The sequence below is a fragment of the Dromiciops gliroides genome, chromosome 4 (genome assembly GCF_019393635.1).
Source record: "Dromiciops gliroides isolate mDroGli1 chromosome 4, mDroGli1.pri, whole genome shotgun sequence".
Lineage (NCBI taxonomy): Eukaryota > Metazoa > Chordata > Mammalia > Microbiotheria > Microbiotheriidae > Dromiciops > Dromiciops gliroides.
The window spans coordinates 477,458,633-477,601,826 of NC_057864.1; the positions used below are offsets into that span (position 1 = coordinate 477,458,633).

Consider the following 143,194-nt stretch of genomic DNA (forward strand, 5'->3'; position numbering starts at 1 on the left):
GGAAGAAAGGAAGGAAAAAAAAGAAGGAACTCCTTTCTATCTTGGGGCATCAACGTCTAGCTAGTCTTTCACTCTCCCTAAGCTGATGTTCTCCATGGCATTTCCCCCTGTTCGCCCAACCTCAACCAACTCTAGTCCGGAAGCCTGGAGTAGTTGTTCCTCCCAGCCTGTAGATGGCAATAGGGAGTTCCTTAAGTCATTGGGACGTGGGTCTCTCTGGCAACCTCTAACGGGAGGGGGAGGAAAGAGGAGGCTGAGCTCCATGGTGATGAGCTGTCCAGCATTTCAGCAACCGGAGCCTCATAGAGAGCTGGAGGAGGAGAAGGAGGGCACATAGCTGGGCGGGGGAGAAGAGGCAGGGAAAAGGGGGACAAGGCACTGGGTGTGGAGGCAGGTGAAGAAGAGGATAAAGAAGAAGAGGAAGATCCCGGCATCAGCCCCCCAAGCCCTGGAGAGAGGGTGGGGAAGCCCGCAGGAAGGTAAGGAGCCAAGGGCTGGGGAGGGCCAGAGGGGAATGGGGGACGTCGGGAAACAGCTCCTGGTAGCCCAGGAAAGAAGGAAGGGGAGGTTCGTGTCCGGGGCTGGCCTGCACTGGGGCTAGAGAATACTCTTTCCTTCTTGCTGAGCATCTTTCATCTCCTTCTGCAGGGCAGGGTATTTACTCTGGAGCCAGAGGAGGAGGAGGAAGAGGAGGAGGAGGTAGGGGTGGTGGTGGAGGAAGGGGGAAAAGGATTATTGGTCTGGGCAGTGTTGTGAGTGTGTCTGTGTGTTTGTATAGGGTGGGGGTAAAGAGACTCTCTCTCCCCATGGACAAGAGGCAGCTGGGGTTTGTCTGCTCTGAAGCCAGTGTGGGCTAGAAAATTTCCAGTGTGTATGTTTGTTTAGTAGAGAAGTGAGTGTGTGTGTGTGTGTGTGTGTGTGTGTGTGTGTGTGTGTGTATGTCTCCAAGACCCTGACTAAGGACATGGGTGAATTTCTTGTGGCTTACTTCAATTTGGGGAGGGGCATAGATGGGGCAGCAGAAATAAGGACACTTGAAAAGTTCCCCCGCCCTGCCCTGCCTGAAGTACCCCCAAGATGATTCTCTCTCTCTCTCTCTCTCTCTCACACACACACACACACACACACACACACACACACACACACTCAGCCCTTCTTCCTTCAAGATAAGCAAAAAAACTTACCTGGAGGTGGTGAGTTTGAACAAGGGACCACTTAGTGGATCCCTACACCTCTGGGGGATTCAGGACCCTGAGGGCTCCCTGACCCACATGTTTGGGCCACTGCATCTGGTGACCATGGTAGCTGGCTCTGGGGAGTCAGAGAGTGCAGGGGATGCTGAGTGGGCAGTCTAGGGGACAGACAAAAGCTGCTTCCCTGTTAGCTTTAGTAATGTTCCCATCTCCAAGTAAAGGCAAGAAGGAAGAAGCTTTGGGAAAGCAGATCCTCTTCTAAGGTCCCCTCCTTGCCCTTCTTAACAGATAGGAGCTGGGATTGGAAGGGCTGCATCATATATACCATCCCCAGGCAGTGGAAGTGGGGGCTTTGGAAGGCACAGATATGTCTCATGCCCCCTTTGACAGAAGGGAAGGTAGATCCACCAAGAACCCAAAGGTTCTATTCTCCCTGGGATCCTGCCACCAAGGGGATAGGGCTGCATATGGATCCAGCATCTGGAACCCCAGGCCCAAGAGAAGTGTGCTGCTAATATAGGGTGGGGAACAGAAGAAAGGCAGCAGCTCGCGCCAAAGACTCCATAGTCCTCTTTGGGCTTTTTTTCTGGATGGCTTTAGAATCCCTCATCTCTTTATATCCTTGCTGGTATAGCTTTCTGAAGGACCCAGGTATGAAGAATCAGAGGCCTCTGGGGGGGGGGGGAGACACTGTCCACATGCTCTCCCCAGGCTATGGACCCCAACCACTCACCAACAACTTTTCACTCTCCCCTAAACATTCTTTCTCACCCATCTGACCATTCTCTCCCCAAACCCCATGCTCTGCTCTCTCCTTCCACCCCTTTGATCTCTCACTCCCACCATCTCAGCTCCCTGGGACTCTTTGAGTATCTCAGGGAAAGAGAAGAGGCAGAATTTTTGGTGAAGGGAAGGGATGGGAGTAGAGGAGCTTCTACCCAGGGGGCATCCTGAGGTCAAAGATCCTGGAGAGCTCCCAATTGACTCCACACCAGAAACTGAAGTCAGACAAGTTGACAAATCAGATTTAAGCAAGGGGCAGCTAGGTGGCGCAGTGGATAGAGCACCGGCCCTGGAGTCAGGAGTACCTGAGTTCAAATCTAGCCTCAGACACTTAACACTTACTAGCTGTGTGACCCTGAGCAAGTCACTTAACCCCAATTGCCTCACTAAAAAAAAGATTTAAGCAAGCATGCATTTTAAAAAATTTATTTTGTTCAGGGTCCTATTAATGGGGGGGGGCATGTAGTGGAAACAAGGAGAAGAGGGTGTTTTTCTTGAAGAGTAACTGCATGGGATGGGGTTGGATTTTAAGTAAAAAAGTGTTGAAGAAGAGGTTGATTGTGGTAGAACGAGCTTCAAAGAGACTTTGAAAATGCTCCTCTTTTCCCCAGAGTAGATAAATACTGAACTATCTGAGCTGGTTTAGGAATCGTCCCCTGGGAGCTGAGGAATAAGCTCAAAAATTTTTCAAGGTCCCTTCTGTTCCTGAAACTCAGTGATGCCCATTTTTCAGATGGAGACAGGTATATTGATGTATATCTAGATAGTGGGAGGACAGGGGGAAAGATGACTTCTCCAAGGTCATGGGAAGTTTTGGGGGAGGGGGAAGAAAAACTGAAAATCGAACCAGGTTGAAACACTTTCCCTGGAGCTGGCTGGACATGGAGCAAGGATTCCCTATCCCACATATGCAAAAACCCTTGAATTTCAGAGATGAGATTCTCGGTTTGGAGAACTCTGTGCCCCCTGCCTCTTCTTTCCTTTCTCTTTCCTCCCCCATCTGTCAGCCTCTCAACACCCAGATGACCTCAGCAAGGGAAATACTGCTATTTCCCTCCTGGGGAGAGGGAATTGGCTCATTCCCTGAGATCGGGACAGTGTTAAAAATAGCGGCCAGTATGGCTGTATCTGGTTCCTCTCTCTCATTCCCTCTCTCCCTCCTTCCTCCTTTGTTGACTTCCCAGGCCCGCAGTGAGTATCAACCATGCTGGAGCACTCTCCTCTCTTCCTCTCCTCACCCCATCACAAAGATTGAACTTCAGGAGCAGCAGGGTCCAGTGGAAAAGGGTTTGAGTCTTGGGTCTACTGCTATTTGTATGACCCTGGATAAGTAATTTCCCTTCCCCATATCGTCCATTTTCTCCCATATAAAGCACTTTGATACCTTGAAAAACCCTACATCTCACAGGGCTGGATAGTCTTTTCATCAGTACTGATCCAACCCCCTCCTAAATGCTTCTTTAGGGTTGCCATAGCCAAGATATTCCTCCCTTGGTGGTCAGCCCCATGTTCATGAGCTTTATGATTAGCTAAGTGGGTACTCAGATGACAGATGCACTCTGTCACTGGGCTTGACTTGAAACTTTCTCAGCTTAGCAGGATCTGCTAGAGATTGTACCCTTCAAGTACTGGCTTCAAGAACCCAATCACCCCTGTCCATAATGAGATATCACAAGAGGACTTTAGTGAAAGAACTATAAAATGGACATAAATAATACCCACCCTACTTACTTCTCCCAGATAGTGTAAGGATCATAAAATGTCAGCGCTAAAAGGGACCTTGGAGACCATTAAACCTGACCCTTTATTTTTATAATGAAGAAAACTGTGACCCAATGACTTGCCCAGATCAGTTCAGAGACTGGAAAGAAGAGCATGTTGGAAAGTTGAATTGCTATGAGCTTTGCTGACTCTGCCCCTTTGGTCTTGTACAGCCAGACAGTCAGCGTCTTTTCTATCCAGGCTCTGAGGAAGAAATTTCTAATTTGATGTGCCCTGTAGAGAGTGAAGGTGGGTGCTGTTAACTGTTATTGATGGGAGAAACTGAGGTTTCAAGCTGAGTGAAGTTGTTAGGGATGAGTACTTTCTCCTGGCCAGTGGCATCAGGAGCATGATTGGGTTCTCCTAAGCCTAGAATCCTGCCTTGTGCCATTCAACTTGGATTAGCCTCTCCCAGTCCTAGGGAGCAAAAAACAATTGAAATTTTCTTCCAGTTCAGCATCAGGCAGCTGTGAATATCTCATTGCACACACTGTGGACTCCCCTTTTAGGGGCATATCATACCAGCTACATTCTCAACATGGTCTGGATTTGTAGACCCTTCTTGTAGACTCTTCTTAATGCCCACTACCCTTCTCCTTTTTTCCCTCTTTGCCAGGACACTAGCTGGTGAAATAGCCCACCCTTTCCCACTTGACCACTCTTCAATTCAAACTCACTTTTTCATTATATTGACTACTTCTTTGGTATAGAGACCCACTGAAATGGGCGAGAAATGGCACAATGGGTCCTGTGCTGACAGTGAAAGGGTAGTGTGTGTGTTACACAACAGAAACTAGATGTTTACTCAGTGGAATTGAACGAGTCATAAGGAGAGGCAGTCTCCATAGCCAGGTCACTTGCCTCTCCAACCTGAAGAATCATTTCCCAGGAAGACTTTGGGGTCCCTGGGGTCCAACATGAGGGTTGACATCAGCACTTTCAGGTACCAATGATCATTGGTTTCAATGAATATGAATTTTGAAAGAGCCCTTCTGTGGACATCTTGTTCAGTCCCTTCCCTCATCTCACAGCTATGCACAAGGTATGAGATTCTCACCTTGAATCCAAATAACTTAGAGCCCTCTGAGATTTCCTACTCCCTGTCCTTTAAGGAGAATTTTCAGAACCACACAGAAGGGAGCAAGGGGATGTGATGGTGGCAAGACTTCAGGAAGCCAAGCTGGCAGCTCCCTTCTTCCTGTGGGGAAGAAGGGAGATAGTGCTTCATTACAAACTAAGCTGAAAGCTCTCGGCCACATCTCTAGCTGCCTGACTGACCCACTGACACCTCAGACTTAGAGGGGGAAATTGTGATTTAAGAGTGTTAGGTCAAAAGGAGGTGATTTGAATCCCAATTCTGGCTCTGCTTCTTTTGGTACCTATGTGAACTTGAGCATCAGCTTGGCACTCTGGACCGTAGCCATCTGTAAAATGAGTGAGTTGGACTTTGTTATTGTTCAGTTGCTTTTCAGTTACTATCTGACTCTGTGACCCCTCTTTGGGGTTTTCTTGGCAAAGATACTAGAAGGGTTGGCCATTCCCTTCTCCAGCTCATTTGACAGATGAGGAAACTAAAGCAAATAGGGTTAAGTGACTTGCCCAGGATCACATAGTTAGTAAGTGTCTGAGGCCAGATTGGAACTCAGGTCTTCCTCACTCCAGGCTCAGCATTCTATCCACTGTGCCACTTCATCCATGACTTGGACTAGATGACCTCAAAAGGAATCTTTTAGCTCTTAATGTCATGATTCTATGATCAGAGCCTGTCTCAAACTGAACTCCATCATCTCCACCCACACCTGACCCTATTTTGAGCCTCCCCATTTCTGTTGAGGATCCTTCTAGTCACCCAAGCTTGGAACTCAGAGTCATCTCTCTCTTCCCTCTCACTCTTCTTCACATCCAACCCCAATGCCAAGTCCTGTTGTTTTTATCTTTGCAACATCTATTTCATCTGTTCCCTCCTTTCCATTTACCTAGCCACCATCTTAGTTCAGACAGTTCTTCTGGATTGTTATATTATCCTTTTAGTTGATCTCCATGTTTCCAGTCTTTTCTCTTTCCACTCCACCCTCCACCCAATTGCCAATATACAGGTCTGACCATTTCACTCTCCTTTTCAGTGGCTTCCCATTGCCTACAGGACAAAACAAAGACCATTTTAGATATTTTATGAATATCTTTTGTTTTTCTCATTATCTTTATTTCTGAATATACTCCTCCCCCTTCCCCATAAGCCATCAGTTATAATGGAAGGAAGGAAAGAAGGAAAGAATGAAGGAAGAAAGAGAGAAAGACAAAGAAAGACATTCTGCAAAAACTAGGAACTTATCAACCTGACAGTTTTATAGGTAATGTTCTGTGCTCTTAGTTACCCACCTTTGTGAAGCTAGGAGGGGATGGGCAGACAAATTATCACATAAAATATCACATTCTTTGGGGGTAGCTAGGTAGCACTGGCCCTGGATTCAGGAGAGCCTGAGTTCAAATCTGGCCTCAGACACTTGACACTACTAGCTGTGTGACCTTGGGCAAGTCACTTAACCCTTATTGCCCCACAAAAAATAAAAATAAATATCACATTCTTCTTTGAGGCTAAGGTTGGTTATTATAATTACATGGTATTTAGTTTGTTGTTACATTGTCATTATGCATATTGTTTCCCTGGTTGTGCTTTTTATCTGCATCTGTTCAAGTAAATCTTCCCTTGATTCTTTGAGGTCTTCATATTTATTGGACAAAGCACAGATTCTTTGGTCCTGGCTCCTAATATGCTCCACAGACTGGCTCCCACCTACCTTTTCAGGATTATTCCATGGTACTTCCTTCCTTCCTTCCCACTACTTCAGCCACAGTGATTTCTTTTTTCTTTTTTTTTAAATTAATAAAGTATTTTATTTTTTTCTGTTACATATAAAGATAGTTCTCAACTTTTGTTTATACAAGCTTTACAATTTCAGATTTTTCTCCCTCCTTCCCCTCCCTCCCCTAGACAGCAGGCAATCTGATATAGGTTATATATATATATATATATATATACACACACACATATACATAATAACATTAAACATATTTCTGCGTTAGTCATGTTATAAGAGAAAAAATCAGAGCAATGATGAAAAACCTCAAAATAGAAAAAAACACAACAGCATCAAAAACAAAAGAAATAGTATGGTTCATTCAGCATCTATCAGCCACAGTGATTTCAATCTCATCTGGTATCCTCCTGGCTCTGTGCGCTTTCCCAGACCATCCCAGGTGCCTAGACTAGAAATTCTCCAAAGTTCTCCATATTGGAATGCCTATTCTTCAAGGCTTAGCTCAAGTGATATATCTTTCATGAAGGACATATGGTCTTTTATGGACCCTGGTCCAACCACCTCAAAGTGATCCATCATTCCTTGCTTGTATCTCTTTAGTCACTCTGGTAGACCTCCATTAAAGGTTACATTATTTTCCAATTTGCATCATATATATATGTATGTATGTATGTATGTACCTATTTTATCCCTGCACTAGTTCATAAACTTTCTGAAGTTAAGACCAATGTCCTTTTTTATTTCTGTATATCCCAGGGCCCATCCCAGGCCTTGCACAAAGTAAGCACTTAATACATATATTTTGAATGAACAAAGAAAAGCAGGATCCTCTCAAGGGAGTGGCCATATGGCTCTGACTAGAGGCTAAGTATAACTGGACTGCCCTTGAGCCTAGGGGCTTTGAAAATTCATGTGAAGATTTCTTCTGAGTCCTCCATTATCAATGAAAAGCAATTTAAAATCTCTCATTCCTGGAGTAGGGGACTCAGTGCCAGGGGTGAAGGTTCAGTGATGAGGATAGGGCTGAGTGTCTGGAATGAAGAATAAGGAAGGGGGATGGGAGTGTCAGTGCTCAGTGTCAGGAATGGAATCTCTGTTCTGGGGATGGGAGCTGATTGATAGAGAGGGGAGTTCAGTGCTGAAGATGGGGTCTTGGTGACAGAGATGAGGTTCAGTACTGGGAATGGGGACAAGGCTAGAGGCTCACTGTCAAGGATGTGGATTCAATTCTAAAGGTAGGGGCCTGGGCCCAGGGATAAAGATTCAACTTAAGGAGAGGTGGCTCAATGTCAGAAATATGGGCTCTCTTTTAAGAGTAAGGAAGGCCTAGCATCTCTGGTTTTTATCAGTTTGGCAAAAGGAGAGAAAAAACAGAAAGAAAGCTTTCCCTGAAATTGCCAGTGCCTGATCCTTTATTCTTGTAGTGAGGGAGCCAAGAGTTCAGTGCTGGGAATAGGGCATCAGTGATATGAGGGGAATGTAGAATCCAAAGAGTTAGGTCTGAATCCTTACTCTGTGTGACCTTGGGCAAGTCGCTTAACTTCTCTAGATCCCCGGCTTCCTCATCTGTAAAATTAGGGGGAGGGTGGACTCCAAGGTCTTCAAGATCTCTTCCAGTTGTACGATAATGGCGGTGCAGTGCTAGAGATAAGGTTTAGTGTTGAAGACTGAAGCAGGACTGGAAATTCCATATCAGGAATGTGGACCTAATGATGGGGATGGGAACTTCATGTTAGTGTCAGTGATGAAAGGCTCAATGACAAGAATGGGAATTCTGTGTTAGTATGAAGAGCTCAGTGATGCAGATGAGCTCACTTCTAGGAATTTGGGGCTCAGTGACATTAATGAGGGCTAAGTGCAAGGAATGGGAGGAGGCTCAGTGAGAGATGAAGATTCAGGGCTCAGTGATAGAAATGAGGCATCTGCTGCAGGACAAAGGTTCAGTACCACGGAGAGCTCAGGAATAAATGAAGCTCTTCCATTGAGTTTTTCCTAGCGGACAGTAGGATTCCCTCTTTGAAAAAAAAATGCAATATCGTGGGGAAGACACTAGATTTGGAATCAAAATACCTGGATTCAAATCCTGGCTTTAACACTGACTCACCATGTGTCTTTAAGGAAGTCTTTTCCTAATTATTTTTGGTGGGGTGGGACAGAAAAAATAAGAGGAATGGATCTCTAGAGGCCTTTCCAAATCCAAATACTCTCTGCTATTTAGAGATTGACTCTTGGTGTCAGCCAGATGTCTTGAAAGATATCATTTCCTTGCTTACAAAAGGGACCAAGTGAGAGGGTATGGGTGGTTCAGTGTACTTGATCCCCACTACTGGGCACACAGTTCAAAGGCCACTCCACTAACAGGAAGATCCATCTTCATGCCAGAAGGGTGATGAATAACAGTCTTTTATTTATCCACATATTGAAGTCAACTCTCAATTATCTATAATGAGGGATAGGGCAGAAGAAGTAGTAAAGCCAAGATAATACCAAACAGCAGCAAACCAAGTATCATTTCTACTTGTCTTTGGATGGACCAATGGGAAGAGGCACAATCAGAGGAATTGGATTTTAATGTCGGCTTGGACTTTTATTCTGTGACCTTAGATAAGTCACTTCTGGACTTAGTTTCTCCTCTGTGAAATGAGGGTCTTGGACCATTTGGTCTCTAGAGTCTTTTCCATCTTTAAATCTTGTGCTTCTTTGACATGGGGATGTCAGACAGGAGAAAGCACTGGAGCATTGGGAGTCAGAACATGCAGGTTTGATTCACAGGGCCCCTGGCCTTTATCTGCCTGGCAAGAGGGGAGAAGGAAGTCTTCTTTCCTATGCTTTCAGTGTCTATTCCTTAACTCTTGTAATAATAGAGAGAGAATAGGTTCCCATGGAGACCAGATCCCAGGATCTAGGGTCCAGTGATTCAAACCCCTGTCAGTCTATTATCTCTGATAAAAGATATAGAGGACTGGGCCTTCATCCTTACCCTGGAAGGAGGACGATCAGTCCTTATCTCATAGGATATTAGATCACACACATAGAACTGGAATAGATACAAGAGACCATATACTCCAAACCCCTTATTTTACAAATAAGGAAAAAGAGGCCCAAAGGATTAAGTGACTTGCCGAGGGTCATACAAGAGACAGTCAGTCAACAATGACTTATTCAGTATTTACTCTGGGCCAGTGATTGTGGCAGAGTCCAGATTGAACCTAGGTCTGCTGACCCCCAAAGCCAGCACCTTTTCCATCATACCATACTGGGACCTTTGGGCAGCTGGTTGGTGAAGTGGATAGAGCACTGGCCCTGAAGTCAGGAGGACCTGAGTTCAAATCTCACCTCAGACACTTACTGGCTGTGTGACCCCGGGCAAGTCACTTAGTCCCAATTGCCTTAAATATTCAGGGCCATCTCTAGTTATCCTGATGTATATCCTGCCACTCTCTGGAGGAGAAAGTAAGGCTGGTGACCTTGTACAGCCTTCTCTCACCTCAATCCAATTCAGTTCAAGAATAAAGGACAAATAACAGCAACTGGGACCCTAACATGAGGACCAGACTCCAGAGTCCTAAGCCCAGAAGCCTTTCTGCTAGAATGTTGGGCACCTTGTCCCTCAATATCCCCATATCCCCTCTTCTCACCCATTTTGAATGGCTTTGGGAGGGGGACCATCCATTGTGCGGAGTTGACCCTGACAGTGGTGCTTCACAGTGGGACTCTTGGCGCAGCCTTCAGGCTTCAGGGCTTCCCTGCCAGAGCCAGCCCTGAGCCTCCTTTGAGCACTGCTGATGCTCTGCAATAAGGGACCAGAGCCAGGCTGGGTTTCCTCCTCTCAAGCCAGCCCTCCAGCCAGATTCTGTGTGGCTGCTTACTGCAGACTCTGCTCTGCAGGCTGCTGAGGTGGGAAGAGTTCTCTCTGGGGATGCCTTGGGGCTTGTCTCAGTAGGACTCCAGAGCAGAATGACCTATGGCTTTCTGAGTCTGGGATCAGAGGAGGTCCTCAAACTTCTGGTCCCTCCTGGCAGCAGTTCCCTCCCAGCCCTACCCCCTTCTCCAGTGCTCAGCATTTAGTATTGCTCCTGGCACTGAGCCCCTCTCCTCAACACTGAGACTTCCTGCTCAAAACTCTCTTCTGTGTTATGTTCCCAGCCCTGACACTGTGCTCCTCAATGAAACACATCCCAAACACTGAGCTCCTATCCTTGACACTGAGCCCTCATTCCTATCACTGAACTCCCATCCATGAAAATGAGACCCATCTCCAGCTCTGAGATCCTTGAGTCAACTCTTATCACTGAAAAGGAGCCCTTACTTAACTTGACATTGAGCCCTCTTCCCTGTCCCTGAACTCCCATTCACAGCACCATGACACATGCCCAGCATTGGTCCCCTGTCGCTGACACTGAGCCCTCATCTCCTGTGCTGAAACTTCATGCCTGATGCTGAACTTTCATTCATAGCACCAAGACACAGGCCCAGTCAGTACTGGCTCTCATCTCTGACATGTAGTCTTTCACACCCCTGAAGCTAGTGACATTTAAAACTGATTTCTCTGGTGTGCATATCAATGTGAGCACCTATGTGTGTGAATAAGTATATGAATATGCATGTGTGGATGAGTGTGATTATATACATGGGAGTTTATGTAAAGGAGTATCTACATATCAGCTGGGGGAGAAGGACAAGGCTGTGGGCACTGAGACCTTGATGATAGAATGGTGCTGGGATCATCAGAGGCAATGGTGGTGGTGGTGGAGGCAGGAAGGAATCACTGGGTAGATGGATTGAAATTAAGAGGATTCTCTCTTACACTCCCTACTTCACACCTCTCACCATTTGCCCATGTCTTGCTCTTCTAATGGCTTCATCCTGTAATTCCAGGGAAGGGCAGGAAAGCTAGCTCAGAAGTTAGAAAGATAGTGATGGAGATGGGAGCTTAGTGCTAGAAATTCAAGGACATGAGGGGAGGGTGGGAGAGAAAGGGGGAGAAAGGGAGAGAGGGAGAGGGAAGGAGAGAGGGAGAAGGAAGGGGGAAAGGGGAGAGAGATAGGAAGGAGGAAGGGAGAGGAGAAGGAAGGAGGGAGGGAAAGATAGGGAAGGAGGGGGGGCGGCTAGGTGGCACAGTGGATAAAGCACCGGCCCTGGATTCAGGAGGACCTGAGTTCAAATCCGACCTCAGACACTTGACACTTACTAGCTGTGTGACCCTGGGCAAGTCACTTAACCCCCATTGCCCCGCAAAAAAAAAAAAGATAGGGAAGGAGGGAGGGAGAGGGAAGGAGGAAAGGAGAGAGGGAGGGAGGAGAGGGAGTAGGAAGGAGGAAGAGATGAAGGGGAGAGAGGAGGGAGAGGGAGAGGGAGGGAGGGAGAGAGAGATGGACTTCTATTAAGTAAGCTCCTCAATTAAACAAGACAATAATTATTATTAATGAAAATAACTAACATTCATATAAAGAATTAGGGTTTGTAAAACACTTTACAAACATTATCTCATGTGTACAGCATACCAACCCTGAGAGATAGGTGCTTTTACTATCTCTATTTTTCAGATAAGGAAACTGAGTCTCAGAGCTGTGAAGTGACTTTCCTAGGGTCATACAGATAATAAATATATGAAGAAGGGCTCAAACATAGGTCTTCCTGACTCCAGGCCCACTCCTGTATCCATTCCACCCAGGTACCTACAATAAGACATGAAAGCTGGATTGGCTTACGTAGGGGTTGGGGAGGGGGTTGTCATGGGGGTGGTTCGATGCTCAGACATTCCAAGTTGTATGGTCTCTGTCAAATCCTAGTCGGGCTGTATCCAAGCAGCTGGCCCTAACTGGCATCTTCCTCCCTCTTCACCCCACCATTTTTCTTGTTATTCTATCTTCCCTCTGACTAACATCTCCCTTTCTCTGCTTCTCTTCCTCTTCGTCTTCTCCTCCCTTTCAGTGAACTTTTATTAAATGCTTACTGTGTACAGAGCCAATGGTAGAGACATACAACTTAATAATAACAGCTTGCCTTTTTGATGCACTCAAGTATACAAAGTAACCTTCCTCACAACAAACCTATGACATATTAGTGCTTGGTATGTGTCCGGCGCAGTGCTAGGCACTTAAAATCCAAAGACAAAAGCATAAGGGTCTATGGTTGCAAGAAGCCTGTATTCTAATGGGGGAGACAACTGTACGTACAGTGGTCTATTTTGTTATTATCCAGTCATTTCAGTCATGTCTGATTATTTGTGACACTATTTGGGTTTTCTGCTAGAAATAATAGAGTGGCTTGCCATTTCCTTCTCCACCTGATTTGTCAGATGAGGAAACTGAGGCAAACAGGGTTAAGTGACTTGCCCAGGGTCACACAGCTAATAAGTATCTGAGGCTGGATTTGAACTCAGGTCTTCCTGACTCCAAGCCTGGCACACACAATGCATCGTGCCACCTAGCTATCCAACATAGTGGTCTAAATGAAATACATGCAAAGGAAGTATAAGGTCAACTTAGGGGGAAAGTGCTAGCAGTTCTGTGTGGGTGGGGGTTCGGGGCGGGGCAAGCAGTGCAAAAGCATGGAGAAGGGAGATAGAATTTCCTGTGTAAGGAATGAGAAAAGGTCAGTCTGGCTGTACGGTGAAGTGTGTGGAATGATATGCAAGCGTAAGATATATATCATAAGAAAGACTTTTGTGAAGTCTGACGGGAAGGTCCTTATTGATCTAAGACTTTGTCCTCTTTCTTTTCTTAGCCCCCTGGTCCTTCTGATAGCAAATGAATATATGGCCAGGCAGCAAATGCGCCCATGGACTTTCTTTTTTTCTTTTCTTTTTTTTTTTGGGGGGGGGGCAGGCCATGATGGTTAAGTGACTTGCCCAGGGTCACACAGCTGGTAAGTGTCAAGTATCTGAGGCCAGATTTGAACTCAGGTCCTCCTGAATCCAGGGCCGGTGCTTTACCCACTCTGCCATCTAGCTGCCCCTGCATATGAACTTTCTCTGCCAACTTTTCTCCCGTCCTGCCCCACCCCACTCTTTCCCTGCTTCCTTCTGTTTCTTTCCTCTCTGACCTTCCTTGTTCCCAGTTGCCTTGAGATTTAGGGCTTAAGTCCCTCTCTATGACATCACTGAACAATGCCCTGGGGTCTGCCTCCCCCCTGCTCATGTCGCACTGTGAGTGACAGTTCAGGCTGGGGTGTAATTGTCGATGTAGCCATTAGAGAATGAAGTTCCATGGATATGGCATTCAGGACTCAGGATTGTGTGGGAGATGGAGTGACATCCAAGCTTTAAAGGCAAATGTCCCTGCCAAGTATTGAATCCTCTCTGGGTCCCCTCTGCCCCTAGGGGAGTAATTCTGTGCTCAGAAAAGTCAGATTCATTTGAATATCAGCTTGAGCCAGGGTAGGCTCTGGAGGGGAAATCTCAGACAAAAACCACACAATGCATTCATAGAAAGAGCATGGGATTTAGAGCCAGAAGGGGCCGTGGAGATCACCCCCATTCTGCAAAGGAGGCCAAGGGAGAGGAAGGAAGTTCCTACTTAGCCAAGGTCAAACTCAGGTCCTACTACTCCAAATCGATTGCTCTTTTTCACAACACTGTCCAAAGCCAAGTCCAAATGGTTCCTGGATTATTGCTGTCTGTATCAACATATCTCCCACCCTCTCCCTTGCAGGGGATAAAGAATTAACTAGAGTCATAACATTGGATCTTGGGATCAAAGCTCTAGTTCTAGAAGAGACCTTAAAAACCATCTAGTCTAACCTACTCATATTACAGATGAGGAAACTGGGGCCCAGAGAGGGGAAGTAGCTTATCCAAAGTCAGACAGATAACAAGTGTCAGAGATGGGATTTGAACCCAGGTGATCTGACTTCAAATTTACCCAAAACTCCAAGCATCAAGATAGTAGGGTGGCCTTGGAGTTGTGTGCTCAGTCATGGAGATGGATGCCATCTTTATTCTCTCTTCCCCAAATCTCTTTATGGGCATAAAGTATGTGTGACAAGTGGCCGAAGTCAGACAAGTCTCTGTCATTTCCTAGATGGGCCTCAGTTACCACATCTGTAATATGAGGATGTTGACCCAAATAACCTCTAAAGTTCATTCCAACTCCATATCTCTGAACATTATTGGGTTAGCCCATGGCAAGGCTAGCTGTTCCAGTGAGGATAGCCATAATCCATGGCTTTGGTAGTTTAGCTGAGCGCTGCCTACTGAACTGCCCAGTGACCCATGAATGGGCTTCAAATTCATGCAGACACATGTTCAGTCTTGAGTCCAATTCCATAACATCTGGGCTATGTGAAACAGGCAGGTGAGGTCGTTCTTTTTTTTGTGGGGCAATGAAGGTTAAGTGACTTGCCCAGGGTCACGCAGCTAGTAAGTGTCAAGTGTCTGAGGCCAGATTTGAACTCAGGTCCTCTTGAATCCAGGGCCAGTGCTCTATCCATTGTGCCACCCAGCTGCCATAGAATCACACATTTAGAGCTGGACAGATCCCTGAGGCCGACTAACCCAACCCATATTTGAATAGCAATGCCAAGTCCCAACTTTGAGATGAGCTATTCTAACCCTCTCTTTTTTACAGGTAGAGAAACAGACCCAGAGAAGTTCATAGGAACATAGATCACAGATAAAGCTAGAAGGGACCTTAGAAGCCATGTAGTCTGACCCCCTCACTTGACAGATGGGAGAGAGATTTGACAAGATCAAACAGTAAATAAACATCTTGTGGAGGATTTGAACCCAGGTCCTCTGACTCCAGCATCCATGTTCTTCCCACTGTACCCCTTTGACATTTTCCATCAGCTTTCTAGTCAGGACCTTAGCTAAGGTCCTCTTCATCCAGAGCAGGGGAGTAGGATGACGCTGGAAGTGACTCACATTTCTAGTCATTTTTTTTAGATCCGGAGTAGAGAACTAGTCACTAGAGCTTTGCCCTTCTAACAAGCTGGGCGTAGTGTGGGGGCTGCAGATGTCTGCCTGGCAGTGGGGGGTAATACCAGCTGCAGGCACATGACACAGAAGTTGGCTCTGGAATCAGAGAAGCCACAGAATGTTAGGCCTGGAAGGAACCTTCTTGTTCAGCTCCCTCATTTGACAAAGAAGGAGGTGTAGGGCCATGGAGGAGAAATGGCTTATTCAAGGTCATGCAGCTTGGGGGTTGCTGGGTTGGCATGAGAGCCCATGTCTCCCAGCCCACTGTACCTTGCTGTGTCTCGCTTGTTCAGCCAATGATGGAGCCTAGAGGCCTCACATGATCAATGCTGAGTCTCAGACTTTCCAGGTATGAGGTAGGGAGGGGCACAAAGAGAGACCTGGGCCCAGAATGGAGAAGTCACTAACTGGGGGCTGGAACCAATTACATTCTATAAGGCAGTGTGGTTCAGTGGCCGGAATTTACATATTGGATGCTCTCAAACTGAACTCCATCATCTCCTCTGATCTGGGCAAGTCATTGGGTCACAAGATGAATTTGCATATAGGATGCTGGATTCTTGTCTTGGTTGTCAGTCACAGCATCACTGGTTTAACTTCTTTAGGCCTCAGTTTCCTTATCTGTAAAATGAGGTGAAAGGAAGAGGACTCTAGACTACTTGGTCTCTGAGGATGACAGTGCTTTTAAGTTGGAGGAAACCTTAGAAATGGTCTAGATGTGAATTCACTTTCCCAAGGCCATACAGGCAGTAAATGGTAGAATCAGAATTTGAACCCAGGTCTTGGATTCAACATTCATTTCTCCTAAGTTCTTTTCAGCTCTGGCATTCTATTTTATGAAATAGAAAATATATTTTTAATTAATTATATTTGAATACCTAATTTGGAGCCAGATTTACTTACAGAAAGAGCCAGCAATGTTGACTGAGTCAGAGGGGAAGTTATGGGCAATTCCAAGTTCTTTCCTCAGTCTCCAGATCAGTCAGCCCAAGCCCCATCTGCACCATCAGGGCCTCTGCCATTGGTCGTTAGATCAGTTGGGGGATAAATGCTGGTTAGGTTATGTGTAGGGGAAGTGGGGGTGGGAGGCATTGACTTCAGCATTTCTGCCCTTAAGAGGGTCTCCCTGACCCCTCTGTCACCATGTGAAATTGGAGGAACAGGGACAACTAGGACTGGCTAACTTGTGGGCCATATATGGACCGTGTGGTGTCTGATGAATCTGAAACCCCAAAAGGATTAACTTGTAAAAATCATAGGTTCATAGATTTGGATCTGAGGGGACCTCAGAGGTTATCTAGTCCACCCCATTGCCAATCAGATGAGGAAACCAAGGCATAGAGAGTTGAATGTACTTACCCAAGGTCACATAGGTAGGTGATGCCAAAGCCAGGTTTTGAACCCAAGTCCTAGCACCCATTGCACCACATCACATTGTCTCTTAAGCTCTCCTCCTAACAAGAACCAGAATCCTCTGCTCTGGTAACCCACCCCCAGAACTTGACCCAATCTTCTGTACTGACCATCTATTCCTAGCATTAAGCTCACATACCTGCATTGAGTCTCCATACCTGACACTAAGACCTCAGTCCTTGATCCTATCTCCAACTTTTGGAGATTCTATTCACAGCAATGACCATCCTCTTTTCTGGACACAAAACCTCCATCTCTCAGCTCTCTTCCTTGATATGTAGCCCATATTGGGGGCAGCTAGGTGGCTGAGTTCAAATCTGGCCTCAGACACTTGACACGTACTAGCTGTGTGACCCTGGGCAAGTCACTTAACCCCCACTGCCCCGCAAAACAAAACAAAACAAAAACCAACAAACAAAAAATGATATATAGCTCATATCCCCAGCACTTAGCTCCCCTATCTCAGGGCTAAATTAGCCCTTCTCTGTGACACTTTGCCCCTGTCACTGACATTGAATCCCCATCCCAGGCATTGAGCCTTCATCCTTAGCATTGAACCCTATCTCCAGTACTGGCACTGAGCCCTAATTCCTGGAACTGATTCTTCATCCCTTATATTTATCCTGGAGTCTGGGGGACAGTTTAATAAGTTCAGTTGAATCATCAAGGGCTTAGAATACATTTTTGGCCATATTTCCACACCCTCCCTTTTAGCTCAGGAACTAAGCCTGCCTTACTGACACTGAAGCCCCAGAACTAGCAAGGAGTCTGTTTCTCTTACATGTCCCCACAAGGGTCTTCCATTAATGGCACCAAGCCTCCATCACTGGTACAGAAGACATTTTACCCATCTCAGTTATATCAACAAAAACTCCAAAGAAATACTTGTCTCTATTTTTCAAAGCCTTTGTCATTGTGGCTTAGAATCCCCAATTTCTCAGTTTCATGTCCTTGACCATGATCACTAGCTACAGCCTGAATAAATTCCTTCAGACTATATTCTGTCTTGTTCTTCTGCCTTGGGCTCCATCTTTGGCCCCAAGGGTATTCAGAGAAGCCTGTGGAAAGAGCTGACTTCAGAGTCAAAGGGTTCAAATCTCTGCCTTTGTGACCTTGGACAAATGTCTTCACCTTTCTGGACCTCAGTTTTCTCATCTGTAAAATGAGGGGATTGTATTAGATGATTTCTAAGGTCTCTTCCATTTCCAATCCTATAATTCTAGGGCCTTTCACCTCCCTTGGCCTCAGTTTCCTTATCTGTAAAAAAAAGAGCATTGGACCAGATAGCCTCTTCAGTCCCTTTCAGCTCTAGATCAATGCTCTTATCTCTTCCCCCTACTCCCAGAGGGTCATCTTAATGCCTGAAAGTGGGATATCTACCTATTTTTTCCTGACCCCCACCTCACAGTTCCCTCAGAATTCAACAGGTTATAATCAGTAATAATGACTAATTACCTGCTTAATTAACTATTTAGACTAATCATATTAATTAACATTAATTGGTTAATGGTTGTCAAGGGCTCTGAAGAGAAGTACTTCAGAGCTACATGTTTCTGACATCAGTTTTTGGCTGTTATAAGGAGATGATCTTTGCTTTGCAGGGTAGGGACAATGGAGAGAATGAACTTTCTCTTGGATGACACATGCTCTTTGAGATCACTGAAAGACTGTGGGCTGTGGCCAATGCAATAGGTGTCTGGAAAGTGACCCTGATTATTAGACTGGGACTGCCTAGTACTGATTATGGTAATTTGGTGGGTTGCTTCCATCTCTATCTTAGCTCCCTCCCACTCCCAGAAAATGGAATGGGTCAGCAGGATTGGAGGGAAATAACTGGAAAAAAGGGAGGGCAGAATGGTATAGTGGAAAGAATGTTGTTTCTGGAATCAAGGACCTGGGTTCAAATTCTGGATCTTTCACTTATTCCCTGTATGACAAATTATTTTGGGCAAACTACCTAACCTCTCTGGGCCTCAATTTCCAGATATGTAAAATGAGGGGTTTGGACCAGATGGACTCTGAAGTCCATTTCAGCTATAAATCTGGGATCTTTACCCTCCCCCGACATTTCTCTTGTAGAAAAGTATCCATGAAGACTGTACCAGGGGCAGGTACCACTGAATCAGAAAGAATACTGGCCTGGGAGTTAAGAGAGCTGAGGGGGGCAGCTAGGTGTCACAGTGGATAAAGCACCAGCCCTGGATTCAGGAGGACCTGAGTTCAAATCTGGCCTCAGACACTTGACACTTACTAGTTGTGTGACCCTGGGCAAGTCACTTAACCCTCATTGCCCTGCAGAGAGAGAGAGAGAGGGAGAGAGAGAGAGAGAGGGAAAGAGAGAGAGAGAGGGAAAGAGAGAGAGAGAGAGAGAGAGAGAGAGAGAGAGAGAGAGAGAGAGAGAGAGAGAGAGAGAGAGAGAGAGAGAGAATGCTGAGTTCTGGTCCTTGCTCTGTCAGCTAGTCTGATGAATAGCCACAAGTTGAGAATGTGATTTTCTGGGTCTTATGCTTCTCCCTGTAAAATTGTCATAAAGGGCATTTGTGAGGAACAAAATGAGACCACGGATATGATTAGACTCCAAGGAGGATGATGTGAGCAATGCACGTGAGTGGTGGTTGTATAATATAAGGAGGAGCATCACTGGACTGGGGCCCAGAAGATGGGTTTGGGTGATAACTCTATGACTGACCAGTTTGTGATGCCCTGGCCAGTAAGTCACATCTCTCCTCTTGGCCTCAATTCCTTCCTCTATAAAATGAGGGATCAGACTAGAGACTCCCTAAGGTTCCTACCAGTTTTAGCTATTGTAGGTCCTATGATCTTCTCCAGGGAAAGTTTCCTCACATGGAATCCTCACCTGGCCAGGGATGTTCCTTGCAATTGTCGAGGGGCTCTGTTGCTTGGTTACAGAGAAGGCCTTGAGCTCATAGTAAATGGAGAATGAATGGATACATTCTCCCCCTCCCCTTCACAAGCCCTATTTTCTAAATCCTATGGGGCAGCAAACGTCTGAGAGGGAAAGGAAGAGGATGGTTGCTTAGCAGCCAGTGGTCCACTCAATCAATATACTCTGGGCATTTTCCCTGCCCTCCTCTTCTGTCCAACAGGGCCAGACCTCTGAAAGAAGAGTTCCTTGGATCAATACAGAGAATATATTAGGGAGGAATCTTTCCCAATGAATTTGAATAGAGGAGGAAGACTAGGATCCCAAAGAAGAATCAACTGCCCCTTCTGAGCTAGGTCTGGGATCTTTCTGTGCTGTTGCAAGATGCCCCCCAATCTCCACCACACACATTTTCTAGGCCCCCAAAGGTTCCCTCCTCTCTCCTGCCCCTGGACCACACTCATCCAGTCTTCAACAGGTCAGCTCAGGCAGCTGGATGAGCATCCCAAGGCAGGTGAAGTCCTTGCCTTCTCTCCTGTCTCAGGATAGAGCCTCCCACCTAAAGAACATGCCCCACTGTCTGAGGAGGGAGCTACTTGTTCATTTCCCTAAGACCAGACCTCTTCTACTGACAGAATCCCAGAGCCCAAGCAGACCTCATGTTTGATCTCTGTAGTCAATATAAGAAGTAGTATACAGAGTGCTGGTCCTAGAGCTAGTAGTGCCGGACTTTAATTCCTGCCTTTGAGACTTGCTAGCTGTGTGGCTGTGGATAAATCATTTAATCTCTTGGAGTCTCAGTTTTCTCATCTGTAAAATGAAGTAGTAACTGAAGACCCAATGCAGGGCCCTCCCAGCTTTAAATGTATGATCCTTGGATTTTACTCTTCCCTGCCTGGCAGAGATGGACTTAAAACTGGAGAGAGTGGGCATTTCTACCTTTAAACACTGGAGGGCCTAGCCCATGGCTCTCTTCAAGGGGATGCCTCTGTTCCAAGACCAGCCAAGTGGGACTATTCACAGAGGAGCATACTACTGGGTGGGCTAGGATTGGGGGGGGCACCTATATCCTGATTCCCTGAGTCCTTAAAGAGACTAGGCTCAGGCTAGAATTTCCCTCAGCTCTCAGTCTTGGGGTCTGGAGTATGTGTGAGTATCAACACACATACTTATCAGTCTGTGTATTTAGATATGGGTGTATTCACTTAGAAAATCATGGACTGTCTGAACTTAGATTTCACTAGGCTTTGGGCTAGCAGTAGCAAATTTAAATCCAGAGAGGAAGTGACTTATCTAAGGTCACACTGCCATTCAGTGACAGATCTTCCTTTGCAGCTCTTTGAACTCATCTAGTTCTCACCATTACACCATACTGCCTCTCCCAGTTAGTCCCCAAGGAAGTAAGTGTCCCAATCTCCTGGCCATGAAGACATAGCATGTCAGAGCTGGAAGGAGCTTTGAGGTTAGCTAGTCCAATCCTACCATTTTCCAAATGAGGATAATGAGGCCTCTTGGATAGAGGGGAAGGGTGTCCTATGGCTTGGAGTGGGGGTGGGGAGGGGCTGAATCAGGCTGAATCTAGACCAGACCTACAGGGAGAGCTATTTCTCAGCTTTGTCTGTCACCCTTCCTCCTTCTCAAATCCCTTGTTCATCCCCTGCCCCTCTCCAGGTCCTTCCAGGTCCTCTCCCTCCCCCTCCTAAGAAAGACTCTGCCCAGGAGCAACCTCAAGATCATACAGGGTGGGGAGATTTCCCAGGGAGACATGGCTCCAGGACAGCCATTAAAAGCTGGAAGAGAGCCCTGGACCTTGGACAGGTACCTTGACATGGGCCCCTGCCATTTCAGTGGCTCATGGAGGGATCTATGGAAGAGGACTCCTTGAAGCCTCCTTAATTCCTTATAGCCTCAGCCTATTACTCCAGGAGGTGGTCTTCCCTCCTTCAAGCCTCCAGGCCACTAGGCAGAGCTTCAAGAGACCCTCAAATTTTAGAGAAGGAACCTGAACCCCAGATGGGGAAGTGACTTACCCAAGGTCACACAGCAAGTCAATGGCAGCTCTAGCCCAGAAGCGTTAAACATTTTGCTCAAGGTAAGACAAGTGGTAAGAATCAGATGTGGAATTTGAACCCAGGTCCTCTTGACCATAGCTTAGGATCATATAATGTAAGCTACATGATGGCAGAGACTGTTTATGTATTTTTATCCCTGTGTGTGTATACACACACACACACACACACACACACACACACACATGATATATATTTTGTACTGGATAGTTGATTTATTGATATAGGGAGCCATCTCCGAGGAAACTCCAGCTACCAGTGCAGGCCAACAACTGCTCTGCATTTTCTGGTCATAGAAAGTTTCCTGAGGCACTCAGAGGTTAAGTGACTTGCCCAGGGTCACATAGACAGGACTTCCAGGCTTTGAGGCCAGCTCTCTGCTTCACTGTCTAACTGCCTAGAATGCAATACAATGCTTAACAAATGTTACTTGTTGAAATGAATAGAATAATAGACTTTAGGGTTAGAAAGCACCTAAGTTGCCAACTGGTCCAAACTCCTTGTTTTACAAATTGGGAAACTGAGGCCCAGAGAAGTGGACTAACTAGCCCAAGGTCACACAGGTAGGAAGGAGCAGAGTCAGGATTTGGTGTGTGGTCCTCTGTTTCCAGGGCTCCAACAATACCTCTCCATTCTTAGTCCCTCCAAGGAAGAACATCCTCCCTGTCAGGTCTCAGGAGAGCCTGACTCCTTCTCTCTAGCCACACTGAAGCTGATTTCTGGGGGCCTGTCTTCCTTCCTAGGTACACTGGCTAAAACTCATTAGACAGTCTACACTCCCTGACTCACTCTCAGCCAATCATGTCACCTGCCTCCTGAGGGCAAGATAGGTTTGGGGGCGTTCCGCCCACATCCTTATATAATCACTGAGCTAGCTAACTTCCTCTCCTCTCCCTTCCCCCTCCTCGGGGGGAAGACAGCAGGCAAGGTGTTTCCATCACGTCAAAAATCAGAATAATTTAGCCCAATACATGTCACCATCGAAGCTGTAGCTGAAAAGGGTGTTAGAGATCACCTAGACCAGCCCCTCATCTGACAGATAAGGGACAGAGACTTGCCCAAGGTCACAGAGGTGGTGAGTGCAAAGTTGGGATTTGAACCCAGGTCCCTTGACTCTGAATTCAATTTCCATTACACCTGCTATTTCCCATTCCTCCCTTTTCCCGGCGTTTGCTTCATTTGATCAGATATTGTTGTTGTTGTTCAGTCATTTCAGTCATGTCCAACTCTTTGTGACCCCATTTGGAGTTTTCTTGGCAAAGATACTAGAGTAGTTGGCCATTTCCTCTTCCAGCTCATTTTTACAGATGAGGAAACTGAGGCAAATGAAATTGTGACTTGCCCACAATCACACAGCTAGTAAGTGTCTGAAGTCAGATTTGAACTCAGGTCTTCCTGACTCCAGGCCAGGTGCTCTATCCACTGCACCACCTAACTGCCCCAATCAGAACCACTTATTACTCTCTTCTCCCCCACCAAATGGGAGGGAGAAGAGGTTAGAAGAGGAGGATATTAGAAGATGTGGGGACCTCAGAAAAACTGAAGAATGGAAAGATGATAATGATCCCACAGCTAGCAGCAGGTGAGAGACTCAGAACTTAAGCTCATCTTTTAACTCCAAGCCCAGGGCTCTTTGGAATACCCTAGGCTTCTGACATTTGAAGCAGGCAGAAGGTGGGAGCACATGTTGAACCAATAGGTAGGAATTCTTGGGTCTGTGGCAAATTCATTTGTAGCATACCAGAGCAGGGAGGCATAGAAAACAATCTGCCCATGGAAGTATGTTTTTCTGGAATGAGGATGGCCCACCTCCCAAAGGGTCTGGCCCATGCCCCCTTGGGAATATAGCCTTAGACCTGGAAGGAAGCATGGAGTATACCAGTATATACACATCCACTTCTCTCACTTTACAGATGATGGCCCAGGAAGTCACTTGCTTATGTCACACAGCTTGTAAGTGCATGAGGCAGGATTCAAATTCAAGTCTTCCTGACTCCAAGTCCATCACTCTCCCTGCCAAGGGAAAAGGGAAGGAGCCACAGTGATGGGACCCTGGGGGTGTAGGTCCCGAGGTGATGGTGCCCCATAAGACAGAAGCTGGAGAGGACCATTAAAGAATGCTCAAGGGGCAGCTAGGTGGCACAGTGGATAGAGTGCTGGCCCTGGATTCAGGAAGACCCGAGTTCAAATCCGGCCTCAGACTCTTGACACTTACTAGCTGTTTGACCCTGGGCAAGTCACTTAACCCCAACTGCCTCACCAAAAAAAGAATGTTCAAGCATGACATCTGCTTCAGGGAGAAAGCACATCCTCTCTTCATCATAGTGATGCTTCAGTTACCCCACACCCTCCAATATGCCTTAACTTCCTGAGTTAGAGGATTGGACTGGGGAGGGGGTGAGAGAGAAGTCTTCGGGAAAGGGCTCCCTCCACCTTGGGAAAGCTGACTAGCCCTATGGGTTGATCAGCTGCTGAAAGAACATGATGACTACCTGTTGGGAGATGCTACCGGGGATCCCTGTTCCCCTAAGTTCCAGTCTCATGGTCCAGCTCTGCTCAGGCTTCCTTTCCCCTGGCACTTGGAATACAGCTTTCTCCAAGTGCTTTTCCAGGAGCTGGCTCTTACTGTCCACCTCCTTCCTCCCAGGGTAGTAGGTGAGGGTGGCTCCAGCTTCATCCTTGGGAGTTAATTCTGGGCTCTCTCCCCAGCAGTGGCTCCAGAGGAGACCAGAGGCCTGGCAGCCGCTGAATAATGTATGGGAAGGCTTTTAGCTCTCCTTCCTGCCTCTTCTCCTTCCTAGGTTACTTTACAAATACAAGAGTCTCCTCCCTCCTGAGAATCCAAGGAGAGGGAAAGGAAGTGGGAGAGAAAATTCTGCTTCAGGAAGATGGATGGTAACCCTTGTGCTGCTGGTTTACACTGATTCGTACCAGTATATACACACTTGCCCTGGTCTATACTGGTCTGTGTTGGATAATTCTGTATGGACTTCTTGGTCTGAGCTGCCTTCTGTTGGTCAGCACTGGTCTGGATCACTTGGTAAAAATAAAGACATGTTGGGAAGAGATCCCTGGGAGGAGTCCAGAGACCCAGACAAGAGTTTCAGCTTTGTGCCTTACTTGCTACATGACCTTGGGGAGCCCATGGGCCTCAGTTTCCAGATGGATACCACTCATCTCACTGGTTTACCCCAGGGAGACTGCTTTGCCAAAAGCAAAAGAAATGTGAACTCTTCTCATGGGGTCAGAGTTGGAAGGGATTTCAGAGGCCATCCAGTCCAACTCTCATTTTACAGATGAGTAAACTGAGTCCCAGAGAGGAGGAATGACTTTCCTGAGGTCACACAGGTAACACATAGTATAGCTGGGATTTGAACACAGGACTTCTGACTCCAATTGCAATGTTTTCCCCTACTCCACGTTACAATTCCTGAGGATCATCTTGGGTTAGCCTATGCCAAAGTCCACTTGGGTGGCATTTGTTGTAATTTTTTCCAGATGACCAGGGCCCAGCAGTTATGCCCCCCAAGGGAATGAAAAAAGTCAAGGGGAGAACCCATGAAAACCACTTTGGTCCCACTTTTCCCCTGGTAGCCTGGGTGCCGTCCATGAACTGAACACAACTGATAGCGAGCACTATAGAGGACGACTGAGTTTTCAGGGAACACAGCCACCATCGATGAGACAGGGGGAGTCTATCTGATGAGGAAGACAGAGCTGTTCAAAGACTTTAGACTAATGGGGAGACAGGGATGATAGACATATCATCAGGAAACCTTTGGTGTTCTGGAGCTGCCCCTTTGATTCTGCCCCCCCAAGGTGGCATCACTTTGTTCTGGTTGTTTTCCATGCCTGGAATGTCCTCCCTCACCCCCTCCACTTCAGAACTCACTTTCTGCATAGAACTTTTCATGCTCTCCCCTCTCCCCAGTACACACACACACACACACACACACACACACACACACACACACACACAGAGTCACAGTCACACTAGTGACCTCCATTTCAAAACTCCCTTTGAGTTACTTTGTATCCTCTATGTACTGATGCATGCACATGCTGTCTCCTTGGACAACATAAGCTCCCTGAGGGCAGGGATTGTTTTATTTTATTTTTTTGTCTTTGAATGCCCAGCACCCAGCACAGTACCTGACACATAATAGGTGCTTAATAAATGCTAGTTGAGTGATTGATGAGAGTGATACAGCCCTGTCTGCAAAAAGCCCAGATCTGAGAGTCCATGTAGGAGAAAGATTTGTTCATAAGGAAGTAAAAATTAGCAGTGATCAAGGGAATGCTAAAGTGACACTAGACAGATACTGTTAATATGGGAGGGTTTGTAAACTAGGTTACGAGAGCTGAAGGGAGTTTTAAGAGATCGTCTAGGAGAGCCCCTGGGCAGCTAGGTGGCACCGTAGATAGAGTGCTGGACCTGGAGTCAGGAAGACTCTTCTACCTGAGTTCAAATCTGGCCTTAGACACTTACTGTGTGATCTTGGGCAAGTCACTTAAGCCTGTTTGCCTCAGTTTCCTCATCTGTCAAATGATCTGGAGAAGGAAATTGCAGACAACTTTAGTATCTCTGCCAAGAAAACCCCAAATGGGATCAGGAAGAGTAAGACATGACTGAAAAGGACAGCCTTCTTCATTTTACAGAGATGGAAACTGAGGCTCAAAGAAAGGAAATGACTTGTTCAGTGTCTCACAGCTAGTAAGTGGAAGAGGTAGGAATAAAACATATTAAGTAAGCAGTAGCTGGAGTATAGTGGATAGAAATCTGGCCCATGGGTTCAAGTCCTGTCCCTAGCATATTTTGTCTGTATGACATTGATTGAGTCATTAACTTGTGTCCCAGAAAACTCTATAAGATTAAAGGAGCCACAGGGACAGCTAAGTGATGAAGTAGATAAAGCCCTGGGCCTGGAGTAAGGAAGACCGGAGTTCAAATTTGGCTTCAGACACTTACTAGCAGTGTGACTCTGGGCAAGTCATTTAACCTCTGCCTTAGTTTCCTCATCCTTAAAATGGAGATAATAACAGCACCCACCTCCTAAGGTTGCTGTGACAATCGAATGAGATGATAATTTTAAAGCTCTTAGCACAGAGCCTGGCACAGTGAATGCTACATAAATGTTAGCTATTTTTATGAGCGATTATAGATTGCAGAGCAAGTACTGAGCTGCATTGATAGAAGAGGAATCCCCTGTATTGATAAAATCACAAGTCCAGGGCACTTGGAACCAGGGAGGAGAGCTGCCAGGCTGAAAATGAAGCTCTTTGTATAGAGATGGGGATAGATTATCAGGCCAGAGGATCCTGAAACCCTCAGTTGGCCCTGGACCAGGAAGGGATTCTGGGCCTAGGGGTCTTTGCCTGCAGGAAAGCAGGTTTGCTGCTTCCTCTCTGTCCTCCTTTCTGGGAAAGCTGAATTGCAGCCACAAACTCCTGTCCATGGTACTGGCCAGAATCCATAATCCTTGTCCTTCCCAATGTCACTATTGCTATGGGGCCCTGGAGAAGCAGCAAGCTCTGGGAAGACAGAGTCAGCTAGCTATTCAGAGAGAGAGCCAGAGCCAGAGCCAGAAAGAGACAGACAGAGAGAGACAAAGACAGACAAAGACAGACAGAAACAGACAGAGAGAGACAAAGACAGAGAGAGACAGACAGAGAGAGACAGACAGAGAGAGACAGACAGAGACAGAGAGACAGAGAGAGAGAGAGAGAGAGAGAGAGAGAGAGCGCACTCTGTCCCAAGTTCCCCTCTGCTATTTTCAGGATGAGGGTGGAAGAAGATAGGGATGAGGGGGCGGGGGTGGTAACATTTCTCTTGCTCGATTCTCTTCCAAATCTTCTCTTTGGACAACTCAGAGGCTTCTTTGAGAAAATATACCAAAGCTTCTGGGCCTGGGGCCTGGAAGAAATTCGGGTCAATTCAAAGGAAATCAGGCCGTGGTCAAAAACAAAATGGAAAAATTGCTGCTTTTATCTCTCATGCCCCTGTAATCCTTGGCTGATATGGGAGGTGTGTGCACCAGACAGGAAGCAGGAGGCCTGAAGAACAGGACTCAGAGGGTGTATATCCAGAAGGGATGTATGTTATCTGGACCATGAAGGTGCATTGACTGGTGTGGTCATGATCATGGACTACGTAAGGGGGTGGCATTTATCACCACTGGGAGAAGGGCTCAATCAGGTCTCAAGGGAAGCAATGCAGCATAGTGGATAGAGTGAAGGACTGAGAATGAGGAAGACCTGCATTCAAATCCTGCATAAGTTACTTAAATCTCTCTGGGCCTCAGTTTCTTCATCTGTAAAATGAGAAGTTGAGCTTTAGGGTCCTTTCCAGCCCTGAATCTATGATCCTTTGACTCAAGCCTCCTTTTATTTTGAGCATAATAATTGTGAGAGATGAAGACCATTGGTTACTATCTGTCATCTTGGAGATGTCACTTAACCTCCATAGGGATCAGTTTGCTTAGCTGTAAAATGGATTTAGTCTTATTGGAAGGGTACTATGTTTGGAATCAGAGGACTTGGGTTCCATTTCTGATGCTGTCATTGACTCCCTGGGTGACTTGTGGCTTAGCCTCTCTGGGCTTCAGTTTTTTATTTCTAAAATTAAAGAGTTGAGCTGGCCCCTAAGGTGCCTTTCAACTCTAAATCAGATGCTATTGAATAAAATGACCTCTAAGCCCCGCCTCCCAGCTCTCACTCTTTATGTGAGGCAGCTGTCATTGAGGGCTGCTCTTGGAGCCAGGACCAGCTGGGTCCTGCCTCTGACACACACTGGTGGTGTAACTCCAGGCAAGTCACTTACCCTTTATTCCAGGGGGTTCTGGAAGACTAAGCTTCGAAGCAGGTGCTAATGTGTATTGGTGGCATAAATTCCTCACTGGTAGTTTTCTACATCAATAGAGTCATGGACCCAAGCCCTGCTCTTCTTCCTGCCTTCCCTCCCCACAAAAAAACAGCCTCTTGAATTCTCAGGTGTTATCAAATCACAGAGACTTCAGAGATCACCTCCTATCACTCCTTCATTTTACAGATAAGGAAACCAAGGTACCCAAAGGGGAAGAAATTTTCTAAAAGTCAAAGTTCATTGGTGGAGAGCTGAAATTAAAACCCAGATTTCCTCACTCCTAGTTGTCTACTTTTCTAACTCACTGGTTTACTTGTCCTTTCATCCAACAGCCCCGTCTTTCTTATCTCTCCCCACCTTCTGTGGTACAAAACAAAAGTGTGCTTTTTCAGGTAATTCTGCCTCAGGGGGTGCTTGTTCTGTTACCCCCTTGTTGGTATCAGCACCTCTTCCTGGCCTGCCTACTTGCTGACTTGAAGGGACTTAAGAATCATCCTAATCATTTCATTTTATGCATAAAGAGAAGCCTAGAGAGAGCAAATGAGTTGCCCAAGGTCACATGGGTAGAAAGTAGCTGAGCAGGGATTCAAACTCAAAACCCTTGATTCCAGTAGATCTAATGATTGCACTGTATGGTGCAATTGCTCGTGTGTGTGTGTGTGTGTGTGTGTGTGTGTACCTCAGATCAAGGCTGAACTGAAGTGAGTGAGCACCTCACTTCCAGAAGGATAGTTTGCCTTGGCCTCCAGGAGGGCTTTTCTTAATGAGGTTCTAGTCCCTGGCTCTGTCTCAGAGGTTTGGCAGGGACCATTAAGTTATGAGAATGCCAGGGTCCTGGCCTATATATTCCTTAGCTTTTGTAAAGGATCCTCTTCTGATTCCTCCTCAGTCCCATTCATACCCATATTCCCAGAAGTGAGCCCTGGTCCCCAGTCCCCAGTCCCCAGTCCCCAGACCCCATCTCCAGAATTGAGTCCCCAGTCTCCATCCTGAGCCCCCAGCATTTGTACTGAGCCTCTATCAATGATGCTGAACCCACATTGCTAGCACAGTGCATTGAATCACCATCCTTAACCTTGAGCCCCCATTCTTAACCCTAAGCCTCCATCCCTAACACTGAGCCCCAGTTCTTAACCTTAATTCTTAATCTTTAACTCATCCCCAAAACCCTGCCCCAACCTCAGCACTGAATTCTCCTCCCAGAGTAGAAAGAAATTTCAATTGCTTCCACTTGGACCCTTTAACACTAGTGCTCTTGGCCTCAGTGCTACATCCTATCCCCTCTGCCACTGGGATCTAAACAGTCACTTTGTGTAACTAGACCTCCATTATAGACGATAATACCTAAACTATCTACCTCTCAGAATTGTTGCAAAGGAAACGCGTTATAAACAGCATCGTAGTGTTTTTATTACTCTCACATACAGTCCACAGCTCTGATCATACTAGCCACACCCCTGGCCCACCCTCCTGAACGAGACAGTTTTGAACACTTTCCCTTTTCCTCTTGGAAGTCCCAAACTGGGACAGGGTTTGGACCACGGTGAATGGCACTAACACCACCATCCCTAGGACTGGGAGCCTCACTGGGGAGGGGGGGTCTGTTTCTTCATCTAACAATGCAGAGGGATGCTTGCTTCTCAGACAGGTTGGATGCTGGAGGGAGGGAAGTGGAGAGGAGAGGAGAAAGGGCATGAAGAGGGGAGAGGCAAACCTGTGCATTATGATAAAGTGCATCGATTTCCCCATGTTTCAATTATGAGAATCAATGAGGATGCAGTAGGATTCCGATAGATGTGTCAGCAGCTGGTTAATGATGGCTAATGTGTATTTATGCAGGGACATGCATAGGGTGGAGGCAGAGACCTCTCCTCCTTAGAGGCCCAGCCAGAATATGAATGGGACCTGGTCATTGCTAGAGGGATGAGGAGGAATGGAGGAAGGGAATGTTCTGGACAGGAGGGGGGCAGGTGTCTGCTTCTGGGTGTCTTCTGGCCAAAGGAGACTGGGAGCAGGGAGAGCAGGCCTGTGTCCAAAGTCTGCCTCTTCCTCCCCCGCTGCTGGAATAATTGGCAAGAACTCATGATGCCTATCTCTGGCCCCAAGGGGGAGTGTCTGTTTCAGAGTGGTGATAGGATCACAGAACAGTGGAGCAGGGTGGAGACCGAAGAAACAAAGAGGAGTCAGTGGAAGCCAAGGATGCTGGTGTGGGTGTGGAGTAGGAATGGGAGCTGAGGACCGGGGATGAAGGCTGTGTGCTAAGTAAGGATATGGGGCTCAAATGGTGGGGGTGGGGACTAACCATTAGGGATGGAGGCTCAGGGCTAGGGATGTGGTCCCACTGTCAGTCCTGGAGGCTCAGGGTCAGGAAGGGGGTCCAGTGAAGACAGGAATGGTATCAGTTCCAGGTATGGGGACTCAGTGTTCAGGACTCCAGTGCCAGGGATGAAGGATGGGTTCTCACAATGGATTTCACAATGGAGTCCAGAGGTCTGGTTCTGAGAATGGAAGCTCAGAGTCAGTGGCAGGAGTTCAGTGTAGGGGTTAGAGCTCAGTGCTGGATATGGGGGGCTCACTTGAATAGTGGTTCATTGTCAGGTATTGGGGCTTAGTGTTGGGGATAGGAGCTAGTGTGGTGGTTTGGGGATCAGTTCCAATTGTGGAGGCTCAGTGCTTAGAATAAGGGGTACTCAGTTTCAGAGATGAGGACTGGGTGATAAGTATGGGTGCTCAGTGCCAGGAATAGAGGTTTATTATTAGGAAAGGAGGCTCAGTGCAGAGAATAAGAGCTCAACATAAGAGATGGGGATGCAATATTGTGGATAAGGTTTGTGGAAGAGGTAGGAATTCATTGTTAAGGATGAAGACTCAGTTCCAGTCAAGGAGCTTAGTTCTGTAAATGGAAGGGAGAAAAGCAAGTGGGTCAAAATTTAGCAAACTTAGAGAGAAGGGGGAGATGGAACTTCCCAAACCACCAAAATCTGACCCTAGTCCAAGATCCTTACGCCCTTGCTTTCTTAAGAAGTAAATTTTGTGTCTTTTGGTGGTTCCAGAATCAGCAACCAAAATCATTTGCCTGAATCACTCTATTTATCATGTCACTCCCTTCCTCAAAAATCTATGATAGCTCCCTGTTGCCTTTTAGATTAAATCCAAACACCTCATCATGGAATTAGAAGCTCCTCCTCTAGCTGTCTCACCCTGTTCCCATCCTCATATCACTAGTTTCATATTTTCTTTTGCCCTTTTGATCTAGCTCAGCAAATCTCACCATCCCCTGCATACATCTCATTCATTCCTATCTTGTATCTTCATACTAGTCATTACTTTCCCCCTCCTCCTCTTCTTATGAGCAGCTTCCCTTTCATGGATTTACATCTCTTCCGTACTTCAAATCCTGGTTCCAAATAAATACCTCAAACAATTCACTTCCTCTTGGAAACATTTTCTAAGTGTTGATCCATGTACCTCTAGTCTCACCTCTTCTTTTGTGCTCACTCTATCATAACCCCTCCTCAACATAAAGAAATGACTCAAATGTTTGCTGAATGACTTGCTGACAGAAGAACGTAATACAATGAGGCTTTGGTGAGGGCCTACTATGTTCAGGGAAAACTACACACAGTGGGAAGATCAAGAGTCAAAGGACCAGAATTAAAATCTCAGCTTTGGTACTTAGTAATTTGTTACCTTGGGCAAGTCACTTATGCTCTCAAAGCCTCAAGTTCCTCATTTATAAAAGGAAGATGACCTTTAAGGTCCCTTCCAACTCTAAACCTATGAGTCTGTCTATGAGCAAGACAGCACTGACTTTGAGGAGCTTATAGGTTACTGAATGTTAACAGTTCATCACCACATATCCCTCAACCAGGATATTAGAATCTGGGAAAGTAAGAGGAAACTCTGAAAGAGTAGAAGGCAGCTCAGAAAAGAGAAGGAAGATGCCACAAGCAGCCCAGGTCCAGCCCTGAATCTCTCTGTGTGTTTGCACACACTGTGGAAGTATATTACAAGCAGAAACCATTTTCTCTCTGACCACAGGTAGACCTTCTGGCTTTGAAAATCACATTTAGAGGAAATCTTGCCTAGACCAGTGGGCATCAGCATTCCTGTATTCTTTCCCTGATTGTCAGGAAATCTCAAGAAATGAATGAGATGGTTCTTCATGTGCCAGTTAGTCTCTTCCCACTAAGAGTTTTTATTTCCTGATCCTACACCTTGCAGGATCAAGACAGGGCCCTGATGGTGTGTGGATGTTGCACCCATGACTAAACTTGGAGACTAGAGGAGTGAGGTTTGGGGCTTTCAAAATATATGTGCCCCAACTTTCTGAAGTGACTGATTAAATTAGAGGCATAGGGTAGGGCATAGGCATATGTATAGGCATAGGGTAAATTATAGGATAGGGACTATGTATTGGCATATAAGAACTAATTCCCAGCAGGAGAGGAATGTGTGTGTGTGTGTGTGGAGGGGGCAGTTCAGAAACCCAGCCCTTCCAGAAGATGTGGAACATATTATATATTCCTGATCTAGAGAGTACAGGAGTGAATGGAGGTTTCAGTACCTTGGACTTTTGGACAGTTCTCTCCACAGGAGGGAGCTTTCCAGTTCTTTTTCCCCCTATGTTCTTTAGGGACCTGCAGAGATGTCTTAATAGGGAAATTAATGGGACTCGCTAAATTGAATGAGTGTATATGACCTGCAGAGATGGTCAGCGTGAATTGAATGCTGAGAGAGTGCAATATAGGAAACTCTAGATAGGGTTATACAAAAAATAGGGAGGGAGAGGGAATTGTGATAGTGATGGTGATGGTGGTGGTGATGATGGTGTGTGTGTGTGTGTGTGTGTGTGTGTGTGTGAGAGAGAGAGAGAGAGAGAGAGAGAGAGAGAAACGAGAAACAGTATAAACCCAAAGTGAGTGAATTCAGCACAAGATATGCCACAGGCAGCACTCCCAAAGGATTCACAATTGATCTCTGCTAACAAGAGATTGGGGAGCTCAGAAAACATTTGGGAAAATGAAAGAATAAACAAAATCTTAGGGAGGAAGTTGGGGAGGAAGGTACCTCAGCCTCAAAGATGACATAAACTGGAGCAATCAATGCGTCTGCTGCAGCAGCTTGAGGGGAGTGAGGGATGTCACCTCTAGTGGGATGTGCTGTCCATGGTGATGGATGAATGCTTGGAACTTGCGGAGATTGGGGGCTTACAGTTAATTCTCAATTATCTGTTCTGGGAGTAGGATAAGAGGGGGAGGTGATGTAGACAATCCTTAAACCAGTTCTAGTTGATTTAGGGATAAATCAAAGATAGACAAATCCAATTCCCCACCCACAGAAAATCTTGAGGTAGTTGGCTAAGGAGGATCAATTTAATTCAATTCAACAAACATTTATTAAGCATCTACTGAGTTCTAAGAATGTAGAAAAGCCCTCCTCTATTGCCTCATTGTGGTACAGAGGTCACCCTGACTTCTTGAAGGCTCTGCTCATTGATCACAAACTCTGGCACATTTTGGAAAGGCTACTAAACTGGAATGGTTTTGAGTACGGGCCTGGTGACAGACTGCAGGTCTGTTGCCTGAGAACTAGCCCAAGTTCAGATTGGCTACAGAATTATGATGTGTTTCTTTGCCACAACAGATCTCTACAGCTGGACTGTACATTCCTAGAAGGCTAGGGCTGGACTCTTGTTAGCATATTTAGGGCCAGGCCTTGGAATACATGATACAGAGGAAAGAGCTGACTTGAGAATTGGAGGATTTGTTTTCAAATCCTGCTTTTGATCTTACCAGTTATGTGATGTTGGGCAAGTCACTCAAACTCCCATAGGGCTCCATTTCTTCATCTGTAAAATGATGGGGTTGGATTAGATAGCCTCTGAGGTCTTTTCTATTAACAGGAAGAGCAGGTAGGGAGCTAAGAGCCTGGAATGCAATTGGAGAACTGCAATCAAATGAACACTGCCATTGCCTCAGGAAAGGTTTTGTTGTTTGATAGCTCTCTTCTTCCATTTTATCATCTCTGTGACCTTCCCCTGGCAACCGCTCTCTTATAAGTGTTATCTTGAGGACAGCTAGGTGGTGCAGTGGATAAAGCACTTGCCCTGGATTCAGGAGGACCTGAGTTCAAATCCAGCCTTAGACACTTGACACTTACTAGCTGTGTGACCCTGGGTGAGTCACTGCAAAAAAAGTGTTATCTTTATCTATTAGAATGTAAGCACCTTGAGGAAAAGGGCTGCCTCACCCTTGCATTTGTATCTTCAGAGCTTAGCATAGTGCCTTTTTGTTGTTGTTCAGTCATTTTTTAGTCATTTCTGACTGTTCATCACCTATTGGGTTTTGGTTTTTTGGCAAAGATTCTGGAGTGGTTTGCCATTTTCTTCTCCAACTCATTTTACAGGTAGGAAAACTGAGGCAAACAGGGTTAAGTGACTTATTTGCCAGGGCCACATAGCTAGTATCTGAGGCCACATTTGACCTCAGGGAGAGTAGTCTTTCTGATTCAGGCCCGGTTCTCTATGCACTATGGCACCATGTAGCATTAGAATGTAAGCTCCCTGAGGGCAAGTACTGTCTCACTTTTGTATTTGTATCTCGAGAACTTAGCACCATAGCAAATGATTGAGAGATTCTTTTTCATTCAATCATTCATTTGTTTATGATCAGAGAGTCAGAGTCAGAGAGGCATCACCACAAACTCTCCAGTACCATTTGCATTGTGAATATCTACTTTTTGGGTATCTGTAGCAAATTTTCAACCTTAAACTTCTTCATTCCCCTTTAACTTGCTTTTTTTTTCTGGGTCACCTCCCCAACTCCTGCCTCCATCTGTGCCAGGGACCTGCTTTAGTTTCATGCTGAGAAAAACCAGTTAGAAAAGGAGACCTTTGGCAAATAAAATCCCATAATGCTATTCACAGCCAGGGACCATTTTTAAATTATCTGGTGCTTTGAATTATCCATTCCCTGTTCCATTCTCTAAGCACTCATGAGGGAGAGTTGACTGTCCTATCCGTTACCCTTCTCCTCATCAGAGGAGCTCCCTTCCTTCCCTAAGGCTGGACTCTATCCCCAGATGGAATTTCCCCATTAGACCAGATGCTCCCAGAGGGCAGGGAATGAATCTTCACCACATGTGTCCTAGACTACTCCCTGTTCAGGTTTTACAGTTAAACCGTGTGTGTGTGTGTGTGTGTGTGTGTGTGTGTGTGACCATCTGTTCACTGACATTTCTTTCTTCCCCATGCCCATCCGCTGACACTAGCAAGGACCATTTACCTGCAAACACAACTGATGGGTTACTCTAAAGTCCTTGCTAGTGATCCCCTCACCACCAGTCTCCTCCCCTCCCTCAGCTGACATCTCTCTATGAATGATTATCTCATTAGCAGAACAGTCTTCCCTGGCTGTCGGTAGGGTTTCCAAAACAGATTGGCCCCCCAAGCTACAGATGTGCTATTTCACCTCCAATTAATCTTCATCAGGGAGGGATGGGTTGTACCACAGGCCCTTTTCTTTTGTCCTGGCCCCTGCTCTGTCCTGCAGACGATGCATCCCTCCAACACCTCTCCATCCTGGATGTGGGGGGAAATGGGAAAAGAGAATTATTGATCAACATTTCAGTGTGACAAGTTTGGGGGGGCGGGAAAGTACTGGGATCCTGATGGGTTGTATTTTTAATAGATTTGGACAGGAGGGTCTGAAAACAGGACACTGGCTCTTTAACAGATCTCTTGGCTTATGAAGAAAGCAAGCTCCCCTGTGTCAGCAGGCATTAAATTAGAGCTTCATGACTTAATCTGTGCTCAGGTGGGGCTGGGATGGCTCCAGCTTCTCCATTCCTAGCTAGGGGACTTGACCTGGAAAGCCCTGAAAAGAAGCAGCAATGGGGGAAAGAAGGGAGGAGCAGGATCCAGGGGTGCACTCAAATTGGGGCTGGTGTGGCTATGATCATGGACTAGGTAGAGCCAGCAAGGACTAGCATGCTCTCTGAACTGGGGCCTCTGAAAAAGTCGGCTTGGATTTCTTCTGAGCCCTCGATAGAAAAGAGTCTAGGGGAAATGCATCAGTCATGGCTGCGACATTTTTGATCACTTGGGCTCTCCACCCCCTCAGCCCCTATCCATATAGAGGTGAAGGTCTCTGGAAGGAGCTATAAAAACAGAAGCCTTTGGGGCAGCTAGGTGGTGCAGTGGATAGAGCACTGGCCAGGGAGTCAGGAGTACCTGAGTTCAAATCTGGCCTCAGACACTTGACACTTACTAGCTGTGTGACCTTGGGCAAGTCACTTAACCCCCATAGCCCCGCAAAAAACAAAAAACAAAAACAAAACAGAAGCCTTAGGGCAGGTGGCAAGATACCAGCAGAAGTTTCAGAGATGACTTTCGCCCAATCACAGTGACAGATACCTAGAGTCTGACTTTGTCTTCCCCTTTTCTTTGTTCTCATGTCCTTCTCTGATTTTCAATATGTCCTTGTTTTTTCTAAGTCTCTGACTTTCTAGGCCCCTGGTTCTCTTTATGCCTGCATGTATTTCATTTTTCTACTCTGTCTTTATCTGCATCCCTGTTTCCCACCCCCCATATCCCTAAAGCACAAATCAGTTGCTCAAAAAAATTCATCTGGCTTCCTACTGCTTTGAGGATAAAATAAAATTCCTTTGTTTGGCATTTAAAGTCCTTCACAATCTAGTTCCACTCTCTCTTTCCAGGCATATTATACATTACTCCCAAGAGAGTGCTGATTAGTGTTTAACAACAGGTTCCTCCCCCCAAATGTATGTGTTCACTCTAATCCGCATTATTAACATTTTCCCAATCACTTTATTAAGTCTAGACAATTATCAAGAAAAATAAGTTAACCTTCATTTGTGGTGTTTTCTGATTTCTGAGGTCTAAATGTTCACATTGAAAATTTAACAATCAACTCTTGTGAGCTGTTTTTAGCTGGCTCCAACATACCCTTGAGACTCCCCTTCTCCGATTCTGTGGTCAAGCTGGATTGCGCTACTTGCTGTCCCTCACATATTCCAACTCTCATCTGTGCCTTTGGGCTGTCTTGCATGTACCCCTGCCCTTCCTTGGATTCCTGGAGTCCCCTAGGCATCCTTAAATGCTCAACTCAAATGCTGCCTCCTGAGAGATTGAGGCCTTTCATGAGCTCTCCAGTTGCTAACACTCCCCCCACAAAAAAATTAACCTTGTAGAGATTTGGTATTCATACATTACCTATTGGTTTCCCACTAGAGAAGAGACTTGTTGAAATAAGGGGCAGTTTTGTTTTTGTCTCTGTATCCCTAATATCACGTAGTGGGTGATAAGTAAGTACTTGTTGGATGAATGAATGAATATGTCACTGTTACTGTCTCTGACTCAATATTTCTGGTGATTTCTGCTTCAGCAAAGTTCAATCTCTTTCCTTCTCTGTCTCTGACTCATTGTCGCCAATGAGGGATTTGTGTTTTTCTCCTTGTCTCCCTCTCTGCATTCCCATCTTTCTTTGTATCTCTATCTCCATCTCTCTTTGTGTATCTATCTGTCTTTCTGAATTCCTAGCTTGTCTGATGTCTCTGTTGACCTCGTTGAGATAGAACTCACTATTTGTGGAACTAGGAAACCTTGGGCAAGTCTCTTCACCTTGAGAGATCTTCTTCTGGACATTTTACTAGTCTCTAAGTGAGTCTTCTAGACTTATCCTCATTCTAGGGCCAACATACAGGCCCATGATTGGCAGTTAGACACTATAAGGCTAGCCCAAGGTGCCACCTGCTACAAAAAGCCTCTCCAGATCGCCCGCTTATCAGTTCTCTCTCCATCCTCAAAAAATAATATTTATAATTGGCTGTGCTACTGTGCTCTCTCTACCCCCTAGAAATAGAATGTAAGTTTCTCAGAGAGAGGCTGTCTTTCTCTTTGTCTTTGTATCCACGGCACCTGATGCATAGTAACAAGCACTTAATAAATGTTTGTTAAATGACTAATATGGAAATATGTTTTGCTTGCCTTCTCAATGAGTGGGAGAGGGGCTGAAGGGAGGGAGAAAATTTTGGAACTCAAAATTTTAAAATGAATGTAATTTTTAAAAATGTAATTTTTTAAAAAATATAAATGCCTGTTAAATTCGTGCAGGTACTTGGAGCATGGATTTAAATTTAAAGCCAAAAGGGACCTTAGAGGCCATCTGATCCAACCTATTCATTTGACAGATTAGAAAACTGAGGGCCAGAAGGGTTAAGTGACTTGTCCATGGTGACACAGGTAACAAATAGCAGGGGTCAGGAGGTAAATTCTTAAAATGGGGAAAGTTAAGATGGTGGTGACAAAAACACTGCCCCTGTTCAATGCCAATCTAAATGGTCTCCCTTTAGTAGTCATACTAGAACCATGACTCCCTTATCTTTCTTTCTTTTTTTGTGAGGCAATTGGGGTCGAGTGACTTGCCCAGGGTCACACAGCTAGTAAATGTTAAGTGTCTGAGGTCGGATCTGAACTCAGGTCCTCCTGAATCCAGGGCCGGCGCTCTATCCACTGTGCCACCTAGCTGCCCCAACTCCCTTTTCTTTCACAAAGAAGAGGAAGGAGCCATTGTTGAGTTTCTGATTCAGAGTGGTGCAATGGAGACACCACTGCCTTTGGAGTCAGAATATTAGTTTAAATCTCAGGACCTCCAGATGGAGATGTCTAGCAAGCAGTTGGAGATATGGGATTGGAGCCCAGGGGAAAGGTCAGGGCTGGAAATATCAATGTGGGTTTCATCAGCCACAGAGGTGATAATTGAAGCCATGGGAATGGGTGATGCTGCCAAGAGTGCGAAAAGGACTGAGGACAGAACTCTCACTTAGTGGAACAAGAGGAGGAAATAGCAAAGAAGACTGAGGAGTATCTGTCAGATGGGTAGGAAGGAAACCAGGAAATGGTAGAGCAGAAAGAGTATTCATGCAGATGTGGTGATCAATAAGGTCAGATGCTGCAAGAAGAGGATGATGACTGAGAAAAGGCCACTAGATTGGCCAATTAGGCTTCCCTCTGAATGTCTATGAATCCTTGAGTGTTTTGGCCTCTCTTCCTATCTCTCATTGGGCTTCTGGTGCCACAATGAACTGACCTTCTTGGTGGTACTGGAGACTATAGCTGATTTCATGCTCCTCCTGGTATATTTGCGGCTAATTTTCTCTCTTCTCCCTCTTCCTTCAGCCTTAATGAATTGTCCTCCCTTCCCACCCCCCAGCACCTCTAGGGAGGAGGTATTGGCTTAGAATTCTCTTTCCCTTCCTTATCTGTTCCCTGCAGCCTTTGCTGCTGCTGCTGCTGCTGCTTTGGGTGGCCGTCTGCTCCTCTCTCTAAGGTTACCTTCTCATAGGATCATAGATTTAGAGCTGAAAGGGTCCTTGGAGGTCATCTCATCCAACCTCCTCATTTGTTATAGGACACTGGGGCTTAGTGAGGGGAAAGTGCTTGTCCAATGTTACATAGGTGATTAATAGCAGTACTGGTGCTCAACCCCAGACCTAACTCCAAAGTACACCACCCTGCCCCTCCTTGAACACTTCCTGTGAAGTCAGCTGAGCTTGGAGCTGAGCTTTGGAGAAAAGCAAAGGGGTGGCTGTCCTCCTAACTGTTGTTATCCATCCCCATGAAATCAGTCTGATTTAGTTGAAAGTAGACAAAAAAGCCTAGGTTCAAATGCTATCCATGACGCTTACTGACTATATGATCATAAGCTACTCCCTGAGCATCCTTTTTCCCATCTGCAGAATGGGTATGGTAATACCTGCTGCGCCTACCTCAAAGTATAGTTGTAAAGACCAAATTAATGAATGAAAAGTGTTTTGTATACTATAAAGTGCCACATAAATGCCTACCATACCACTATAGCTTCTTTCTCCTTGGGAAAGATGCTCCAAGACAGGGTACCTTTTGTTGTCACCTCATGTATACATTCTCTCCTCACCTGGTGAACCCAGCTTACAAAGAGCCCCTCAACTTCTCACTCTCATACCAGGACAGACTTCTTGGCCCCTCAGCTTCAAAGGAAAATCCAGAGGTTATTTGGTTCTCCCATCTGTTGGAAGCAAGCAGCCCACTGGATATTGTTCTTTCTCCTGAAGTTTTTCTGTATCTTTGTATGACTGCAGCCCCTTCCCTTTAACCCATATCATCTATTCTACAACGCAGGTAAGGGCAGAAGAGAGCAATGGAAAGGGTACTTGTTCTGGAGTCAGAGGCCTTGGGTTCAAATCTTGCCTTTGACAACCAGTAACCAGGGCAATCATGAGCAAGTTAGTTCACTTCCTTATTTTCCCCCTTCTGGATGGGATTGAACTGGATGGCTTTGAGGCCCCTTCTATCTCTAGATTTGCAATCCTACCCATGTGATAGATAAATCGCTTGATCACTCTGGGCCTCAGTTTCCTCCTCTGTAAAATGGAGTGGTTTGTACTGATGAATTCCCTTCTAGCTCTATGCTATTGTGTTTTTTTTTTAATTTTAGCTCTATGCTATTATAATCACTTCATGCCACAAAAGGGTGAATACAGGTTCAGAGGGAGTAGTGTCTGCTACAGGTGACAAATCTACCCAATAGATAAGAATTCAGGTCTCTGGGGGTTACTGGCTCACTAATGGATAACAAAAGGAGCATGTAAGGAGACATCAAGGTGATAGAGAGATGCTTTAATTCAGAAAGACCTGGGATCAAATCCTGTCTGAGACACACTGAGTATGTGACCCTAGACAAGTCACTTAGTTTCTCAGTATTGTAGGTAACTCTCTACAGGTATAGATCTGCATTGGTGGAGGGAGTTTCTTCCTTGGGAGTTCTATTTGCCAATGAAATCACAGCTCTAATTTTTTTAAAATTAGCGTGCGAATGTAGAGGATAAGCTCCTGGAGGGCAGGCATCATTTCATTTTTGTCTTTATATCCTCAGCACCTAGCACAGGACCTAGCCCATTATACATGCTTGTCAATTGACTGGCTGACGGATTGAATGATTGGTTCCCTTCCTATCCCTTCTTGGATACCCTGAGGCTGGGATCTTCTGTGTGTGTGAATGTGTATCTCTGCATCTGATTCTCCCAATGTCTATGCATCTGTTCCCTGTTTCCATGTGTTGATGTGGGTCTCCATCCCAAATTCTTGTTCTCCCTGCTATCTTCAGTGTTTGTCTCTATCCCTATGTTTCAGTTACTGTCTCTCTGGTGGCTCTGTTTCTCCCTTTGTCCCTATTTGCCACAATCTCTCTTGGTGACTTGTGCATGTCTCCCTATCTCAAATGCTACATTCCTGACCATGGGCTTCTCTGTTGGCTATGTGTATTCTTTTATCAGGGGCCCCAAGTGTCCCTGATCCTTTTGCATTTCTTTCCTCTCCCCTTCTTCCCCTCCTTACTCTAGATGGCTTCCCCCCTCATTTCCTCCCTCCACCAGGGGAGGAAATAAGTCCTCCTTGTTGCTTAGCAACCAGCAGCCAGCAGTGTCATGGAGAAAGGAAATAGAAATAGCTCAAGAGGTGGACCCTTCCTCCCCCCCACACAACACACACACAATGGTCCAATGATGAGCTAAGACATCAGTGGCCCTTCGGTCTGTCTCTCTGTCTGGGGGGAAGGAGTTCAGATGGGGCTTGCCACTTGAGGTCTCACCTTTAAATCAAAGCCGCAGTTCCCCTTCCTCAGGGGCCCGAGAGAGGGTGATTTGGGGGAGAAGGTGCTAGTGGCAAATTGTTCCTCACAGCAAGAGACAGGAGCAGTCCACAGCAAAAATTATGAAGGAGATAACATTTATCCTCGCCTCCTCAGCACCTTTCTTCTCTCCCCCTGGACTCCTGACTCTGCCCTATTCTGTATCTTTTCCCCATAACCACCCTCTGACAAGGTGATAAGATCGTGGAATCTTGAGCTGAAAGGGACTTACTAGATTATCTATTCTAACCTGTCATTTTTTACAGAGAAGGAAAGCCAGGTCTAGAAAGGGGAACTAACTTGCCCCAGAAAGCCGGGAGCACAGCCAGAACTCTAACCTAGGTCATGGCGCCATAGATCTAGAGCAGAAAAGGACTTTAGAGGGCATCTAGTTCAACTCCTTCATTTTACAGATGAGGAACCTGAACCTGAGAAGTTAAGGGGCTTTGTCAAGGTCAGGTGGATCACAGTAGCATAGATTTTGAACTGGAAGAGAGCATAGAGGGCATTTAATCTAACTCCTTCATTCTACAGATGAAGAAGCTGAGACTGTAAAGTTAATATGACCCTCAGTGTCACACCAACAGTAACTGTCAGAGACTGGATTTGAATCCAGAACATCTGGGTGCTGACTTTAAATCCAGAGGTCATTCCACTGCACCATGATTAACTGAGTGTGTGTGTGTGTGTGTATGTGTGTGTTAAGGTGTTATCTTTTCAACAGAAACTTTCTTATAAAGAATTCCCAGAAATAAAGTCATTAAGAAGCAAAGCTATTGCTAGGTGGCGCAGTGGATAAAACACAGGCCCTGGAGTCAGGAGTACCTGAGTTCAAATCCGGCCTCAGACACTTAACACTTACTAGCTGTGTGACCCTGGGCAAGTCACTTAACCCCAATCGCCTCACTAAAAAAATAAAAAAAATTTTTAAAAAGAAGCAAAGCTATGACTTTAGAAACCATCCAGACTCTAAAGGGGTTAGAAAGTCCTTCATCTTCTGAGCAGGCTGGGTCCTTTCTCCAGAAGGACAGGCTCCACATTTTGAAAGGCCTCCTGTTCCCAAGGCAGAGTTATCCCTCACTCCGGCTCTTGTGGATTTCATTCAGCCCCATCAATCCAAACTATATGGCATTCAGCTCAGTGCATCAGGGAAGCAGCCACTGAATGAATTGCTAAAGACAAAGCATGCTCCTTTCCCTTGTGGACTGAGCTTGAAATCTAAAGGCCACAGCCCAAAGTAGGGGGCAGGCCCTGAAAAGTGTTAAGACACAGCTATACATGGGGGTATATACCCGAGACTTGGCACACATGTATAATGGATGGTCTCTACAGGCTATGCTCCATATGGATGGAGCTGTGATTTAAAAAAAATTTTTGCAATGTGAGGCAGCTCCCAGGGTAGAGAGTTTTTCTATCAGCAGATGGCAATAATGATTTACTCAGTAATAGTAACTCACATTCTCATAGTGCTTTAAGCATGGAAAGTCACTTGAGATATCATCTCACTTGATCCTCAGTACAACCCTATGGTGTGGGTACTATTATTATCCCCATTTAACAAATAGAGAGAGGTTAAGTGATTTGCTGATGGTCACAAAGCTACGAAGTGTCAGAAATGGAGCTTAAGGACTGCAGTTTCCTCCTGACTTCAAGTACAGTGCTCTACTCCCTCCAACCACTGCTTTGATCAATCACTGCTGCCACTTTTTTGGGAATTAGCCTGGGATTTCACTGGTATTGGGAGCTCATAGTAAGGAAACTCCCTCTGCTAATGCAGGTCAGCCCTTGCTCAGCAATATATGGTTTTAGAGACTTGCTTGGAATAGAGATCAAGGTATAGGGTCATGTAGCCCATGTCAGAATTGGAATTTAAAGCCGTATCTTCCTGACTGATGCCAGTTTTCTATCCACCATGCCATCATGCCTTTCCTGCATATCCCTTACCTGGGTGTCTGTATTCTTAGCCCTAGCTGTGGAATACTGAATTGCATGTTGTGTATTTGTGTTTGTGTTACTAATAAGTGCCAATGTGGTACCAAGGAAGGAGCACCGAGGTCATAATTATGGCACCGCCACTTATTCACTGTGTGATCTAGGGCACTTGCTTCCCCTCTCTGGACTTTATATTCTTCCTCTGTAAAATGTGAGAAAGAGGAGTAAGGGAAATTTATGGTGGACAAAATGATATCTTGAGGACACTTTGACCTCTAGCATTAGTCCCAGTACTTAGATGATCACATGTTATCCTCCTTCAACCAACAGTGTGGTTGGCTGTGACTGAAAGTCCTCATATTGAACTCCCATCTAAAACCTGGCTTATACCTGAGGATGGTTCTTTGTTCTGTTGGACTCAGTCTCTGAGACTCCCTCCTGATACCCCTTAATTCCAGTGTCTTCTCTTTTTGTGTGTGTGAGGCAATTGGGTTAAGTGACTTGCCCAGGGTCACACAGCTAGTAAGTGTCAAGTGTCTGAGGTAGGATTTGAACTCAGGTCCTCCTGAATCCAGGGCCAGTGCTCTATCCACTGCACCACCTAGCTGCCCCTCCAGTGTTTTCTCTCTGTTAATTATTTCCAATTTATCCTTGATATGTATTTGTTTGTTAAGTTGTTTATCTCATTGGACTGTGAATCTCCTTGAAGGTAGGGACTGTCTTTTGTCTTTCTTTGTATCTTAACACTTAGCATAGTGACTGGTACATAGTAGGCACTTAATAAATATTTTTTGACTGACTGACTGGTGGGCTGAAATCCATTTATCAAAAGGAATCACTATCATATAAGAGTTTTCATCACATTAGAGAAAAAAGAATCATATTTTCTTTCCATATTTCCTCTTTCCTCTAAATGTTTCCAAAATGTGCAGAGGTGTCATGCTTGCCAACTGAGGGTGGCCCTGTCCACGGTCCTGATTCAATTCAATTCAGTTTTGTTGGCCAGCAAGCTCAACTAGTGTCTATAGTATGATATAGCATCCAAAGAATCTAATGTCATCCTGGACTACATTAATAGAAGACTACTGACCAAGATGAGAGGAGTGATAGGCCTGTTATATTCTACCCTGGTCAAATCACATCCAGCAAACATTTACTGAGGGTTTCCTACATACAAGGCACTGGGCTAGATGCTGGAGATGCAGCAACAAAATGAAAAGGTCCCTTCACTCAAGGAGTTTATATTCTTCTTGGGAGATATTATATATGTATACATGTATATGTGTGTGTGTGTGTGTGTGTGTATATATATATATATATATATATATATACATGTGCATATGTATACACACATGGTAACTTGAGGAAAAGAGAGAACTCTAACATCTAAGATGACTAGAAAAGGCTTCCTATAGGATGTGGTACAAGAATGGAGCCTTGAAGGAAGAGGCTGAGCTGAGGAAAGAAAGCATTGTAAGCGTAAGAGACAGTATGCGCAAAGTCACGGAGGTAGAATATGAATTGTCAATTTCAGGGATTGGTGAGCAGGACAATTTGACAGGTCCTTAAAGGGGAGTAATGTGCAATAAACAGGAAAAGCAGGCTGAAGCCTGACTGTGAAGAGATCCAACTGCCATGCTGAGGAGTCTGCATTTTACCCAAGAACCGTGGAAGTTTCTCATTTGTAATATTATGTTCAGTGTTGGAGGATACAGTTGAGGCAGGTAACTGACAGGCTGGAGTATGTCCAAGAGAAAGTGACCAGGATAGTGAGAGATAGGAATCAGGTTATAAGAGTTTAGATCCATTTCAATTCTTTAAGGCTTTTTGTTTGATAAGGATAATTCTCCAGTGTCTCATCATGGAAGACTATAACAGCAAAGCACCTATTCTAAAAGTTCTACCAGGCTGTAAAGGCTTCAAGAACAGTCCTGGAAGGAAAATAACTACTTTTTGAGGACACATCCACTTATATATGGAGAAACCACTCACCAGTAGACTGGCCAGTAGGAGGAAGTGGCGTGAGGGATTGTTGATTAATAAATGAGTAAAGGAATAAAGGAGCTTAGATCTAGCACTAGAAAGGACCTCAGAAGTCATTTTGCAGATGCAAAATGAAGCCCAGAGATATTAAGTGACCTAGTGTCTTAGATCATATAGGTCATAACTGGCAGAGCTGGGATTTGAACTTGGGTCCTGGGACTTGAAGTTCATCGCTCTTTCTAGGTGATGATCTTTTGACTGTACTGTTTTCCTTTGTTATATGAAGATTAGTTGAAGGAACAGAGGAGGTTTAACCCAAAGAAATTCTAGAAGGCTTTGGGGATAACAAGATAGCTATTCTCAGACACTTGAAGGGGTATCATATTTTAAAAAAGGGTTAGACTTGTTCTTGGCCCATGGACAGAGCAAGGATCATTTTGGGCATGGTGGAAGGAGCCATGGGAAGGCAGATTTAGATCCAACAGGAGGAAAATTCCTCTGAGAACTACAGTTATCCCAATACAGAATGGGCTACTTCAGGACAAAATGAGTTCCCCATCACTATCTGCAAGGTGAGGAAAGATGAATTCTCATTGGAAATGTTATGGAAGGGATTTCTATTTAGGTACATGTGGGAGTACACATCCTTTGAGGAACTTCAGCTCTCAGAGGCTGTGATTCTATGACTGAACTGCTAGCTAGGGGTGGGGTGGGGGTCCCAATCTTTTGTGTATTTTGTAGGGCTGGTGGTGTAGAAGGGAAGAGACAGGGATGGAGCTGGCATGGAATCATAAAATTAGAAAGCTGAATGGAACTGGAGAGGTCATTCAACCCATTCCCCTGCCTCCAGGCAGTCATACATGTCAGCCCATCCTATTCCTATGGCGCAACCCATGGGGGCTGAATAAAGCATACCTAAGACTCCACACTCTCACACTTCCTTACATTTTGTAGAATTTATTTCATACAATTAGCTGTCTTGGGAGGTTCGGTTTGATCCCTAAGGCCCCCTATAATTTTGAGCTGCTGGAGACATTTTCACTTGGGGATTGTAGCTAACAAAGGTGAATGTAGAGTCGGAAGTTCTGAGTTCAAATCTCAGTTCTTGCACTTACTACCTTGTGTAACCCAGGGCAAATGACACAATTTTTCTGGGCCTCAGTCTTCCCACCTGACAAATGAGAGGGTTGAGCCAATTGAGCTTGATGGTCCCTTCCAGCTTTAAATCCATAAAGAGCTGGCCATGTGAAGACCCAAAGAGCAGAAGCTCTGAACAGTTTCATTGCTGAAAGTGAGCCCACAGCTAGTGTGGACACAGGTATGGACTGAGTGCAAAAGGATAGGGTAGGATGGGGAGAGACTTGTTCTAGTTCTTAGATTGCCAGCATTTCGAATACTTCCATGAGTTTACAATTCATAGGTCATAGAATGTCTGTGGTACAGTGGAAAGAACGTTGAATCTGAAGTCATAGGACCTTTGCTAGAATCCAGGTTCCACAATTTACTATCTTTGTGACCACAGGCCCTCTTAGAGCCTTAGTTTTATTTGTAAAATAGATGGTTTGGGGGCAGCTAGGTGGCACAGTGGATAAAGCACTGGTCTTGGATTCAGGAGGACCTGAGTTCAAATCCAGCCTCAGACACTTGACACTTAACTAGCTGTGTGACCTTGGGCAAGTCACTTAACCCCAATTGCCTCACCAAAAAAATATAGATGGTTTGACTAGCTAACCTCTGAGGTGCCTTCCAGCCCTAAACCTATGAATTGAAGAACTAGGAGGGGACCCTCCAGATCATCAACCTCTCAAACAAGAGGAAACTGAGATCCAAAGAGAAAATTGACTTGTCCAGGGTCACATAGTTACTAAGTGGCAGAGCCAGTACCAAATCTCAGGTTTGGAGATCTCCAGTCTAGAGGTGATCCCACAATAGTGGGCTTCCCATCAGCCATCAATTCTTAAGGCCTTCTTGAGATAATGAAATTTCAGTAGAATTACAGGGGGACTTTCTGGTTAAATTTCTTGAGAGCCCCCTCTTGTTCAATCCAAAACATTATAAAATCCACACACTCCTCCCTCACACCAAGGATGGAAAGATAAACCCTGGAGTTGGGAGTAGTTAACTTGAGAGAGGCAAAAATGACTTAGGGATGCGGGCTTTCCCCCAGACTATGGACCACTTCAACACCAACTTGCTCCAAGAAGGAAGAGGGGTCTGTTTCCCCTGAGCACTTTTCTCTTTCCTGACATTGCAGGCATACTGTATAGCACCTCCACCCTACCACCTCTCTAACTGCTCATCTCTGACCTCTGTAGGAGTTCTCTCCCCTCTGGCTGCCTCTTTTCCTTTCTCTTGTGCCCAGAAACTGATGTGAACAGTGTCTCTCCCATTAAGTCATCAGTGTTCATTGAGCAGAGTGGTTAAGGAACAGAGCTTTGCCAAGTGGGTGTTGATTAAGAATGGTAGATCAGGGGCAGCTGGGTGGTGCAGTGGATAAAGCACCGCCCCTAGATTCAGGAGGACCTGAGTTCAAATCCATCTTCAGACACTTGACACTTATTAGTTGTGTGACCCTGGGCAAGTCACTTAACCCTCATTGCCCTGCACAAAAAAGAATGGTAGATCAGAAATGAGTTTGGAGCTGAATATCTCCTTCTCCTCTTCTGTCCATTCTGCAGAGACTGCAGCCAGCAGGTCAGTGCAGGCAGCCATGTCCTCCACTTTCAACAATGGAGCCAGCATTCCATCTCCACCAGATGCCGCCAATGGCTTCCCCCAACCTGGTGCCTCAGGAGCCTGGCACAGACCAGAGGAGGAGCTTCGAGTTGTGGAGCCGAGCCTGGTGAAGAAAGCCCACCGGGAGATCCTGGACCATGAGAGAAAGCGACGTGTGGAACTCAAGTGTATGGAATTGCAGGAGATGATGGAGGAACAAGGGTGAGTGAGTCCAGACAAGTGGATGGATGGGTAACCCAAACAACCCTACTGAGAACTTGGGGTCAGCCCACCAGGAGCAGCTAGGTGATACAGTGGATAAAGCACTGGCCCTGGATTCAGGAGGACCTGAGTTCAAATCTGGCCTCAGACACTTGACACTTACTAGCTGTGTGATCCTGGGCAAGTCACTTAACCCTCATTGCCCCACAATAATAATAATAATAAGCCCACCAATCATTTATACAATGCTTGCATATTGGATAGCTATCTGGTCTCAGAGTCAGGAAGACCCTGTTCAAGTCCTGCCACTACCCTGGCTGGTTGGTCCTGGACAAATCCCTTAACTTCTCAGCATTCTAGTCCAGTGGCATCAAACTCCAATTGAAACAGATCCATGCAACCTCCATATTGACATAGAAAACCACAAATTAACATTGCCTTTGTTGTATTCTGTTTGTATTGATTTTGTTCAATATTTCCCAATTACATTTTAATCTGGTCTCAGCAGCACTCCAGAATTTTGCAGGCCAGAAGGGGCCAGGATTCTGATATCTGTTACAGGCAACACTCTAAGGTGATGAGGATAACAACAGCTAATATTTATAGGATACCTACAATGTGCCAGGCACTGTGCTAAGTGCTTTATGATTATTATCTCATTTGATCCTCACAAAAATCCTGGGAGTTAGGTGCTATTATTATCCCCTTTTTACAAATGAGAAAAGTGAAACGAGCAAAGGTTAAGTGACTTGCTCAGGGTCACACAGCTAGTAAGTGTCTGAGGGTCAAATTTTAAGTCAGGTCTTCTTGACTTCAAGCCCAGTACTCTTTCTGTTGCACTACCTCGCTTCCCAGTAGGAAGTAGCAGGTGGGATTTGGTGTAGAGGCAGGGTTCTTTTCCCGCTCTACCACAATACCTCACCAAAATCCAATTCATGCACATCCATCACCCTAAGGATGTCTTTGGTCCTCTTTGATGATGAAGAAGCAACAGCAACAATGCCTCTGTAATATTTCTGTGGATCCCTGTGCCAGTCTACATTTCCCTGCATCCCAGATGGCAGAGCAGTTTTGAAGCAATGAAATTCCTGGCTGGTGGGCCCGGTCCCTTCCCTGACAAGCATGCTTGCCTGATGCAGCTGGCAATCTGGGTAATGCAGAAATACCAACTGGGCTGATGGCAAATCCATTGTAAAGGCACCCTGTGGCTAGCCAGATCCCTAGACTGGTAAAAGACTGGGCTGGCTGAAGCGACCATGGCATTGGGATAAATGCCGTGGGGGCCAGCTCTGGGCCTAAGGGCTTTGGGAATGTAGATCAGATGTTGGAGTCCTGAGAAGCCATATTACAAGAGGAAAGAGCACTAGATCTGGAGCCTGATGACCAGACTCAGATGTGGCCTCTGGTGCATATAACTTGTGTGCTTTTGGACACAACACGTAAACACTCTCAGCCTCAGTTTCCTCATCTGTAAAATGAGGGCATTGAACTATATGGCTGTTGAGCTTCCTTCCTCATCTAGTTCTAGACTCTGTTGATGGATGCTGGTAACTGTACTCCCATCCCCCTGAAGAGCAGATAATAGTAGGAGATTCAAAGCCTATGAGTATCATAGCATAAAAAAAACCCCACAGGACTTAGAGTCAGGAGACCCAGGTTCAAATCCTGGCTCAGACACCTGCTATTTGGTGGATCTTAAAAGAAGATGTCATGGGCGAGTCATTTCACCTCCTGAGCCTCAGTTTTCTTGTCTATAAAATGGGAATAGGTATTGGTATAATCAAAGAGCTATTGTAAACAATGTGCTTTGTCAACCTTGAATCACTAGATAAATTTGCAGGGGTTTTTGTCCCTTAAGGATCTGAGGATCCCTCTAGTCATACACCTCCCACAGCTGTGTCTCTTTAGGAAACCCTAAACCAAACTCATTCCTCATGTCTCTGTGAAGGAGGGAGTGTTAGTATAGACCAGGAAAATGAAGCTCAGGACCTGACCATAAGTCACCCATGTGGCAAATGTAAGAGTCAAGATTTAAACCCAGATTTCCTGTCTCTCAGTGCAGGACTCTTTCCACTCAGTTCAGCCCTGCTATAGGATGGATGTTTATGTCCTATGCCCAAGGAGTGGCAACTCTTCATTCAACAGTCAGTCATAAGAGCATAAAATCCTAGATCTAGGGCTGGAAAGAATCTGAGAGGTTATCTAGTCCAACCCCCTCATTTTACAACTGAGGAAACTGAGGCCCAGGGAAGTTAAGTGACCTCCCCAAAGTCACCCAAGTGGGCTCCTCCTCTGGGCACAGCCCTGGACTGAAGAGGATGGGGAAGATAGTCTCAGAAAGCCCTTAATATGATGGGGGGGGATACAATCCCTACCTTCGAAGAAGGAATGGTGAGATACAATCCCTACCCTCATGGAACCCCTGGTCTGGTGAGGAAGACACAATCCCTCTTCTCCCATCTCTCCTTAGTCTGTCAAAAAAGACAGTTATAACTGAAGTATTTGATATGGTACCTACAAAGATTGAGGAATTCCACCGGCTCCAAGTAGCCCTAGAGGTTGGGTTAGTTCTCACTGGGCTGGCTAGATCAACAATAAAATCAGAGGCATTATATCTCACTTTTGTTTTACAAGAGAGATTTTTTAAAAAATCAGACCTGTGATTTCATTAGTATGGGGAATTACTCATGAGTAAACATGCTATATCACCACAGATAGGCACCTGCTCTGCCCCTTATAGTCTTTTTTTTGGTGGGGCAATGAGGGTTAAATGACTTGCCCAGGGTCACACAGCTAGTGTCAGGTGTCTGAGGTCAAATTTGAGCTCAGGTCTTCCTGAATCCAGAGTCAGTGCTTTATCCACTGTGTCACCTAGCTGCTCCTCCCCTTATAGTCTTAGAAAATTTCCTGGAGCATTGAAAAATGGAGTGACTTAGTATCCAGGGTTACAAAACTTATGTATGTCAAAATCAGGACTTGCTGACTCCTAGGCCACCTTTTTATTTGTTCTGTCTCTCTTATTGTGCTAGATTTCCAAAAATTTTCCACAATTCTCCCATTGGCTATTTGCTTCAATCCAATAAGAGAGTGGGAATTATTTTCCCTTTTGGACAGATGAGGAAACTGAGGTCCCCAGTGCATAAATGGCTTGCCTCAAATCACTCATTTTGTCCCAAATATCATTCTGGTTCTTTGTGCTCAGTGAGGTGCCCCAACCATGCTCAATTTCTGGAGACAAGAAGATGAAGGAGAGAACCACTGGTGTTCTCCTTGTGGGGGGAGGGAAAGGATATATTTGTGAATCCTTCAGCTAGCAGCTCCTCCTAGGAAAGGGTTGAAGCTGGATTCCCTGCTCCAGTTTCCTTCCCCAAGGGAGGTCACTCAGCTGCAGGGCAAAGGAAGTAGAGGTAATTGATGCTCAGCTTTCTTTCTTTCCAATCCTCTCCTGTTGCCTCTGCAAGGAAATTCCTGGAAAAGATAAAACAGGAGGTGACGTGTCTTCATGGAAGTCACTCAAAGGTCATCTCATTCCCCAAGATAGCTGTTGGGGAGAGGGGAGAGTCACACCTCTTAGGATCAAAGCCCCAGGGAAGGGGTGAGAATTGTATGTATGTGTTAATAACTAGAGATGTGGAAGATTCTAAGAGTGGAAGCTTCATCTGGAGCATGGGAACTTAGTTCCAGAAATAAGGACTCGATTCAAGGAATTAGAGTTCAGTTGTAGGTACTAGAACCCAGAAAAAGAATGCTAAGGAATCCATTAGGCTCATCCTAAGAAATGATGTTTTCTTAACTCCAAGTGAGAGAGGAGGAGATGGAAAGAAACAGACGGGGAGACACAGAGAAAGCAAATTATTAGTAGGCAATACAAACATATTTGAAAGAGCTGATGAGCTATTGATGTGCAAAAAAAGAAAATCCTGTTTCATGTGGCAAAACTGTGGGTTGTGGTCCCCGAAGAGGGAGTGGTGGGTCTACAGGTGCCTCAATTAAAAGCCATTATCTCCATAGTTAGGAGAAACAATTTGCAATATTGTATGTGGAAACGATTTGACAAAACAACAGAAAATCTTTTCCAAGAATGGGAAAAGTACTGAGCACATATACCCAACTTTAAGTCTTCTTACTGACACTAAGCCCCCATTACACATACTGAGGCCCCTACCCTGACCCTTAGTTCACAACTCTGTATCCCCATCTCTGCCACTGGATTGAGCCCTTATCCCAACAATGAGCTCCAATACTTGAAGCAGAGACCCCATCCCTAGCATTGAGTCTGTCACCTATGCAACTGTGACCCTGAACCTCCATTTCAGACCCTCAGCCCCCAAATGCAATAGAGAGGCACCATCTCTTACATGGAGCTCCTAATCACAAAAAAATGCACCCTTATCCCTGGTGCTGAACTCTTGTCCCTGTCACCAAGCCCTGTCTCTAGCAATAAACTCCCATTCTCACTGCTGACTGTTCATTTCTAGCATTGAAACCTATCCCCACTCCTGACACTGAGCCTTAATCCCCAGCTGAGCCTTCAGGGATGGATGGGATTTAGACAATCAGGACAAGAGGCCCTGAACATTACAGATGGGGGAACAACTTCAGTTAAGGTACAGAGGTGGTAATCACACCCAAGGCTATTTCTTCACAATTTTCTTTGAGTCAGTCTTTCTATTCTGATTTCATGCTACTCCCCTTCACATACTATATGTCCCATCAGATAGATGCTTCACTGTTTCCTGTCTTTGTCCTGTTCTTTCCCTTCTGTTTTTTGTTGCCTGTATCTTCTCCCATGCCTGAAATGAACTCCTGTCCATTGGAATCTCCACTAATTAAACATCCTCTCTACAAGGCTCAGCCCAGGCACCATAAATCTTTCCTTGATTCACCTTGCCTCCTTCCCCCAATTAAAGAGGTCTCTCCTCCACCACCACCCCAATCTGCCTGTCTTCTCTGCATTGATCTCAGTTTCCTTTGGCTCATGGCTATTTGTGTGTCTCTCTTGTCTCTATGCCAATTGGAGTATAAGCTTCATGACAGCTAGCTGAATGTCAGACCTGTATTTTATCTCTAATAACCACTATGCCTTATACACAGATAGTACTTAATACATGTTTGTTGGATAGAATGGAATGAAAGTGTGCACAAGGGACTGTGAAGAGTCCAGCTTAGCTTAGAAAAGCAAACAGCTGGGTTTGAGTGGGTGGTGAGAGGCAAAGATGGGGCTAAATTGTGGAAGACTTTGAACTTCAGACTTAAGTCTTTGCATTTCACCCTGTAGGCAATAGAGTGTAAATGAAAACTTCTTGAGCAAGGGGCAGATGTGATGACTCTAATGTTTTAGAGATGAATCTGGTAATAAATAGATTTTATGTATGATCAGCAGATCATAGGACCATGGGCTCATGATTGATAGCTGGAAGGAGTTTCGGAGGCTCTCTCATCCCCTGCAGAAGGAATCAATGAATCAATTAATGAATCAATGAATAGTATTTATTAAGTGCTTGCGCCAAGCATTCTGCTAAGTGCTAGGGATATAAATACAAAATCAAGAAAGTCCATCCTTAAGGAGCTGGCATTATAATGGGAAGACAACATTTATAGGGGAGTGGAGGTGAGGGAGAGGAATTTTGGTCTAGAAAGTGGAACAAGTCGGGAGGGAGAGGCTTAGTTGCTTTGTCCTTTACAATGACAGGGTTGATTTGGTTACAGTTCTCAGAGCAAAAGGTGGAACCTGAGGCCCAGAGAGGTTAAGTGATTTGCTCAGGATCACACAGTGTCAGAAGACAGGTCCCTTGACTCCACAGTCAGATGGCCACGAAACAGTGATACTCCAGAGACTCTAAAATAAATTTTCTCTAGCACCTTGGATAGTTCCCCTATGACAAATTTGTGAGAAAACATGGACAGAAATTATATAGGAGATAAGAAAGCATGGAGAGGGCTGCAATATGGGTTGGTAGATGGAAAATCCACATCAGTGAAATTATATATCACATTCAAGGTATCAAAATTATTTTTCAGTTTGTTCAGGAGGGGAGAGGCTGGAGGCAGAGAGACCAGTTAGGAGGTTATTGTAATAGCCTAGATGACAGGTGATAAGAGACTGAACTAGGGTAATGGCTACAAAAGAGAAGAAGGGAGATGGGAGAATTGATGGGAATTAGCAACTAATTTGATCTGGAGAATAGAAGAAGAGGATTTGAGGATGGCTCCAAGGTTCCAAATCTGGATGTCTGAGAGAATATTAGTGGCCTCAATAGAAATAGATTCATTTGAAGTAGGGGTGGGGGCAGCTAGATGGTGCAATGGATAGAGCACCGGCCCTGGGGTCAGGAGGACCTGAGTTCAAATCCGACCTCAGACACTTAACACTTACTAGCTGTGTGACCCTGGGCAAGTCACTTAACCCCAATTGCCTCACTAAAAAAAAAAAAAGAAGAAGTAGGGGTGAGTGAGTTCATCTAGGTGGAGTTGGGTGGAGATGATGAGTTGTTTCAGATCTTTTGAGTTTCATATGCTACTAGATCATCCAGATGGATAGACTCTGTAGGTAACCAAAGAGGTGGGACTGGCTATCCAAAGAAAGGCAGGTTTGGAAGTCATTGGCATAGTGGTGAGAGTTGACATTAGATAGAATAAGTTTATGAAGAGAAAGTGGGGAAAGGCCTTGCCCTAATTCAACTCTTCTATCCAACTCCTGAGCAGTTGCTCCTTCTACAAACCCTTGGTTAGGGCAGGGAGGGGAGAGGAGAGAGAGTCAGTGTCCAGGATCTGGGCTATCCTCTAGAGACCCTTCTCCTCAGCTGTTCAGCATCCATTTAAAGTTTATTGATCCACTGAGGACTAAGTGGGTACTGAGATAGGTCCCAGAAGTCAGGCATACCTGTGAACCTTCATTAATGGCTGAGTAATGCTTCTGAGGAGGCTTGTGGGAGATGTCTTCAACTGGCTTCTACCATGTCCTCCCTACCCCATCTGCTTGCCCAAACTAACAGCCCTGGGACTCCATTCTGGGAACATGAGAGAGATGTCCTGATCAGGGACAAGGTCATAGAATTATAGGATCTTGGTATTTGAAGTTTGGAAAGGAGCTTAGCAACCATCCAATTAAACTCCTTCATTTTACAGTAGAGGAAATGGTCCCCAGAGATGGGGAGTAGTTTGCCCAATGAATAGTACCCATGTCCTTCACCTTTAATCATTTCCATGAAACCTCCATGCATCATCACTCCCCAGTGTGATTGGGGATGGTCCTTAAGGTAACTTAGGTGCCTACAGATGAGAGAAAGAAGGTCTATCCTTAGGATGGAAAGCCCATAGATAGCAACAGATGACAGAATTATGATTCAAAAAAGATCTTGATATGCTAGAACATGGAGCCAAATAAAAGAAGATAAATTTATTATGGGTAAAGGCTTACACTTAAGTCTTTTAAAAATCAAATTCACAAGAACAAGGTAAGGAAGACTTGGCTAGTAAACAGTTGGTCTGAAAAAATATGGGGTTTAAAGTTTTTCATTCATGTCTTTTGTTTTTATATTACTTTCATCTCTAAATATATTCCTTCTCCCTCCTCTCCTGGTAGAGCCATCCCTTATAACAAAGAATAAAAAAGAACAAAGGAGAATTATTTTTGTTTTTTGGTGTTTTTTTAGTGAGGCAATTGGGGTTAAGTGACTTGCCCAGGGTCACACAGCTAGTAAGTGTTAAGTGTCTGAGGCCAGGTTTGAACTCAGGTACTCCTGACTCCAGGACCGGTGCTCTATCCACTGTGCCATCTAGCTGCCCCGAGAATTTTTTTAAGTTTAGCAAAACTAATCAACACATCAACTGAGTCTGACAGTGTATGCAGTGTTCCACACCCATATCCCACACCCACACACCCACACACCCACACACCCACACCCACACACCTCTGCAAAGAAGGGAAGGAGGAACATTTTCTTCATTGGGACCAGATCTGGAGGGAAGAGTAGACCACAGACTTAATAAGTGCACCCAAATAGCCATGGACCATGGGACTAAGAGGATGATAATTCCATTGTACTCTGCTCTGATCCAACCACATCTGGATTCTTGCACTCAATTTAGGGCACCTCATCTTAGTGAGGATATTTGATAAGCTGCAGGGCATCCAGGGTGGTGAAGAGCCCTAAGAGCATGTCATATAAGGGTCAGGTGAAGGAATGGTTCTCCTGGAGAAAAAAAAGACTTGGAAGGAAGGAGCATAATAGCCATCTTTCAATAGATAACTATTGTGTGAAAATAAAGGGGGGAGGCAACTAGATGGCTCAGTGGATAGAGGACTGGGCCTGGAGTCAGAAAGACAAGAGTTCAAATCCAGCCTCAGATGCTCACTAACTGTTTGGCTCTGGGCAAGTTACTTAACCTCTGTTTACCTTAATCTACTGGAGAAGGAAATGGCAAATCACTCCAGGATCTTTACCAAGAAAATCCCAGGGACAGTGTGGTCCATGGGGTCATGAAGAGTCAGACATAACTGAATGACTGGACAACAGTGAAAATAAAGAGATTCTATTTATTCTACTTGGCCTCAGAGGACAAATTTGGGAACAATTAGTATAAATTGCACATGGGCATATTTAGGTTTGACTCTAGGGAAATACTTCTAAAAAATAAGCGCTATCTCAAAGTGGAATGAGTTACCTTGACAGATAGTGAGTTCCCCCTCATTGGAGGTATTCAAGGTTGGATGACCACTTTGGGAGGTAGATTTTAGTGAGGACTCTTGTTCAGGTGGTGGGGTTGGCTGTTGGGGTTCCTTCCAACATTGAAATTCTGCAATTCTTTGGCCAGGGAGTTAATTTCCTGCTTTGTCCTTCCTGTGGGGAGTACAACTCCACTGAGGGCATAAGCCTCTCTGGCATGTAAGCCCTTTGCTTGAGCAGTTTGTGGTCTGAAATTCTGAATTCCACTTCAGGTCCTTCTCAGAGATGAAGTTCTGAATTGTCATCTTCACTCCTTGTTCCTTGGCCAAGAAGGCATTTTTGAGAGATTCTTAAGCACTGTTATCTGAAACAAAGTCAGAGAGCCTCCTCAGGCAGGTCAGAGAATGATGGAATCCCCAAATTGGAAAAGGCCTTAGAAGTCATTTAGTTCAACATCTCTGCCAGGTGGAAACACCCTCCAGAGAAAGCTTGATAATTGGTCACCTGCTTCATCCCAATCAGATGCCAAATCTTGTTTCTAATTTCACATTTCCCTTCTCTCCACTGGACACAGACATTACCCTAGTACAGGCCCCATCACCTCATGCACAGATCCTTGCAATGGCCTCCTAATTGGTCTCCCTGCCTCATCTCTCCATTGTCCTAAAGCATAGATCTGACTATGTCACCCTGCTCACCAATAAACTCCATTTTCTCCCTAGTACCTTGTACCTTTAGGTTCAAAACTAAACTCCCTGGTTTTCCATTCAGAGTTCTTCACAACCAGGTCCTTTCCCTCATTTAAAATGTTCTTATTCATTATTCCCCTTTACAAACTCTGTGGTCCAGTTACACTGACCTACTTGCCATTTGTCACCCATGACTCTCCATCTCCCATCTCAGTGTTCTTGCCCAGGCTGAGCCTCATGCCTGGAAGGCACCTACTCCTCTTCTCTGCTTCTTGGGATGTCTACTTTCCTTTAAAACTCAGCTCAAGCAATGCTGTCTATAGGAAGATTTTCCTGATCCTCTGGCGACCAATGAATGTAACGGCTAGTATCTTCTTCTCTAAGGTGACTCTATCTACTTTGTATGTATCTTGTATACATATAGTATTGTCCTGTGATTAGAATGTAATGTCTCTGAGAAGAGGGACTATTACATTTCTGTCTTTCTATCATTAGTGTTTAGCTCGGTGCCTGCCACATGGTAGGCATTCAATAAATGCTTGTTGACTGATTGAATGATCCCTCTTCCTCTTAAAACAACCAATTGATGGGAGCTCATGACCTCATGAGGCATGCCCATCTTTTGTGGGGTGGTACTCCTGTGCTATGGGACTGGGAAAGGGGTGAGAGGTTTGCATGGGAAGGCAATTGACCATAATGAAGCACCCACAACCACCATAGGAACCAAAAGGGAACCTGGCTCCAAGCCAACAACACTTGGGTCTGTACTTTGTGGTTAAATGCTTCAGGAGGCTTTTAGTGTGGTAGAAAGATGTCTGCATCAGGAGTAGAAAGACCTGAGTTCAAATTCTGGCTCTGCCACTTGCTACTTAGCAGCTGGGTGACACAATGGGTAGAGCTTTGAGCTTGGCGTCAGGAAGATCTGAGTTCAAATCTGACCCCAGACTCATATTAGCTGGGAGGCAAATCGCTTCACTTCTGTCTGCCTCAGTTTTCTTATCTGTAAAATGGGGATCATAATAGCACCTACTTCACAGATTTATTGTGAGAATAGAATGAGAATATTTATAAAGCATTTAGCACTATGCCAGGCACACAGTAAGCATTTAATAAATGCTTGTTTCCTTTCTCCTCACTTTGGGCAAGTAACTTTACCTTCCTGTGCCTCCCATCTGTAAAAGGGGTGGAAGGGGGATGGAGTTGGGTTAAATGAACTCTAACATCATTTCCAACTCTAAATCTATTTATTTTTTTAAATTTTATTCTGAATTTAACGAACACCAAAAAAGAAAGAGAACATTTTCACATACAAAACAAGTCAGAAAAAGCTTATATGTGAAGCCATGATTCTACATTAAATACAGCTTGCTTTTAAATAGATATGTGTATATATATATATATATATATATATAAAATTCCACCTGTTCCTTTCTTTATCATGTGTTACTTTCCAAGTTGTTCTGCCTGTTTCTGCTTTCCATTGACCTTCCTTCTGCTCCTTTCTGAGTATTTTAAAGGTGTTTCAATGGCCCTCTTGTCTTTCTTTTCTTCTTTTTTATAGCCAAATGATCCCTAGTCCCTTTCCCCCAAATAAAAAAAAAACACAGTTCTTGTAACAAATTAGACAATTGGAGTAAATCTACACATTTGCGACATCCAAAAATCTACATCTCATTCTGCCACTTGTATCCATCACCTGTGAGGAGGTGGGTAGCAGGCTTCCTCATCATTTCTCTGAACACATGATTGGCCTTTGCATGGATCAGAATTCTGACCTTTCCAAGATGATAGTTTTTCCAATGTTATTGTTATTATAAAATTATTTCTCTGGTTCTGCTCACTTTATTCTGCATATAAGTCTTCCAAGGTTTCTCTGAATGCTTCTCCTTTGTCATTTTTTATGGCACAATAATATTCCAACCTACTCAGAGCCTATAATCTGTCCAGCAATTCTCTAACTGATGAGCAGTTCACCAGTTCTTTGCCACCACAGAAATTAACTGCATACGTATTTTGGTACGTATGGATCCTTTTTCTCTTTCTTTAATCTCTTTGGGTTATGGGCTGAAGAGTGGTATCTCTGGTCAAAAGGTATGCACAGTTAAGTGACCTTTGATGCATAGTCCCAAATTGCTTTCCAGAATAGTGAAGCTCGAAATCTATGATCCTATTCTCCCAGAACTATCCTTCTGAGCTACCATCCATCATCCTCCTTGGTATCCATTCTTTTCTTTCCCCTCCCCCACTTAGAACACAGAGAGAGACAGATACAGAGACAGACAGACAGACAGACAGATGGGAGGGGGGTTCTCAGGCATACAAGGCAAATTCAGTGAAAATTTTTGTAAATAACAAAAAAATCAACAAAATGAATTTTAAAAACACATATGCATACTCACACATACCTCTTATATTTTCTTCAGGTTCAGAGATTTTTCTTCATTGATATCACCTGGTCATTCATATTCATTTATTTCAGCTTGAATCCATTAGTATTTCTTTCTAGTAGTCAGATATTTGATTAATATTCATAACAATTACAGGAGAGTATATTCATTTTATACTATTAAATAATATCCCAGCCCTTAATATTTATTTGATAGCTCAGTAATTTGGATTATAAACACTTTCCCCTCGGGTAACCTGATGTGACTATGAGAAAGCTCAAAGCCTATGATGTGCCCCCCCCCCCACCCTTATACAGACGTCTGGGTGACTAACTCTCTAACATGATGTGAAGAGCAACATCTGCTTAAAGCAAGACAGTATGAAAAAAAGAAAAAAAGACAGTATGGAAAAGTGAATTAAGTGTTAAGTCTGGAATCAGCAAGAAATGAGTGCAAATCTGCCTCTGGCTCTTACTACCTGTGGGATCTTGTGCAAATCCCATCCTCTCTGAAGCCTCAAGTGACTTCCTGAGACCTATCTGTAAAGTCCTAGATAGGTTCAGTCTTTTCCCCCAGTACAAATAACAGGGTTTTGATATATTATGCCTTCAACATGTGTCAGGTACTGTGCTAGGCACAGGTAAGTCAAAGACAAAAAGGAAACCAATCTTTGCCTTCAAGGAATTTATTTTCTAGCGGGGAGATGCAATGCATACACAGAGAAATAGATACAAAGTAATTTGAGGAAGGAGAAGCAATAACAACTGGGAAGGCAAGGAAGGTTTTATGGAGAGGGTGGTGCCCCTCAGTCTATCATGATTACAGATTCAGCAGTTGAAAGATCATCAGATGGAGGGACAATCAAGAGACCTGGGTTTCAATCTTGGCTCTCTTGCTGTGTGACCATCAGTAAGCTGCTATATCTCTCTGGCTCTCAGTAGGTAGAGTGATCCTTTCAATCCCACAAAGTTTAGAGGCAAGGAATTTTGTTTATTTATTTATGTTTTTTTAGTGAGGCAAGTGGGGTTAAGTGCCCAGGGTCACACAGCTAGTAAGTGCTAAGCGTCTGAGGCCAGATTTGAACTCAGGTACTCCTGACTCCAGGGCCGGTGCTCTATCTACTGTGCCACCTAGCTGCCCCGAGGCAAGGAATTTTGTAGTTGGAAGGGACATTAGAAGTCATCTAATTCAGACTATTTCAAGATGAAAGGGGCCTCTGAGATCACAATGTCTAACTTCTCATTTTACTGAAGTAAAAACTGTGAGTCCAAGAAGGGAAATAACTGAACCAAAGTCACTTGGCTTCTAAACAGCAGTACTAGAATGAGAACAGTCTCTTGCCTCCATTTCCCATGCTTTTGTCCTATAGAAATGTGAGATATTGATATTTTTCTGTCCTCTGCCCCCGTGACCCTTCTAAAAATGGGGAGAAAGTCTGACTTTGTCCTGCACCGAAAGGGAGACCATTGAGATGGGAATGGAAAGAAGGGGATTAAAAACGGGTCAGGGAGAGGCAAACTTCCAGTGCCATTTGAGGGCTCTTTGTACAGTCTACTGCCAGAAGAGGAAGCCACTCTCCATCGACATTCTCCATGGGGGCAGCTAGGTGGCGCTGTGGATAAAGCACCGGCCCTGGATTCAGCAGGACCTGAGTTCCAATTTGACCTCAGACACTTGACGCTTACTAGCTGTGTGACCCTGGGCAAGTCACTTAACCCTCATTGCCCCACCAAAAAAAAAAATACATTCTCCATTGGGTACCAAAACTGTCTTTTGGTACCTTTCAGTTGCAGAAACAGAATGGATAGTGGAACATTAAATTTTATGTCAGAGAGCCTGAATTCAAATCCTGACTCCATCATTTACTACATGTGTGACTTTAGTCAAGTCACAACCTCCTTTGGTCTCAGTTTCCTTTTCTGTAAAATGAAGGGGTTGGATCATATAACCTCTAAGGTCCCCTTTTGCCCTAAATCTATGACCCTATGATCTGAAGCTGGTAGGATACCCTGTTTAACATGGAAAATACCAAGCAACAGGCAATCCCCAAATCAATGGAGTGCCATTTCAGTCACATTCAGGAATGTTCAACTTCTCTACTGTCAATTCCTCCCTTGTTCAGCCCAGATATCTGGAACCCAAAAAGGATCTGGGGTAGAAGGGGTGGGGCAGGACTCAGGTCTGCCTCATTCTTGGATATTTAACTATATTTTAGAGGGAAGAAAAGAAGTGGGACTAACACTGGATCCTAGCTGCCAGCCATGATATACCCTCCTCCCCTCAACTCTTCCCTCCTGTTCCTATCATTCCAGACTTGTCTAACACTAGAACAGGATGCTTCATGAAGTAGTGAGCTCCTCACCAGGCAAAAAGTATAATTAACAACCAGATGATCAGCTTTGCATTTCAGTGATGGAATGTATCACAGCAACATGAATGGCATAAATAGGTCCTGCCCTCAAACCCTACTTCAGTCAATAAAAGGAGCATCCAATCATAAGCAGTCCCTTTTTGATTATATCTCTCATCAGTTTTCCATCTGTTGTGGGGCAAAAGAAGCCAAAGACCCTAGCGATATCAGCCTTGCTTTACTCCTTCTACACCCTCTCTGCCTGCTGCAGGTATTCTGAAGAGGAGATCCGGCAGAAGGTGGGGACCTTCCGACAGATGCTGATGGAAAAGGAGGGAGTCTTGACCAGGGAAGATCAACATGGTCGCCACATGTGAGTCTCCTGTGGGGAGAGTTGGGGAGGATCAGCAAGAGAGAGTTTGGGACCAAAGGTAGAGTGTGAGCTATTGGGTCGTGAGCCTCAGTAGATTTGTGGAAGACCTTGAGAGACTCAGGGGGCAATCTCCTGTGCTCAATTATTGAGCCAGTGGTAATGTAATGGATAGCTTGCTGAACTTGGAGTCAAAAGGACCTGCGTTCCAATGCCACTTTTTAAAATTTATTTATTTATTTGTTTGTTTGTTTTGGTGGGGCAATGAGGGTTAAGTGACTTGCCCAGGATCACACAGCTAGTAAGTGTCAAGTGTCTGAGGCCAGATTTGAGCTCATCCTACCTCTTACCCTTGGATTAGCTTTTCTACTTTACCACTTCCAGGGCTGGTGCTTTATCAACTGCACCATCTAGCTGCCCCCCCCCATACCACTTTTGACACTTACTAGCTATGTGACTATGGGGAAGTGACTTCACCACATTGTGCCTCAGTTTCCTCATCTGAAAATGGGGGGAAAACTAGATGTCCATTGAAGTTCCTTCCAGATCTGCATTTAGGATCCTACAACCCTACATTAATTCATTCAAGGCATCACCTCTTGCTAAGTTTCTCTGAGGGGAAGGCAGGAGAAAATGTGGTTCCTCTCTAGAGCTCTGGGTCTAACAAGGGGAAAGACAGGACTTAAACAAAACAGTTAGAGAATGATACAAGACTATATAACTGAGGTCCTCCTCCTCCTCTAGGGCTTTCAAGAGAATAAGGAATAAAGAAGGCTATATATCAGTACAGAGAAAGCACTGAGTTGCAATCAAGGAAGCTTCCCTTCCCTTTCTCTGGTCCTGTCACAAACTGCGTGACCGTAGGCAAGTTTCCTTATTCATGCCTTCATTCTGGATTCAGGAGGACCTGAGTTCAAATCCAGCCTCAGACACTTGACACTTACTAGCTGTGTGACCCTGGGCAAGTCACTTAACCCTCATTGCCCTGCCCCCCCAAAAAAAACAACAGAAAGTGAGACTCAATCTGTCAACCAACAAGCATTTGGTAAGCACCCACTCTGTGCCAGAACTGTACTAGGCACTAAGGATACAAAGACAAAAGTAAAATAATGTCTGTCCTCAAATAGCTTACATTCAAATGAGGTAACAACATACCCATAAAAAGTAAATGCAAAACAAAGTTAATCTTATTTGGAGGAGACACTAGCAACTGGGAAGGGGGTATGGAGAAGGAAAAAAGGCTTTGTGTAGAAGATGGTGTCTGAGCTGTCTTGAAGGAAATTAGGGATTTCTTTTTTTTTCTTTTTTTTGGGGGGGGTGGGAAAATGAGGGTTAAATGACTTCCCCAGGGTCACACAGCTAGTAAAGTGTCAAATGTCTGAGGTCGGATTTGAACTCAGGTCCTCCTTAATCCAGGGCCAGGTCTTTATCCACTGCATCACCTAGCTGTCCTGAAATTAGGGATTTCTAAGTCAGAAATGAGGAGGGGGTAAATTTTCTGAATGGGGGACAGTCAGCAAAAAGGCAAAGACAAAAAGTGAAGTGTGATGTATGAGGAACATTAGAGGGCCAGTTTGGCTGAACAATGTGAAAAAGAACAATGTATAATAAGGCTGGAAATATAGTTTGTGGCCAGGTTATTAAAGGCTTTAAATGCCAAACAGAGGAGTTTATATTTGTTCCCAGAGGTAATAGAGAGGCACTAAAGTTTACCGGGGTGGGGGAGGGGAAGGGAAGGTTTGACTCGGTCAGTCTTGTGCTTTGGGAACTCAGTAGAGAATGACTCACTATCACAGCAGAGGACTCTGGGTAACCAAGATTTAGAAGGTCAGTGAAGGAATAAAGGAGTTAAAACTGGAAATGGTAAAGTAGAAAAGCTAATCCAAGGGTAAGAGGTAGGATGATCAAAAGATCAGATCATAGAATTTAAAATTGAAAAGCCATGCCATTCCAAGTGGCTTCAAGATAATTGAGTATTATCCCCTTATTTTATAGAGAAGAAAACCAGTTCAAAGAGTGAAAGAAATTGTCCATGGTTATACCTCTAGTAATTTACAGAGCTGTGACTCAAACAAGGGTTCAAACTAGGTCCTTCAACTCCAAACCCATTGTTCTTGTCACTGCCCCATGGGATGATAGCTTTACAGATGGAAGGGACCAATACTCACCCCCTTCATCTTACAAAAAAGTAAATTCCAACTTAGAAAGATTAAATGACTTGCTAAGATCACAAAAGTGACAAAGCCAGGATTTAAACATAGTTCTTTAGATTCCATATACAATGTTCTTTCTAGTATACCATAACTGCCATGAAAGTTATTCATTCTATACTATGTAGATCTTTGTTATTTAGGTGGATTTTTTTGGTAAGCAACAAATTTTGAGGTTTTGTTTTATCTAATCTGTCACTCTTTTTCACCTTATTGGATTGTTTAATCCATTTACACTTAAAGCTATGAAAATTAGTTTTATATTTTCTTCCATTTGTCTCTAATTATTTTTTCAATTATAATCTTTTCTTCTTACTTCATAAACACAGTATTTTATCTCCTCAGTTCTTTTATATTAATCTACTTTAAGGCAACCCTATTTCCACCAGTTCTCTTCCCCCATCCCACTTCAAACCCCAGGCCATTTGTCACCCCTTTACCTACTTTTTTTGTTTTATTTACTACTTCTTTTTGTGTATTCCTTTTATCTAGTTTCTCCCCCTTTTTCTCTCAATTAAGTAATCAAGTAACATCCCCCTTATTCTCCCCTTCAACTTATTTTGCTTGTACATTTTTAAAATTTCATTTTCTGCATCTTTTTTTTTTCAAAAAAGATTTTCCTCCTTTCTCTTCATTATTTCCCTTCCATTTCTGTCATTCTAGATTTTTCTTCTTTGATTCATGACCTTTACCTTATTTATTCCTTCTGTAGTCTCTGTATTCCTCATGGTATTCAAGCTTCTAAGGTGCCCATTTTGAACTCCTTCCAAACAGTTTTTATTTTATCACCTTGAAAGATCTTGCCCCCAGCCCCATTTTCTGTTGTGTCTCTCTTGGAGATATACATTCCTTCAGGTGATGGAGAAGATAAGTGCCCTCGGTACATGTGAATTCATTCATATACACATATATGTTTGTACATGTGTATGTATTTCTATAGGTATACATGTACATGTTTATGTACATATATGTTATGTGTGTGTTTATATAATGTATATGTGTGCATATATATAACTGCAACATGAAGCAGAATTTGAGAAGTCATAAAAAAAACTGCAAACGAGGGTTAGATGAGGTTAGAGGAAAGAGAAAGAATGGCTTTAATGAGTACAGTCTGTCTCCTGCCCAGAAAACCAACCCATCAAGACAGCCCTTAATTACCCTCAGCTCTCCAAAGATAGGGACAGGTGAAGACTACAGCAATCCTTCAAATAAAAATAAAAATATCTGAAGGGCTGTCATGTGGAAGAGGGGTTAGATTCATTCTCCTTGGCCTCAGAAGGAAGAACTAGGACAAATGAGTGGAAATTGTACTGAGACGGTTTTTAGCTCAGTAAAAGAGTGAACTTTCTAACCATCAGATATTTCCTTCCCTCAGTTCCTCCCAAACATTGTCACTAACTGACTACGTGACCTTGGACAGAGATCACCTACTTCCTTTAATCCTTCATTTTCTTCCATCTGCTAATTGGATTTTCTTGTGAACCAGTGAATTCCTTGGTACTGGGAGTCCCAGTTAAGGATCATAGATTGAGAGGGTTAGACAGGACCTCTGAGATCACCTAGTCCTCTGTGTGCAACCTTAGCTTTTCCTTATGCATGAATCTTGTCTCTCCAACCAGACTGGGAGCTCAGTGAGGGCAAGGACCATCTGGCCTCCTTCTCCTCTCTCCTCTTTAACACAAATTACAGGAGGGGGCACTACAGTGTGGTTTAGTCCAACCCCTTCACTGTACAGGGTAGGGTACTTAGGCACATAGCTAACAAGTGGTACACATATTCCTCCTAAATTTTCACTCCAAAAGTTATTGTTCTGGGGGGCAGCTAGGTGGCGCACTGGATAAAGCACCGGCCCTGGATTCAGGAGTACTTGAGTCCAAATCCAGCCTCAGACGCTTGACACTTACTAGCTGTGTGACCCTGGGCAAGTCACTTAACCCTCATTGCCCCATAGATAGATAGATAGATAGATAGATAGATAGATAGATAGATAGATAGATAGATGGATGGATGGATGGATGGATGGATGGATGGATGGATGGATGGATGGATGGATGGATGGATGGATAGATAAATGAATGAATGAATGACTAAATAAATAAATAAATGAGTAGACAAATGAATGAATGAATGAATGAGTAGACAAATGAATTAATGGATAGATAGATAGATAGATAGATAGATAGATAGATAGATAGATAGATAGATAGATAGATAGATAGATAGATAGATAGATAGATAGATAGATAGATGGATAGATGGATGGATGGATGGATGGATGGATGGATGGATGGATGGATGGATGGATGGATGGATGGATGAATGAATGACTAAATAAATAAATGAGTAGACAAATGAATGAATGAATGAGTAGACAAATGAATTAATGGATAGATAGATAGATAGACAGACAGACAGACAGAAAGATAAATAGAAGTCATTGTTCTTTTCCACTAAATTGCAGAAAGAGAGCCACAGTGGCCCTTCAACATCAGGGAGTCTTAACTCCTTTATATCATAAATCAGGAAGAATTAGAACCCTGATTTCTCTGGAATCATTGTGTTACCATACTTCCTAGATAAAGAGATAGAAGAAATATCATTGGCTACCTAGTCCAAGCCCATCATTTTACAGTGGGGAAAACTGAGGCTGTGGATATTAAATGATTCACACAAGCTCAGATAGGGAGTAAGCAGCAAGGGCAGGATATGAACACAGGTCTTCTGTCTCTAGAATCACTGTCCTTTATAATGTACCACCCACTCAAGGCCACACAGAACAAATAATGGCAAAGCTGGGACTGGAATCGGGGTGCCCTGATTCCTAGATAAGGGGTCAAGCCCCTGTTGGGAATGTGCTAGAGATAATTTTTGTTTAGGACGAGAGGCTGGCTAAGATGACCTCAAAGTTCCCTGCCAAATCTGGGATTCCATGATCTCCATGCCATAGAATCATAAATTTAGAATAGAAAGGGACCTCTGGGGCATCTAATACAATGATAAGAAAACTGAAGCCCAGAGGAGTTCCAGGAATTCAAGCACACACAGGTAGTGAGCATCAAAGTTGGTATTTGAACCCAGATCCCTGACTTCAAATCCAGAATTCTTTTCTCTGCAACACAATAACTTCCCAAGTACAGCTGAGTCATCCAGAAAGAATGTCCCTTGTCCTCTACCATCTCTAAAAACAGGAACAATTTTCTCTAGGAGAAAAGGGGATGATCATGCCAAGAGAAGAGCGAGCCAGGGGCAGGAATTAATTTCTGAACTACTCCTCGCAATCCTGTGACAGCACTGAAATGTAGCTTCCTCCATGAAACATCATACATCCTGGCACATGATTCATGCCCATCTCTGAGCCCCCAGGCCTAGTAACCTCTAGGAAATGAGAATTCTGTCACACCAAATCCTGGTTTACATAAAGACCAGGGCAGTGAGAAAATGAGTGCTTATGTTTCTCTCTAGTCCTTTCCTCTTAGAGGAGGCAGTTTGCACATAACTCAGACTTGCTATTAGAAAATCTTCTCCCCATTTGCCCAAGATTTACCCAATAAGTCAGGTTCAGAGAACCTAGGTCTCTGCTGCCCTCCACCTCTGCTTCTCTAGATGGAGTATATGAAATCTTTAAAAGAAACATGGTGAGGGTGTGGTTGTCAGTATTCAATTCAATGAACATTGGATAAATTCCTACAGGGTCTGGGGTCACTTAAACTTGTCTCTTAGATTCTCTCTGAGTCCTCAAAGGTCAACTAATACCGATTGGAAGATTATGAGGGAACAACAGGGCATGAGGGAAGCTGAGGCAAAGAGCCTTATAAATAAGCAGAGTAGATGGACACCTTTGCAAAATTATCTGAGTGATGCTGAACAGGGCCCCAAAATCTTTCCCCAGCTACTCGGTACAGTATGTGAAATATCACCAATCTAGTTCTATTCCTTTCAGTCAGGCAGGCATTTGTATAGGATTATAGGTTTGGAGCCGGAAGGGATCTTAGGGGTCCCGAGAAAAATGATTGGTCCAAGGTCATCCATGCATTAAGTAATGAAACTGGGATCAGAACCCAGGTTCTCTGATTCCAGATCCATCTCAGGAATATCTTGTTATAGGTCAACCCCTTAACTGAGACCTATTGATAACGTGATGCAAAAGATTAGCCATGACATTGGCGCCAAGTTGAGGTTGAGGAAGGAATCCCAAGAAAGGAGAAAGGGGAGAAGAGCTCCGAAAAGAAGGAAGGACCACAAGGATAAATGTAATTGACTTCAGCATGGTACTGCTGACCCTTTGTCTCCTCAGGGATGGAACTCTGGGGGCCAGAGCAGAAGGGTGGCTGGGAATGAGTAGGGGGAGTAAGGGAAGGAGGCCGGTGGCCACAGCTCTCTTTTCAAGTTTACTCACACAGAAATGCATCTGAATTCTCAGGCACTCTTCTTGGAAAATCCCATCCAATTGAATCATCATGAGTACCCATGAACATTTGTCATAAACCACCCAATTTTATGCATCATGCACTGGCTGCTTGGAAGTCAGGAGGTGTGGGGGTGTGGGGAGGGGCTGGGATGGATCCAAGCTGAAGATGGGTAGTCGGTGTCTTCTAAATGGTGCAAATAATATCTTTGGAGATTTTCTCCTCTGGTGGAGGGTCTTGTCTCCGGGGCACTGGTCGGGGTTCAGAGAGTCATCTCCCTGGAAGGCATAGCAGAAGACGACAAACCAAAGGCTCCAAGAAGAAGTCTGGATAAACAACAATCCCATCTTTTTTTAACCCCATAGGTGATGTGTCCCACCATTGTACCTCTGTCATCCTCCCTCCCAAAAAATTAGGGGGATTATTTTAAAGCCGTGGGTGATCAGAGAGAAAATTCCAAGTTCCTCCAATGAGAATGGCCCATTTGAACAATAATGGTTTAATTCAGACAAAAGTCAGAACTTTCTAGAACACCATGCTGTCTACATGCAAATGAGGTGCTCTGAAAAGGCATCCTCAGTGAATGGAGTTTTGTTTTAAAGAGTTCTCCAGAGTTTTATGGCAGGGTGGGTGCAATGAGCCCATGAGAAAGAGAAGCCTAAGTCTAGGAAGAAGCTGAGTGCATTGAACCTAGAGCTTGTTCCTCTTGTAAGAGGAGAGTCCTTAACTATGGGTCATCTTGGGATTGTCGAGACCCTTCTCAACAGAGCCCCCCATTACATATTCTGTGATTTGCACTTTGGCAGAAAGAGGAGAAGCATCCCTGCCCACAGGAAGCTCATATTCTGGAAAACATGGAACAGTTAAGAAAATGAAAATGAAGTACAGAATAACGTGTTAAATTTGTGTGGGGCAGACTCTCAGTACCATAGGAATTCACAGAAGGAAGACATCAGTGTGGGAGGTGTCAAGTTTTTTATAAGAGGGAAAACTTAGGATCATAAACTCAAAAAACATTCAAGCTAGAAGGGACCTTAAGGGACAGAGCAGGACACTAAGGCCTAGAGGAGGAGAAATTACTTGCCCAAGGACATACAGCAAGTTATCAACAGAATTACTAGAAATCTAGACTCCAAGCCCAGTGTTCTGTCTATTCCATATCGACTGAACAGAGCCTTCGCTAGAGATTTTAAACCATTCTCTCTAAGTTGACCTGAAATAGAAGTAATTAAGTTCAGTATCGTGGTCTGGAGACTGGGGGCCCCTTCTCATTCTGTTATCCCTGGAATATACAAACAAAATATACCCCAGATCAGGATGGGAGGGAGCTGTCCATCACACTGAACCCAACTTCTGCCAAAGTCTATTCATTTTTCCATGATGATGCTGTGTCTCCAGGACATAGAGAAGCCATTTAATTCAGTAAGACAATGTCTCACACACTAGGGGTTTGGTGGTCATGCAGCTTGGTCAATTGATGAAGAACTTTTCTTTTTTAACTTTTTTGTTTTACTATCATGTAGGATGGGCCCAAGAGGAGCAGAACATATGATAAACCTTAACGCACCCATCCCCCTTCCTGGGCCTTAGTCTCCTTGTGGTACTATGAAAAGAACTCTGGCTTTGGATTCAGAAGACCCCTGGGTTCAGGGGCAGCTAGGTGGTGCAGTGGATAAAGCACGGGCCCTGGATTCAGGCGGACCTAAATTCAAATCCGGCCTCAGACACTTGATACTTACTAGCTGCATGGCCCTGGACAAATCACTTGACCCTCATTGCCCCACCAAAAAAAATAACTAAAAGAAAGAAAGAAGACCTGGGTTCAAGTCTTGCCTCTGACTCTTAATAACTATAACTTTGGACAAATCACCAAATCTCCCTGGACCTCAGTTTCCTCATATGTAAAATGAAGAGGTTAAAATAGATGGCCTCTTAGGCCAGCTTGCAGCTCTAAATCAGCTGTCCTAGGAACTCCAAAATTAAGAGGTTACATTAAGATTACTTCTAAGGTCCCTTCAGTCTCTATGCCTGTGATCTCATGGTTCTCCCTCTCTCTCTCTATCTCTCTCTCTCTCTCTCTCCCTCCCCCCTCTCTCTCCCTCTCTCTCCCTCTCTCTCTTTCTCCCTCTCTCTCTCTTTCTCCCTCTCTCTCTCTTTCTCTCTCTCTCTCTCTCTCTCTCTCTCTCTCTCTCTCTCTCTCTCTCTCTCTCTCTCTCTCTCTCCCTCTCCCTCTCTCTCTCTCTCTATTTCTCACTCCCCCCTCCAATGGGATTGGATCCTAAAGTCCAAAACCCACTCTGTGCACCCAGCAGATCTTTGTGGGTTATAGTTTTTTGCTTCTTTCCCACTAAAAAGGTGTTCACCAGAGATTATGTTCTTCCCTTCCAAGGTTATGGCATTTCAAAATGCAATGAAATTCAATCCCTTCTCAAGCAGAGCAGAACTTTTCCCACACCAGCAGACCTTTCTCACTCTTTGGCATTTTCTAAACATCTGAGGATGTTATCTTTCCCTTCTCCCTACCAGAGTTGTTTGGGGTCATCCCAAGAAACCCAAGTCAGAGAAGAGTGTGCTGGCCACACCTCCGTTTCTCCCTCCTCACCACAAAAGAGTCAAGAAGCATATGCCACACTCAGAGGCACACTCTGAATGTTAAAGGGCTCAGAGACTAACTACCTGAACCATATTGGAACAGAACCCCTTTTACCAACATTCCTCTTTTTTTCTTTTTTCTTTTTTTGCAGGGCAATTGGGGTTAAGTGACTTGCCCAGGGTCACACAGCTAGTAAGTGTCAAGTGTCTGAGGCCAGATTTGAACTCAGTCTAATCCTGAGTCCTGAATCCAGGGCCGGTGCTTTATCCACTGAGCTACCTAGCTGCCCCGCAACATTCTTGATAAATGGTAATTGAGTCTTCACTCGAAGAATCCAAGTAAAGGGGACCCAACTTCCATTTTGGGGTGCCCAAAGTAACCTATTCCTCTTCTGGATCTCTCCAATTTTTAGGAATTTCTTCTTTAGATCAACTCTATGTTTGCCTCTGTCTGATTTCCACACATCATTCCTAATTATTCCTTCTGCATCCTTCTGGAGCAAACAAAACAAACTAATCTCTCTTCCATATAACAGTCCTTCAAATACTAGAACACTTGTGCCCCTTCCCCTATAACTTCTCCTCAGTCTTCTTTTCTCCAGAGTAAATGTTTCTAGTTTCTTTAAAAAGTTCTCATATGGAGACAGCTAGGTGGCACAGTGGATAAAACACTGGCCCTGGATTCCTGAGGACCTGAGTTCAAATCCAGCCCCAGACATTTGACACTTACTGGCTGTGTGACCTTGGGCAAATCACTTAACCCTCATTGCCCATCCCCCCCACCAAAAAAAAGTTCTCATATGGTATGGTCTTCAGTCCCTAAGCATCTTCTTAAAGCCAATGAATGACATGGAACAGTAGAAAGTACATACTGGCCTTGGAGTTGAGGAACCAGATTATATTTCTGCTTCTGATGTGCTTGCTATGTGACCTTGGACCAATAATTTCCTTTTCCTGGGTTTCAATTTCCCTAGCTGCAAAATGAGTGGTTTAACCTTCTTGGCCTCTGAGGTCCCTTCCAGCCCTTGGTCTGTGATCTTATGATCTTTCCCAAAACTTCTTAGCCAGAACTGACCAGAATACTCTAGATGTGACTTGACCCAGGCAGAGTACAACAAGGCTACCACCTCCTTCATTTTGGACCCTGCATCATCCCCTTCCAATTCTGAACAGAATCAAACGGGTCGATTGACAATGCCTTAAGCAGAGCCAGCATATTGTGAGTCACAATCAGAGGCTTTTTCATCTAGGGATGCAGCTCCCTGATAATAGACAATTACCGTCTTTGACAGTGGGAAATAAGAGAGGGTTAATTAGGTTAACCATTGGGAACCAGAGGTTAGCACAATCAAGAAGGTTAAGTATGCAGTGATCTGTTGTGGATTTCACCTATCAAGAGCAGAAGAAAGAACGACGATTGTGGAGGGGCTTGATGCTCAAGATGTTGTTGTTGTTGTTGTTGTTGTTGTTTTTCTTTAATCATATCTGGTAGTCTTGGTGCATCCAGCATCAGCAGGCTCATTGGTTGCTCCAGCTTTGATCAGCTCCGGCAAGGAAACTCAGCTCCAGCCAGTTACACATTTCCTGAGCCTCAATGAAGATAATAATGTTGATAATGTGGGTGAAGTGGGGAGGGAAATAATAGCCATCTCTCTATCTACAACATCATGCTGCTTCTCATAATATTTTTTTTCCAAAATTACCTCAGGAGTTAAGGAAGAGGGAGAAAAGGCATCATCACATTGCTCAAATGGAATTGATCTCTTATTTGTGCCTGCTCATTGATGAAAATAATTGGTGGTAGGAGAGGGCAGGCACAAGAAAGGCATTTTGAAACAAGGTCAAGAGAAGGATAATGTGTCTCAGTTAAGACATGCTTCCTCATTTCATGATCAGTTTTAGCCTCAAGGTAATAATAATAATTTTTAAAATAACAATAATAGCAATAATTAGAAAGGTAGAAACAAAGCATTGCTTAATGTTCTGGGGTGCAGTGTGGGAAAGAGACTTGCTCAAGGTCCCCCAGAAAATAAACAGCAGAAACAGGATTCAAAGCCAAGTCCTAGATGTGGAATATAATGCTCTTTTGCCTGTTCCAAGCTTGATTCCAGCTCTGTTGAGAGGAGTCACACCCTGCACAGCAGAAGACAAACCCAAATGCCTCAGCCCCTTATGGCTCAAACGTCCATCTCATCTGCAAAGTCCTTACCCCCTCTTTCTCTTTTCCCTCTCTTTGCTCAGCTTCAGAATCTATCTTATCTTCCAGAACAACCTCTCAGCCAACTTGTTAGGGCAATTAGCCTTTCCTTTGGGCAATTTGGAATGTGGAGGGAAGATGGTTATTGTTGCTCGGAGCATCCTGTGACCTCATTGAGGAGAGGATGTGGCTGTGCCTCTAAGGTTACCACTAAACCACTCAGCTGAAAACACGAGGCTCCTCAATCAAGCACTCAGCCTTTTCCTCTTCTTTATCCTCCTTCATCCCTCTTCTTTCTCATCTTCATCTTCCTCTTCTTCTCCTACCCCTCCCTTGTCCTCTTCTTTTTCAGAGTCAGGGTTTAGTGATGGAAGGGGGGCTCAGTGCCAGCATTAGGGGATGCACTCAATACTGGGGATAGGGGCTTAGTGATGGCAAAAGGACCAGAGTGGGGGCTCAATGCCATTCTGTGCCAAAGTTGGGAGGGTAGTACCCGGTGCTGGGATGGGGCTTTAGTGCTAGAGGAGGGGAAGCTCATCTTCAGTTCACCTTGACTTCTTTCTCTGTGGGAGATATTTCAGGCCACGCTCTCTGACCCCCATTCAGAAAGACCCTTGTACCCAGGGAACCTTCAGCAAGGGGGACTTTTAGCTGACCAGGATGGAATATTTCAAATGGAGCCTCTGGAAGAAGCAGAAGGTCTAGATTACTAAGGGACGAGTTCAAGTTTGGGTCCACCTGCCTCCCCATCCTGTATCCCTGCCCCCCCTTTCCCCACTCCTTATGACCTCCAAGGCTCCCCAAATGTCCTTCCCACTAGTTTCTCCTGACCACTCAATCCCATTAGCCTTTCCTCATCTCTTTTTATGGTTCCCTTCTCTTCAGTTAGCCCCAGTAGTAAGTGGGGGTCCTTTTGCGTGTTTGTGGTGAGAAAATAGGATAGAGCCTAAAGAATGCTGGGGGATTTGGGCCAGTATTAGGAGGAGACAGAGGAAGGCTTTAGCTTTGTGGAGATGCAGATAAGATCTGAAAGAAAGTGTGGATTGGCTACAATAGGTTACCTCCAAGGGTTGATGCTACCATTTTGGGCATGTATAATGAGCTCATTTACTCAACAAAATTTCTAGCTAACAAATTCCCCCACCTCTCAGCAGCCTCCGCTCTCACTAACAAATTCCACCATAGAGGCAGTGTGGTACAGTGGAAAGAGTGGGAGATTCTGAGTCAGAGGACCTGGATTTGAATCTTGACTCTGAGTAAAATTTCTACAGTGTGACCTTGGGCAAGTCACTACCTCTCTGGGACTTGGATGCCTCATCTTTAAAATGAGAGGATTAGACAACAGGACCTTGGAGGTCCCTTCTAATTCTAGATCTGTGGTTCTAACAAGAGGTCTATTTATCTTTTGGGGGGGAGGGGTTCTTACATGGGGGCTGCTAGGTAGTGGAGTGCATAGAGCACTGGGCTTAGAATTAGGAAGACTCAACTTTATGAGTTCAAATCCAGCCTCAGACATTTATTGTATGTCACAAAGAGAAGACTAAGCAACAACAACTTATATAGTACTGGGTAAAGAGTCACTCCACTGGCCATGAAATCAGATAACCTGGATTCAAATCCTGCCTTAGACAATGACTACCTATATGAATTTAAATAAGTCCCTTTTATGCTCTATGTGGCTTCTGCATCTATAAAATGAAGGAATTGGCCAGTGAGGTCCCTTTGACCTCTAGAACTGTGAGCCCATGTGCCCATGTGACCTTGGGCAACTCCCTTATCTATAAAATAGAGGGGGGTAGACTGGAATCAAGGATTCTTAATCTTCCTTTCATTCTGGGCCCCTTTAGCCTCTGTTGTTGCTTTTGTTCAGTAGTTCCCCATTCTGTGGAACCCCATTTGGGATTTTCTTGGCAAAGATACTGGGGTGGCTTGACCATTGCCTTTCCCCCCTCATTTTACAGATGAGGAAACTGAGGCAAACAGGGTTAGGTGACTTGCCCAAGGTCATACAGCTTGTAAGTGTCAGGCCAGATTTGAACTCAGGGAGAGTCTTCTTCACTCCAGGCCCAGCACTCTATTCACTGTGCCACCTAGCTGCCCAATCTACTGAAGCTTATAGATCCCTTCTCAGAATAATGTTGTTGTTTTTTTAATGCATAAGATAAAATACATAGGATGACCAAGGAAATCAATTATATTGAAGTTGTTTTCAAAATATTTTTTTATAGTTCAGAGACTGGATGATCTCTAAAGTCCCATCTAGTTCTAAATCTAAGATCCTACTGTGACTGTGGGTAGGGGTGTAGGGGGAGTTTGGAGGGGAGGAGGGTACCAAGTTTAGACTGGTCATGATCTCTGCCCTCATGGAGTTCACTGTCATTTAAGGGGATATGGCCCTTGGAGGCAGGCCCCAAGGGCCTAAATGCAGCACTTGGCTGTTGTGTTTGTCCTAGAGTTTAGCCAGGGCAAATCTCACTCATTCCTCAGGGTCTTGTTGCCTCTTCAGTTTGCTTAGTTCACCTGCTTTTGCTGCTCTTAATCCCTGTACTGGGAGCAGAAGCTCAGTAGGAGGCAGAGTAGGAGGGGATGGTGAGGGGCTTGTCCTTAATCCCATTTAGGCTCAGCTCCTAGACTCTAGTTCCTAAAACCTAAACACATCCCCTGGCCTAGGGAAGCTTTGAGCTTGGCAGGTAGCAAGCTGGAGTGGGTGTAGGGTTAGAGGGGGTGAGTAGGGAGGAGGGAGCTCATCACTTCCAGTGGTGATGCTTTTCATTCTAATAAGAGGAATTGATTGAGAGAGAGAGAGAGAGAGAGAGAGAGAGAGAGAGAGAGAGAGAGAGAAGCCATTTCCATCCTTGGTCCCCCTGAATTTTTGTTCTTTGTTTTACTGCTTCATCACCAGAGGCAACATAGAAGAATGGAAAGAGCACTGGCTCTGGGACCCCCCTGGCTCTCAGTTTCCTCAGCTGTTAAATGAAGGGGTTGGACCCCAAAGGGCTACATCCAAGTCACTTTCCCTTTCCTGAACCTCCTCTAAATGATGGGATTGCACTGCATGGTCTATGAGGAACCTGTCAGTCCTAAATCCTCTGGGTCCCATTGCTTGGAGTCAGGAGACCTGGGCTGAGTTCTTACTCTGCCACTGGCTAGCTCTCCAACCTTGGCAAATTTTGGCTTCACATCCAAAAGATTCCGTTTCCTTTAAGTGAAAAGAAAAATCCTCGTTCTGGGTGTTTTTACTATCTGTGTGACCTTAGACAGGTTACTCAACCTCTCTGGGCCTGTTCTCTCATCCATAAAAGGAAGGGCTCTGACTAGATGACCTTTGAGGCCCCTTCCAGCTCTAAATATGGAATTCTATAAACCTGCTGCTTGTGTTAGCCTGGGCAAGGGTCAGCTTTCTCTGGCCCTCCGTTTCCTAATCTATAAAAACGAGAGGGTTATACTCCATGGCTTCTGAGGTCCCTGCTGGGTCTAGATTGATGACCCTATTGCCCCAGACCTCCATTCAGTCCCGCATCCATTTGTTCATCCATTTCCATTTGGCCACGCCCAAATGTTAAGCTGCAAAGACATTGCCAAGACAAAAGATTTTAGGAGGCTCTGTGGTTGGGGGATCGTCAGTTGCTCTTTGCATTATCCATGCCACACAGTCACCTTCATTAGCATGGATAACTGAGAGCAGAATGTATAATTGTACTCACTGATGGACAAGCTACTAAGCGGCGGCTCTGGGAGCGCCGGCCGCCCACGAGTGGATGGATCGAGCCCGGCTCAGCCCCTCGGCTCTGGAAGAGAGAGAAGAGGAGCTGGTCCGGAGGGGGGGGTTCGGGGGGCATTCCGTGGAGAGCAGCACATCATTGCAAGAAGACAAATTGGAGGCAGTTAGGAGGAGAGAAGCCAAGATGATTAAGGGCCCAGGGAGGGGATTGATTTATGAGGAAATATGGTCGGAGCCAAGTCTCAGCAGCAGCTTGGAAGCAATGACTTTGGGAGGGGCAGACGAAGGGAGCTGGAGGGAGGGGAAGCATGATCAGAGTCTATAAATATTTGAAAGGTGGCACCTTCCCAAGGCGAAGAGGATGTAGGAAGTGGGATAATGAGGAGGAACGGGGCTAATGGGAAGAAATGGAGAAAGGAGACGGGCGAGGAGCTGTTCTGTTCTGCTCAGCTCCTGGATGTCTGGGTGGATGTACACCCAGGAGGCCCGTCTCCCCAGCCTCCCCGAGCACAGGGGTCAGGGGACAGAGGCTGTCTCCTCCTTCAGTCACTCAATCAACAAGCATATATTAAACACCTACTAAGTGCCACATACAGCATCGAGGTGACGCAGTAGCTAGAATGCTGGGTCTGGCGTCCAAAAGACTCATCTTCTGAACTCAAATCCAGCCTCAGACACTGATTATGTAGTGACCCTGGGCACGTCACTTAACCTTGTTTGCCTCAGTTTCCTCATCTGTAAAATGAGATGGAGAAGGAAATGGCAAACCACTTTGCCAAGAAAATCACAAACGGAGGCACCAAGAGTCAGAGCTGACTGAAAAGGACTGAATAATAAAAGGGTCAGACACTGTATGAAGTAAAGGCAAAAATAATCCCTGCCTTCGAGGAACTCAAGGGAAATAATATGCAAACAGCTGTGGACAAACAAGACTATATATGCATATGGGTGTGTGTATGTATATGTGTATATACATACACATATGTGGCAAATTATATATAAATTATAAAGAAATTCCATGTGACTATAAATTACATAAATATATCATTGTAGATTAAAGATCATCCCAGAGGGAGGGCACTAACATGAAGGAGAACTGGGAAAGGCTTCTCATAGAAGGTAGGACTTTAGCTGACACTTGAAGGAAGCCAGGAAAAGGATGTTCCAGAGACAGAAGTGAATCAGAGAAAGTGCTCAGGGTGGGAAGATGGCATCCTGTGCAAAGAACAGCCAGGTGGCCAGTGCTGCTGGATCCGAGAGTATGTGGAAGGGGTTGGAAAGGGAGGAGGGAGCGAGGTTGTGAAAGGCTTTGAATGCCGAACAGCATTTTCTATTTGATCCTGAGGGCAACAGGAAGCCACTGGCATTGATCAAATACAGGAATGATGTCATTGGACCTGTGCTTTAGGAAAATCACTTTAGTAGATGAATGAGGATGGATTGGAGTGGGGAGAGACATGAGGCAGGCTGACCCTGCCCCACCCCCAGCAGCTCTTGCATTAGTCTAGGCCTGGGATGAAAACGGACTGAGGAGGGTGGGGTTGGGGAGAATGTGAGAGGAGAGAAGGAAGCATTGAAGAGATGTTATGAAGGTAGAATTACATCACACTAAGGGATCCCTCAGGGCAGGACCAGGGTCTCTTCAAAGACAGAGGCTTCAGTCTTTCCCATCAAACCAGGGACACCCTGGGTGCAGGAACTTGGTCTCTTCAGTCAAATTAGGGACTCCCTTAAAGCAAGTGCTGTCTCCTTATCAGACCAGAGGCTGCTAGGGGGTACCATAGTGCAGCGTGCCTGGCTTGGAGTCTGGAGGACCTGAGTCTGAATCTGACCTCAGCCAGGTACTAGCTGTATGACCCTGGGCAAGTCACTCAACCTTTGTCTCCATTTTCTCAGCTGTAAAAATGGGTATAATAACAGCAACAAATTCCTTCTTGGGGGCAGGAACTGGATCTCCTAAATAAATGGAAAGCAAAGTGTCAACCATGGTGACCAAATGCTGAGAACGGCATGTGGTGAATGCCAGGGATGAGGACTTTATGATGATTTTTTTGATTCTGCCTCTACATCTCTTCCAATCCCCCTCTTCCCTACCCACATCACCACCCTGGTTTGGGCCCTTATCCTCTATCCCTGGATGACTTCAATAACTTTCTAATTGGTCTCCCTGCCCCAAATCTCCCCTCTCACCAAATCATCCTACACATTGTTGCTAAAGTCATTTTCCTAACTCTTGTCTGAATGGATAACTCCCCTACTCAAGAAGCATCTGAAGCTCCCTCTTGCCTCTGGATTTGTTTTTCTGGGTTTGTTACATACTAGTCCCCTTTACCCACTCTCAACAGTATATCCAAATGGGCCCATTTAGATGTTCTTTGCACACAACATTCCGTCCCCTATTTCTTTGTCTTTGCAGAGCTGTGATGTTAATGATCATTTATTAATCACTTTGTGTGTACCAGGCACTATCTAGATGCTAAGGATACAAAGAAAGGCAAAAATACAGTCCTGTCTGAAGGAATTCTCAGTCTAATGGAATGTACTCCCTTGCCTCTTTCCTTTCTATCTTCTTTCTTCCTTCTCATCTTCCTTCTCTCCCTTCTTTCTTCCTCCTTCCTTCCCTCCCTTCTTTCCTATCTTCTTTCTCTCCATTCTTCCTTCCTTCCCTCCTTTCTTCGTTCCTTCCCATCTTTCTTCTCTCCCTTCTTCCTTCCTTCCTTTTTCCTTTCTGTCTTCCTTCTCTCCATTCTTCCTTCCTATCTTCCTTCTCTCCATTCTTCCTTCCTTCCTTCTTCCTTTCTGTTTTCCTTCTCTCCATTCTTCCTTCCTATCTTTATTCTCTCCCTTCTTCCTTCCTTCCTTCTTCCTTTCTGTCTTCCTTCTCTCCTCTCTTTCTTCTTTTCTTCTCTGCCTTTTAGATCCTTTGCTCCCTCCATGCACCAGCTCGAGTCTCCTCCTACAACAGACCCTTTCCTGATCTCTGTCCTCCTCCTCCATAGTAGTTGCTTGAGAAATCTTTTTGATTGCTTGGTGGGAGAGCATCTGGAATAGGAGGAAGCTCCCTGACCTTTCTTTCTGTTTCTGTCTCCTGGCCAGAGTGATGGAAAGCCACTACTTGATTGAGGGGGATGCCCAGGGCCTGGAGTACTTGCCCTATGAGGAAGATTGCCCTCTCGAGTGTGATTGTCCTGCTGACTGTTACCGAGCCGACGGTGGGCACCGGGAGTACAGGTCAGGCCCTGCAGGAAGCCCTGGGGAGGGAGCAGGGATTGGGATGACTGGGAGTAGAGCTGAGGGAGTGGATGGGCTGGTTTAGAGAACTAGAGACTGGGATGGCAGGGGAACTGGCAAGCTTTGGAAAGGAAAGGTATTGGTGATTGTGGAGGGAGGGCTGGTGCAGGGGGAAGGGTGGGGATAATTCTAAACTAGGGATCAGGGAGCCAGGCTGAGGCCTTGAACTCTCCCGGTTCCCCATACCACTTCTCACCTCTCATTCTCCCACCCCATCTCTAGGACCAAGCACTGGTCAAGCAGCTCAGCCTCACCCCCTCCCAAGAAGAAGAAGAAAAAGAAATCTGGCCATCGGAGGAGTCGGTGAGTGGGCGGAGCCCCTGGGTTAGTGGAGGGAGAGAAGGAGGAGCCCAGAGGTATGCACTGCAGAAATCCTGAGCTCTGAGTCACCTGGGAATCAGGGCTGATGTCCCTAACACTGGCACAATGAGCACTGGCTCTGGGGCCAGAGGACCTGGGTTCCAATCCTACCTCAGAGCTCTATCCATGACCTTGGGGAAATCAGACAAATAAAATGAGGGGGTTGGACTAGATGTGCTCAGAGATCCCTTCTAGCTCTCACTCTAGGAACTAGGCCGAGATATTCAAAAGACAGTTCCTGCTCTTCAATCCCCATGCACATCTCCTTCAGTCTCAGTGTCCTGCTTGATGGGGAGCCCAGGGAGAGACAGAGGGAAAGGGAAAGGGAGGGAGGGAAGGAGAGGGAGGGAGGGAAGGAGGGAGAAAAGTTGCCCAACAGCATTTGGCATCATCTCGTTGGCCCTCTGCTCCCCCCTCCCCACTTCCTGCCCTGAGAGAGGGGCCCCTGACCCAGTTAACCACCTCCATCTCTGTCTTTCTGCCTGCCTGCTTGCCTGCCTGCCTGCCTCCCCCGGGGACCTGTCCTCAGTAAAAAGAGGAAGCTAGACTCTGAATGCAGGTCAGTGAGCTGGGCTGGGCTGGTGCCTTTTGGCTGGTGGGAGTGTCAATCTCAGGCCTCAGAGACTCTGCAGAAGGCAAGAGCTGTGGATGCCATATGGATGGTCACCCTGAGAGCAGACTAGAGGACACCCAAGGGTCCTGGCAAAAGACAGGCTAGGAAATGCAGCAAGGCTAAACGCAGAGGTCCTGTATCTTCTGCCTTCCCATCCTGGCCCCCTCCAGACCTACGCCTATGGGAAAGTGGGCCCCCTAATACTTCATACTCTATTACTATCAGGAATTCTCTATTAGGTCTTAATTCCTTTGTGCCTGCCATTATAGTTTATATTCCCAAGGGGAGGAAAGATATGCAGCTGCTATCAACCAAGGGCAAGGATTGTAATAACAGTGAGAGCAAGGTCCTTGGAGACTAGGACATGGGCCAGAGACCTGGGGGTGGGGAAGAAGAGGCAATTGGGGCAAAGGGCTCTGCAGAAATCAAACTTCACGATAAGGCCTAGTCGTTGAGGGGTCAGTTTCACCATCTGTAAAAGGAGAGAGAGATAACCACTGACCTTTCCAGCCCTTATCTTTGGACATATTATTTATTCTATGATTCCTGATTCCCAGGTACTTAACCCTCACCTTGGGATCTGGGATTTTTTTCAAACTGCTTTCTCCTGCACCTGGATGGTAGAATTTATCTCCTCACTCCCAGCCCTGGCCTTAGCATTGGATTCAACTCAACGCAATGCAGTGCAATGCAATTCAGTTCAATTCAATTCAGTTCAGTTCCATTCAGTTCAGTTTCATTCAGTTCAACCTGACAATTATTGGTTAATCACCTGCTGTGTGCAGAGTACTGTGCTAGACAGCTGGGGAGAAGTACAAAGCTGAGATTAGACTCAGTCGTTGCTCTGGAGAACTCTCAGTCTGAGGTGGGGGGGGCACTGTATAACCCATACACATCAAAAACTGGAATACATAATAAAATGCTTTAAAGGCAGCCAAAGTGTTGAGGTTGGGGAAGGAAAAGGGCATTCCTGGAGTAAGTGGTATTAGAGTTGGGCTTTAAAATCATTGTAGGAATTTAAGAGGCAGTGCGTGGAGGTGGAGGGAACAAGGGGTACAAAGACCGTAAAGTTTCAGGCACGTGGCACAGGTGGCCAGTTGTCCAGTTTGGATGTGTTATAGGTTGTAGACGGAGCATGCCCAGAAGGGACAAGGTAGGCGTTCCATCTTAGAAAGGCCATCGATATGGGAGAGAGCATCCCATAGAGGGTGACAGGGATAATAAATGAGTTCGATTTACAAGATGCTTGGTTTAAGGCACTGGTGATGTTTGATTTGGAGAAGACTGGGGGAGGACTTTAGAGCTATTGTGTGGACAAGGATTAGACTTGCTTTGCTTGGCCCCAGAGGCCTGATCCAGGAAGGTGAGGGGGTGGTGGTGGAGGGGAATGGAAGTGGCAAAGCTACAGATTTCCGCTCCATAAGAACGGAGGGAGCTGTCCAGCAGAAGGACGGGCTCCTTGGGGAAGTGGTGGATCGTCCCTGACTGGGGTCTCTCAGCAAAAGCAGGATAACCAGGTGTTAGGAATATCTGAGGGGATCATCAGTCAGGCCCAGCAAACTGGACTAGGTAGACTCAGGTCCTTCCTAACTTGGAGGGTCTGTGGTTCTGATTTTGTGAGTAATAAGAGATTAGGGGCAGCTAGGTGGCACAGTGGATAGAGCACCAGCCCTGGATTCGGGAGGACCTGAGTTCAAATTCGGCCTCAGACACTTGACACTTACTAGCTGTGTGACCCTGGGCAAGTCACTTAACCTTCATTGCCTCACCAAAAAAAAAAAAATAATAATAATAATAATAATAATAATAGATTAGGTGATGTCAGGGATGGGGACCTTGAATCAAGCAAACAACTTTGAACTTTATTCTCTGAGACAATGGGGAGGCAGTGGAGGGTCTTGAAAAGATGTTAGATCTGGGCATAGAGAATTGAATTCAACCATCTGATTGTGGGATGATTTGAAGGGGAAGGGGAGAGAATAAAGGTGGAGAGCCCTGTTGGGAACCTGCTGCAGGAGTGTGGGCACATTGTAAGGGGATGGAGCGGGGTGGCAAAGAAGCACTCAAGGAAGCAGAAGTGAAAGCTATGGCTCCTGTCCTGTATCAGCAGCTGCGGGAGCTCCTCACCCCTTCGGAAGAAGAAGAAAAATGGAAAGAAGCATAGACGTGACAGGTACCTAAAAAAATCTCATCACCTCCCCAACCTCGGAGCCCTGAGCCGTCCTTCCTATGCCTGCCCTGCCCTCCCCCACCTCAGCAGGTGGCAGGGCCCAGGCAGGGGAGGAGAGGGATTGCCCCCAGCCCAGCATGGAGGGGAGGGAGGGCAGCTTCAGTTCCTCAAATGTCTGCTAAATGGGAACACATTTTATCACATCTAACAGGTCTGACTCCGGATCCCGGAGGAAGAGAAGACACAGGTGAGCAGGAGCCTGCAAAGGCTGCGGCAGGGCTGGCTGGAGAATCCGGTCCAACTCCACCAAGGTTGTTGGAGCTGCGACAAGTGGGGGCTGGACTTGGAAACTGAGGAACAAAGTTGAGATGGAGAGCCAGACCCAGCTCAAGCCTGCTTCCAACACTGTTTACCCTAAGAACAGAGCTCTACAAGGACTAGAGAGAGTGCCGAGCCCTTTCATTAAAGGAGCAGTGGGTGTCTAGTGGGTAGTGCTGGAGGCTCCTAACCAAAGTACCTCATCCTGAGAGCTTTGGGGCTGGGAGATGGGAGCTCCTGGTCCTCCCCATAAGGAGGACCTATGCTCTACCTACATAGTGGGGAACAAAGCAGCCTAGATGCTCCAAGATGCCCCAAAGGTCCACACCCCACTTCACTTCACCTTTCAGTCCCTTCTACTGGGATAAGACCATCCCTGTGACCTTGGGCAACTCATTGACCTCCTGACTTCAATTTCCCTATCTGTAACATAGAGTGTGAACTCCTTGAGGGCTGTTTTTGCCTTTCTTTTTATCCCCAGCTCTCAGGATAGTGCCTAGACCACAGTAAATACCCAATAAATGCTTGTTGACTTGACTAGATGACCTCTAAGGTCCTTTCCAGATCTAAATCTATGAACCTAAGTCACTTAATCTTTCCGGGCCTCAGTTTCCTCATCTGTAAAATGAAGGTGTTGTGTTATATGGCCTCAGAGGTTTTTGCAGTCCTAAACCCATGAGCCTATGATTCTCTTCCCCAGGCTCCCATGCTGGAACCTTAGAGACATGGCTGAGCCAGAAATTGGGCTGGTGTTCTGCTGCCCTCCAGTGGTGGAAATCTCTGGGAGTGGGGATCTATTTAGAAACTCACCATTAAGAACCCATTTCTACTCCATTCTACCAAAGACAGACTGGGGGGGCAGTCCCAAGCCAGGCTGTTCTAGCATTAGGCAATCAGAAGACACGGTTTCTTCCCTCTGGGAGGTTGCCAGACTTGCTCATAGCCCTTGGGTGTGATGTTTAAAACCCCCTCCAATACTATTAATAACTAACAGGCATTTATTAGGTCCCTGTGCTGGGTACTGGTCATACAAAGGCAAAACGACAACAGACCCCTGTCTTCGAGGAGTTTCCATTCTATTGGGAGAACGAACACGTACATGCAAAAAATGCATTCAAAATAAATACAAAAGAGAAACAAGGAAGTTTAGAGAGGGACAGCATAAGGAAGAAGAATGAAAGAAACCAGTATTTATTAAGCACCTACTAATGCCAGGCACTATGGGAAGAACTTTACACATGTTTTCTCATTTGATCTTCATGATAACCCTAGAAGACAGGTGTTATTATTATATCAACTTTACAGATGAAGAAACTTGCCCCAGGACACACAACTAGTAAGTGCCTGAAGCTGGATTTGAACTCAGGTCTTCCTGACTCCAGGCCCAGTGTGCTCGCTCTATCCCCCGTGTAACCCAGCAGCTAGGGTGGACTAAATTCAAAATCCTAAAGTCGTAGAATATGGAATTAGAAGGCCTGGGTTTGAATTCTGGTAATCTTCGTGACCTTGTCACATGACCTCTTTGGGCCCCAGTCTCTTGTAAATAAGGGGTTAGATTAGCTCTCTCTGAGACCCCTTCCATCTCTTAAGTCCCAGCATCCCTTGCTCACTAACATTCTACAATGCTGTGATCTGGTAAAAACTGGAAATTATTTGGGCTAAGGGCAAAACTGAGTAAGCCAGCTGGCAGGCATTGGATGGGTTGGGTTCCACCAGCATGATTGGAGGGAATATCTGAACTCAACTGAGTAGCTGAGCACAGACCTAAAAGTGAAGCTAAAAATTCAAAGGCAAGAGAATGGGGGGAAGGGAGAGGAGGGGAGCGTGGGCGTGAGACAAGAGCCTTCTGTTTCAGAAGGATCCCAATCCATCTCACTCCAGCTTTGACTGGATCTGCCTGCACAGTCTATGTTCTGGGCAGGGGCCCCTTAAAGGCCAAGCTAAGGTTGCTCACTCCGCCCTGCAGGTGAATAAGATGTCTTCCTTCATTTCTCTCACATAAATTAAGTCAGCTCCAAACTAACTATACATAAGAGCTGAGCTGCCCAGAGGGAAAGAATGGAATAAACTGGGATTAGAAGCCTGGGAAAGCTTCTCAGAGGAGTTAAGCTCTCAGCCGGGTCTAGGGGGTCTGTGGTTCTTTACAAAAGCGTTGAGGTGGAGGTGAACAGACCCTGTGTTTGGTGTAATAAGCAGAGCTGTGGGACAAGCTAGGGTATCCCAGCATGGGGTTCAGCTCTCGGGGAAAGGTGAGCTTTCTGGGAGGTTCTCAGTCAGGTAGGTGAGGAGCCAATGACCCAAGTCTTTTCTACTCACCTCTTAACTTCCTGGGCACTGAGCTTCCTGTTGTTTGTAGGTCCCGGAGCCCCAAAAGCAAAAGAAAAGAGAAAAACAAAGAGAGAAAGAGGTAAGAGACCCATATTTCTGCCTTCTTTCAGGGTGGGGTGCCAGGAGCCAGACAAGCCTGGTTTGAGGCCTGTGGTCAAACCACAGGGAAAATTTTGGTTTAGACTGAGTTATGCCATGACTGGGGGAATAGGTTTTGGGGGCAAATATTCTCTCCTACCACCCCTGCCCAAAGGGGCTGGGACCCTTTCCTTTTTGTGAAAGGGTTGGGTTGGGGCTGACTGAAGCCCAGAGAGAGGTGCTGGAGGATGTCAGTGGGCAGGGCCAATCTTAACCAGAGGAGCGGTAGGCAGACACTGATGTGGTATGACCGAAGGCCTGGTGAAGACCCCCTGGGCCCCAGATATTTACACCATCTGCTCTGCTCTGCTGTTGCTTATTATCCTTTTGATGGGGGCTGGATTCCCCCCAAACACATGCACCTTCCTGGGTGAGGCCTCAGGCTGATACTCTAACAGCTACTCCTGGGATGGGGAGCATAAGGGTTATCTCTCATTCATACTAGAGTGGAAAGGGCTGATGTCAAAGCCTTCTCCCAGAGCAGGGTTTGATGGTGGCGAGGCGAGAACAGGAAAGGCACAGGAACTTCTTTCATTCTGAGGGCAACAGAGCCCAGCCGGCCTATGCATCCAGCCTCCCCTCTGTCTGTCTCTTCCCCTCACCTTCTCCTTTTCCAGGCCTCATAGTGAGTCTCCATCAAGAAGGTCTCATCGACACAGTAGCTGTAGTTCTCCTAGCGCCTCCATATCTTCCAACTACAGCAGCTCCAAATCACCCAGCAGGTAGGCTGGCCAGCCTATAGCAGACCACAGCCATGCCAAGAGCATGGCAGATGGCACGTGGCCAGGCCCGTGGGCTGAGGTCAGGGGTTTGGGGCTTGGAAAATGGGGGTGAGGATGTTTTCTTTCCTTCTGAGTCCTCTGTGGCCCTCTGTGGAGGGCCTCAGTGCCTAGAATTTGGTCGGGGGGAGAGTTGGGAGATGGAGCAATGGAGGGTTACAGGCAGCTCCATGATGACCTGCCCATGATGGGATCTTGGGTCAGTCCATCAGCCCATTCATCGAACCTTCCATCAGGCCCCCAGGGCTAAGTTCCCAATTCTTTGGGGGTGACAGGAGAAGAAGACTGGGGCTCTGCCATCAGGGAGCCCATGGTCTCATGGGAAAGGCATGGAGAAAGGTAGGGAGTAATGCTAGGGAGTGGAAGCTAAGTGCTTGCTTGACTGGCTGAGTATACAGAGTTCTGGAAGAAGTCAGAGCAAGCAGAGATTGTTGGGAGCTGGAGGAGTCTGGGCAGACATCCTGGAAGAGGTGATGCCTAAGGGATCCAGCCCTCAATCTCTCTCTAAGGCAGAGAGGGGTGGTGCATGCTCAGAGAGGCTTGGGGCTCCAATTGGTTGTCCAAGACTGCCTCAGTGGAGGGAGAATGAAGTAGGAGGGTCCCACCCTGGCTCCCTCCATCCCTCCCCTTGCTACAGACTGAGCCCCAAGCCCAGAGACGATGGCCCAAAGGTCAGTAGCCAGCGGTCCAGCAGGAGCAGAACATCCTCTCCGTCGGGCCGCAGCCGATCGGGGTCTCCACACCAGAATGGCCAGCGGAGCAGGCGTCCCAGCCAGGCCCGAGGCAGCCCATTGGACACACCACTGGATGTATGTACCCCTGGCTCTTGCCACCATTCACCTTCCCCTGTCCACCCACCTCCCCAATCTTTGGCAAAGGTCACTTCGAATTTATAGAAGGTCAGGTGGGGTCAAGCTCAGACCCTCCCTCACACCAAGTCTGTAGATGAATCCCGTTCCTTGTGTGTGTATGTGTGTGTGTGTTGGGAATTAGGGGAGACTGCAGTCCATTGCTCCTCCCTCTCCCTCTCCCCAACCATCCTGTACTCTGACAAGGACCGATCATACCAGACCCCCTACTCCCCACAGTTCAACTAATTAGGTGGAAAGAGAAAATGGAGATCTTCCTAGATCTATGATTGGGCTGAAGATGCACACCAGGGTGGTAGTAGAATAAGCTCCCTCCATTTGTGCCGGCGCTTTATCCTTCCTCAAGAGATTTTCCCATCCATTATCCCATTTGATATCTCACCACCACCCAATGAAGAAGGCATGGAAAAGATTATTCTTATTTCATGGATGAAGAAACTGAGGTACAGCTAGTAAATGGAGGAAGGGCACACTTAAAGCTCAGAGTTCCTAACAGCCATATGTCCTTGTAACTTGAAAGTCCCAGTGACCAAGCCAGAGCTCCCTATTCCCTCTGCTACAAGAGTAAGACCCCCCAGGAGTTCCCTCCCCTGACTGGGAGTGGGGAGACACCCAAGGACCCCATCTAGAATGTGTAACATGGGCTATATTACTGGGAAGCAGATCAGGATGCCTTGGGATCAAGAGTCATAGGTCTAGAGCTGGACAGGATCTCAGAGGTCACCTAATCCAAGCCCCTCATTTTACAGATGAAAAACCCAAGGCTTGGGGAAGAGAAATGGCTCAAGAGACTAGGTCTTCTGCCCAATCTGTTAGTGTGTCATTCCCCCACTCCCCACCTCCTTTGTTTCCTGGAATCTCTGAATAGGAAATGCACATCTCTCTTTGATGATCTTAGAGCATTTGCTCTAAGAGGACATGGTTTAATTCCAGCTCCTAGCATTAGCCTTGGATAGTAATGGCAAAGAGGGGGTTTTCTTTATCCTTTGTCCCCAAAAGCAACTAGAGTGGTTCAACATGGTATCTCTGAGTCCACAAATCCCCATGCCTGACATTCATGCCCCAGCTCCAAGACTGAGTCCCCCTCAGCTGCACTGAGCACCCCTCCACACCCATCCCCAGTACTGCTCCCTATCTGTGACATTGAACCCCCATAGCGACACTGATTCCAGGCACTATTTGCCCCCAAAACTGAGATCCTCATGTCTAGGAGTGAGTCCCCTAGAACATTTCAAACCCCATGAAACTTTTGAGGGCTCAGCACAATTCTCACTCATTCTTTAAAGGCTCTGATCTCTGGGCCAATTTTTTTTCCTCTACCACCAATACAGCACTTAATTCATGAATGTCCACACTAAGTGCTTGATCCCAACTGGCACCCTTTTGCTTTGAAAGACCAACTTCCTCATCCACCCTACTTTTTTGTCTTTGTACCACACCCATCATCCAAGGAATCTCTGCCTTGAAGAGTGATTAGGGTTTTTTGGTTTGGCCCCATGGGACAAAAGACCAGAAGTTAAAGAAAAACCAAGTTCTGTTCAATATCACTTCCCAACAATTAGAACTGTCTAGTAACAGAATGGAGAGTCTAGTAGGTAATGAGCACCCCATCATTAGAGATACACATAAAGAGACCGGATGACCCCTTGTCGGGGACATTATTGATGAGTTTGAACTAGGCAACATCTGGTGTCCCTTCTAATTGAAAGATTCATTGACCAGCTGGTCACTCCATTACTCTCGCAAGGCATGACCCAAATCTATCCTATACCTATCCTTTGTAGGAGGGCATGGTTCACTGAGGCCCAGAGGGGGCACTGGACACTCAGAAATCATGTACTGAGAGGGGAGATTATAGGGACTAAACTAAACCCAAGTCTCCCTGACTCCACATTCATCACTCCTCCTACAAAGACGATGGAGACAAGGGCTGGGGACGATGTATTCATGTCCTTGTGGGGACTAGACTCACAGCATTTCAGAGCTGGAAGGGCACTAGAGATTGTCTAGTCCAACCCTGCTCATTGGAAACTGAGACCTGCGAAGTTTAAGTGATTCATCTTCAGTCACAAAATGAGTTGGTACCAACCCCAGGAGTATTAAAGTTTCCTAGCTTCTAGTCCAATTTTCTTTCTAATTTACCTCAGCCCTTTGAATACTTAGCTCAACTCTCCCTCATTCCTCTGGGACACAATGTCACTTCACCTTGCCTATCTAAAACCTTTGCCTATCCCCAAACATGAAGGTCAAGATACATCTTCCTGGGGCTAGAAAATTACAGGAAAGCCTTCTAGATTCTAGAATATCAGCTGCCTTGGATAGTCTTTCTCATCATACCCCTGCTTCAGAGCAGGAACTATGTGTAGTACAATTCATCCCCAGAGCCTTTGATACCCACCTCTCAGGTCTTAGAATAGCAGCAGCCATGTATGTGTTGCTTTTGATTTTTATTTCATTTTTTAGCTGTTTCCTTTCATTCTTTTTCCCTGTTTTTTCAAAACAAAATTTCCCATTTCCCTAGACACAAAAACTAAGGGCGACTATTTTGTGAATCCTAAGGGAATTCAAGAAAATATCTCTATGTTCTATATGTTATCATCCCGTGGCCATTTTTAAAGGAAAAAAAAAAAGTTATTTCAAGAAAATGATTTACAATCCAACCTGGATTGAATATTCTTTAGTGCCTTCCAGGCCCTGACCTCTCTTTGGTCAAAATCTTCTGGTAGTCAGAAGCTCCTCCCTTGGTTCATAACTGAAAGGCAGTGGAGTTAGTCAGGGAGGAGATACTCCCTTCTCTAGGTCAGTGCAGGAAATATCTAAATGGATCATCTACTATTGGTTTTCCAAGCCACAGGATGTACTCAACATGACATAGTCCAGGCTAACCAAGAGAGGCACAGACTCACAAAAGTAATGGGGATAGAATGCATCAACCCAAAGAAGATATAACCCACATCCTTAGAGTGGACTAAACTCATACATCTAAAGAGGACAACACCTGCATGCCCAGTGGGACTGGACCCATATACCCAGAAAGGAAGGGACCAAACATGAGTTTCCCAATATATCAATATTCTCTGGGGCCTCAGGGCCTTCATTAACTAGCTTACACAGGGTAATGCCATGCCTTCTGTGAAGGCCCAAAAGGGGTGACATTAGGTTACTTAGAGTTCGTCAAGTTAAGGAGAAGCCTTAACTCACAATAGGGAGTATACACTCCTAAGCCATAGCAAAAGAAAGAAAGAAAGAGAAAAAGAAAATCCTATCTGACCCTGATCTTTTTTTTTCTTTGATTATGTCTAGCACCTAGGACAGCAACAACCATGTTGTCATGGTAGGATGAAAGACAATGAAAGGTCAGACTGTCAAAGAGAGACTCTTTATGCCACTTCCCAATTGCCGCCAACCTCTAAGGTTCTCTACCCATTCGTTTTGAGAACACTGAGACTAAGGGAAAAAAAGTCCCTCTCCCCCTCCCCATGGCTTTAAATTTGTCATGTGTTCTCAGGGACTTATCATTTGTTCTATCCTATGAGCCCTAAAACCCTCCCTTAAGGTATTAATAGTAAGACAGGACAACATGAGCCCTGAAATCCAGGAAGAGATCAGGTATCAACCTCTCCTCAACAGTGTTTCCCTCCAAATAAAGGGCTCCACTTTGGCCTATTTTGAACCAATTTCAAGGGAACTCATCCAGGTTAAAGGTGGCAAGGGAAGGGAGTGGGAGAAAGCAGCCAACTATCACCTCTCTCCAAGAAAACAAACCAAATGAGCCTTACATTCTTTACCATTAATATTCTAGAGGTCCTCAACCATCTCCCTACCCTCTCCATCCCAAGATAGTCATGCCCCTTGAGCCTCTTCTGAAACAGCTCCCTGAGGAGTACTCTTGCAAGCTTCTCTCTCTCCCTTTGTTTGGGGTGCTATTGGGTGGGATGGCTACCATCCTCCAACCTCCCCTTCTTCCCCTTGGGAAGGTATTTTGGAAGTAGAATGAAAGCCAAGAAGAGACCTGGCCCACTCTTTTTTCAGGTTGGGGTGTCCCAGAGTTTAGCAAATGATGAGAAATGTTTTGGGTGGGGGTGGGGATGGCAAAGTGATGGGGAAGACTTTTGCTTACTCTATCTTTCAAAAGCCACACAACACTTTTTAATCCCATCTGTGTTTTTGTTTGTTTTTTAGCCTCCCATTTGAACCGTGGTAATATGGGGAATTACAGCAGGCAAGGGCTGGGCTGGGGGAGTTCACCTACCTTGTCCTGTGTTTTTTCCCCTTTCTTTTCATGATCTTATATTTTTCCCGTTTGTAATGTACAGAAATGCAAACTATTTCTCCATTTATTTTATTTTCTGGTATCTACTGTGTTGTTCTAGAATTTTGCGTTTGTGTGTGTCGCTGTGGACGCCTTTGGCCACGTCAATGCAGAGACATGTTTTTGAATTTCAAGTGGACACTGATCATTGTTTCAAACTGTTTCTTTTTACCCCCTCCTCTGTAACTGGAATTTAAAAGGGAAGATGACTGTAGAAAGAAATGATCCATACTGGGAATACCTTTGTCAAGTGAGCATCCCTTCCTCCAGGACCCTCCATTTGATCACAGGATTATAGATTTAGTTCTGGAAGAGACTTTAGATACCATTGAGTTCAACTTCCTCATTGTACAGACGAGGAAAACTGACTCTCAGAGAAGATAAGTGACTTATCCTGAGTCACACAGAAAATAACTGGTGTTATTTTAATTTAGATCTATTTTGACATTCTATCCACCATACTGCCCAGCTGCATCTCACAGGGTAAGGTCTGGAGTTGCTTTGTGTTGTGGACTGACAGAGAGTCCATATGATAATGGAGCAGAAAGGGGTCTTAGAGGTCATTTGTTCCAACCTTCTCATTTTATGGATGAGCAAACTGAGATCCAGAGAGGGGGAGTCATCCACTCCATATCCCATATATGCCAGGAGACCCTAGGGGTCTCCTGACTTGAGCTGATGCTCTTTTCACTACACCCTAGTTCAACTTCCAAAGAAGGATGATGGGAAGGGGATATGATATGATATAATCAAGAGCTATATGACTTACAGAACCCCAAACACTTGGAACTCCAAAATTCAGGAGGGAGACCAGAGAAAGGCTGTCAGGCAGCCCATAGGCTGTCAAGAAGCCCAGATTTATCACAGGACACCAAGGAGAATCCAAGGGATGAGGAATATTCTTGTGAAAATAGACAGTGTTAGGAAGAGCAAGCATGACTTCTGGTCTTCCCTAGAGCATTTCCTTAGCAGCCCCTCATAATAGGATCCCTTTGGGAGGTGGTCATCATTCACCCTAGAATTCAACAATCAAGGCCCCTGGCACCAATTAGAACTCCAAGCAGAAATCTCATACCAGTGGAATCCCAGAAAGTTACAGAACACATAGAAATGTAGGAGGATACTTGTCACCTTGTTCCCCCACCCCCACTTGCCATGTCACTGGCCAGCTGAGCCATGAAGCAGGATGAGGCCAGCCCATCAATGATCATGACTCACCATAAGAGATAGGTCTTGGGCGACAGGCTGAGAATGCAAAGCTATTCTGTGTTTTTGGAAACACTAGGCTAAGGCACTGAGTGCTCACAATGCCTAGTTTTGCCTTTGCCACTTTATAAATCCTCATAAATAACTTGGGAGAAGACACGGGGAAAAACCACTATTACCTATGCTCCCCCCCAGCATTCTCCAATGTGACATCTCCAAATGCCTCAGTGTGGTAGCTGACCAGATTTTAGCCTTGGCCCCTGTGACTTTCTGTCCCATAATGTTAGGACACACCTACTGTAAGCCTACCAAGGTCAGAGAGAGAACTCTTTGTAAAACCCATGGACCCCAACTCTAGAGGCCCAAGAAAAGGAAATGCCCAAATTAAGTCGATTAGTCATTTCACTAGAGAATATGTCCACTTTTCAAAAGGATTTTGTTTTAAATAGTTTGTTTCCTTGGTGTGATTTTTTAATGGGATGTAATTTACAAAATATCCATGTCCAGTTCTATTTTTCAGAAACACATTGGGTGCCTAAAGGAAAATGCATCTGTTTCTAGGAAGGAGTTGCGCATTGGCCCCTCACCCTCCCTAGAGATCTTTGAACTTCCAGCAGAGTCATAAGCCCTCCCCCTTGATTCAACCTTTATTCATCCCAAAAGAAACAACATGGCAGAGTGGGTAGAGAGTTGACCTCAAAGTCATTGAAACCATGGGTTCGAGTCTCACCTCTGACACTTACTGGCTGTGTGACCCTGGACAAGACATGTGGCCATTCACTATTCTAGTTAGAAAAGGTGTAGAGCTGCATCATTAGAGGGAGTTTCCTGACCTCAGTGTTCTCTACACCAATGAAAAAACAGGTTTCGTCCCTATCGCTATGTCCCATCCCAAGATTCTTTTCTCTAGATTCCTTTTTTTTTGGGGGGGGGGGATGAGGTAATTGGGGTTAAATGACTCGCCCAGGGTCACACAGCTAGTAAGTTGTCAAGTGTCTGAGGCCGAATTTGAACTCAGGTCCTCCTGATTCCAGGGTTGGTCCAACTGCGTCACCTAGCTGCCCTGCATCCCAAGATTCTTACTGAAGCTGGTAACTAATACTTCCTCATGCACTTAAGAGTTCCTCTGCTGAGCCCTTCCATCGGTCTCTATTTGATGTCCTTCTGTGGCAGTGAGGTTGGCCCTCTACAGCTCCCTCCCCACCCTTGGTCAGTTTAGATTAGATGTCCAAATTCAGGAGAAGGATGATGCTCCAATTGGGACTTGCCAGGAAGATATAAGCCACTCCCCACCCAACTCCAGTCACCCTTAAGAGAGTTAAGCAATAAATCCTCAAGCATTTACTGAGTTCCAACCACAAGCCAGATGCTGACCTAGGTGTGAAGAATAATAAGACAAAAGTGAAACTGTCCCTTCCCCCAAGGAGTTTACATTCTAATGGTAATTGGGGAGGAGGTTCTAGGGAGAGGAGATAAGAAAATCTTGAAAGTGCTTCCAGAGCCACTTTCTCCACCTGAAGAGAAAGTGAGAGTTTCCTTTTGATGCAAATAGCCCTCACTTGTATAGGACGCACTGAGTGACCAGTGGGGAACAGGTGTTGAAACCTCAGAAACCCAACCTTGTTGACTTCCCTTTTAAATGGACAGTTTTCCTTTCCACTTTCATCCTTCCACTCTGACTGGCTTCTTTTGGATTGCCCTCTCTTCTCTCTCTCTGTCTCTCTCTCTTTCTCTCTCTGGGTCTATCTCCTTCCCTTGCCCTCCCCATCTCCGTCTCTTCCTTCCCATCCCCCCGCTATGGGCCCCCTCCATGTTGTTCCATCTCCATCTGCTGCTTATTGCATGCTCTCTGGAAGGTCTCTGTTGGTAAGAGAGTTAAAGGCAACTCGGCTCAGACATTCGGAACAACAAAAACAAACAAGAGCAGAGAAAAGTCAAATGGCTGCTTGGGGTGTCCTGAAATGCCGCCCTACAGGGGGGTGGGGTGCAACCCCTTCTCCCCTGCCCCAGCCAAAGCAACTGCTTTATTAGCCGGGGGTGGAAAGTGGCAAATACTAAAAAGAGTCATTGTCTTTTTCCCATTCTGCATCCAAATGGGAGATTTTCCTTTTCTTTGTTATTATTGCATTCCTGTCACTGACCAATTGGAAGGTAGGTATTTGTCTGGCTACGCACGTTCCCATCTCCAGATAAGCCTTGCAGCACTGAGCTTGGTTTTAATGTGATATTCTCTCTCTCTCTCTCTCTCTCTCTCTCTCTCTCTCTCTCTCTCTCTCTCTCTCTCTCTCTCTCTCTCTCTCTCTTTCTCTCCTGTCTCTTTTTCTCTCTTTCATATGATTTTTTGGTTCTATATGTTTTCAACATATTTTTTGAAAGCTAAAAGGCCATTTGTTTCTCCTTTCTTGTTTTTTTTTTGGGGGGGGGTTCCTTTCTTGCCCTTCCGTCCCTCCTACTAATTCATCTTTTTCCTTTTCCTTTCCTCCTTCCTTCCCCTCATGTATTCCTTCCTCCTCCCTTCTATATCTCCCTCCTTTCTTCCTCCCTTCTCTTCTTTCCTTCTCTTCCTTCCCTCTTCCTTTTTTGCTCTTTTTCTTCTCTTCTTTCCTTCCTTCTTTCTTTTCTGCTCTTTCCCTTCTCTTCCTTTCTTCCTTCTTTCCTTCTTCCTTGCCTGTCTCTCTCTTGCTCTTTTGTTGTTGTTAGAATGCATTTCTGTGTGGTTTTAGCCTCCTGACTCTGTATTTCCTGTTGTGAACAGTGCATTGTGTTGAGTCCATTGGATTTCCTCTGCTGCCTGATGTGGCGAGTAACCAAAATTCACCCAACCTGTGAAGCCATTCTTTCAGACTGGCCAGGTTGGGGGCTAGCTTGAGAAAGAAAGAGGAAGGAGTACATTGGTTTTGATCCCAGCTGCCCTGAACACAACTACAACCCTTTAGTGCTAAACTTTGGCACCAAGATTTTCAAGGAAGTTTCAGGATGACAGCCAGGAAGAAGAGAAATAATTCATCCTTCTTCTGTTATGAAAAGGGATCTTTCACAAAGAGACTCTAATGAATGAAATTTGCCCTTCTTTTTCCATCTACCCCAAGTCTCCATTTCCTTCCCCCTGTGGGCTTTGGCTGAGCTCCATTGAGTTAAAGTGCTAGTTGAACATCCCTCTAGGATAACATTTGAGGGGAAGCCTGGAACAAAATGGGCTTCTCCTCTCTCCTCCCCTTGGGCTTTCTTTGGGGCCTCAGAGCTAATGGCAGCCTGGGGCCAATGATAGGACTCTGGGAAAGCAGCTATGGACTGCAGATGGGGGGCGGGGAGGATGCCAGGATAGCTCAGTAGTGCCTTCTGGAGATCCTCGGGGGTTGAAGGAACTCCCAAGAATGGAGCCTCTGCACCAGAAGTAGGGGCTGAGCCATGCAACATGGCTATTTTGTATGCACTGAATTTTAGTTAGTCTTGAGGGAGAGAAGCCTGGGTTTTGAGAGCTGCCTTGCCAAGGAAAATCCTCACAAAGATAAGAGCTGTCAAAGGTGGAATAGGCTCCTCCCCACCCTTTTTGCCGGAGGTCTCCAAGGAAAGGCTGGGTATGTGATGGGGGAGGGGAGATTCCTTTGTGGGTGTTGGTTGAATAAGATAAGTCCTGAATTCCCTCTCACCTCTAAAAGTTCTATGGGAAAATGGGCACCTGGGATTTCTAAAGTATAGTGGAGTCCAGCTCAACTAGAATGATCTGGATTCCTTCAAAGGAACATAGGGAACATAGAGGTCCCTTTCCCTGAGCTAGCTAAGTATCACCCTTAGAAGGCTGTGCCATAGCACCCAGTGTACAAGAGCTCAGGCCTCTGATCATCTCTCCTCCCACCCAAAGAAAGGCCCATTGGCTTCCTCTAGCAGACTTCCCATCCCATTGTCTCCTGAGGAAAGGAGAAGAACCTTCCTCCCCCTGGGTTTATTTGCATTTCCATTTATGATCCTTCCTCGGGAATATAGATGAATGGGGGAGATACTTTGGGGGTAAAGGGAGGAGAGAAGAATTATAGACCCATTATTTCAGTAGTTTAAGGAAGGGCTTCTTAAACTTTTTCCACTTGAGACCCCTTTGCACTTGAGAAATTTTTATGCGACCCTTGGTATATATGTCTATAAAATAGGTACACGTACCCTTTTACTGTTGCCAATTTTTGAGACCCCCCCCCCCACATTCAGTTACTCGACCCAAAGTGGGGTTTAGGGGATTCCTGGTGTATTGAATCCTCTCCATGGATGCAGATCAGCAACTGAATTTGTAATTTTATAGTCTTAGAGTTTTCCTGGGGGTCACTGCCTGGGGTCAGAGGGTAACTGACCTGCCTGATCTATCAACCAGCCCGTAGTGAGTGAGTGCTTACCTTCTACCTGGCGGCACTGAGCAGAGTCCTAGAGATACAAAGAAAATTCAAATACAGTCTCTGCTCTCAGGAGGTTTACAGTCTATTAGGGGAGGGCATTTATAAGCCCATAGAGCAAGTTTGTATCAAAGACAGACTGGGAACTCAAATATTCCTGACTCCAAGGCTACTTTTTCTCAAAGGAGAGCAAATTTGGGGGTGGGTGGGGATTAAAGGACTAAAATAGGGAGAGGGCTTTGCCTTGGTAAGATAGCTGGCACTCTATTCCCTTTGACCTCTTCCTCTGCTTCCCCCTCCCTTACAATTTCACCATCAAAGACCCTTCAATTAATTAGGCCATTCTCTCAAAGCACCAACAGCAGCTGACCTCCCCACACATTACCTCCTTCTCCCAAGCTTCCAGGGACTTTTCAAGCTGAATGACACATACCAGACAAGACCCCACCCCAACCAAAGAAGAAAGTTTGGAGGGACCCACTGTGCCAACCAACCTCATCTCCCCCTCAACAGGCCTGAGATTGGATCAGACTTTTTTTTAAAGCAAAGGATTTTTTTTTTTTGCCTTTTTTGGTAATACAAAAATATTTGGGTATGAGTCATTCATTTTTTTTACTTTCTTCTCTTCCATCAGGATCTACCACTGAGGCTTTATCCCTGCCCTTCATTCTCTATGACTACATCTCTTTCTACAGGCAGATGGAGCTAAAACACTCATGTTTTTATCAAGCTTTATGCTTTCTTTGACCTGCACACTCCCCCTTCCCCCACAAAAATAAAACCACTCCCTACACAATTTCATTCAAGACTCATAAGGCAGGACAGACATGAATTGTCCCCATTTTGCAAACAGGGAGACTGAGGCTCAGTGAAGTTAGATCATTTTCGAGGCCACGCCCAGCAAGTTATTGTAGAAGAGGAAGTACCAGGCCTCTGGCTCCTGCAGGCAAGTGGACTTGATCCCTATGCATTTCTGCCACTCCAAAATTCTTTCCCATCTATTAGCAACTGATTTCATTGGTTTCCAGTTCCATGTTATCTCCAGTTCTTACTGGCACATTATTGTTAGTGTGAAGGTGACTCGAAGTTGGAGAGAAGCAAGGCTAGAAAGACTCCTGGCCTAAAGCATCAGAGCTGAGGCAGGGGTGGGGGGCGGGGCACAGGGGGAGTGGAGGAAGGTGAGGCGACAGAACAAAATGGGAAGAAGTCATATGATGAGAGCACTTTATGGAGCCCAGGGTGGCCATTGTAACTTCCTAGTATTACTTGCTTCCAAATCAGGACTTCCTCTAATATCATACTTTGTCTCCTCAAAAAGCATAGTATTAAGAGAGATTTTATGTGTTCAGAAGTGAGGAACAAAGTCAGCTTGAGTTTGGGGGGTGCCCTACAAAGAGACCGGGAGGGGGAGGGGGGAACTGGTGCAGTAGGAAGCTAGATTTGGAACCAGAGCACTTCAGTTTCAATTACATCTCTGCTACTTGCTGTGTGATCTGAGCCTCAGTTTCCTCCTCTGTAAAATGGGGACAGGGCTTTGGCTTGATTAGGTGATCTCTAAGGTCCATTTCAGCCTCAAATCTATGAAGTCATGTGAGCAGGAGTCTTTGGGGTCTATTCCTACCTCCACTCTTCATGCCAACTCAGAAAATAATCCTAGGGTGCCTTTTCCCAGGATCACAGTTTCTCCTTCCCATTTTCCCTGCCACCCCAACTTTCAAGTTCAAGAGCAGAGGATGTGGTCACCAGGGAAACCAACTTCTCAACCAGATGGATCCCTCTCCATATTCATCTTGGTCCTGGGGCAGGAAGGTGGTACTTGGGGAGAGCAAGAGGCACAGGGTACATAGATCTGAGTGGAATTTAACTCTAAGTGACTTATGAGGTAGGAAGAAGAGGGCAATGTCGCTAATGTTGTAAGATGTCGTAAGAGGAAGAGATTCAAACATTGGCCAGAAATGGGGTTAAAAGACAGGTACTTGCCTGGCTATGAATTTTTGAGGTCCCTGAGAATTTCATTCCAGGATTGACCAAGCTATTGCAAGACTGTCTCTTGCTCCATCCCAGAGTTAGGTAGTGCTTTCAGGGAGACAGGAGGAGACACAGTCCCTGCTAAGAGTGTGGTTGGGAGGAAAAGATAAGCAGCAAATACCGAAATTTCAATCAGATGACAAGTTGAATATTTCAGATACTAACAGAGTTCAGGGGAGTGAGTGATCAACAAAGTCATGAATAATTTAATGAGCATTTATTAAGCACGTGCCTGGTATAATGCTAGGTGCTGAGGTTACAAATAACAATCAGAGGAGGCTTCCTGGAGGAGGTAGGACCTAAGTTTGGCAAATAGACTTATTGATCTCCATGCATTTCTGCAGTTTTTACCTCCAAAGCTGTTCCCCATCTTTTAGCTATTCATTTTCTTTTCATGACATATCTTGGGAGACTGGGATGGAGACAGGGATAATTCTCCCCATTTCAAAGATTCTAGAAAAGAAACTGAGGCCTAAAGTGCAGAATGGACTGATGATGGGGATGAAAACAGAGTCTAGGTCTCCTGACCTCCCAGCCTGGGGTTGGGGAGGCCAGGCTGGATGCCACTGAGAAGGGTAACAGGTGATAGAGGCGAGCCCCTGGGGAATCAAGAAAAGTCGGGTCCTGAATATTTGATGGGGGGCAGTTGTGATGATTCCTCAGGGTCATGGGCCAGACTGGTCATGTGTGGTGGGTTCCCATGCCACTGAGGAGCCATTCCAGTCATAGCACTGCTTGACCATCTCATTGAACCCGGGCTTAGGGCATGGGGGATAGTGCTACTGGCGGGGAGGAGACAGATCTGGATTAAACAGCCACCTCATCCCTCCTTCCACCTCTGCCCTCTCTTCATCCAAAGGCACCTAGAGAATGTTATCATAGTTCCAAGGTCTGAGACTTCCCAGCTTGGCTGCCCCGGGGAAGCTGTCTTCATCTCTCTCTTTGGTTTGTGCCATTGGCTGCTTAGGTTATCAGTTGGTGGCTCTCCACCAAAGCTTGGGTCTCAGAGTCTTGGAGGTCTGACCTCAGTCGAGGTCAAGCCAACGTCTGGCTAAGAGGAAGACATGGACAAACAGCCTCCTCTCCTAACCCCAGGGGCCTCAAATAGCCTTGCAGAGAGACACCTTTTTACTGACCCCCTAGACTGCCTTAACATCATACCCGGGAAATCAACTCTTCCCTAGAAACCTCCTGGCATTTCCTGAAGTGTGGCTACTGCTCAAGAGTTGAGCCTTCCTCATAGACCTATTCCCTATAATCCTCTCCAACTCCCCCCAACCCCATCTAAGGACCCTAAGAAAACATTCCCCTGGTGGTGTTGATGGTAGAAAGAAATCGAGGAGAGAGCCAACTGTGGCACTGTCTACTAGCCACTTCCCAAGCCCTCCACTCTTTCCAAGGTTTCTGCCACCTCTTTCAGGATCCTCCTGCCAGGGTAAGCCATTGATCTCTGCTGAGGGCAGCTCAGCAGAATATTCGTGAGCACAGGTAGCCTTTTTTCTTTCTTTTTATTTTTCTTTTTTATTCTTTTGCTTCCAACCTTTGTTTTAGCTTCCAAAAATCCAAGGTGATCCCTGTCCAACCTGTTTCATGACTTGGTTTTAAAATCTATACACACACAGCTAAAAACAGGAAAGCAAAGATGCAGGTGAGCTCATTCACCAGACATTCCTTCCTGAGTCAGTGGCTCAGCTGTTGGTGATGCCTGGTGACGGCCAGGCTAAGGTCGAGGAAACGGGTTGGTTCTTTTTGATCTCTCTCTATCTCTATCTCTCTTGCATTTTTGTGAATCTAATGATGAACTTATGTTGCCCCACTTTTCCCTTCTCTTCACACCTTACCTACTAAAGGAGGAAATGCCACTTTTTTGGTAAGTGGACGTTAACCAAGAGGGACTTAAAAATCAGAATTTTTTTAAAAAAGAGAAAAAGAAAGACAGGATGAAGCTACTTACAGCTCAACAGCTCTCTGCAGGGCCAAAAAGAAAAAAAAAAGCAGTTTCCCAGGAGTTCAGAGACATATTTTATTTCAGTATCTATGACATTTGTGGTTTTTATTTTTATTTTTGTTTTTTTTTCTTCCTTTTTCTGGTTCTGTTTTCAATTGAGTTCTCCCCAACCCTTCCCTGTCCCGCCCCTCCTCCCCCTTCCTTCCACAGCCCTTTGCCATCTGTGTGTTGTTTGACCTCATCTCTTCATTATATAGCTCCATCTATATCTCTTGGTCTCTCTCCATACACGCTGTTCCCTTTAGCCCCACCTATGACCACCTTTTCTGTTTCTACCATCTCTTTGTGATATTCCTGTGTTGGTCCCCACCCCCTCCCTCCCTCCTCCCCCCCTTCCTTTCTTCCTTCTCCTCGCCCCCACCCTTTGGGCGGAAAGGTTCTTCGCCCTACTCTGGTCTCCCCCTTCTCCTCTCTTTCCCGCCCCCAATCGTTCTTTCATCACCTCTGCCCAACCCCCACCCCATCCTCAGCCTTCTCCCCACCGTTGTCCCCACCCACCTGATCTTCCCTTCTCCTCTCTTTCCGATCCGTTCCTTGGTGTTTTTGCATGCGAAGAGACTTGCATGAGCTGCATTTATGGAGGCCCACCCAGAAGGTGTGATCAGGAAGGAAGGAAGGAAGGAAGGAAAAAAGGAAAGAAGGAAAGAAGGAAGGAAGGAAAGAAAGAAGGAAGGAAGGAAGGGGCAGGGCAGCAGGGTCTATGTAGTTTGCAGAATGCACCGTGCGTTGACGATGTGAGCGACAGCGCGTACCGGGAGGTTCTCTTTAAAAGCCCATCTCTCCTTCTCTCCTTTCCCCTCCTTCTCTCTCCCCCTCTGTCTCTCGTCTCCTCTCTCTTTCTCTGTGTCCCCTGTTCAGAGGCCCAACTCGCCCGAGGCCCGAGCCCACACCAAAGCGGAGCCCGCCCTGACCACACCGCCTCGGGGGAAAGAGGGTCGAAGCCCCAGATCGGCTTCGCCGCAGCCACCGGCCAGGGGTGGCCGAGGCGGCACAGGAGGAGGAGGTTCGACCGGAGGAGGAGCAGGAGCAGGAGCAGGAGCAGGAGCAGGAGCGGGAGCGGGAGGAGGAGCAGGAGCAGGAGGAGGAGGAGGAGGCGCCTGCGGGAGCGTACCGGGAGAAGCCAAACACCGGCGGCGCTCGCGCTCCACCACTTCGGCACCGCGTCGTAAAGGACGAAGGCGGCCCCGCGCCCCGGCCCCCAGGAGCTCCCCGCGATCGCTCAGCCGCGCCGGCTCCAGCAGCGACTCGGATGCGTCGGGCGCCTCCCATCAGCCCGGCCCGGAACCCAGCCAGGATCGGAGCCACTCCGCCCCCGGGAAAAAGTGAGAGCCCGCGGGCCTGCGGGGCGGTACTGAACTGGGGTCCGGGAGCCCGAGCTGGTGGCTGCTAACCTAGCCTTGACACCTAGAACCCCGCCCTAGCCCAGCCAGCCCCGACACCCAGCACCCTGGCCCGGCCCGGCCTGGCCCATGTGTAGACCCTCCAGGACCACTGCAAGGGACCTCAGAAGCCATCTGGACCAACCCTCCATTTTAAAGACGGGAAAACCAAATCCTGGAGAGAAGTGACTTGCCCAAGGCCACACAGTTGAGATCCTAGACTTAGAGGTGGAGGGGCCCTCTAGTCCAAGACCCTCATTCTATTTTATTTTATTTTTTGGTGAGGCAATTGGGGTTAAGTGACTTGCCCACGGTCACACAGATAGTAAGTGCCAAGTGTCAGGTCGGATTTGAACTCAGATCCTCCTTAATCCAGGGCCGGTGTTTTATCCACTGCGCCACCTAGCTGCCTCCTCGATTAGTTCCTTAATCCTCCTTCCTTCCCCCTCCCCTCCTAGCCTCCCTGTATGATCCAAAGTCATTCTCCTTAGCCCTTAGCCTGGTTACACACTTTGCTTAGACGGATATTCAAATGAGGCCAGGTTTCTTAAGTACATCATGGTTGAAAGAAAGGAGATTGGAAGTCTAAAGGACTGGATAGGAATCCCAGCTCTTTGACTCACTACCGTGTGACCTTGAACAAATCACTGCACCTCAATGGGCCTCAGTTTCTCCCACTGTAAGATGAAGAGTCTGGCCTTAGTGGTCCCTAAGATCCTTTCTAGCTCTGGAGGGATCTTCTTGTGCTTTTAGATGAAGGGGGATGGGAATATACCGAGAAGGTTCAGACAGGACCCCAAATTAGTGACCTGGAGCATCCTATGCTTATATGTGAGGATCCCAGAAGTCGGAAGGTACCTGAAAAGCCATGAATCCCACTCCCTTCCATTACAGCTGGGGAAACTGAGGCTGAACGAGACCCGGTAATGCTTCTGCAGTCACATTTTCCCAGGATCAAACAGATTTAGTTAGCCTTCCGCTGACCCAGTCTGTATCACTGAGTGATGTAATGGGTTTGGAATCAGAAGCCTGAAACTGGTTTCTAGCACCAAGACTTTTTATCTGTGTGACCCTGGCAATGTACTTGCCTTTGGTGGGCTTCCAGTTTCTCCTCTGCCACATGACCAAGTGCTTAAAGCCTGGACTGAGCTAAAGGCTGTGACTAGAAGCAATGGCCTAATGTCTGGAGCTAAAACCCCTCTGGCTCTCCTGGACAAGGCTCATGACCCCCCCCCAATCCTCCTCAGTTTGACAAAATGCCTTCCCCAGGTAGGCCTGGCTGCCATCCAAGCTTGGTGGTGGCACAGAGAGGGGGTACCCCTCCTAGGTCCCAGGCGCTGGACCTCCAGCTACTAGCCCTTCAAATCCTACCCTCCTACCCCCCCCCTTCAGGAGAGGATACTGATGGAAGCCACACTTGCTCCTCTATAGAAGAAAACCATAAGTTGGCAAGCCTCTGTCTGGTGGGGGCGGGGGAGTCAAACAGGGCAGCAGCCCCTGGCAGGCAGTGGGCACATAGACCCTCAGAGAAATCCCACAGAAAGGATCTGGCAGGGCCATGCTGAGGGTGCAGCAGACATGGCCACAGTCACAGGATGAGGTGGGAGTGTAGAGAAGGCAGCCCCAGAGCTTGGGGGCTTTGGATGTTGGAAGGTCTCTGCATCCCAGAGTCTGTGGGAAAGTATCCAGGATGAGAGAAGGAGCAAGGGGAAGCACAGTGGGTGGGAGGGGTAAAGGGAAAGAAGACTTGGAAATTCTAAGATCTGGCCCCGGGGCTGACAGTCCACCATCAGCTCCTGTTAATGTGAGCCTGTTCCGGTTTCAGAGAGAAGGAAGGTGATAACCGGATGAGGCACCCAGAGGGGGAAGCTACTAGGCCCCGGAGACGGTCCCGGAGCTACTCACCCATTCGAAAGAGGCGTCGGGACTCACCTAGCTTCATGGAGCCCAGGCGGATAACCAGGTAGGGAACCAAAGGCGGGGAAGAGGGGGTGGTCACTGACCCAGGAGGGCCCTGATCAAGGGTTTGGGTATCATGGCCACATCCATGGGCTCAATACAAAAGGGATTTGGGGTATCTGACCTTGAGTGCTTGATCCTAGAAAATCAGAATGAAAAATTCTTCTGAATGCCTGAAAGCTGTGTAGAAAACGTTTTTGACCTCAAAAGACTCTTCTGGGGATAGGGGCTCATTGTTGGGTTCACCGACCAATGACAGGAACCAAGGCTCTGATGGAAATGGAAATTCAAGGTCAAGGTTGACAGCTCAGCGTTGGAGATTGGGGCTCTATGTCTAGGGGCTCCGAATAGGTGATGGAGGCTTAGTGTCAGATAAGGGCTCAGCGCCAGAGAGGATGACTCAATGTCAGGGATCGGGGTTCATTGTCAAGGATGGAAGCCCAGTATAAGCTCTGTGCTGAGAAAGAAGGTTGGGATGCTGGGGACTGAGGCTCAATGTCCAAGATAGGGGCTGAGTGTCAAGACTTAAGGCTCAGTGTTAACACTGATGGGTGGGGGCAGCTAGGTGTTGCAGTGGATAAAGCAGTGGTCCTGGATTCAGGAGGACCTGAGTTCAAATCCGTCCTCAGACCCTTGACACTCACTAGCTGTGTAACCTTGGGCAAGTCATTTAACCCCCACTGCCTTGCCAAAAACAAAACAAAACAAAATACTGATGGGCAAGGACCAGTGCATGGGAGAAAGAGAGAAGTTCTGAATTGGGAATCCTATGGGTTTAGGGGACAGATGTGGAAGAGAGTTGGAGAAGTTAGCCAGCCTTTTATCAGTAGGGCTAGGTGAGGCAGGGTCTTCTGTGACCCCTCCCACTCACCCTAAGGGGCCCCATTCCCCCACTTGACCTCTTCTTTTTCCCTTCCATCTCAAGGTTCCACCCGGAGGGAAGCTGTGGCCAGGATGGGGGAGGGGGGGGACCAGCTCGGTTACTATGGTAACCTTCCATCAGGACCCTCCCCCATCCCTGAGGGATGCCTGGAAAGTCCCCATGTGAGGTGTTCAGCTCTCTCAGTCTATCTGTCTGCCTCTGACGAGACTAACCTTTCCGCCTAACTTCCAGTTCTCTCTCTAGGAATTGGGATGGGGAGAGGGGAAGAAAACAAGCTCTAGTGTCCGGGGGTGTTCTCCCTTTCTTCCAAGCTCCACATATGCCATGCCCCCTTTCCCAGTGTATTTCTCTTTAGGTCTATGCCAAGAGAAAAAATAGCGGGCGTGATCCTAGCCTGAGATAGATAGCCTAACCCTTTGGACATCGATTCCTTTAAAACCCCTTGAAATGTCCCCCACCCCTGGAATGAGATAAAAAGGCTCAATGTCAGAGCCTGTCCTGAAATCAAAGAAATGCCAGTTATGACTTGAGACCACCCCCCATCCCCAGAACTGACTGAGACTTGGGCCCCCTGTTGGTGTCTCTCCTGGATGAAGGACTCCCCAGCCCCTCTCCACCCCTCCAAGGCCGAGCCTCACTTTCTCTCTGTCCACCAAATACAAGGTGTGAAGACTGAGCATGGTGACTTCTTAACCAGACCCCAAGGCAATGTGATATAGCAGAAAGAATTCTGATTTTAGGGTCTAAGCCCCCAGGTTCACTTCCAGGCAATTCCAATTAGTCAATGAACCTTATTAGGTACCAACTATGTGCCAGGCACTGTGTTAAAAGCTAGTACCACTGTGCCCCCAAGCAACTTTGCCTCAGTTTCCTCATCTGAAAAATGAAGGGGTTGAACTAGCCGGCCTTTGAGATTCCATGCAACTCCCAAACTATGGTCCTATCTTTTCCCATTTGTGAGTGGGGAGAGGCACCAGCTCTGATCATTGGGCCATTACTGTCCCCTCCCCCGAATCAGACTGCCTCCCCCTCACTAACCCCCCCCCAGTATTTTCCTTCCCTGTATTAACTGGGGTGTCTGGGGTGCTACCTTCTAACCACTCATTTCTCCTATATTGATCACAGCTTCCTGGTTCTAGACTAATCTCTAAAAATCTGAGCACCTAAGAGAGGAAGTAGGGGAAGGGGGAGGGAGACTAGGTAACTACTTTTTTCTTAGGGATAGGGAAAATGGCCTCCAGAGTCATTTCCCCCAGATCTGAAGTGTGGAAGATATCCTGGTACAGTGCAAAGAGCTCTGGACCCAGATTCAAGAGCCCTGGGCTAGAACTCCATTGCTGAGCCCACTGTATGACCCTGGCCAAGTCACTTGCCCACTTGGGCCTCAATTTTCTCTTCTGGAAAACAAAAGCCAGGGAATGAAGGTACCTTTGGGGCTTGGGCCACCAATTCCCTTCCCATGTTCTTTGAGCACCCACAAAATGAACCCAGATAACTGGGTGGTGCTCTGCTGAGCTTCCGGAGCAGACCTTTGGCTTTGGAATCAGTGGGCCTGACTTTGAATCCCAGTTTGGTGCGACCTCGACAAGTGACTTCACTTTTCCAAGGTCTCAGGTTCCTCATCTGTAAAATGGGTTGCTTAGATTCAATGACCTCCGTGGAGGACCTCTTTAGGGTCCTGTGGATCTTTTCCCTACTGGAAAATGGCATTCTCCCCCTCCCCGACTTCTCTACTCAAGTGCTCAGGTATTTTCGGCCGAGTCGGCCCTTCTGGGTGGGCTGGTCATTGCTGCTGCTGCTGAGCCCGGTGTCCTTCCCTTCCCTCTGCAGTGCCCGGAAGCGCCCGATCCCCTACTACCGGCCCAGCCCTTCCTCCTCCTCCTCCTCCTCCAGCTCCTGGAGCAGCCACTCCTATAGCCGCAGCCGGAGTGGCAGCCACAGCCCGAACAGCTACAGCAGCCGCAGCGGGAGCCGAAGCCGAACTCGGAGCCCCTCCAGGACCCCCAGCCCCAGCCCCAGCCCCAGCTACAACAGCCGCAGCAGCTCGGAAAGCGGTGGCTTCTGAACCCCAGAGAGATCCGTGCTCCCTTTCCCTTGGATGCCTGCTCCTTCCTGCCCCCACCCCAACCCCTGGCCCAAGGGACCCAGCTTGGTCGGGCTCAGAGGACCAGGAGGCAGGACAGAGCCAGGGGGCAGGGGCAGGCGGAGCCATTCTCTCCTGTGGGGTGCAGGAGACATTCCCCTCCATACCCACTCATTCCCTCACCATTCATATTTCTTCATATTCCACAGGGTGGACCCAAGTATTTGGGCAGCCCAGGCCAAAGGCCCTGCTAGGCCAAACTCACCCATTCCATCTGTTGCTGTCACCCTCCAAACCAGCACCAGGGAGACCCCCTACCTCCAGTTTGGGGGCAAAGAGAAGACCAAGAGGTGGATGGAGACTCTTGACCTCTGGATTGGCCCCAGGGCAGGGAGTGTCCAAGGAGACCTAAGCCTGACTGGGGAAGAAAGATTCTCTCCCATCCTCTCACCCCTTTTCCTCTGACCCTGTTGTACAAGTCTGGGTTGGCAACAGGGGAACTCTGTCCTCACGGGAATGGGGCTGGTGCACCCCAGAACCCCAGAGACCTCTGCCCAATTTGGGCACAGGGCCTGATGACAAAGATCGGGATCTTACTGCTTCCAGAAGGTGCCCTCTCCATTCCTTGGGGTGGGGCACTGCCCCTCAGAGCACCAAGAGCCACTGAACACAGGACGTGCTCAATCGCTGCCCCCCAACCCAACTTTGCCCTGAGCCCCCCACCCCACAGGAAAGGGGGCATGGGAATCACTTCCTGGGGAGCTGACACAAGGAGATGAAACCCCTCCCTGCCCCCAGAATGTATCCCTAGCCCCCTTCCCCTTCCTGTTTGGTCGGTAGAAGACGTGAGGCCTGGTAACTTTCCAAGGCTCCCTTCATGTCTGCCTCCCTCTCTCAGCCTTCCCTTTCTTTCCTTTGACCTTCTCTTGAGGGAATTCAATGCTTGATGTACAGGAAGAGAGCATCTGGCTTCAATTCCCATTAGAAACAACTGGGAGGAAAGGTCCAATGATACAGTGAATGGGACCTAGATTAAACAGGAGAGACTCCCTGACCATTGAGCCATGGGGCCATTAATGGAGTGATCGATCCCAAGGTGATCTCTAGAGACTCCAAGGAAGGAAAGAGATGAGGCTCTTGTCCTAAGGTGGCACATCCCCAGAGGCAAAGGGATGGAGTAGTGACCTCCCCATCACTGAGAAATAGAGATGAATATGTGGGGTTGGGGAGAGGTACGTGTGATCACAGCAGTCTGACTGTTGGACTCAGGAAGGAAATCTCACCCAAAATGTTCTTTCTCCCCTCCCCAGGACTAATACCCCCCTGCCATTAGGTATTTCATCTGGGTTGTGGCTCCATCTTCTAAGCCTTCAGTGTGGCCCTCCCCTAAGGTAAACAACCCTTTCCCACATACACACATTGCTTTCATCTGTCAGGCCCTGGGGTCTACAGCTCTGGGCCTGAGAAGTGACTCAAATTCCAATGAGACTTATGGAGGCAGGCACTTGAAGGGGTCTAATTAACCCTCAAAGTTGGGCTCAGAGGGATTGTGAATTCCAGGGCCAGTATTACACTAATGGTAGAAGAAGTGAGCAACACTCCCCTCCCCAAAGGACCTAGGCTGCTACGTAATGTATTTATTAATTTATTTATTTGTGTCTTATTTATTCTCCCCCCAGGTCAGTACCTATCCCCACCACACACACCCTATCCACCTTTCCAGGCCAGGTGTCCAGGGTCTCTAACCCTTGCTGCTCCTTCCTGGGGGAAGAGGAGAGGCTCTCTTCCTCACCACCCCTGCCCCAGGCACACATCGAACTGGCCAATTCTCATGAAGGTAGGGCCCCAGGGATCCCACCTCGCCTTGTTCCTTCTCAATTCTCCCAGCACCCCCTCATCCCTTCTGATCCCCACCCAAACCCAGGAGCTGTGCATCAGGGATATCACCAAGTCTTCCTCAGTCCAGTCAGTGTCCATCTGGGGGGAGGCAGAGGAGGAGTAACCTGACCCACAGTATGGAGAATAAGCCCGTGCCTGCCCTGTTCCCTCAGGTAGGCCAGGATGCTCCTCTGCCTCAAGCAGCTTTGAGGTGCCACCGATGCAGCCTGGTTTCTCCCCTCATTTTTCTTTTATTTCTTTCTGATCCTGAGTCGAGGTGTAGTTTCCTTGAGATGGTTGGAATACAATAAAACACAAAGTATACACTGTCCCAGTCACATGGGGCTGAGCGTTCAGTTGTTCCCCCATATGTGGGGACTGGCTTTTATTTTGAAGGGGGGAGATTAGTTTTTAGCCACTTCATTATAGAAGATCAGTTCCAGAAGGAACATTAGGGATCATTTAATCAGCAAGCATTCATGTTCCAGCTATGGGCCCAACACAGTGCTAGGCACTAGGGACACAAAAAAATGTTTAAAAAACCCCACAGACTCTTGGGGAGCTTACGTTCTAGGATGTGTGTGGAGGTGGGAGGGAGAAAACAAGTGCATATAGAAGTGTATACAGAACAAACATAAAGGGAATACATACAGACAAATGCTAGGTGGTGTGGGGCAGGGGACTCTAGCAGTTGGGAAAAGCAGGAAAGGCTTCACGGAGAAGATTATGCTCGAACTAAGTCTTGAAGGAAGAGAAGATTTCTATGGAGTAGAGCTGAGAAGAGTCCCTGAAGACACAACCAGAGGAGAATACTGAGGCCCAGACAGGGGAACTCATTTGACCAGGATAAAGTCACAGAGACCCCTACCTACCTTCCCTTCCTGTGCCCTCCCCTCCCCATCTCCCTTTGAGCATCCTTTAACATGTCTGCTACCTCTCTCCCATGCCCTGCCCTCACCTATCTAGATAAAAGAGTCTGATCATTTCATTCACTCTGAAGTATGAGATTGTGGGATCGAGAGAAGGTAATGTTGAATCCAAAGGAATGAATTCCTAATAGTAGAATCTGGCAGTGAGAGAAATCTCTGATTGGAGGGAGCAGCTCCATAGGGCTTGCCCTGTTCTCTTCCATTTCAATCCAATTCGACAAACGTTTATTAAACACCTACTATATAAAAGGAAGTGTGGCCCAATGGAGAGAGAGAACTGGCCTTGGAGTCAGGAAGACCTGGGTTCAAACCCTCCCCCCACTTCTGACATATTGGCTGCATGACCCTGGCCAAATCATTTAACCTGTTTCTGAGGTAGCTCTTTAAGATTATACTTTGCAGAGGAAAGGATTTCCCTCCCTGGGATTTCCCCACCTTCAAGAAATCACAGACTGGGGGGGGGGTAACCCCAACAGTTCCTGCCCTCAAGAAGTTTATGCAGACAGTATTCTACTGAAGGGACAAGTATTGACTGAGCATTAGCCATCACTATGAACAGATCAGTAATTACAATTTCAGAATTGAGAGGGCACTTAGAGATGTAGGAATCTGGAAAGGTCTCATGGGGGAAGGGGACAAGTGCATGGTCCCCAGGAAACTAGTTCAGGCATCCACACCTAGACAACAAGGTGGAGGTTAGGTGAGGAGGAGAATTCCCTAGGGAAGGGGAGGAATTCTTGGAAGACACTGGCTCCTTGGCCCCTTGGGAATACAATGATCTGATGTCTGTCTTAACCACACCTGGAGACTGTGTCCAGGGAATAGGAAAGGGGGACACCTTGTGTCTGGGGTCAAGGTGGTGGTTAGGTTTTTATTGGGCTTTTTGAGTCTCCTATAGCTTAATGAAGAAGAGTGGTCTGAAATGTCCCCTTCCGGTAGGAATGGGGACAAGGAATCCCTACCCCCTTCTCCAAACAAAGATTCAAGGCAGCTTCCCCCTTCCCTTTCCTTGTTCTCTGAGAGAGCAATCCAGCCCTCCAGAACACAGCAGCCCCACTTCCCCACTTTCTTATACTGCCTCACATACACCAGTTTCCTCCTCTCCTTTTCCCATCTCCCCACTGTAGTCAAGGACTGCATCCACCATTGCTAGGCAACAGGACGCTGGGCATTGTTACCTACCTGACTTCTTGGGCTGGACAGTTGCTCCAGGTGCAGCAGTGAGAGTGGTGGAAGCCCAGGCCAGGCTGAAGGTGGGGAGGGCTGAGAAACACAGATTACCTTCTTGGGTCAGGGCTTCCATAGTCGATGCAGGCAGATTGTCGCCCAGAGGGAGAACAATGAACGGGAAAAGGCTGACGATGCCGAGTTCTAACGGGAGGAGGCAGCAAGGACTTCAGGTGCTGACTTGGGATTCGGCTGGTTTAAGTCAGAGCAGTGCTGAGGGTGCGTGCACAGCTTCAGTGGCTTCAACATCAAAGTACATTTAAGAGCCGAGAGATGCCCAGGGGTCAGAGACTGGAAACGAGAGTGAGGGTTTCTTCTGTTCCCTCAACGCCTTCAAATAAAGGAGTATGACATTTGTCAAGTCTCTGAGGCAAATTAAATATACAGACTTGGGGGGGGGTGTCAGTGTAAGGGGAAGGGGCTCCCTGCCGGTCATGGAAACCAGGAATCAGTACTGGGGGAGGGGGGAGCTCAGTGTCAGGAATCTTCAAACAATATCAGTGTGGGGGCAGCTAGGTGGCGCAGTGGATAAAGCACCGGCCCTGGATTCAGGAGGAACTGGGTTCAAATCCGACCTTAGACCCTTGACACTTACTAGTCCTGTGACCCTGGGCAAATCACTTAACCCTCATTGCCCCCCCAAATAAAAACAATATCAGGGTGCCCCTTGCTAGGGATGACGTCTCGAGATCTGGGCTAAGAGAACCATGTCTGGGATGGGGAATCGATGTCAGGAATTGGGGCTCGGTGTCAGGGATGGAGGACTCATTTCAGGGGAAGGAGGTTCGGTCGTGTGTAGTCTAATGGAAAAGTCTAATGAATGCTGCGTTGTAGACGGCTGCGCTGTCTAGCCTTAGTCAGACCTCGGTTCGACTTTTATTTTTTCCTTGTATCCCCATAATAAATGCATATCGATCGATTAGCGAATGGAGGACTGGATGTCTCCCCTCTGCCTTTCATCTTCAAAGGCTAGGGGAGGGGAGGCTCTGCCCTCTGGCTGGGCAAGATCCAGCCCTCTCAGGGTCTTCCTTAGTAGCTACAGTTGTCGGCCCCACTCTTCCCCATTTTGCCCTACCCCCTCCTTTAATATTTGATGCTACGTGAGTCAGCAGATGGGGGGCGGGGGGGGGGAGCGCATGGGGAGGGGAGAGGAACCAGGAGACGGAACCATCCAATAACAAAGCTGGAAAGAGGCCTTAAAGCTCATCTCATCCAATCTCGTTTTCCAGATGGGGAAACTGACTCCGGGTTGGGGCCACGCCCGGTGGTCGCCTACCTCCCAGTCTTCTGTCTGTTCCCTTGCACTAGGTAGTGTGGTGGGGTGGAGGCTACTCCGATTCACACACTCCAGCAAACCTATCCCCGTGATGCTCCCCAGAGGCAGAAACGGGGTAGAGCTTGGTCCAGCAGATGCTATTTTTCTGAGAGGAGAATCCTTTTCCTTGGGTCAGGGGAGGGACAGAGACGCAGAAGAGTTTTCTCGAAGCCGGCCCTCGGGAAATTGCCCCGCCCCGCCAACCGCTCGGGTGCCAGTCTCCCCGCTTGGTGCTTTGGCGTCTGGGAAGTCCAGCGTCCCGCTGCCTCCCCCCCCGGGAGTTGCCTCTCAGATCTGCCTCAGACCTGCAGCAGGGACCCTGCTGGAGCTGGAGATGTAGAGGAGCGGACGTCCTCCTTGGATGGATTCGTGCCCCACCCTCCTGGGCTCTTCCTCCGGGCCATACGCCATCTCCCCCCAGCCTCTGTAAATCCCCCGCAAGTGGACCTCTCGTGCTTGCTCTGGAGGGCAGGGTGCCAGGGCGGCCCTGAGGTTGTCACAGGGCCCTAGGATCTCGGACCTAAAACTGGAAGCACCTCAACTTACAGACGAGGAAAGGAGCCCTGGAAGGCTTCTTGGTAGCCCCTGCTCCAGACTCAGCCCACTGCCCTTCCTGGGTCTAACGTCCCCTGACCATGGCCTTGGCGACGCTTCGCACATAGAAGTTGTCATTGGGATTTGGGTCACCTAATACTCATGAGATTGGAGGAGGGGCCACAATACGGCCATCGGATAAAGAAGTCTGAGCCTGCAGGAGGGGGCGCGGAGGGGCTCTTGGAGACCGGCAAAGCGCTTTCTCCTAAACTCTCCGTGATCATCAGAGACAGTTTGAAATGTCCTCCTCCCCGAACTCACACACTCTCTACATAGGCCAGGATGGCAGCCCCCTCCCCACTGCCCTCCCCAGTCCAGTAGTAAGTGGCTCGTCTAAGGAAATCCTTCAGAGCCGGGCTACCTTTTTCTCAAAAACAAAACAAAATGCTGTTTAACCCACAGGGGTTGTATGTTTGTTTTTTAAGCTCTCTTCCTCTTTGGAAGTATTAGCTTCCGGGCAGCTGGTGGCGCAGTGGATAGAGCACCGGCCCTGGAGTCAGGAGGACCTGAGTTCAAATCCGTCCTCAGACACTTAACACTTACTAGCTGTGTGACCCTGGGCAAGTCACTTAACCCCAATTGCCTCACTTAAAAAAAAAAAAAAGAAGTATTAGGTTCAGAAAACTTGAGTCCCAAAGGACCACGGAGGCCACGTAGTACAACCCCAGCATTTTACAGATGAGGAAACTGAGGCCCGACCAGGGAATTTATGTGCCTAAGATCACATAGGGAAAGGGTCAGAGGTGGAACTGGAACCCAGGTTTCCAAAGCCAGTGCTTCTCCTCTGCTCCACACTGCCTGCCTCTACAAGAGCAGAATGGCCCAGCCAAATCAAGGGATCTTAGAGATCATTTAGTCCAATCTCCTCAATTTACATAAAGGTAGCTTGGTGCTGGGGAAAGGTCTGTGAATTTGGAAGAAAGAGCATTGAGGGGCAGGTAGGTGGTGCAGTGGATAGAGCACCAGCCCTAGATTCAGGAGGACCTGAGTTCAAATCGGACCTCAGACACTTGACACTTACTAGCTGTGTGACCCTGAGCAAGTCACTTAACACTCACTGCCCCACCAAAAAAAAAAATAGAGAGAGCATTGAACTTGGGTCAGAGATAGAAACTGAGACCAAGAGAGGGTAAGTGACCTGCCCAAGTCACACAGTACTATCACAGAACTGGTGACAAAACTGGGACTGGTACCTACGTCCCCTGACTCCCAGTTCAGGGCTCTCTCCTAGAAGGTATATAATAAATAATCGTAGCATAGAGACTAGACCTGTGATTTCATTGATATAGGGAACTCCCAGATGAAGACAATTGCTCCACCAATACAAGTCAGCACCTTCCTCAAAATACATAGTCTTAGTTTCCTAGAGATTAAACAACTTGCTCAGAGGGGCAGCTAGGTGGCGCAGTGGATAGAGCACCGGCCCTGGAGTCAGGAGTACCTGAGTTCAAATCTGACCTCAGACACTTAATACTTACTAGCTGTGTGACCCTGGGCAAGTCACTTAACCCCAATTGCCTCATCAAAAAAAAAAAAAAACTTGCTCAGAGTCACACAGCCAGGAGGTTAGCTTTCTACCCAATCCTCCAAACTGCTGTTGGTAGGAGTAGGAGGAGTGGTAGTGATAGTGGTAATAAATGACACTGTTATATTGATTCTTTATGAACGCTTTTGTCTCATAGCAACCCCAGGCAAGTGGTGCTACTAGTAACCCACTTTACAGATGAGGAAACTGAGGCTCAGAGAGGTCATTTATGCCTTTGTGACTTTAGGCAAATAACCCTCCTGAGTCTCAGTTTCCTCATCTGTAGAATGGGATCAGTTTAGATGACTTCTGGTTCTCACCTTCAGTGAGCCAGGATTCTAACCCAGCATTTCCAAATATGTCCTCTTTGCCCCAGGAAACCTTCAGTCTCTAAAAGGAGGTAAGGAAGTGAGGAGGACTCAGGGGATGTGGAGGGCAGGGAGATAGAGGGTGGTGTAAGATGAGAGACCAAGTGCTGGACTGGGTGGGGAATGAGGACCCCAAGTTTGGATGTGGGAGCACAGTTCAGGCTCAATCCTTGTATTTTTGTCTTTAGTGTTACCCTCATACACCCCCAGGACCAGGCAGAGTAGGAAAAGCAAATCAAGGCTCATGGGATCATAGGATTTAGAGTCAGAAAGTCATCACATCATTCAGATCAACCGAGACATTATGTAGCCCAAACCCCTCATTGCACAGGAGAGGGGAAGTGCCAGGAGCAAACAGCTAGTAAATGACAGAGCAGCAATTTCTACCTAGTTCTCCCTCCTTGTCCAATACCCTTCCTGCTGCTATCTGGGCTCTCTTCCTAGTTCTATCATTGTCACAGTGTGACCTTGGACAAGTCCCTTTCTTGCTCTTGGCCCCAGTTTATTCCTCTGTAAAATGAGGGGGGTTGGACCAGATGACTCTAAGCTGGTTGGATTGATGACTTCATGGCACATGGACAGACTGTTCCCACAGCAGGCAGACAGAGACACAAAGAGAAGCTGGCCTTGAAGAAAGTTCTTTCTCAGATCCATGTGCCTCCAGATTCACCCCTCAGAGTTGAATGTGACCCTAATATTAGCTCCCTGTGGCTTACTCCCTCAAGGCTCTAGTTCTGAACTGATCCCCTTGGCTGCTCGAGATATCTTTCCTCTTCCTAGGCCCAGCCTTCTCCTTTTCTCTAAGTGTCCTTTCTACTCTCTTCCTTTGGGCTCCAGGCTACACATAGAACCTTGTCTACACTTGCACCCAGTTTCATTCTTGACCAAGTGAGTATTGACCGAGGAGGACTCAAGGAAGAACCAACCTACTACAGCCAGGAATTTAGGAGGTGGCTGGAACAAATCGATCTGCAGTTAAGATATCACTGATTCAAGGAGGCTGAGGGGAGAGGGCATGAATTTGGAGGGATGGGACAGGAGAGACAAAGCAGAAACAGATTCAAGGGATACAGACTCGGGTTCTAATCCCAGTTTAGCCACTGACAGCTGTGTGACATTCCAGTGGTTTCCAGACCTTTCTAAGGGTGGGTCCATTTCTAATGAACAAGGGGAGGGGAAGATGAAGGGAGATTTAACCTGTCAAGTGGTTTGGAGCCCACACCCACAGAACAGAGCTGGCATTTGTGGAGTTATAAAATGCTTTGAGATTCTAACTTGAAAAAAGTCCAAAACATGACAGCTTCCTCCTCCCAATGAGGGGAGACTCCCAGACCCCACCCAGGGGCAAGGTGAGCAGGGAAGATCGACTCTCCCTGTGGTTTCTGATCTCACCTATTTTTCAGAAAACATGGCTGGGTGGAGCTTGGGAGAACCAAAGAGCCAGGCTACATAGAAGCAGAGCAGAATTCCTGCCCCCCCCCATCTTCCCCATCCCAAGAGGAGGCAGGGGGAGACGGGGTTGTCTAATGGAAACAGGGAGGCATCCACAAACGCCCTCGTCCATTGTTTAATAATTCCAGGGCTCACTTCATCTACCTCATCAGCTTAACCTTGTCTGATGCCCAGACCAGCCCCACCCTTGGCTGGAGTAACCTGTTGGTGAGAGGAGAGAGTGAGTGAGTAGGAACAATTCAGATAAAAGAATCCTGCTTGGATTAATTTGTTTTCTCTCTTTGGATTATCCTTGTTTTCCTAAATTGGAAAATACCTGTGGGGATGAAAGCAGGGTAAACTGTGTGTATTTTCTCCCCTTCCACTCCCTTTCTTCCAGATTGCTCAAAGCACTTTATAGGTGTGATCTCACCAGTTTTGACCCTGCCCCCTCGGGAAGGGACCTGGTGTGGGTTTCAATCATCTGTCTCATCTCTGAGCTTGGAGCCTTTTACGGGCTTGATCTCACTCATTCTATTTCTCCACTTCTCCTTGACCTAGGAGTGGGGAGACACTGATGAGTAATAGGAGCATAGATTTAGATCTCTGATAGAACTTAGAAGTCACTGGATCATAGAAGCATAACTCTAGCTGGAGACCATTTATAAAGTCCAAACCCCTCATTTTAGACATGAGGAAACTGAGACCCCAAAGAATTGGGGGAGGGGACCAGCTGGACCTCTTCATAGCAGCTTAGCTCCAGAGCTGGGAGAGACCTCAGAAGTGGTCTAGTCCAATCCCCTCATTTTACAAATAAGGAAACTGAGTCCCAAGGAGATGAATGACTTCCCTAAGGTCACACAGGTATTGTTTCAGAGGTGAAATCTGAACCTCAGGTCTTGAACAGTTCTTTTCATAGAGTGTCCACAGAGGACAAACAGGCTTCAAAAGATAGAAGAACTTGCCCTGTGCTACCCAGCCCAGAAGATGAAAAGGATGCTGTCTCCTCAGTGGCTCTCTGATAGAGTCCCAATCCCTGCCCCGCCTCCTCACACTATTTTAGACTAGGACATTTAGTATGTTTCACAAATAAAGGCCTCCAAGAATAGATGTTGGGGTCCCCAGCTTCCTAACCCCCCTGGGAAGTGGGAGGTCAGTGTGTATGTCCCTGTTGTGAGGGATTAGGGTTATGTCATAGGGACAGCCATAGCTAAGATCCAACTGGAGCCTGGGCAGAGGTGAACCCCTGGGGTGGGGGCTAAGGACAGGAGATGGACAGGGGCAGGGGGTAAGTGCAGAGAATAAGGAGGAGAGGGAATACCCTTGGAGAGAAAGGGAGGGGGTAGGGAGAAGAGGAAAAAGGAGTTGAGATCCAAAGCTGAGACTTTTTCAAGATATTGGAGCAGAGAGGACAGTCCCCTGTGTGTGTCTCACTCTCCACCCCCAGCTCCTGGTTGTGGGGTCAATGCTGTACTGCCCTCCTCCCCAAATATCCTCCCATTAGGGTGGATGTATAGAGACAGGAGTAACATGGTTCTGCTATTTACAATTCACAATGGGTGACCTTAGATGAGTAACTGACTCCTAGAGCCTCAGTTTCCTCATCAGTAAAATGGGGGAGGGGGCTTTAAGGTCTCTTCCAGCTCTAAACTTCATGAACCTACAAGTCTTCTGGTTCAAGTCCCTGTTCTTTGTGTACCTGGCAAAGTTCCAACCCTCTCTGGGCAATGGGGAGAGGTACCTTTTTCAGGGGGTATCATAGATAGGGTAAGGGGCTCCCAGTCACACTCCGTACCCTGGGACACCCGCTAAACCTGTACTCTCTGTACCCTGGGCAGGGTCTTGGTCCAGGTCCCTGGGGAAGTGAGGATGAAAGAGGAGATTCTCTCCACCCCCATACCCCATCCCCCATCTCTCATCACCTCACCCTGAGCATTCCTTCACTTTCCAGAAAGATGAGTGAAGGTTCGAGGTCTGGGGCAGGGCTTGGGCTGTTCTGCCTCCCTCCTTCCTTTTCTCTCTCCCTCCCCAAGGAATCTAAGGGGGAGGACGTTGTCCTGGCCCGGCCCCCTGCTCCCGCCCCCCAGGCTTTCTGCCCCAGTGTAATTACCATTAATAGAGTCTTGAGATGGTCTGCTAAAAATAACTGGCTCTGACTCTTTAAAGCCAGGGCCAGCCCAGCCCAGACACTCACTCAGTCCCAGAGCTCCAGGGGAGAGTTGTAGGTACTGAGCGTTACCCACCTACCGCCGAGAATTCAACATGACTGAGAGACGAGTTCCTTTCACCTTCCTCCGAAGCCCCAGCTGGGACCCCTTCAGGGACTGGTACCCAGCCAGCAGCCGCCTCTTTGACCAGTCCTTCGGGCTACCCCGCCTTCCAGAGGACTGGTACCAGTGGCCCGGCCACACCAGTTGGCCTGGCTATGTCCGGCTGCTGCCCAGCCCTGTGGCTGAACAGGTTCCTGCTGCTGCTGCTGCTGCTGCTGGGCCCCTGGGTCCCCCACCCCCTGCTGGCCAGGCCTATAGCCGGGCACTCAGCAGGCAGCTGAGCAGAGGAATATCCGAGATCCAACACACTGCTGACCGATGGCGGGTGACCCTCGATGTCAACCACTTTGCCCCTGAGGAGTTGACTGTGAAGACCAAGGATGGCGTGGTAGAAATCACGGGTGAGCAGACATCACAGCCCCCTTGCCCCATTTCTTCGTTTTGCCCCTGGACGTTACTGTGTTCCCAGTGGAGCCCAGTTTGGGGGTGGGGTGGGGTGGGGTGAGGTAATAGCCCTGGCTATTGGGGGGGGGGGAGACGGAACAAGTATTCCTGAGGGAGAAAGCCTTCAGAGGGAGAAAACAGATAATGCCACCAGCCCCTGTCTGTCCTGGGATAGGGCGGGGCATGAGTGGCAGGGCTGGATACCCCAGATCCTGGGCCAGGAGTGCTCATCCTGGGGCAAGAGGTGATGGGTTAACCAGGGGACCTTAGTCAGAGGCCCCTCCCAGCATCCTTCCCTCCTACCCTCATCCTGAAGAAAATCAGCACACTCTGTCCTCTCTCCTAGCCTGGACTTGCAGAGAGAAAACATGTTTATTGTTGCTGCACATGAGAGAGGAAGGAAACTAGATGGGGCTTGGCTCAGAAACCTTCCCCCTGCCAATTGCCAGGCCCAAACTTCAGCCCCAGCTCCGACAGGTTGTAATGCCTCCCCCATTAAACTAGTAGAAGAGCTAGCGGACAAGCACTTATGAAGTGCCTACTATGTGCTGCCAAGCACTGAACTTAAGCTCTGGGCATACAAGGGAAGGCAAAACTGTTCCTTTGCCTCTGAGCCCAAACATCTCCCTACCTCTGGAAGCTTCTGATCCTGGGCCACGGGGCCCCAGTGAAGCTCCCATCCCCAGCTCCAACCTGTCAACCCTAGAGGCCGGGTCTGCTTCCAGTTCTTTCTGTCATACCGAGGCTTCAGACAAAAGTCCTTGCCCCTCTCTAAAAGCTTCTCTGGCCTTTGAATGGCCACACACATCCCCCTCCCCCTTCAGGACAGTGGCAGAATGGGCAGTAAATTGGTAGATTGCCCCCCAACACACACACACACACACACACACACACACACACACACACACAAACCCAGTCAAGAGAAGGGAATTCACAAATTATGGAAAACCACTGGATCATCAGCCAGAGGTCCTGAGTTCAAAAGCTTGGTTCTGCTATGTGCTGCGTAACCTCGGGAAGAGTAATTTCCTTTCTCTGGACTTCTATTTCCTCTTCTAGTAAATGATGGTCTTTAAGGTCACCAGTCCTGTGATCTTCTGAGAGAACAGCTGCGGGGGAGGGGGGTGGTATTAGTGCGTATTATTCTATTAATTTGTTTCTCTCCTACCTCCCTCCAGGCAAACATGAGGAGAGACAGGATGAGCATGGATTCATCTCCAGATGTTTTACTAGGAAATATACGTGAGTATTGGGAGGGTGAGCTGGCCCTTGGGGAGAGGTCTCCAATTCCCAGTCATATCTCCTTTTTTTTTTCATTCCCCCCTATGCCTCTTCCCTCTCCCACACCTACCCCCTACAAAGACCCACTCCAAACTGATGTCAGGGTGTGGTGGCAATTGTCTGGCCCTTAAATATCAACTCGAGCCTGATCCTTCATTCCTCTGCCCAGGAAGAAGGAAGGCTGCTTCTCAGCCCAAGGTTAGAGAGAAAGTATGGCACTGAACTTAAAGGTCAGAAAGACCTGAGTTCAAATCTCACCTTTGCCACTTTTTTATCTGTGTGACTCTGGAAAAGCTACTGGGGGGGGGGATTAAAAAAAATAGAAAAAACCCACATCGGGACAGCTAGGTGGCACAATGGATAAAGCACTGGCCCTGGATTCAGGAGGACTTGAGTTCAAATTCAGCATCAGACACTTGACACTTACTAGCTGTGTGACCCTGGGCAAGTCACTTAACCCTCATTGGCTCACAAAAAAAAAAAAAATAGAAAAAGCTACTGGACCCGAGTCTCATTTCATGAACAAGTGAACAAGAAAGGGCTGGGGCTAGATGCCCTTTAAGGTCCCTTTCAGCTGTAAAGCCATGGTCTAGATGAGTATAGATGGGTCCCTGGGATGGAGACAGAGGCTTAGCCTTAGAGACAGGGACTCAGCTTCCAAGACTGAAGGCTTATACTTGGTAATAGGAGCTCAGTGCTAGGGCTCAGAAACAACTACCACCCCCTTAAAAAAAAAAGAAAAAGAAAAGAAAACCACCATATTTTAAGAGTCTAGAAAGGCCGGGTGTCAGACTAGACAGAAAGCCAGCCTTGAGTCCAGAAGGACAGGGGTTCAAGTTCCCCCCAATACATCCTGGCTGTGTGACCCTGGGTAAGTCACTTAATCTCTCAATATCTTTAGGTAGCTCTCTAAAACTTATGGTTCAGAGAAGGGGTTAGCCTAAATTATTAGAAGGTGTTTCTTCACCTAGGAGTTTCTATACCATAGAAATCACAGGACCAGTCCCTATCCCTATATTAAGTGTCTTTGGTATAGAAAACACTCTTCGGGGACTAGAGAAAATATAAAGTTAAGAAGGGACATGGGACAGCTGGATGGCACAGTGGACAAAGCACTGGCCTTGAATTCAGGAGGACCTGAGTTCAAATCTGACCTCAGACACTTGACATTTACTAGCTGTGTGACCCTGGGCAAGTCACTTAACCCTCATTGACCCGCAAAAAAAAAAAAAAAGGTACATGGCTCCTGCCCTACTAAGCTTCTGACAGACAAGCATCCCTCCAGTAGATTTGCATCTCAGACCTCTCTGTCCTTTCTCTCTTCAGCCTGCCCCCTGGTGTAGACGCCACTTCTGTTGTGTCCTCCTTGTCCCCTGATGGGACACTGTCTGTGGAAGCTCCTCTGCCCAAGCCTGCCATCCAGTCTGCAGAAGTCACCATCCCGGTCACCTTTGAAACCCGTGCTGAGATTGGAGGTTCTGATGCCAAGAAGTCAGAGGGGGAAGCCACCAAGTAGAGACCCTAGACCCTGAGCCCAGCATGTGGCCCTCACTCTCTCCTGGGCTGACCCCTTGAAGCACACCTGTCAGTCTGCTTGCTCTCTACCTCCCCCCACTCCTTGCTATTTTATACTGGAACATTTACTGTGTTTCCTAAATAAAGCTGGGAAAAAAACAATGGTGAACCTGACTGGGTCTCTCTGTTGGGGGGAACTCTAGAATCTGGGGCAGGGTGGTTGGTGCTTACCAATTCAATTGAATTGGACACTCATATAATAAGTACTTATTATGTGCCAGGAACTCCATTAAGGTCTGGAAGTATGAAAACAAAACCAAATCATTTTCCCCTCAAAGAGCTTACATTCTATTCACTGTCCTTTCTGGGGAAGTTACTGGTCTGGCTTGTGGACAGTGTGAAAAGGGGTAGTGGGATGTAGTAGGTTTAGGACAGCTGGTAACTTTATTGAGCCCTCAGCTTCTTAAAGGTTTTATCAAATGGATGAATGAAAAAGCAGTCATCAGCATTTATTATTTGCAAAGCACTATGCTAATCAGGCGAGATACAAAGAGAACCATAAGACGAACTTTGCTCTCAAGGTGTTCACATTCTATGAATGGGAGGGATATGTAGAGATTTCAGCTGGAAATCATATGGATGGGAATGTACCAAGGTCCTTAGGGTGCAGAGGCAAAGCTGATGGTGATGCTTCTCCAGTAATAATGCATTTCTACTGAGAAAACCATACCCTTTTCTGATCTTGAATCATGTGACAATATCAAGGACTTTAAACAGTGAGATCTCTCTTTTCTGGGTCTTCAGTGGGTATGGATGCTGAGGATTAAGGAACAGAGAGGCATACAGAAGGTGTATCAGAGACCCTCTGGTCATAGCAAGTGGTCAGACTCCTTAAAAGTCTCCAGTTCTAGGTACAGTGCTCTTCCAACCCAACCACACAAGATAGAGTCTAGGATGTCTGTGACACCCTCACTAGGAGACTATAGACGGTGGAGAGAGAGTGGCTATGATCCTCCAGCACAGCCCTTGGGGAAAAAGTGTGTGATGGGCTCTGAGGGAGCCCCAAGGTTAAAATGCATCCAATAACACCTGATCCCAAGAGGGTTTTCCAAGATGGTGGGTTACTGACACAGATGAAAGGTACTCTGGCCTAGTGGATAGGAAGTTGGCCTGAGAATCAGGAAGACCTGGGTTCAAGACCTCCCTCTGATACATTGGACTCTGTGGGCCTGGGTGAGCCACTTGAATTCTTAGAGCTATCCCTTAGGCTGTAAATTGCATACAAGTTGCCAATAAGTATTGGTAGAGAGAATCCTCACACTGGGAGTGCCCTACAAAGATCAACAATGATAGAAATGGACCCAGGTGGAGTCTGGTTAGGGGTAGGGAGAGACAACAATTCCTGAGCCCAACCTTGGTCCACTTGTTTCTCCAATCCTTTGTATACTAGGGTTGTTCTAGCTGGGCAACATCTTCCAATATCTTAAGAACCATTGGCCAGTAGCTAAGGAGTTTCCTTTAAGAGGTCCAGATCAATCAGTCAACATGCATTTATTAAGCACCTAGCATACCCTAGGTACTGTGCTAACCATTGAGGACACAAGACAAAATCAAAAGTCCCAGTCTTCTGAGAGTTTATACTCTAGCCCTCCCCACCTTGTTTCCTAACCCAGCCCCAGCTCCAGCCCTCAGAGCCTAAAACCCAGCCTATAATTCCAAAGATTTCATCACCCTTTGACCTTATCCCCAAGTCCCCAGCCCTCAACCTTCCACTCTCTAGTGCCCTGAGCTCTCAGCCCCACAGCTTTCAAAAGCCCCAGCGGGCTCCCAAGCTGCTGCTTGCTTGCCTAGTTTCTTATCATCCATAGAGACCATTAATAAAACCCTAGTAGGTGCAATGAAACTCCTGAGCTTGACTAGAGAGGGAGAAAGGAAGGTAAGGGGTGGCTTGGGAAAGGTTATTCAGAGATAACACTCAAATTGACCCTTCAGGAATAGGTCTTCTTGGTAGTGATTGTGGAAGAGAAGGACCATACAGATTGCTATCCCTGACGTGTCCTAGCAATAGTTCATCTTCAGGCTCAGCCTTGATCCCATGGTCTCCTTAGGACTTTCTATACCTAAGTAATTTAATATCTTATGCACTTATTAAGGGTAAGCAATGAGAGGCAGAGTGACCTAATGGAGAGCTGGCCTTGGAGTCAGGAAGACCTGAGTGAAAGGCTTACTTCTGGCCCATCCTGGATGGGTGTCCCTGGGCAAGTAGCTTCACCTCTCAGTGAAACCCTCAAAGACCAGTGAAGATGTTTCAGAGAAGATGCTGAGTTCCCCATGCCACAGAAATCCCAAGCCCCTTATCCTATCTCTACTATGTGCAAGGTACTGGACTAGGCTGTGGGGGAGCAAGGATGAAATGAAAATAAACCTTTGTCCCTCAAGAAACTTACATTCCATGGAAACAACCTTTCCTGGCACTCTAAGGGACTGTGTAGATAGATAAGAGAGAGATGAGAGAGAGAGAGAGAGAGAGAGAGAGAGAGAGAGAGAGAGAGAGAGAGAGAGAGAGAAGAGGGAGGAGGAGGGAGGAGAAGGAAAAGAGAGGGAGGAGGAAGTGGTGGAGGAGAAGGAGGAGGAGGAGGAAGGGGAAGAGAGGAAAAAGAAAAGCCAATTAGAGATAAATAGATAAAGGTCAGTAGATATATGTAGTGAGAGATGTATGTATGTACACACATATATACATACGTATCAATATCTATAAACATATATAGAGATGATATATAGATACAGGTGAGATATTAACATCAGTATCTCCAAGGGCTTCCCTCTGACCCCTGAGTTCCTCCAAGAACATGAACATATCCTCCCTCCTTCCCTTGGGGACAGTAAGAACAGAGCTGGATCTGGAACCACAAGCTATGGGCCACTTTGCCACTTGCTGCCACTGTGACCTAGAGTTGTACCTCTTGTCTGCTGGAGGGTCTTATCATGTAAGCCTCGATTGACAGAGTAGGGGATGTTCAGCCTGGAAGAAGAGAAGACTTAGGGAGAGGCATCAGAGCTGTCTTTGAGTATCTGAAGGGTTTCCAGGTGGTGGTTTGGCTCCAGAGGGCTAAACCAGGGATAATAGATAGAAACAGGGGTGAGCTGGTAAGTGTTTAACAACCAGCTCTCCATGTGTGGCAGGGTGGGGTGTGGGAAGGTGGTGTAAGCTTGACAAACTTTTAAGCTTATTAAATAACAATACTCTTACTTAAGCATTATTAACATCTTCTCCATCATTTTCTTAAGACTAGGCAATCAACAGAACAATAAATCAAGTTGTAATGTGTAGCCCTTGGTGATTTCCAAGGTGTAGTTGCTCACACTGAACAATTAACAAAGGAGAGCCAGTGTGAGCTGACTCCCAAATGCTTCCCCCCCCCACCCCCTTCTAGGCTTGATGTCCTAAAGATAAAGAGTTGTCTTAGAATCACCCAGCTAGGTGGGTCTGCGGTAGATAGAGTACTAGTCAGGAAGACTCATCTCCATGAGTTAAAATCCAGCCTCAGATACTTACTAGCTGTGTGACCCTGGGCAAGTCATTTCACCCTGTTTGCCTCAATTTCCTCATCTGTAATAAAATGAGCTGCAGAAGGAAATGTCAAACCACTCCAGCATTTCTGCCAAGAAAACCCCAAATGGGATCATGAAGAGTCAGAGAGGACTAAACAACAAAAACCAGCTAATAGGTAACATTTATATAGCACCTACTATGCGCCAGGCACTCTGCGAGCTCTATGGCCCAATGACAAAGCCTCAGTCACTTCCTCTCTCCAGATCTCAGTTTCCCCAGCTGTAAAATGAGGGGGTAGGAATGGATGGCCTCTGAGGTCCCTTCTAGAGCTATGCCTCGGGGGCTCCCCTGGTGGCCATTTGTGTCTTTGGAGGGAGTGCCCATGTTGATGAGGTCACTGATCCATTAGAATCCTGAAAAATGTAAGATCTCTGAAGGCAGGAACTGTTCCATTTTTGTCCTATTAGCCCATAGCCCTTGTGACCGGTGCATAGTAGGTGCTTAATAAATGCTTGTTGAAGTGAATTGAATGGACCTATATAGAAATACCTCTAAAATAGAGTGGTAAGTGCATCCGAGATGTAAAAGAAAGCTCAGAAATGGAAGGTATTACTTATGATTGTGGTGGTGGAGAATCACAGAAGGTTTCATGGAGGTGGCCTTTGAGCTGAGCCTGAAAGGTTGAAGAGCAGGCAGGGAGAAAGCGCTTTAGGCAAAAGGAATGAGATTTGGAGATCCTAAGATCCTTGATGCTCAGAGGACATCTGATCCAACCTCCTCATTTTATAGGTGAGGAGACTGAGAGACAGAGAAGTTAAGTGACTTGTTCATCATCGCACACCTAGTAAAGGTCCCAGACATGATTCCAATTCAGGTCTTCCTGACCCTTAGAGCACCACACGACCCAGCTGACTAATGTTTAAAAAGAAGTCCTGGGGGCAGCTAGGTGTTGCAGCGGATAAAGCATCAGCCCTGGATTCAGGAGGACCTGAGTTCAAATCCAACCTCAGACACTTGATACTTACTAGCCGTGTGACCATAGGCAAATCACTTAACCCTCAATGCCACACAAAAAAAGAAAAAGGAAAAAAAAAAGAAAGTTATTAAATAAATAAAAGAAGTCCTACTGGTTGTGATGCCCTAGGCAGCTGCCCACTTTGTCCACCCCTTGGCCTACCTCTAGTAAATGCCTCTGGCTAGAGTGTAGGGTTTGAGCAGGAAAGTAGAGGAAGATGAGGCTGCAAAGGGAGGCTGGGGTCAGCACTGAATATCAAACTCATTTGATTATTCTAGTTAACAATGGGAAGCCTCGGGGTAAGGAGGCAGTGTATGTGGGCATCAGATGATTAATTTCACTCTGATTCACCTTCCCAATGATGTTAGCTTTGTTCTGATGTCAGATGACTAAGGCTTTCCTCGGTTCATTCATTTATTCATTCGCTCATCTAGCCATCAGGTATTTCATGTGCCCAGACCAGCAGGGGAAGAAACCTTTGCGGCCCTGCCTGGGAGTTTAGGGTAGAGTTAGAGATCTAAGGTTCACACACATGAAATAGGCAGATAAAAATCAAAGAGAGGTCTCTGATCACCAGTGGACCAATTTAGGGACAAGTGCCGGGCAGAGACAATGGAAGAAGGAATGACAAACATCCCCCTCTCCCTGCTTTGTCTGTGGCCAAGCTGGTGGCTCCCTCTTCATTGCCCCCAGTGGAGGCCTTGACAAGCTGATCTGGAATTGAACCCTGGCTCTGACACTGAATATCTGGGCAAATCACTAAACCTCTTTGGTCTCAGTTTCTTCCCCTGGGGAAAAAAAAAGAGAGACATTGGACTAGGTGACCTCTATGGTCCTGTCCTGCTCCTGTGGTCCTGGATTCTATCACTCTGGGACTGCCAGGGCCCAGTTCACTCCACAGAACAGGCACCAGTGAGAGAAAACCCTCAGAGACCCTTGGGAATATCAGGATCCAGCCTGTGACCTGTCTATTTAGGTTGAGAGGAGGAGAGAGAGTGGAGGAGGCAATTTTGGGGTCATGAGTGGGGGATTGGGGCACACTTCTGGCAGCTAAAAACAGACCACTCCAAGGCTTCCCCCCAAATACCCCTTCTTCCCCCTCTCAAATGCCACACCTCCTGCCCCGCCCCTTGAGCCTGCCTCCAAAATTCTTATGGGGTCACAGGCATCTGAGTCAGGGGGTAGGATTAGCTCTGGAGAGGGAGAGCTGGAGAGGGGGAATGAAGGAAGATGCCCAGAGCAACTGTGCCAGGCTGCTTGCCCTAGCCTGCTCCTCCCCTCCATGACTCAGCAAGGGAGATTTGGCAAACTTCTCCCTACTGAGAACTCCAGAAAAGGGGAGAAAATGCTGGAATCAGAGCTAGGCCAAGTCGGAAGAAAGCCCAGGACTCCAAAATCCTTCTCCCTCCAACTTCCTTCTGGAAAACAAGCTGATACAACTAGAGTTGGAAGGGGCATCTAGTCCAAACTCTTCATTTTATAGATGAGGAAACTGAGGCTCAGAGAGGTTCTATGACTTGTCCAACGTCACATAAGTAATAATCAACAGAGGCAGGATTTGAACCCCAGGTCCTCTGACTCCAAATGCATTTTTTCCTACTACCAATGGGTGTGATCTTCATCCTGGCTTTGCCACTATCTGGGTGACCCTGGACAAGTTACTTACCCTCACTGGGCCTCAGTTTCTCCCTGGTGTGAAATGAGAAGATTGGACTGGTACTCTCTAAGGGCAGGGGCTGTGTGCCTCCTGGCTCTAGCATTCTATCTTATTAAATGACTGATAGATAGTCTAGGACAGAGAATACTGCCCTCCCCAAGCCTCAAGATCCATCAGATTTAATTCTCTAAAGACAGACTCAGTCTGAGAGCATCTGATGGCAGACACATAGCCGCCTCAGCCTTGGGGGAGGCCCCGGTCAGATGCACCGCCAGATTGACCAGGATTCAAGATGGAGAGCTAGAAGAGACCCTGGATGCCATCTCAGCCAACACCCTTACAGATAAAGAAATCAAAGCCCTGAGAAATGACGTGATGTATGGGAGAGACAGTATCCTCTGAGCATCCTAGGGTGACCTCCAACTGCCCTAGAGGGTCATGGTCTTGCTGGTCATCTGTAGGGATAGAATGTGAACACAGGCCCTGTCTGAACCACTGGGGACAGCTCCCAGTCTGCCTCCTTCCTGTCGCCCCCTCCCTCCTTCTCCATCTGTCTCTCCTGAAATCCAAAGACTGTTGCTTAGCAACACCTGAGCCAACAGGAAGCTGGGATGCCCAGATGGAGATAACAGACACCAGGATTCCACCAAGAGGCGTTTCTCTCTGTTCTATCTTCCCTGCCAGCATCACTATAATTCCGGGGCCTCTTCTCTCCAGAGCACCCCTCTAAGACCATACCAACTTGTCCGTCTGCAACACAAGATTCCTCCCTTAACCTCTCTGTCTAGCTACACTCTATCCATCCTTCAAGGCCCAGTCCAGCTCTCACACTCCCATGCTGCCATCTTCCCTGGCTACTTTGACCCACAATGACTTCCTTTGATCTCCTGCAGCACTAGTCAGTATTGCTTGTTAGTCTTGTGGCCCCCAGCTAAGCTCAGAGACGGTGTTTTCTCCTTCTCTGGTTTTATAGGATCTTATGATTGTAGATCAAGGCCAGAAGGGACCTCAGGGGGCATCTAGTCCAACCCTCTCGTTTCACAGATGAGGATAACTGAGGCCTAGAAAGGTTAAGAGACTAGCTTAAGGTCACACAGGTGACAAGTATACAAGGCAAGACTTGAACTCAGAGCTAGTGTTCTTTTCATATAGATTTAGAACTGGAAGAGCCCTAAGAGGTTACTTTGTCCAAACCCTCTATCTTACAAAGGAAACCACAGAAAAGCTGAAGGCAAGTGGAAGTGAATGGATCACAAGGTCCACAGAAGACTTCCCGTTCCCCAGAAAGCACCTAGATACTAAGATGGGATGGTGATTGAGACCCTGGGGAAGGGGGTCCAGGATGGGAAAGAGCTTTCTGTTAGATTTCCTTGTTAATATTTAATCAATCTTGGCTCTATAATTCAACAACCCCTCATTTTACAGAGGGGAAATTGAGGCCCAGAAAGAGTAGGTGAAAGACAAAGGCATAGTGAAATGGAAAAATCACACTGGGCCTGAAATCAGAGGCCCTGGGTTCTTAGGGCTTTGCCACTTTCTGCCTGTGTGTTCTTGGACAAGTCACTTAACTTCCCTGGGCTTCAGTTTCTTGATCTGTTAAACTGAGAGGATTGGACTAGCTGGCCCCTGAGGTCCCTTCTAGCTGTACATCTATGGTAGAGTACAAACTCCTTCAGGGCAGGGATCGCTTCATTTATGTCTTTGTATGCCTACCCACCTGGCATAGTGCCTGGCACACAAGTGGTCTTGTTGATTCCTTGACTGAGCGAGCCATCCTGATTGTTGTTAGAGAGAAGGTCAGTGTCCTCACTTCCCATTGTAACTTCTGTGGACCCTCATCTATAACCCATGGATTTGGAGAGGAGTTTCACTAACAGGTGCAAGTCAGACAGACTCCTCTGAGCAATCAGGCAGGCTCGAGCTAAGAATGACCAGATGCCAGATTCAGAACTGTAAGAAATTTCAGGGGTCATCTGGGACAGCCCTGTCATTTTACAGATGGAAAAACTGAGGTCCAGAGAGGTGAAGGACTCGGCCAAAGTCACACAGGAGCAAAGCTAGGATTTGAATCGAGGGACTCTGCTGGGTCCTTCCATTCCCTCAGGCTCCCAACCTAGGAGTCACCCTGGACTCCTCTATATCTCTCACACCCAGTATCCAATGTGGTGCCAAGGCCTGTCGATGTCACCTCTCTGGCATCTCTTGTAGCAACTCGTTGATTTCACCTCTTCAGCATCTCTTGAATGCACCCCCTTCTCTCCTCTAACACTGCCCCCACACTGGTATAGCGCCTCATCCCCTCACACCTGCACCACTGCATCAGCTGCTGGAGGTGAGGTGTCTCTCTGCCTCGAGTCTCTCCCCACTCTAATCCATTTTCCATTCACTAAAGGGATTTTCCTAAAGTGTAGATCCAGCCATGTCACCTTCTCCACTCAATAAACTCCAGTGAGTCCCTATTGCCTCAAGGATGAAATATAAAGTCCTCTGCTTGCTACCCAAAATCCTCCCTAACCCAGCCCTTTCCTACCTTCCCAGTCTTCTTATGCCTTACTCCCCAACATGTACTCTTTGATCCAGTGACAACAGCCTTCTGGGTGTCCCACAAACAAGACACTCCATCTCCCAGCTCTGGGCGTTTTTTCTGGCTGTTTCCCACACCTGGAGCATTCTCCCTCCTCCACTTGACCTACAGATCCCTTGGATTCCCATCTTTTACAGGAAGCCTGTTCTAACCCCTCTTCATTCTAGTGCCTTCACTCAGCTAATTACTTCCTATTTATCCCATATACTTTGCTTTGTATGTATTTGTTTGCATGTTGGTGAACTCTTTAAGGGAAGGGACTGTCTTGCCTCTTTTCTGTGCCCCCAGAGCTTGGCATATAGCAAACTCTTTTTTTTGTAAGACAATTGAGGTTAAGTGACTTGCCCAGGGTCACACAGCTAGTAAGTGTGTAAAGTGTCTGAGGCCGGATTTGAACTCAGGTCCTCCTGAATCCAGGGCCGGTGCTCTATCCACTGTACCACCTAGCTGCCCCACATAGCAAACTTTTAATAAATATTTATTGATTGACTGACCAATGACAAAGTCAGTGCTTTTCCCCAGAGCTAGGGTGGCCACCACAGTTGTCCAGTCATTGGAGAACTGATCCTCAGTGGGAAGTAGAGCCCCTCACAGGAGGATTTCATTCAGTGTTGGGGATTCCTCAGTGGGGCGTTGGTTACTAGGGAAGACATAACAGGGAGGAAGACTATACACTGAGCCACCTAAAAATGTGGCAGCTCCCTAAATCCCTAGAGAGAGACCTGGAAAGGGGGAAGGGCTTTGGGAATGAGTCATCTAAATTCCTTACTTCTGACTAGTGCTTTTAGAGCAAGTAAAAAAAAAATCATTAGGGAGAAAGTAGGATGCTGGAACTAATGCAGAGATATAGCAGTGAGCCAGTGCCAACAGTGGGACAGGCTGTCAGATAATCAAGACAGTCATGAGGACCCGATGCAGATCAAAGGAGGGACCCGAGAGTCTGAAGCTACCGGCCTTTGAGGTCTTCGGCCCCCAAAGTGTGCAGTGGCCCCAAGTCCCAGGATGGAGATGCTTGCCTGTGCAGGGGAGAGTCATTCAATGGCTCTGTTAGCTCAGCTAGGGGCCTCCCAATAGGAAGAGGAAACAGGTCTCCAGTTTTGTGTTAAGGCTGGAGAGGCTGCTTCCGAGAGCGATAAAGGACCGTGATTGTGGAGGCCCCACACAAGCAGGTAGATCCAGGGGGTCAGGTGTCTCCTGGTCACCAGGCCTTTTCCTGAATAACTGTGTTTCTTATAACAAGCTTTGCTCATAGGTGCACACACATTTCTTTGTAAGTTGCTCAGAATTGTGGGTCCTTTCCCTATTCCTCCATCAGACCAGGACTTCCCCATGGGTAAAGGCTGGGGCTCTCCCGGTGGCCTGGGATCTCAGGGACTTCATTACCTAGGCTCTGCGGGCCTAAGACAATGAATTCTCCAGAATCCTTGGAAGAGGAGAAGTCTGGGTTCCAGCCCTTGGGGGAGGAGGGGCAGGGGCACGGATCCCCGGCTGCCTGCTGGGGATCCTGACAGTACAATGGAAACAGTGACTCTCCCGCTCAGCTGGCCCAGCTCCAGCCCCCACATTCCCTCTGCATTAGGTAAATGCCCAGAAAAGGGATGAGTGAGATAACTCAGAGCTGACCCTAAGTGAGTGTCGTTGCAGCTCTCGTCACTGGGAAGCAGGCTGGGATGGATGTATCACAGATGGAGGTGGGGGTGGGGAGGGAAGGGCCTTTTTCCTTTTTAATGCCAAGCCCCAGTGGCCAGAATCCTGCAGTCAGAGCTGAAGGAGCTGAGTTCACCGCCCCACTGTGCTCCCTCCACTTCCCAAGGGCCTTCAGGCTGGTGGCTTAGCTTTTCTTCACCTCATCTAACTCATCTAGAAAGTGAAGAGGAGGAAGGGGAGTGAAATCAGAGAGTTAGAGCCACAGAAGGAGGGAGCCCCTTCTAGTGCGGTGGGGCAGAGGGCTAGGGGCTTGGATGCTGGGGATCTGAACCAAGCCTTCCCAGGTCCTAAGTCACCTCATCTTCATGGGCTCTGCCCTTCCTCCTCTGCTGACTGTCTAGAGCAGGGCTTCTTAAACTTTTTCCACTCATGACCCCTTTTCCCCCTGAAAAGTTTTTACATGACCAGAGTATATAGGTATATAAAATAGATATACATAACCTTTTGCTATTGCCAAATTTCTAGCAACCTCCACATTCAGTTACGAATACACAGTTTAAGAAGAAGCAATGGGGCAGCTAGGTGGCGCAGTAGAGAGAGCACCGGCCCTGGAGTCAGGAGGACCTGAGTTCAAATTTGACCTCAGACCCTTGACATTTACTAGCTGTGTGACCCTGGGCAAGTCACTTAACCCCAATTGCCTCACCAAGAAGAAGAAGAAGAGAAGAAGAAAAGAAGAAGAAGAAGAAGAAGAAGAAGAAGAAGAAGAAGAAGAAGAAGAAGAAGAAGAAGAAGAAGAAGAAGAAGCAGCAGCGGCAATGACCTCTTGGGCCCCTCCCTGCTCTATCTGACCAGTACCCAGAGGGAGGGGACAGGGAGGGAAGGCCCTGCAGATCCAAGGACACAAAGCCAGCTCACTGCTCCCCCACCCCATTAAGAGCCTCCGGTTTCCTGCTCATTCCCAAAATGTTCTCCCAAAGGTCCCAGGGTTGGGGGCTTAGACTCCTGAAGTAGTGAAAAAAGGAGTTACTGCAGGATAGGAATCATACTAAGTGATGGAATCACAAATACAAACAGGCAAAGTAGCATTCTAATGAGGAAATACAACAGCTCTAGGGGAGCAAGAGGTGGAAAGCCTAGACATGTCCTTATTCTCTTGAGGAGACAGCCGGTCATGACAGCAAGTAGGCTTGGACTACTGGAGTCCGAGGGCCTTAGTTCAAATCCCACTCGCTACCTGTATGACCTTGGACAGGTCACCGTCTCCCTTGGTCTCAGTCTCCTCATCAGTAAAATGAGGGAGTTGGGCCAGAGGCCTTCCAACGCTAAAGCTATGATCCTATCAGCCTTGCCTCAAATTATTGGATGGCCCCACCCCAATTCAAAGAGGTGTTAGAGAGGCCTGGGATGGAGGAGATGGGCTGGGAGTTAGGGTTAGGGAGGGCAGGAGGGGTGGAAAGAAGAACCTCTGATAGACAGAGGAAGGTTGCTTAGATCTGGGACTGGAAGAAGGGGGCAGAAGGAAACAGGCCTATGAGTAGCCAGAATGAACAACTGCTCTCCAAATCATTCCCCAACTTGCCAAGTCACTGTGTCTGAAATCCCACCATTAGAGCTTCATTCCCTGAGTCGTCCTCCAAGAGTCCCCTTTTCAGGGCAGACACCCCTGGGAGGGGGAACATCTTAAGCCTCACCAGTCATCACCTCATAAGGGATAATATGGACAGCTGAGAGCAGTGTCCTAGGAAATGGAAGCTTCTGGGAAAAGGGGCAGGTGCCAAAAACACAGATTTCACGAGTTACCCAGGACACCCTGGGCCAGGCTTGTGTCTTGAAAGGGAAGAGAGAATGGGAGGGCAGTCATGAACTCGCCATGAGCTGGGCAAAGGGACCCTAGGAGCTTGGTATGCTCTTATCACACTGCTTTGATGCCCTTTCTTAACCCAGAGCACAGCTTTAGATGACATATATGTGTGTGTTCATTTGTGTGTGTGTATATTGTTGTTCAGTCGTTTCAGTCATGTCTGACTCTTTGTGAACCCAATTGGGGGATATCTACACATACATTTACATATATATCACATTTATATGGCACTTTAGACATTGTGTATAGAGAGTTGGCTTCTGGGTCAAGAAGACCTCAGTTCAAACCCCACCCCCCTGTCCCCCTGGACTTACTGGTTGTGAGACCTTGGATAAGTCACCTGGGGACAGGAAATTCTCTAAGACTAAGTTAAGGGAGTAAGTAACAATCAGCATTGGGAAAGGGAATTTCTTTTTTTAGGAGTTCCACATAGCAAGAAATCACAGGTCCCATTCTTCAAAAAATGTGTCTATATGGCAAAGTGGCTAGAGTGCCGGGACTGGAGTCAGAAAGACCTGAGTTCAAATCCGGCCTCAGATATTTACTAGCTATGTGACCCCCTAAGCAAGTCTCTTCACTTCTATTTGCCTCGGTTTCCTCATTTGTAAAATGGGCATGATAATAGCACCTACCTCCCAGGGTTGTTGGGAGGATGAAATGTGATATATATAACTCTAAGTTTACAAAGTGCTATATATCATTTGCCTCTCATAACAACCCAGTGAGGTAGATGTTACCGGTCCGTCAAAGTTCAATGGAATGCATAAGAAAGCTACACAGACAGCCCAGGTTTAAAGCAAAAGAAAGAAATAAAATCTGTTACATTTATGCAGTGGCTTGTATCCTTTTAAATGACAACATGAAGTAGGTTGTGCAAGATACATTATCCCCATTTTGCAGATGAGGAAACTGGGACTCAAAATAGTGAATTATGGGCAGCTGGGTGGCACAGTGGATAAAGCACTGGCCTTGGATTCAGGAAGGCCTGAGTTCAAATCCAGCTTCAGACACTTGACACTTACTAGCTATGTGACCCTGGGCAAGTCACTTAACCCTCAGTGCCCCGCAAAACAAACAAACAAACAAACAAACAAACAAACAAACAAAAAACCAAAACAAAACAAAACAAAAAAACAGAATAGTGAATTAACTTGTCCTAAGGTCTTGGGTACATAACTCTCCTCCTCCTCCTCCTCCTCCTCCTCCTCCTCCTCTTCCACATAGTCAATATTCCCATCAAACTGCCCTACTTGCTATTCCCTGACCTTAGTATTACATCTCCTCCTACCAGGCCTTTACCCAGGCTGTATCCCTTGCCTATACTCTTCTCACGTAACCATGACTTCTCAGAACACTTCTCTTCTGACAAAGATCAGCTCAGACATCACTTCCTCAGTGAAGCTATCCTGTTCTCACCTGTTATCTTTCCTTTCTCACATTACTCTGCATAGTGATGTATCCATGCATCCCACCCCCAGCAGACTGTAAGCTCCTTGATTTGAAATTTCCATAGAAACTCTGGCTGTTATTATTAATGAATACTTGTTCATTAATTGATTATTGATGGCTTCTCATTCATTAAAAAACTAAACAAAATGAACTTTCCTACCATAGCCCCAACTAAAATATCACACTTGAATCTCCTCCTTTTGGGGGGGGGCAGGCAATGAGGGTTAAGTGATTTGCCCAGGGTCACACAGCTAGTAAGTGTCAAGTGTCTGAGGCCAGATTTGAACTCAGGTCCTCCTGAATCCAGGGTCAGTGCTTTATCCACTGTGCCACCTAGCTGCCCCTCTTGAATCTCCTTTAATGTTGGAGGTGACCATGAATTCCATGAGATCAAAGGGACATGTCTTATTTAAATTCTGTATCTCCCCCCGTGCCTAGCACAGTGCCTTGCTCTTCATGAATTAGGAGTTTAATCAATTTTTGTTTGAATAAGTTAGTGGACAGATGAATGGATGGATGGATAGATGGATGGATTAACGAATAAATGGATGGATGGATGGATGGATGGATAGATAGATGGATGAGATGATTTCTACTTCCATAGCTACTACTACAAGACTTCCTCACTTATGGGTTTGCCCTGCTCTTCCCACCTCCCATCCTCTTCTGAGAGGGAAAAGATCATAGAATAACAATATTAGAGATAGAAGGGACCTTCTAGCTCATGGCGGAACTTCCTCATTTTACAGAAGAGGGAACTGAGGTCCAGCAAGCTTGATTTAATTATCTATCACACAGCTAGCAGGCATCGAACATAAAGCTGGGGTTCTTGCTGCTTGCCTTCTCTCCTGTCGGGTGAGTCTGGGGAAGAAGAGGTCATGTTGCAGGGGAGGGGTGTAGAGTTTGGACCCAGGAAAGTTGCCCACATTTCCCAGTTGTGTTTCTGAGTTTCCTTGGCTGCCCTCTCCTGACCATTCTCTCAGTTTGAGAAGAAACTCTGGCCTGGGCTTCTCTCCAGCAGCGGCTGCCGCAGCACAGAAGCTGAGGCTGGAATTGAGCTGCAGGGCTCTGGCTCCACCCCAGAGGGTGCAGTAGTATCATCTGCTGCTGCAGTGCAGGGAGGGCTGGGCCCCAGCAGTCACTGAGCTCAGAGCCGGTGGGGGTAGGAGGAGGCGTAGAGGTGGGGAGCATGAAGTAAGGAAGGATGGATGAAATCAGAGGGAGGTGGGGACCAACAGGTCACTGGAGGAAAGGTATCTGTGATGGCTGGCATTACGTAGGACCTGAGGGGACAGGAATCCCACCACCACTGGACTGCTGCAGCCTTTCTCTGGGCCTTGGTTTCTCATTCTAAAAAAACGGGAAGGGAAAGGTACCAGTTACCCTGGCTAAGAAAACTAAGAAGAAAGTGATATTGTCAGGCCTAAAGAGTGCTTTGAATTCTCTGTAAGGAGATCCATACTCTTGCCCTAATTCTGCTTACATTTCCTCCCTCTTAACCCCTTTATGAAGTAGCTAGGTGGCTCAGGGGATAGAGCACCGGCCCTGGAGTCAGGAAGATCCGAGTTCAAATCTGGCTTCAGACACTTCACCCTGTTTGCCTCAGTTTCCTCATCTGCCAAAGAAGGAGAAGGAAATGGCAAACCACTTCAGTATCCTTGCCAAGAAACCCCCAAATGGGGTTACAGAGAGACAGACACAACAACAATCCCCTCTACCCTCAACTTCCTTCTCATTACTGTGGGTATGATCTGTAATTAACTATTTTTCCTCTTTGGACAAGGCAGCCAGATAGAAGAGTTGATAGAGAATCAGATTTAGAATCAGGAAGACCTAGATTCAAATCTTGACTAAGCTGTGTGACCCTGGGCAAGTCACTGTCTCAGACTCATTTTGCTAATCTATAAAATGGAAATGATGGGGCAGCTAGGTAGCTCAGTGGATAAAGCACCAGCCCTGGATTCAGGAGTGCCTGAGTTCAAATCCGGCCTCAGACATTTGACACTTACTAGCTGTGTGACCCTGGGCAAGTCACTTAACCCCCATTGCCCTGCAAAAAACCCCCAAAAACAATAAAATGGAAATGATGATAGCAACCAGGGTTGTTGTAAGGATCAAATGAGATAATATTTGTAAAGTGATTGACAAAACATTTAAGCACTATATAAATGCTAGTTGTTGTTGTTGTTGTTGTTGTTGTTGTTGTTCCCAGGGAGAGGCTCTACTCTGTTGGAATGACTAAATTGTAATCCTGACAGGAGGCAGGGGAACTAAATGACCAGGGGTAAAGTTTCCACAAATGGATGCCCTATTCCAGCACAGAGAGACCCTCACCCTTGGTACTTAACCTGCACACTTCTCCCTAGCACTGAACTCTCCATCCTTTCATTGAGCTGCCCATCCTTAGCAAGTCCCTCTAGGGTCATAGATTCAGAGCTCAAATGGATGTCAGAGGCCATCAGGTACAACTTCCTGCCCTCTCCCCATTTTCCTGAGGAGGAACCAAAGGCCAAGATAATGAAGTGATTTTTTCCAAGGTCATGAAAGAAATAAATTGCAGAGTAAAGATTCAAACTCACGTCCCTTGCCTTTTCACCATACTCTCCTGCTTCCCATGTCTCACTCCCAAGCTTACAAACCATCACTAAGTTCCCATTCTAAGCCCTGAGCCCCAAGCCCCCCCCCACCAATCCCACAACCCCTAGACTGAGCTTCCATCTCTAGCACTGAACACATCCCTCCACCACTGAGCCCCCTTCCCCATTTCTGATATTTCATGCTACCCTTGACCCTGAGCTCCCCTTGCTCTGCACTAAGCTCCCATTTGCATCACTGAACTTTTGCCCTTGTTATAGAGACCTAGTTCTGGGCACTGAACTCCACTTCTAAACATTGATTCTCTAACCCTGGCACTGAACTCTTTTCTCTGGGACTGAGTTCTCCCTCACACTGAATCCTGATCCCTACAATTATGCCCACATTCCTGGTGCAGAGTCCTCATTCCTGATGCCAAGTTCTCCCTCACTATCACTGAGCCCACACCAGCAACACTAGCCCTTCATCTCTGACATCGAATAGTCTTTCTTCTCTCCCAACCACTGAACTCCTATCCCTCCCCAATAATGGGTTCCCATCCCTGATGACAAGACTACATCCCTGTAGTATTGAGGTCCCATTGCCAATGGAGAACCCCAACCACTGTTCCCAATGATCTCTTATTGCCAAAAGTGATGTTCTTTTTCCAGTTCTCAGCTTTGCCACCTTTCTGAAGCATTTCAAATGGTTGACCACACTCTCCTCCTGAATACTCTTTCTCCCCTTAAAGAAATTTTATTACATAATATTATTATTTAAATTCATGTTATTATTTAATATTTAAATTATTTCATTAATCTGAATGATTAAGTTTAATTATTTATTTAATGAGCAACAAAGCACAATATTTCAAAAGATAAAGAACAAAAAAGAGGATTGTATATGAAAAGAATTATATATGAATTTTTACTTTGTATTGTTTGGGGTTTTTTAAAGTATAATTTTAGATTTAAGGAGCTATTAACCAAATTGCCATGTTTGCATCTTATTCTGAACTTTTATTTTCTTTCTATGTTTTAAATGTCATATTGATGTTATTTTCTTTCTTCTTTTTCTCATCTCTATCACTACCTACTAACTCATTTCCTATGCCCCAAATAGAAGTCTTACCTTGTAATAAATAAGTACAGACAGTTTTCACTTTATGTAAGTGGACCATTCTAAGACCTTTATGTAAAGTGATGTTTATGTAATCTGAATTTGCCTGGAGGCATAGGGAAAGGAGGGAGGCAGGAAGGGGGTCTTACCCCTGTGGATGGAGAAGTTGGCACACAGTTCAAGGACACACATAGGGGCCAGGGACAGAGAAGTGATAGCAGGAGGAGGATGGAGGGAGGTGAGGGGCAGGGACAGACATTGGTACCAAGTGCAGACAGAAGACAGATGTGAGCAGGGTGGATATGGTCTTCCCCTCTCAGAGTCAGAGGTCTCAGGGCAAGCCCCCAATCCAGCAGCAGCACAGCCTGATGATCTCTTTCTGAGAAATCATGTCTTCTACTTCCACCTGAAGGGACTTTTTTTTTGGTGGGGGTTGGTAGACCATGGAGCACCAAGCCAAGAGAGCACAATATTGTAAAGTTAACATAGTTGTTTCTTTTGCAATGTGGATTGCTTTCAGAATTCTTTACATAAAGTCAAATTTGCATAATGGGAATTTAAATAAAGCAAGAACTAACTGTGTGTACAGTTAAGCAAATTACACCAACATATAAGCCATGTCTGAAAATGGTGCCTCATTCTGAATCTCTAGTGTATCACCTCTCTGTCAAGAATCAAAAAGTATGCTTTGGGGCAGCTAGGTGGCACAGTGGATAGATCACTGGCCCTGGAGTCAGGAGTATCTGAGTTCAAATCCGGCCTCAGAAACTTAACACTTACTAGCTGTGTGACCCTGGGCAAGTCACTTAACCCCAATTGCCTCACTAAAAAAATAAAAATAAAAAAAAAGAAGTATGCTTTGCCATCAGTCTTCTGAAGTAAGGATTGGTTACTATGTTCATCAGAATTCTGAAATCTTTCAAAATTGTTTCCCAAGACAATATTGTATTCACAGTACAAATTATTCTCCTGGTTCTGCTCATGGCATTCTGAATCAATTCTTACAAATTTTTC

General features: G+C 46.5%; 2 protein-coding genes and 1 long non-coding RNA gene across 5 annotated transcripts; 2 read left to right on the top strand and 1 right to left on the bottom strand.

Annotated features, from left to right (window-relative positions):
• Positions 1-247: 247 nt before the first annotated feature.
• Positions 248-112,157, top strand: SRRM3 (serine/arginine repetitive matrix 3). 3 transcript variants are annotated; one of them, XM_044004412.1, is made up of 14 exons: positions 248-479; positions 48,986-49,244; positions 63,611-63,712; positions 81,935-82,069; positions 82,352-82,432; positions 83,019-83,048; positions 85,210-85,275; positions 85,484-85,519; positions 87,947-87,997; positions 88,674-88,778; positions 89,473-89,644; positions 104,496-104,959; positions 106,842-106,979; positions 109,689-112,157. In XM_044004412.1, exons 2-14 carry the CDS (start codon positions 49,018-49,020, stop codon positions 109,921-109,923), a joined length of 1,842 nt encoding a protein of 613 aa, XP_043860347.1. In that variant the 5' UTR covers positions 248-479; positions 48,986-49,017; the 3' UTR covers positions 109,924-112,157. The 3 variants fall into 3 exon arrangements, with proteins under 3 accessions (XP_043860347.1, XP_043860348.1, XP_043860349.1); XM_044004413.1 differs by having other exon boundaries at positions 85,213-85,275; XM_044004414.1 differs by lacking the exon at positions 83,019-83,048.
• An 8-nt stretch (positions 112,158-112,165) lies between these two features.
• Positions 112,166-115,508, bottom strand: LOC122755681. The gene is made up of 2 exons (XR_006356400.1): positions 115,252-115,508; positions 112,166-114,306 (listed from the first exon to the last, which is right to left on the bottom strand). It is a non-coding gene; the product is annotated as an uncharacterized LOC122755681 (long non-coding RNA).
• A 5,829-nt stretch (positions 115,509-121,337) lies between these two features.
• Positions 121,338-124,867, top strand: HSPB1 (heat shock protein family B (small) member 1). Its single transcript, XM_044004582.1, has 3 exons — positions 121,338-121,879; positions 123,101-123,164; positions 124,530-124,867. The coding sequence occupies exons 1-3, from the start codon at positions 121,471-121,473 to the stop codon at positions 124,717-124,719; spliced, it is 663 nt and encodes a 220-aa protein (XP_043860517.1). The 5' UTR covers positions 121,338-121,470; the 3' UTR covers positions 124,720-124,867.
• Positions 124,868-143,194: the final 18,327 nt, after the last annotated feature.

Excerpts from the sequence above, each read along its gene's own strand:
- HSPB1 (XM_044004582.1), top strand. The coding sequence starts at position 121,471 with ATGACTGAGAGACGAGTTCCTTTCACCTTCCTCCGAAGCCCCAGCTGG. Across the intron at positions 121,880-123,100 it reads TGGCGTGGTAGAAATCACGG|GCAAACATGAGGAGAGACAG; the intron begins GTGAGCAGACAT and ends ACCTCCCTCCAG. Across the intron at positions 123,165-124,529 it reads TGTTTTACTAGGAAATATAC|CCTGCCCCCTGGTGTAGACG; the intron begins GTGAGTATTGGG and ends TTCTCTCTTCAG.
- SRRM3 (XM_044004412.1), top strand. The coding sequence starts at position 49,018 with ATGTCCTCCACTTTCAACAATGGAGCCAGCATTCCATCTCCACCAGAT. Across the intron at positions 87,998-88,673 it reads AAAAACAAAGAGAGAAAGAG|GCCTCATAGTGAGTCTCCAT; the intron begins GTAAGAGACCCA and ends CTCCTTTTCCAG. Across the intron at positions 104,960-106,841 it reads CACTCCGCCCCCGGGAAAAA|AGAGAAGGAAGGTGATAACC; the intron begins GTGAGAGCCCGC and ends TTCCGGTTTCAG.